Source organism: Diceros bicornis, assembly GCF_020826845.1.
Source record: "Diceros bicornis minor isolate mBicDic1 chromosome 21 unlocalized genomic scaffold, mDicBic1.mat.cur SUPER_21_unloc_1, whole genome shotgun sequence".
Lineage (NCBI taxonomy): Eukaryota > Metazoa > Chordata > Mammalia > Perissodactyla > Rhinocerotidae > Diceros > Diceros bicornis.
In genome coordinates this window covers 4974559-5118737 of record NW_026690885.1, presented here as the reverse complement: position 1 = coordinate 5118737, position 144179 = coordinate 4974559, and the positions used below count along the sequence as shown (strand labels likewise).

Genomic DNA, 144179 nt, shown 5'->3' with positions numbered 1-144179 from the left:
GAGATGTGAGTGGGCACCAAGTCGAGGGAGCGTGGGCTGTGATGGTTAGTCTTGTGAGTCAACCAGACCAGGCCATAGTATGCAGCTGTTTAATCAAACTGGATATTTAATCGCGTCTTGCTGCGAAGGTATTCTGTAGATGTGGTTAACACGTACAATTACTTGACTTCAAGTAAAAGAGATTACTGTCAATAATTTGGGTGGGCCTCATCAGCTGAGGGCCTTCAGAGCAAACACTGAGGTTTCCCAAAGAAGAAAATCTGCCTCGAGGCTCCAGCATCTAGACACCTGCCTGACTTTCTAGTCTGCAAGCCTGGTCTACAGATTTTGGACTTGCCAGCCCTCAGGAGCACATGAGCCGATATATTAAAATCAGTCTCTCTCTCTCTACGCATACATATACACACATCTGTGTGTGTGTGTGTGTGTGTGTGTGTATGTGTGCATGTGCATATGTATCCTGTTGGTTGTTTTCTGGAGAACTCTGACAAACACAATGCTGAAATGCCTTTGTCCTTCCTTTTTCCCCTTTAGAATCACTGTGCTTTAAGGGCTTCGGAAACTCAGTGCCATAGGAAGTTTGCAGACGAAGTGTCTGTCCAATCCAGACCTCGTACCGCATGTCGGGCTCTGCCGGCACCGCCTGGTAATTCTGAGAAAGCGTGGCTGACGCTTTCCTGCTGAAGACATGCAAATGACCCCAAAGGCCTCTTACCTGAAACCGAGCAAAATGTGGAACAGGAAGCTCACCCTCGTGAGGCCGGCCGACAACAGGGTCAGCACCCAGACTCCTGCAAGAGAAAAGTGATACACGAGGCCTCAGAAAATTAACCAGACACCGTATTTTCAGAACGTGGGCTTCCACGCCAGGAAGGTCTGTAGAGAATATGTCACATTTCCTTTAACACATTTCTTGAAGAGGTCAAGTTTTTTGCCTATTTATTGTTACCTTTCAGCACACACACTTGATATATGCTCTTTCCTGCACAATCCTCTCCCTTCATGCTAAATGTTTTCACTCTACAGTCAGTAAAGAGAAGAGAACACGACGGAGAACGCAATCCAGAGGGAGCCACCACCCTCGGAATCACCATGAGTATGTGAATTTCTGTCGTCACCTGTTTGGAGTGGGCCCACCCCCCAGTTACACAGCAGCCAGGGCAGGGATGATGGGATCAAGAGGTCTAGACTAGTCATTCGACTGGCTTTCAGCCAGTATATTTAATATGTGGGTTCTGGTTTGCCTCCTGAGAGGTTTTGTGTGTTTGTGTGAGGGAGAAAGATGGAGGAAGAGGGAAGGGAAGATGATTTCATGGTTTAAAAGCTGCTGCAAAAGCTAATATCCACTAAGTGCAGAAAACCCATTTGACAAAATCCAACTCCCTTTCGTGATAGAAACACTCAAGAAACTAGAAACAGAAAGGAATATCTTGAGCCTCGTCCAGGGCATCTGTGAACAGTCCACAGCTCACCGACGTCATAGTCAGTGGGGAAAGACTGGAAAAGCCACCCCTGAGGTCAAGAACAAGACGAGCATTGGCCACTCTTGCCAATTCTATGCTAGGTTTTACTGGAGGTTTTAGCCAGGTCAATTAGGCAAGAAAATGAAGTAAAAGGTATCTAGATTGGAGGGGATGAAGTAAAACTATCTCAATTCTCAAATGATGTGACCACATATACAGGAAATCACAGAGAATACATGGAAAAACTATTGGAACTAAGAAATGAGATTAGCAAAGCTGCCGGATACAAGATAAATTTAAAAAATCCATTGTATAGGAATATAAATTGGTGCAGCCACTATGAGAAAGAGTATGCAGATTCCTCAAAAAATTAAAAATAGAACTACCCTATGATCCAGCAATTCCACTTATGAATATTTATCCAAAGGAAATAAAAACACTAACACAAAAAGATATCTGCACCCCACTGTTCATTGCAGCATTTATTTACAATAGTGAAGACACGGTAAGCAACCTAAGTGTCCTTTGATGGATGAACGGGTAAAGAAGATGTGGTGTATGTATATACATATAACGGAATCTTATTCAGCCATAAAAAGGAAAGAAATCCTGCCACATGCAACAACATAGAGGGGCATTATGCTAAGTGAAATAAGTCAGACAGAGAAAGACAAATACCATATGATCTCACTTAAATGGCGAATCTAAAATTAAAAAAAAAAAACTGAGCTAACAGATACAGGGAACAGCTTGGTGGTCGCCAGAGGCAGGGGGTGGGGGTTGGGCAAATGAATGAAGGGGTCAAAAGGTATAAACTTCCACTTAGAAAATAAATGAGTCCTGGAAATGTAACAAAAAACATGGTGACTATAGTTAGCAATAGTGTATTGTACATCTGGGAGATGCTAAGAGAGCAGATTTTAAAAGTTCTGATAACAAGAAAAAATCTGTAATTATGTGAGTTGATGGATGTTAACCAGACTTATCGTGTTGATCTTTGGTAATATATACATATATAGAATCATTATGTTATATTCCTGAAACTAATATAATATCATATGTCAAGTTTTAAATTATCAATTTTATTTCTATATACTAGCAAAGGAAAATCTGACAATAAAAGTAAGAAAACATGTTAATTTACAATAGCATCCAAAACAATGAAATAATTAGAAATAAATTTACCGTAAGAAGTACAAAAGTTGTACAATGAAAGATACAAAACATTATTGGAAGCAATTAATGAAGACCAAAATAAATGGAAAGACATTCCATCTTCATGTATCCAAAGACTTGATACTATTAAGGTGGCAATACTCCACAAATAGAACTAGAGATTCAGTGGAATTCCAAGCAAACTCCCAGCTGCCTGTTTTTGCAGAAACTGACAAGCCAAGGCTAAAATTCATATGGAAATGCAAGGGAGCCACAAGAGCCAAAACAATCTTGAGAAAGAAGATCAAAGATGGAGTATTCACACTTCCCAATTTCAAAAATTATTACAAAGCTGCCATAATGAATACAGCGTGGTACTGTCATAAAAAATAGACATACAGACCAATGGAATAGAATTGAGAGTCCAGAAATCAACCTACATATTTACAGTCAATTGATTTTTGATGAGTGAAAAGACAATTCAATGGGGAAAGAACAGTGTTGTCCACAAATGGTATTGAAACAACTGGATTTTCACACGCAAAGAAGTTGGACTCCTTGCTTACAGTACTTACAAAAATGAACTCAAAATAGATCCAACAGCTAAATATGAGGCAAAACTATACAACTCTTACAAGAAAACACATGGGAATAAAACTTTTTTTTTGTTTGTTTGTTTGTTTTGTGAGGAAGACCAGCCCTGAGCTAACATTCAATGCCAATCCTCCTCTTTATTGCTGAGGAAGACTGGCCCTGGGCTAACATCCATGCCCATCTTCCTCTACTTTATGTGGGACGCCGCCACAGCATGGCTTAACAAGCGGTGCGTCGGTGCCCGCCCAGAATCCGAACCAGCGAACCCCGGGCCGCCGCAGCAGAGCACGCGCACTTAACCGCTTGCGCCACCGGGCCGGCCCTAGGAATAAAACCTTTGACCTTGAGTTAGGTGATGATTTCTTAGATAGGGCACCAAAAACACACGAATAAAAAGTAAATAAATTGGACTTCATCAAAATTAAAAATTTGTGTGTATCTAAAGGCAGTATCAAGAAAGTGAGAAAACAGCCTGCTGAATGAGACACAATACCAGCTCACCATATATATAACAAGCTACTTGCAAATAGAAGATAGAGTGAATGCTTACAACTCAATAATAAAGAAACTAATAACCCAATTTAAAAATGGGGAAAGGAGCTGAGCAGACATTTCTCCAAAGAAGATATACAAGTGGCCAATAAAGACATGAAAAACGCTCAACACCATTATCTAGGAAGAAAATGCAATCAAAACCACAATCAATAAGTATCATTTCCCATCCACTAGGATGGTTGTAAATTAAAAATATAGATATTAAGACGTGTTGTCAAGGATAGGTAGAAACTGGGATCCTCATACATCGTTGGCAGGAATAAAGATGGAAAATAGTCTAGCAATTCTTCAAAATTTAGAGAGTTTTCATGTGACCCAGCAGTTCCACCCTAGGTGTGTACCCAACAGACATGAAAACATGAAAGCTTGTGCGTGAATGTTCATAGCATCATTATTATAACAGCCAAAAGGCGGAGACAACTCCAATGTCCCTCAACCGATGAATGGATCAATAAAATACAGTATATCTATGCAACGGAAAATCATTTGGCACAAAACAGAAAGAATTACCGATACACTACAAACAAGGATGAACCTCGAAAACATGACATATTAAAGGAGCCATCACAAAAGAACACACATTGTACTATTCTGTGTATATAAGAGGTTCAAAATAGACAGATCGAGAGAGAGAAAAAGTAGAGGCGTGGTTGTCTAGGGCTGTGGCGATGGGGGAAGGGGGAGTGACTGCTAATGGGTCCAGGGTTTCATTCTGAGGTGATGAAAATGTTCCACTGTTGTGGTGATGGTTGCCCAACTCTGTGACTATACTACAAGCCATTGATTTGTACACTTTAAATGGGTGGGTTAAATGGCATGTGAGCAATATCTCAATACAGCTGTTTTAAGAAAATACAGAGAAAGATAATTTGTTTCAACTTGGAGATGTGTCTTTGTCCCAGGAGCAGCCGGACTAGGCACTTGCTATAGCACCAAGCCCCACCCCATCCAAACTATATGGGTCACAGCCCCACAAAACCCACCCTCACAAAGCCCACCCTCAGAGAAATGGGGAAAGACGTCCTCAGAAGGAAAGGATGGGGGGGTGGCCCCTGAAGGAGGGGGTGCAGACTTGCTCCAGCCAGCAGCATGGGCGTGAGCAGCCCTAACCCTAACCTGCACACTGATGAAATTTTACCTTGAATTTACGCCTTGATCTTCCCAAGGTGAAGCACGTGCAGCTTAGAGTGTCTCTCTTGGCAGGAGGGTAGCTGGCAGAGGACAGAGTGGAAATTTTATCTTTTGACTTTCAAAGCAGCTATTCCATGTGGGAAATACATCAAAGGGGAGAAAACATGAGTGTACACGGGGATATCTTCACTACAATTCACTTGGACCAAGACACTGAGGTTTGCTTAGACAACTTGCCCAGAACAGGGCTGGAGACAGGATTTTAAAAAATAGGACTTGGAATTATTGAGTAATATTGGGAGTGATTCACTGGGTACGATATTCAGGAACTCATCAAGTTGAACAGAAATCCTCCCGAAAGACCAATGAAAGTGCCCAAGGTCAACGATGAACTCTGGCGATAGGTAAGGAGCAGGACCTGCCCGGGGAGCATGTAAAGGAGAACTTTCCATGACACACAAGGTGTGAAGGAGTTTCACTGGAATCATCCATCTGCGAGCTGGGCCCCTCTCATTTTTATATTTATTAGCTTATGATTGTTAAGGGGTAACAACACCATTTGTGACCCCTCCTTCATGGCTTCAGGATCATTTGGTAACTTAAGGCATCACTCTCAGACCTGCAAGAACTTCTGGAATCCACTTACGACCTCCACACTAGCCCTATTTTACAGATGAGGAAACTGACGCCCAGGGAGGGTTCAAGGACACACTAGGAGTGTCTCTGACTTCTGGTCCAGGGCTCTAGCTCATTGGGGAGCCACGAAGAACTCTCCTCTCTATGCCAGAAATGGGCTGATCCTTAGGACATTTTCAAAGAAAGCTGCCTTTTTAAAAATTTTTAAAAATTTTTCCGCCAAAGCCCCAGCAGATAGTTGTATGTCATAGCTGCACATCCCTCCAGTTGCTGTATGTGGGACGCGGCCTCAGCATGGCCGGAGAAGCGGTGCGTCGGGCCGCGCCCGGGATCCGAACCGACCCGCCAGTAGCAGAGCGCGCGCACTGAACCGCTATGCCACGGGGCCGGCCCTATAGGATCATTTTAGTTCTTTCCCTGACACAGAAACAAAACAGGCTACTGGACAAGAGAAAACTCTAGGGCAAGTTGCCATTTTCAGTTCATCCCCACAGAGATTGGAACAAAATGACTGGAGTCCTGACCCCTCCGTCCGCATACTCGACCCACAATAAATGTATCAGCTCGTCATGAATGAGCATCAATGAGCCGAAACACGTTTGTCTCCTCGGCCAAGTAGCATCAACCTTCGCGACAGGTGTGCTCCTGCCACCAGGTCCCGTCTCTCCCACCGGTGCCCAGACACCTGGCGGGCACAGTGGGCGGGACGGTGCTGCCTCTGGGGAGGGGGACCAGCTCTCTCACCTGCAGGCTGGCGGGGTCAGGGCCCGTCTCCCTCACCGAGGCGATGGAGGTCTCCGGCTGTCCCTGCACACACGAACAAGCAGGCCTCCGTGACAAAGGCCCGGGACACAGGGCAAAGGGTTCACCGTCCCCCCGCGTGCAGCCCGGAGGCGGCACCGAAGGCGGGTCTCTCTCGGGCTCGGCGGCCAGTCTCTCCGGGCGCCGCAGCCTCTTCTGAAACCTCTCCCCGGGCACCGGCTGCACCGACACGCGGGGCTGGGAGTTCTGGGGAGACAGGAGTCCCCACACGCTGTCCTCCACCCCACGGCGCCCACGACCCGGCCCCACACGGGATCCAGGGCCTCTTCCAACGCCCCACCCGATGTGGGGGTCACAGAGCAGTTGGTGGAGTGGGGACCCTCGGGACCAGCCCTGTGGCAGCTGTTGGTGTTGCGCGTGCGCGCGGCGGAGCGGGGTCACGTGCACGCGCTGTGCGTGGGCCCCGAGCGCGCGCCCGGCTGGGGACGTGAGGCCCGGCTGCCCCGCGCGGGTCCACCCGCGACCGCCCGTTGGAGGGAGGCCCCTGCGCCCCCACGCCGGGGACAGCCCGAGCCGCGTCCACACTGAGCTGGCTGATGCAGTTCCACGAGCAGGCTCTCAGGCGACAGTTGGGAAACTGAGGCCAGGAGAGACAGGGCCTGGCCCGGGCCCATGAGATGGGCAGAGTCCAGAGGAGAAGAAACAACGGCTCCTCCTGTTTGGATCACACCTGCTTCTGTGTTTTCATTCACTCACCCATTCACTCATTCTTTCGTTTACTCTCTCATTCCTTCAATCACTCACTCAGTCATTCTCTCATTCATTCCTACACTCATTCATTCACTCATTACACATTCATTCACTCATTCGTTCATTCACTGGTTCATTTATTCAATCATTCAGCCAACATCCTCCGGTGCCTGCTGTGTGCCAAGCACTGTGACTTCACCAGGGAGCACAACCTGATGTGGTCCCTGCTCACGTGGAGCTCACGTCCACTGTGTGACATAAAAGAGGGCCGTCCCTGGGGGTACCAGGGGTGATGAGCACCAGAAATCCACACCTGAAAATAGAGGCCAGTCATGCAGAGAAAAGTTCAGAGAAAAGCCATGCTGGGCACTGCCATCTTGCATGATCCTTGACCCCATGCCCCAGCAGAAGAGCCGGGGGCCACATTTCCCAATGGCTGAAGGCGAAGGTGGGCGCTGAGGGCAGCCAATGGCTCAGGGAGACCTGAGGATGATGCCCCGTGGGGGCTGAGGATCTCTGGGCACTGACTGGGGAGGCAGGTGGCGCAGGAGGGAAATGGGGCTCCTGGGCCAGGCTGCCAAATGGCAGGGTGATCGGACACTCAGATCCACCACCTGGACTCTCGTGTGTGTCTTTGCCTCCGTGCCTCTCCCTGGTGAGAAAAGCTCAAACCCTCTACACCACCCTCGCCCCTCCCTGCCCCATCCAGAGTGGTGAGAGCTCCAGGAGAGGAGAGTGAGGGGCAGGGGGAGCCCTGACCACCCCTTTCCCTCCCCCACCAAGTAGAAAAATCTGCTCTGGCTCAACCTTTGGCATTGGTTCCCCTGGTTCCCAAGAAACATCTTTCTCCCTCAGACCTCAGTCCTGACCCAGGAGAGAGATGGGCAGTGCCAACTCTGCACCTCCTTCCTCCATGGGGGTCTCCGAAGCCCCCAAGAGGTGTTACCCATGCCACTGCCCTCAGCCCAGGGCACTCATCCAAGATGGAGAGGTGTGCAGAACTCTATTCCCGAATATTTAGATGGTCCAGAGCCCCCCAAGCACCAGCATTCTCCCCCTCCCACCAACCGCAGGCCAGAGACCCCTGGAGGGAAGGGAGGGAGCCAGGTGACCCAGAGCCGCCCACTGTGACCTCCCCCCACCAGTCAGCATGGCCTCAGAGACCAGTGTGGTGTCCAGAAGATGATTCATGCTCTGGTGGGGCCTGGCCCGTTGTGGTGACAGAGGAGGCCATAGAGGTCAGGAGAGAAGGCTCTGGGAAGATAGGAAGGGCCAGGCCCCCACCCCATGCCAAAGCACCATTTGCCTGATCATCGAATATGAACCTGATCACCAACCACCAGCCCCTCCTGGCACTATTTACGAGGAAGATTTTTAGGAGTCTCACAGCTACCCTGGGCCACCTCTCTGAGCCTCTGGATCTGGAGGTGGGGACAACAAGGGCCCTTGCCGGCCCCGGCTAAGAGAGGGAAACTTGAGGAGCTCCCATATGAGAGCAGAGCACTCCAGCCCTGGGACTGAGGTATTTTTTAATGCCACTCTCTGAGTGAACACTGGGCTGGGGTAGGAAGAAAATACCCCCAATATATGCGTGCCCACTGTAAGCCAGGGCAGGGAGCAGCCAGTCACTGCTGTCACATCCACTGAGAAATGGAGTTAGTGATTGGTTTAGTGAGTGGAGCCTGGGGGAGGATGATGGAATCTCCCAGCAGTGGAAAGAAATGAGCTTTCCCCTTTCAGGTTCCTGGATACTGTGCTGAGGGAGGGGCAGCAGCCCTCCATTCACAGAGGCCTCCTGGGAGGGGAGAAACCAGGGTGGTGGACGGTGGTCGGCCTAGCAGAGGGCAGGCTTGGGAAGAGTGGCGGGGCTGTCCTGAGGGGAGTGGAGCCCTGCTGTAGGAGAGACCTTTCCCTACCTCTCAGAGCTCATCTGGCTCTTTTCTTTCTTTCATTTTCACATTAGAGGCAGCAAAAGGACAAGCTTACCTGTCTCTCATCCCCTTTCCATACCTTCAGCTTTGATGTCCACCCCTCCTATGACGCCTGCTCTCTTGGGAAGCTAAAGGCAGGAGCTGGTGGCTGAGGCAGCCTTTGGCCTTGAGGCTGGTGGCACCAGGAGCGGCTGGATGGGAGGTAGGAGCCGGCGGCCCGGCCCCTGGCGTCTGTGGGCAGCCTGGTGGTGAGGGAGTTTGTGGCTCTTGCTTCAAGGAGGTGGGAGGCTGTGAGAGTCAGGAGTGCAAGGTGGCCCTTGCCCTGGGGGCAGGACAGTGTTCTGTGCACGGCAAACGTGTGTTCATACACACGCATGTAAGTGTGAGCATGTGCTGTGTCATCCACAATAGTGTGTGTGCGAGCACACGTGTGCAGAGCCCAAATCCTAGCTGAGGGACTGGCTCATCCAGCATTTTGAGGCTTGGTAGCATTCTTATCCGGGGGCCACATGTAGAGCTGATGGGGGTGTGGCAGGCCTTGCATGCAGGACTGCCCCAGCCCACTTGACTGTGTAAATCTGCTCTGTGGAGGGGGCAGAGGTGTCTCCAGCAGGGGCTCTGCTGTGCACTGCGAGGCCTGGCAGTCCGTGCAGCCCAAAGGGGCAAGACCTGCTGAGGCGGCTCTTCAGAAGCATCCAGTCCTTGAGTACATTGTTCACAGGGAGAGGTTTTGGGTGCTGGTGCCCCCTCGCCTACTGGGGCTCGTCCCTGAAGAGGGTCCAGCAAGTTGGAGATGGGGTGGGAAGCGGGGATGAAAAATAGGCCAAATTCATGTCCCAAGTCACAGTCCAACTCAGTGAATTTCCCTGTTCCCTGCCTCAGTTTAACTATTCAGGAAATGTTCCAGAGTGCTGGGCAGGGTAGACTCCAAAGCTGGGGTCAGGGGGTAAGAAAGAAAATCCCAAGCCAAGCTCCTGCTCTATGCCACGATCATTTCCGTTACCCTGAGATGGGGTGAGTGGATGTTGGGGGTACAGTGGGACTCTAGGGGGCCTTGCCCTGCCCAGGACCTCATCTTCGGGGGTATGGCCCTCACCCCGCCTGCCCCAGGTCACCAGCAGTAGCAGTGGCACTTACATCTGTCCCAAGGTCTGGAGAGGGGAGAACTGGGCAGCCTTACACCCTGGTGGGGACCCTCACGCTTTCTTTCTTTCTTGAGGAAACACAAAACCCTCAAGATTCATGTACTGTGTGATGGAGAGAAAAAATACCAACTGTTTCTCCAAAAAGACAATGTATGTTGTACTTTGTAAAGTGTTAATTAAAACGGAGAAAAATATCATGTTGGCTGAGGGCGTCTGATTTTGAGCTGCTCCAGGGCCACATCTCATCTCTTTCCTTCTCCATTCCATGGTCGAGGAACATGGCCAGGGGCTGGGAGGAAGGCAGAACAACCTCCCCGTTCACACCCAGCGGCTGAGAGAGCACACATCCCCAGAGCGAGAGGGGCTGTATTAGTTACCTGATGCAGGGTAACGAGTTGCCCCAAACTCAATGGATTAAGATGATTGTTTACATGTCACGGTTTCTGTGGGTTAGGAATTCGGGAGCAGTTTGAGCAGGCACCTCAGGGTCCCTCAGGAGGCTGTGATCATCTGAAGTCCTGGCTGGGACTGGAGGATCTACTTCCCAGGTGTTTTACTCACAGGGCTGGCAAGTTGGGCTCCGCTGTTGGCAGGGAACCTGTTCCTCTCCACATGGGTCTCCCCATGGGGCTACTGGAGTGTCCTCACAGTATGGTGCCCGGCTTTCCCCAGGGCAAGGGATTCAAGGGCCAGTGCAGGAACCAAAATGGTTTTTTGGCCCAGAGCCTCAGAATTCACATGCCTCTGCCTCTACCATACTCTGTGAGCATACAGCCCCGCTCTGATTTGACACAGGAGGAGAACACACAAGGGTGTGAAACCAAGAGGGCAAGGTCACTGGGGTCGTCTTGGAGACCGGCTACTGTGCCCATCATTCCTCCCAAACCTCTGGCAGAGGCAGGCCTGGGGGTGAGGGGGCCTGCGGAGCAGGACAGGGCCTTGCTGGTGCATGGGGAGGATCCGGGGCTGGATTCCGGGCCACAGGGCCTCTGGCCCAAGCCTGGAGCCCTGCTGTGGATGTCACACCACCAGGAAGGTCCTTGGTGCTAGAAGCCCAGGAGCTGATGCCTCCTGACAAGATACCCTGGGGGTACGAGGGAGGGCTCCGTACCCAGCGTCCCTCCCACAGGGCTCTGGCATTTGGTTCCTGCCCTTTTGACAGGTAGGCACGGGGGATGCCCAGGCAGGACAGAGGTCTTGGACCTTGGACACCCTTCACTGCCAGCCTTTGATGCTTTCCATTGAGGACCGGTGAGAGCAGGGCAGTGATGAAGACCTGAGCCTGCACTGAACCCCACCAACCTCCATTCCCACCCGCCTCACCCCTGCTCGCAGGAAAAGCGGACCTGGGGATTGAAGGGAGTGACAATGGGGCTGAAGCTCACTCACCACCCTGAGCCCAAGAAAGTTTTGGATGCTGTGAATGCTTTCCCTTCTGGGGTCTTCAGACTACGAACCACTCATTCCTTCAGAGACCCCATTGGAGCTGGGACATCCACGGGGACTCTTGATGTCCCCCAAAATCTCACAAGTTACAAAGACCTCCAGGGCCCCATCTCCCTTTCCGACCACTCACTCACAGTCACTGTCACTCGGGCGGTGCTGGACCTTGTGCCAGGTGCTGGGGATCCCGAGGAACAGGCTGTGGCCCCTGGACCTGCGTCTCTCTAGGAGGTGAGAAGACAGGGAAAGGAGCTATTCCAAGGAGTGCAAGGCCAGGCTAGACCACAAGGATGTGCTGTGCCCAGGGGGAGGGAATGACCACTGTCCAGTAGTAGGGGGCAGACCAAGAGCCAGGACATTAGGGTTGAGCTTGGTAAGATGGGGACCCAGCAGAGGGAGGAGCAAAGGCGCAGAGGGCCATAGGGAACCTTGGCTGGAATGGATGAGTGCGGCGGGGGAGGGAGGAGTGGATGCGGCAGGTAGGGGATGAGGCTGAAATGCAAGGTGGGTGCTCAGGTCCGCCAGGGGCCTCACCCTCCTATAGGCCATGGGGAGCCACTGAGGACTTCCACGCAGGGGCGCAAACTTAGCATCTGAGTGGGAGTCTGGGTTATGAAGAGGGCTGATAGGAGCAGGAAAGGGGGACTGCAAGTGTCCTGGCCTCAGTTCTCAGGAGGAGTCCCCTGGCTGGTTCTAGAGTCGTCCCTGTGCAGAGTTGGGGTGGTGGGGGCAGTGGAGTATCAGGGGACCGGCAGATGTCCAGCCAGCCCTCAGAACCATGACTGTGCCCCTCGCCCAACCAGGGCATAATATCTCATGGAGCAGGTCTGGCTGCTTGTGGCAGGTTCTCACCGCAGCTCACATTCAGATCCCCAGGGGGGTTACCCATGCCAGGACTCCACCCCGAAGAGTCTGACTCAGTTTCTCTTGGATAAAATATCGGTTTAAAACCTCCCCCACCCTCTTTGTAAAGGTAACATAAAGAACTCGGCCACAGGAGGAAAGAGCAGCTTCTGTGGTCACATGGTCCCCCCGGCTTCATCATGTGACTTTCAACTGCGGGGGTGGGGGGCTTATGATGGTGAAAAGGAGCTCTCCAAAGGGAATGTGTGGGATGAGATCATGGGGGAGGTTGCACCACATAGACAATACGCTAAAACCACTGACTTGTACACTTTAAAATGGTCTTACGTCATGTGACTCACATGTCAATGTTTTAAAAATATCGATGTGGTAGAAAAAGCAACAGGAATGGACGCTGGGCATGAAGGATGGCCAAGAAAGAATGTGAGTTATTCTGACACTCTTGAGGGTTAGAGGAAGTCCCTATCAACATGGTGGAGGCAGCACAGAGAAGGAGGAGGAGGACGGAGGCAAGAACCCGGAACTGCCACCTCGCAAAGGTCGATGGGGGAGCATCTCATTTGAGCTGTTTTTCCAGGAGCTCTGGACCTGAGCTGACCCAGCGGGAAGCTGTGCAGCATCAGCCAGACCCAGGCCCATCTGCCACCCTGATGAGCATGGGGCACCGGGAGGGTCCTGTTGTCCCGGGAGAACCTCGGAGAAGCAGGCAGAGCCTCTGAGGAGCCTGTAGGGAAAAGCGTGAGTTGTTTTCAGGGCAATTAATACTCGGTGTCTTGGACTCAAGATCACCGAGTGTGTCATGAAATACGTGGTAAAAGTGTCCAAACTTAAAAAATTAAATGAAGGCCCCAGTGATCCCACTCCTTAGGTATACACTCAAGAAAACTGAGAACACGTTCACACCAACACTTATATGCGAATGATCCAAAAAAATATAATGCTGGGCCAATGTAAAACTCGTACATGAAGTTCTGGCATTATTCATAATAGCCAAAAAGCGGAACCACCCAAATGACCACCAACTGTTGAATACGGTACATCAACACAATCAATCAGTAACTTCCCAGATGATTCTATCACACAGGCAAGGTTGAGAAGCTCAGGGTGAGGGGTTGAATCTGCCCAAAGGAATCCCCTCATGAACACGGCCTCCTTTGGCTGCTTTGGGGGCAGGCGGCCTCATCTTGATTTCCTAGTTTGAGGCCAGACTCATTAGAGGCAGCCTGCCGCCAGATGCACCAGCTGGAATGAACGCGTCCTTCTCACCACTGCATCCCTTACACCTGGCAACTCCTGGTGTACAGTCAGACAGGAACAGGGACCCAATCAGGCCTTTGCTTCATCTTCAGGGTTCTCCCGCTGTAATGAGGGTGGATGACTTAGCTGTGGAACAGCTTCCGGTCATGAGCCTGAGCCTGTTCAGTTTCCGTCTCTGAGGGTGGACTCACACGGGGCATTTTTCTGTTGGGCACAGATTCCTGTGCTCTTCTCTGGCAACAGCTGGCACCACCCTACCAGAGCGACAGCAAGACCAAGTCTCTCCGCTCCTCATGGGCAGCCCGCACACCAGCTACATCCCACCTGTTTGCCTCCCTAGCAAGACAATGGACTCCTGGTTCGAGGAGGTGTCCACATTCTCGGGATTTTTCCTTTTAAACTTGACTGCTCGGCATGCCCTCAGTGTGGCCCCAAGAAAATCACAACGAGAGAGACTCCAAGCACTGTCTCCAGCTCAAGCTCAATCTGGGCTGTTCCGTGTGAAATATCAAGGTTTGTGTGGAAGAAAGGCTGGGTTTCTTGGTCACCGCAGCATGAGCGCCTGAGGGTAGCTGGGTGATGCACCCTGGGAGAGAGAAGGCAAGTGTTGGGTCCTTGGGGGAGGGGATACATTCCTGGGGCTCAATCACGGGGCAGGGCAGGCCCCAGGAGAACGGAGGCCTCACAGAGCCACCCCAGTCCTGGGGGCCACCCCCAAGGCCATCTGAAGTGGTCTCTGGGAAGGTCAGGCAGCATGGTTAGGCCGAGGCACCTGAGCAGCTCCCATGCAGCCCCTGCAGGGAGAATGGACCTCAGAAGGTGTGAGTAACTCTGCTGCTGGTCAGGAGGTGCTGGGACCTGAGTGTAATGTGAGAGAAAACAGTGTGGATCTTCAGCAATGCAGCCCGAGTGTCTACCCTGTACCAGGTGCTCAGCGAGACTGCCACCTGCTGTGCCAAGTCAGAGCACTCTTCCTGCCGTGTGGTGCTCAGCGTCTGACTGTGTCACAAGAACACAGTGAGTGCACAGTAGGTGTTTCCTGACCTCGTGAAGATGTGAGACAACCACATATTCAAGAAACAAGCATGATCAGGACAGGACGCTCCTGAGTGAGTCAGGGGCGGACCTGACGAGAATGGCAGGCCAAGTGTTTTGGATTCACTGATGTCAGGGTGTGCCTGCCAGCAAGAGATCCCCGTCCCCACCAGAAATCATCATGGAGTGGCAGCCTGTATGCCCGGCATGTGGTCAGGGAAGAGAAGACCGAGACCTAGGCCCCTGGGAACGGCTATCCACTGAGGGAGACTGTGGTGGCCACCGTGTGACGAGAGTCCCTCCACCTTCTCAGGCCACACCTGCCACTTGGGCTCTGCACTGCCCTCCTCTACAGGCCCCAATACATGCAGAAGTACAGAGCCTGAGTGTAAGACGTCAGGACAGCCAGAGGACACGTCGGAGTGGCCCGTGGTCACTGCATTCAGGGTGTCCTCACACACTCACTGAAGTGACAGGAGCCCGGAGCCTGCAGACAGACTTTTCGCAGGGGAAAAAAAGGATAAATTATAGCAAACAAAGACAGTTTCTGTGTGTTTGGGCCTGCCGAGGTCACAGGGAACCAGGAGAGCCAGCGGCAGAGTGAAGGCACGATGGAAACAGCCCCTGAAACACCAAAGTGCCTCGAAACACTCTGCAGTGGGTTTTTGAAAGATAAATCCTTATTGTATTTAAATTATTCATTTCTTTTGCATTTTTACAAGTGTTTTTTAAAAATGCTTTTCACAATTTCAAAAGACATTATTAAAATCCAGCCTGCAAAGGAAATACTTAGGCCTGTGCATGCACACGGTCGCATGCACACACTCACGCTCTCTCCGCAGTCTTTCTCTGGAGGGAACATGAGAACCAGAACCGGTGGTGCCTCTGGGACAAGAGACGGGAGACTTAGTTTTCATAAGACACTTTGTACCAAGTACATATGTTCTGTGTTCAAAAATATCAATAGCTTTGTTTAGAAGAACTGACTTAGTAAACAGTAAGATAAACTACAATTTAAGGAATAACCTTTAATTCTGAAATGAGCCTTTTGGTCTAATTGCACCCTCCCCGTATGAAAACTATTATTTTTCACTTTGGTGGCTGTGGTAAGGCACTCTAAATATTAAATATCCTGCTTTCTTTTAAATGCGCTGTAAATCATTCCTCCAAACGCGCCTCTGCAAACAGCTCCTGGCACGCCAGCTTTGTCATTTCAAATCTTTCCCCCTTGGGAGCCCCTCTGGGCCTCGTGGAGCCCGGCCTGTAGCTTCTGCCTGAGTGAGGTCCCGGGGGGCCTCTGTTTTTCTGCTCCACGTGCCCGTGGACAGCCTCTGATGAGGCCTCTTCCAGGGCACCATGGGACTGGAACCCTTGGTCAGGCTGTCCCCTGCTTGCACAGGCTGCTCACTCACAGCCCCAGGAAGGAGCTCAGCGCCAGGGAGCCTGCAGCCTGAGAAGCTGCTGCTGGGCGCTCGCTCTGGCTCTTCACCACAACGCGGTCTCTCCTGATGCCCTGGCAGAGGGTGCGCTGGGGCAGGAGGAGGCCAGCGGGGACCTGGGAGGCGAAGCAGCGCCCAGGGACCTGGTCCTGGCCCAGCCACACACTGGACGCTGCTGCCACATCAGGTAGTCTGCTCTGTGGGCACGCACTCACGCCCGTCCAGTCCAGCCTTACGCTCCATGGCAAGTAACGGTCTTCCAGGCAACCGATTCCCAGGCACCCTCGGATGTTCTTGCCTCACACAAACAGCTCTCCTTTGTCTGCACAGAAAGGAAAAGGGTGGCTTGGCTGGGCTAGGCCAGGGGAAAGTCACCAAGAAGAGGAAGGGTCATGATAATAGGCTTTCTAGAACCAGGGACAGACAGAGCCCAATGTTAAACTTCAATTTCAACCAGGCATTAACACCTCCACTTGAACGGAAAGGTATACTATCCCCAAACCAAAGACATGTGCAAGCCCAGAATGACGGTGTGTCCGTCACATGGAGAAGAGCACACGCACGGAGCTGTAGGCCCAAGAGGCTCCTGGACACGGCCCACTCTGCTCGCCCCTTATGCACACCCCTCACCCACAGCCACATCCGACCACACCCTGCCCTCCACACCTTCCGAAGTCTGAGCACTACAGTCCTGGTCACGCCCTGATAGAGGGAGACCTCCATCTGTCATTCCTTGTCTGGGTTTCCACATCTCGGGAGCATTTGGTCAAGGGACACAGGGTGACTGGGCACCTCTTTGGGCCGGGTCGATGTCTGTGTGCTGAGAGCTGGGACAGGACAGTGAGTGAACACGTACGGTTCCTGTCCTCATGGGGCAGGAGCTAGTCAAACAGTTAGAAAGAAACAAACCATCAAACCAATATATACATGTTTATAAACTGTAAACAGTGCCAGGAGGAACAAGAACGGACAGAGTGCTCTAGAGGACAGTCCAGGAGAACAAATCTAGACTGGGCTCGGGAATGCCCACCTCCAGGATGGGACCCCAGACCTCGTGGGGCAGCCTCCCACTACCCAGCCTTTAGATACCACTTCCGTCCACATCAGCTCTAGGCATTCCTTGGCACAGAGGCCCCATATAACCACCTCCACCTGAGAAGCAGAAGAAGTAGACAAGACATGGAGAAGCCAGGACTAAAATAATCTGACTGATTAATAGGGAATCCCTTTGTTCCCTTCTGTCAGAGGCCCTCTGGTCTAACCACCACCCTGGGGCCTCCACCCTCAGATTTTACGTATTTAACAGAACAATGCAGTCTGGCCCCCAAAAGGTTAGCAGATCTCAGGGGAAACCAACCAAGTCCAACTCCCAGCTGACCACATGCAAACGCTGGGCACAGAAGGGGAGATACCCAAGCTCTGATGCTCCTTCTACTGAGGACAGTCACGGCACCTGGAGGGTGGCTGTGGGGTCTTGGGGGAAATCTAGCAGGGGATTTCATTTCGGTGTGACCCAAAACGTCCACATGGCATGACAGCAAACAGAAAACAGTGTACTCTAGTTGAATACTTGGCACATTTCATACGGATTTCCAAGGATGTGACTCTGCACAGTTTAAGCCATAGATCATTGATACCTCCAGACTGAGTCCATAGTGACTCTCATTTTTTAAATCAAAATAGCTGTGGAAGAGTCTGGCAGCCTCAAGACATTAGCATGTGGAAGTGCTGACTCCCAGTGATGGTGCTGAGGGACTACCCCGGTCATCACTGCGACCGAGGGTGCTGTGCACACAGTCACCCCCCCACAGTCCACGCCACAGCCCGTGTGTGTTACAGGCCTGAGATCTGAACATCAGAAGACAACTGAAGGGCAGTCAGGACTCTGGGTCGGGGGGCCCTTGGATAGTCCTCACAGGAGCGTGGGGCCAGAGAACACAAACGAGGATGACCCAACTCATTGTCCCGGCCCAGACGCCTAAAGAGAGAACAATAACTCACCAGAGATGAGTAACTGAGATTTACAAATTAACACTCTTAGGTGCAAGGAAATAGCGAATTTACGTGAGGATCCCCACAAAATGAAATTAATTTTCTTCAGTCTTACCAGTCAGGTCAACTAAAGAGCAGCAGACTGACCCGACAGTTACTGTGCTGGAACGGGAGAGGCAATCAAGGAAAGCGGATATCCGAGGGCGGGAGGCACCTGGGCGTCTGACGGCTTTGTAACTGGGCAAACCTTCAAGAACAGCTCCATTCCAGCCTTGGCTTTGATCATTCTCTCCCGGCACTTTGGAGAAATGGGGCATATTTTCCTCCACAAAACCCCAGGGCATCTGACAAATCAGCGTCCTGCCGTCCCCCATTCCTGGGTCGGGTCAGGATTTGGGCTTGGCCAGGAGCAGGATGAGTCCCACACTTTCATTTCCCAATGGCTCTCCCGGGGATTCACCAAAACTCTGCTGGGTTCCCCAGCACCCCGACATCTCGAGGGTCCCCCTCCTACCACTGACTGGCGTCCTCTTGAGAAAATTCACTTTCACATGAGCCCAACCACAAACCAAAGGAACCAAAAACAAAACTCCAGGATGAAAAAAGACACACATTATACAACTTCAAGCCAAACAACGTCTGGATGAGCTGCTCTCTGTAATTATCCACGTGGGGCGCCCCTCCACTGGATGGATGGACACTGAAAGCTGCCCACGGCTTGGGGTGAACCTAAGAGAATGCAGCTCGGCCCGTCACTGGGGCCACACGGGCTTGGCCACTTACTGGTAAGAGGAGCAACGCGGCTGAGTCCACAGCAAATGCGGGAAACCTGGACTTCTGGGTTGAACTCCATCAAGCTGAAGAGAGTGGGTGGAATCACTTCCGGAAGAGCAGTTTCCACTAGGTTTGGTCCTTTGCCAAGAATTCCGTAGCCTCAGACAAAAACATGTCCTTCTACATGACAGTAAAAACAGCGGTCAGTAAGTCAAACCAAGTGCAGCCCTCTTCACCAGAAATTCAAACTGCACCGCCGGGATGCTTTAGATCCACAGGGATTGTTTTCTCCTCCTTGCTTGGCAAAAACACATTAATGACACTTGGAAAAGAATCAGTTTCTTTTCTCCTCTTTTAAATTCTTACTCTGGGCGTATGTCAAGCAAACTAACCAAGCTCAGAATACAAACTTCCCACACCTGGAGGGCAAGCTGGAGGGGCCTAGTCAACAAATCACCCAGAAACCCCATGTGAACACAGGAGAGCCTCAGAAGGGCAGTTCTCCCCCTACTAACAGGTCTAAGATTCACACTGACCAGGAGGGCAAGCCAAGTACAAAACAACTTAGGGCCAGATGCCGATAACTCTCAGAAATGATGTTTTGCTTATAAAAAGTGGAATACCCATCAGTGGTGCCAGATGTTTCATCCCAGGGGCATAGACCTCAGCGTCGAAACCCTAAGGCTCTTCTCCCTCTGTCTCTGTTTCTTGGTGCAGCCTCTCTGGAGGAGGCAGGGCCAGAGTCTCTGGCCCAGGCGACGGGAGGGGGTGAAAGCAGTTCCTTCTCCACTCCAGAGGTTTACTACAGAATTACTAAGCTCTGGGCTGGCTATTTGTCTACAGAGAAACCAGGGCTACTATCGTTCTGTCAGGAACGTCACCCTCACCCTCTATTAACTGAACTCACTCTAACTAGGTCTTCCCACAGCCACGTTCCCTCCCTCAGGCTGAGGTCTGTGCCTGTGAATCCAACAGACACCGACCCTTCACCATCGACCCCTCTAGAGCTTCCCAATGACCTGCCTGCAAGAGGCTCTCACCATTTCATACAGCACAGCCAGTGCCCCTACACGCCATGTGCTTAATGGTCCCCACAACTGAGAAGGGCAAGTACCGGGGGACGTTCACCCGAGTCACAGGAAGGGTCCATACTGTTAGGAAGACAAACCGGTGAGAACTTGGAAGGATTCTGGTGAACGGAAGGAGCAGATAAGTGCCAGGTCATTCATTCACTCCACAAATATGTCCCAAACAGCAAACATACGCTATACATCTAACTGGTGATGGGAACATGAGGGGAAGGAAGAGACCCGGTCCCTCTCTCTGAGTTCAGTCTAGCGGAGGAGGCAGAGGTCAGCCAGAATTATCACCCAATTAATCTGTGCTGACTGCAAGGATGGCAGGACAGGGGCCTCCGTGAGGAAACTCAGGGAGCCTGAAGTAGTTCATGGGCAGGAGCGTTCAGGAGGCTACACTCTATCCACGCAGTCTGAGGGATGAGTAGGAGTGTGGAGGGGAGGGGAGAGCACGGTATTCCACGTAGGGGAGACAGCACCTGCACAGGGAGGGAGGGGCCATGGCCCACTGAGGGAGTTTAAACAAGGGCCCAGTGGATGAAGTCAGGGGACGAGGGGGAATATTTGCAAGACGCCAGTGGGGAGCAGGGAGGGCAGATCATGCAGGATGCTGTAGACCACGGAATGGTCTGGTCTTTATTCTAAGCACAATGCGTAGCCGGTAAGTGTTCTAAGTAAGGAGTGGACATGATTCCTAGAGGGGAACGTGAGTGGACGTGGCAAACAGTGGAGAAGGAGCAGGTGGGGGACGAGCAGGGGTTCACTTTTGGACCCACTGAACTCACAGTGCTTAGAGATGGCCAAGGGCAAACGTCAAGTGGCACTGAGAGATGTCTGCACCTCCCAAGAGCATGCTGGGCCTCAGCTGCCAGCTGGAGACTCCTGAGCACACAGTCGGTGACTGCAGCCACGGTGAGGGTGAGACCTTCTGAAGGAGAAGGCAGAGGAAAGGAGGAGAGCACAGTCCTGCCATGGGGACCTCTGACATGGGAGGGCCTGGCCCAGGAGCACAGCCAGGAAATGAGCCCAGAAGGAACGAGAAAGGAAGAGAGCCCTCAGAGAGCTCAGTCACAGGGGCGAAAGGAAGACCGCTCTTCACCAAGATGCTCGGCACGTCACAGCCAATGTCAAACGTTGCTGAGAGATCAAGAAAGGGAAAGATTGGACAATGGTCTCCAGGTGCTTTATTCTTGTTTTCAGCAACATGGAGGTCACCGTAACCCTAGCAAGAGCCACTCAGCAAACTGATAAGGGTGGAAGCTGAGTGGAACGGACAGAGGAATGAGAAGGAGACAAGGACATGGGGACAGTAAGTCAATGCAGCTCCTGAGAAGTCTGGCCTAGAAGTGGAGGCAGGAGGTGAAGCGAAGGGGTGGGACTTGGGGGAACGGGAGGACGTGGAGGGCTTCACACAGGGCCCCTTAAGATGGAAGACACCTGAGTCATGTGTAAATGCTGATGGCGAGGGACGAGTAGACAGGGAGAGGCTGAAGTTGTGGGGAAGAAGGCCCAGCAGATGGAGTGAGGCTTCTGAGGAACGGGGGGGAGATGGGATCCAGGACACAGAGAGAAGCATCAGCTTCAGCAGGATGAGACACGCTTCCCCCACTGCTATAAAGGGAAGGGACCCAGGGCGGGGACAGGTAGAGGCAAGTGTGCAGGAGTCCGAGTGGGAAACTGAGGGCTTTCTCAGCTGACGGCATCTGTTTCCTCTATGAAACAGGAGGCAGGTTCTTCTGCTGAGAGCGAGAGATGGGAGGGTCAGCGGTCTGGAGGATGAAGTGTGGCCAACTTAGCTTTCCAGCAGGATTTGATCTTGGTGCCTCTGCTGAGGGATAACTTTGGAAAGGCAGATTCTAAGTGCTTTGGAAAGACAGATTCTAAGTGCTTTGGTGAAGACAGCAGAACAACAACAGTCCCTAAATTGACTCAAAGGAAAAGAGGGGTTTACTGACCCAGAAAGTGTACACCTAGGTGAGCGAGGCTGGCAGAGCTGGGGCCTGGCCTCTGCTGCCTGGCTCGCAGAGAGCTTCTTTACCTCACTGTGCTCTGGCAAGGGCCACTGGAACGAAATCACTGTTGTCACTGACAGGGGGAGGCTCAGGCCACAGTCAAGATCACGGTTGTGGCGGGCTACTTCTAAAATGGCCCCTAGTGATCCCCGTCTCCTGCTGTTCACACCCACGTGTACTCCCCACCCTTGTGTGGGGGCTGGACCTAGTGGCTTGCTTCTCACAAGCAGAAGGCCAGCAAAAGTGAAGGGAGGTCACTGCCCAGATTAAAGGAGAGAACACCAGCTTCTGTCTCATTGGCACTCTGTCCTACCCTCTCATTTGGTCACTCTGACGGAGCCAGCTGCCATGTTGGGAGCTGCCACGTGGAGAAGCCTACATGGCAAGGAACGGAGGAAGGCTTGGCCAGCAACCATTTGCTGGACAACTACCAGCAAGGAATTGGGGTCCCTGAATCCTGCAAACAACCATCGGTGTGCTCCTGGAAGCAGAGCCTTCCCAGTGGAACCCTACGATGACTGCAGCCTTTGAGAGACTCAGAGCCAAAGACCCAGCTAAGCCCCCCCAGATGCCTCACCCACAAAATTCAAGTGGTACTTCTACCCGCTGCTGCCGGCAGTATCAACTGGTAAAACTTCTGGAAAGCAATTTAACAACACATTCTGACAACAATAAAAATATCCTACTCCTTTGACACTCCTGGGATTTATCCTAGAGCAATAATCCAAACGAAAGAAAAAGTCACGTATGCACACAAGATAAATGTCATGATATCTCCAACGGCCACTGCACTCCGCCTCCAAAGAAGTATGCCACATGACAACAGGGAAAAGCTTACGTAATTATTTAATAAAATGGTAAAATGAATAATTAATTATGATAAATTAAATTGATGCTATATCATACAAATATTAAAAACTGTAACTGTGAAAACATTACCACCATGGAAAAATGCTTTATGTAAGTATAAATGATAAAACAAGCATATAAAACCACACCTATGGTGTGATTACTGTATACAAATGTGCACACATGGGGCCCATCCCGGTGGCGGAGCAGTTAAGTGTGCACGCTCCTCCGTTGCAGCGACCCGGGACTCCCAGGTACGGATCCCGGGCGTGCACCGATGCACCACTTGTCAAGCCATGCTGTGGCGGTGTCCCATGTGGAGTAGAGGAAGATGGACACAGATGTTAGCCCAGGGGCAATCTTTGTTAGACAAAAGAGGAGGATTGGCATCGGATGGTAGCTCAGGGCGAATCTTTCTCATCAAAAAAAAAGAAAGAAAAGAAAAAAAGGGCCAGACCCGTGGCTTAGCGCTTAAGTGCCTGCGCTCCGCTGCTGGTGGCCCCGGTTCGGATCCTGGACACCCACCAATGCACCGCTTCTCCGGCCATGCTGAGGCCGTGTCCCACATACAGCAACTAGAAGGATGTGCAGCTATGGCATACAACTATCTACTGGGGCTTTGGGGGAAAAAAAAAGTAGTGCACATATGAACGAGGACTGGAAGAAAACACTAGACAATGAACAAAGATGATATCATGTGCTGGTAGGATCACTGAGAATTTCTAAAAGATTTAGTCTTATATTTAACGGCCCTCCCTTCAGACCAATATCAGAAACAAAAAGGTTAAATATACAAGCTTGAGAAAGTTTCTCAATCATTCCTCCCTGCATTAATTACATTCTTCTCAAATCAGTGAACATCAAGCTCCTTTTAGGGGACACTTGTTTTCTCTTTGAAAGCCTCATACAGTTTCCTGTCTCTGCTGAGAGAAAGGCTCACAGCTCCTCTGCTGACGGGTGGCTTTAATCCTCCACCCAATCCTTTATCCGTTCCTTTCCATGGGAGCTGGGATGAGGGCACTGGGAAGGGACAAACAGAGCAGTGGCCCCAGGAAGTGATAAGAGAGGTAAGAGTCAAATGAAGGCAGGTGGTTTTAGCCCATGAGAGCCCCACCGCTCACAGCTCCAGACTGCACCATCCCAAGGGGGTGTAAGGTCCACTACCTGTTTGCCCAGCTGCGCCCCATCCACCAGAATAGACTTCTCCTTTATCCGTTAGGAACAGACTATGGTCCTGACCACAGGCGACCTATCAGACGAACAGAGGGAAGGCTGATGAGAAGAAATCCTTGGAAGCCCAGTGTCCTGCTCAAGGGACGCAAAGTACGGGAGCATTCCCTACTGCTCCTGAGCCCGTAGGGGGCCGGATCCAGGCAGGCTGCCCCACACAACCTCCACTTCTTATTCTTTCTCACTCCACTGCAGCCTGGTTTCTGCCTGCCCCTCCACTGACGCGGCTCTTGCTAAAGGAAAGGGCCAGATGTCCTGAGGAGAAGACCCAAGAGCTCCTCCATCCCAGTCCATCCCTGTGGAACCACTCCCTCCTCCACAAGCCTTTCTCTTCCCCATCCCTCTCTTCTGCCTCTCCAGTAGCTTCCAATCTTGTTCCTTAGCTCAGCCCTACTGCTTACCCTTCAGTGTTGGAATCCTTCTCCAAGGTCTGTCTTCTGCCCTCTTCTCTCCTCCTCTTCACGCTCCCCTGGGAGGCTGCATCCATTTCCAAGGCTTTCCCTCTCACCTCTACCCTGCTATCTCCACTCCCAACAACTCTACTGAGTTCCAGACCTGCTTTTCTAACTGCCTAATGAAAAGCACCGTTTACTAAATGCTTATTATGCCAGGCACTGTGCTAAGTCAATAACCAAGAACACCTACGAAGAAACTGAATCTCAGAGAAGGTTGGTAACTTGCCCAAAGTCATCCAGTTAATATGTGGGGAAGCAGGGACTTGAATTCGCATCCATGGGACTTTCAAGTCTGTGCAAGAAGCACCACACTCTACTGCAAACTTAAAAGCAAATTCACTCTCTACCTCCTCCTCGCGTCTCCCTCCCACTCAACCCAAGCCTGCCCCTCCTCCAGGACTCCCCCATCTGAGTTGAGAACATCAGCAGCCACTCATTTGCAGGTGGAGTCAGGCTCCACCCCTTCTAGCTCACTCCCTGGACCTCTTATCAAGCCCCACATCTGGTCAATCCTCCTTACATGTCTCTCCACCTGTCCCTTCTCCCCACGCCTTCCCAAGTGGCCTTCATCACCTCCTCCCCCAACCCTAGAAAACCCTGCATCACTCACTCTCCACCTGTCTTCCAGCCTATGCCACAGCACTCCGCTGTAAGCATGCCAAACTCCAGCCACCCCGCATGCTCTCAGCAGTTAAAGTCTCCACCTGCCCCCTCCCCTCTGCCATGAAACCTTTCCCACCCTCCATCCCCAGCCTATCTGGTACATGCCTCTGCCACCTCCTCCACGATGCCTTCTCTCCCTTCCATTCCACCGCACGGACTTAACAATTCCCCTTTTGGTACTCTTATAGCACTTTCTAGATGCATTCACTTACGTATTTAAGGATTGATCTTAGCTATCTACCACGTGCCAGGCACTGCCCCCGGGGTGGGAATAAATGGTGAGCAAGATAAAGGCAGCCTGGAACACACACAGTGCCTGGACACACTCGGGTGCAGCTAGTTTTTTAACCTGTCTTTCCCACTACAGTGTTATCCCCCCAAACATTATCAAACTTCATACCCCATGATCTACGATACATCCTGGCCTATAGTAGGCAGCTAATAATTTTTATGAAACATCTTATTAATTCATAAAATCCCTCTACCAAATTTGCCATCACCCCACCCAAATTTCACGCTTTCAGAAGTGCCCCAGGAGTCAGAATGAGTGGCTCTCAGCCCAAGCCTCTTACCTGGACCACCTGTCCACTGACGTCCTGCCTTCTATGGACTTTGTGACTTTCGCTAATGACTGAGGGCAATCTGGGTAGAAGCAAGACATATGGTCATAGTAAGCACTGTGGGGTTCTGGCCTCTCCTCTGTCACCCCTAACTGGTGGCCCCCCACACACATAACTATCAGGGAAACTCTCAAGTTCAAATAGCAGGCAGAGGTAGACCCAGGTGGGAAAGTAACACAAAACAAATAAAATCGCTTGGTGATTTTAATACGCTGCCAGAGTTGAGACTGGTGTTTAGACCCACCAGCATAATGCGAGGATCTAGAGAGAAACTTTTTTAAAGACAAACAGACATAGAACTGAAACAGAGAAATTTTTGAAGGTAATCAATTTGGTTAAAAATAAAGAGTGAATCCAAAGAAAGTCCAGGTATCCCAATCAATGCTCATGCACCTGCCCTCCCAGCAGGCTGATGCTCCCCCTGCGATGGAACAACACTCTCCACAGCTCTCTGGGGAGTGCTCACTGCTCCTCTCAGGCATGAGGAACCTTGCTTGGTACTGCTCTGTGGCTCTATCACACAGTAATCACTCCGGAGATGTTTAATGCTCAACACAACTTGGGGAGGGGTAGTCCTTGTGGGAACTCACCTGTAAAGTTCATTTTCCACCACCTTCCTTCCACATTGTCCGTAATAGCTGTTTGCCAGGCTGAAGACTAAAGAATACCACCACCAATGAAATCAGTTCTACAGGTGTGTGGAACCCAAGAATGTCAGGACTGAGAGGGGGTCTGGAAAGTGGTCCTAGTCCAACTGCTCACCCAACTGCCACTGGGTTTCCTTCTCCAATATTCCCAGCCAGTGCAGGCACACCTCCAGGCATGCTGGGGTGCAGACCTGCTGCAACAGACTGGGACACCTGTACTTTCCCTCTGCTTCCCCTCTGGGCCCTCGTTCTGCCTCTCAGGAATTCCATAAGAGGCGAGTACCTCCTGTGAAAGGCCTCAGCACCCCCATTCCTTGGACCTGTCAACAGGCTGCCCTCGAGGCCAAGCCCCCTCTGGAAAGAGTTTCTAAACACCACCTTGGCCTTTTCCTACAAAGCACCCCTAGCCAGAAAATGAAATGTGAAAAATTTAGTCGAGGTGGCTTTCCCTGGGATAACCACTTTTTTGGCGACGATCAGGGTTACCAAGGAGCCTGGACTCTGAAAGCCCCACCTCTTGGAGGAAGCGTTAGCAAACAGCCTTCTCTCAGTACAATAGAAAAAACCGTCTACATACGCAGCCTGGCTCAGTGACTTCACGGCAAAGGGAGGCCTTGATGAGGCTGCCTGGTGTGCGCTGTCACGTTTATAAATACCTGAGATTTCCCAAGAACCACAGAGTGCAGAAACAGAAGAGAGTCAGCAAGGTCTGCCCAACACAGCTCTCTTAAGCTATCCTACTGATTTGCTCCGGGAAATTCCAACAGCTTCACAAATCACATGTGGCTCAATCAAATGGTCAACTTCAGGCCCAATGGCAAGAAACTGGTCCCCCCACCCTCCACCAATCTCCAACAGGTCAATTCACCTCCTTCACCGTCTGTCAGGACCAGAGAGTGGGCTCTGGCACAGGAGACTTGTACACCTGTGTCTCCTGAGGTCTATCCAGAGGCAGTGGGACAGGTGAGAGCTCTAAAACACACTTGTCTCCCCTCGCTCAAATGAACACAACCGGGGTCAGTGCACTGATGCAGAGTCAGAGCATTTCTAACATGAGAGATCACTGCCCCATCCTCACGTTGTTATGCAGTGAGATGGGAAAGACTTACTCAAGGTACGTAAGTTAGTGGCAGAGCGAGGAGCAGTCCCCAACTCCAACCCACTGCACCACATTGCCTCCACGACACACTGGGTTAGGGAAAAGCATCCTTAGTCTTTAAAGAAAGCTCTTCTCGTGTCATTTCACACCATTTGAACTCTTCAGGAAAGTAAAAGCAATAGCCACTTCCTGCAATAGCCACTAGGATTTCTCAGTAAGGTGAAGAACAGGATCTATATTATACGACAGCACTTAAAATAAAAGGAGGCAAAAAGAATACACAGACGCATTTGCTTGCACATGCATTAAATCTCTTCGGAAGGATGAACCGGAAACTGTTAACACAGGTTGTCTACAGGCAGAGAAACCATGGTGCTGGGAGGACAGAGGTGGAAAGCAGAGTCTTCATCATATGTTCTACTGTGCCTCTAGGATTCTGAATTATGCAAACATGGTATCTATTCATAATAGAAAATTTTAATTTTTAAATAAGCAAGTAAGGGGGAAAGATGTTTAGAAGTCACTCTAAAGAAACTTATTGTTCTTTACAATCCTACCGAGGAGGCCAGATGGGCTATGTAGGGAACGCCTCTTGCAGGTTTTAAACGATGACCTTCTGAATATTTACAATGGAGGCTAGAGTTCAGGAGAAGGTCTGTGAATGCACTGGTTCTCAACATACTCCTTACTAAGGATCCCCTACTTTCTCCTATGATCCCCATCTTTCAATAGATCTCGTCTACCAAATAAATGGCATTATGACTGCTATAATAATACACTTGCCCATTCGTATTCATCAGTGAATGATATAATTTCCAGACAACTTTTTACCTGCATGAAATATCTGGTTTATCTCAATGAGATGATGTGATTCTAGGCAAAATCAAAGAAAATGGACGATGTTGTTAGCTTATATTAGTAGCTGAAAATATGAAGTACTTTAAAATACTGACAAGTGATTCACATCCCCCATTACTATCTGCATAGACCCCTAAGGGCCTGGGAAGCAGTAAATACATAACATCGAAAGGGAATCTGGCTCTAGGTCCAACTACCAATTGGCAGGAAATACAGAGGACAGAGGATCATGTCAAACGGCACCACAGGGATGCATTCAACAAATTGCAGACTGGAAAATTCTGTAGAATAAACAACGTGACATCATTAAATAAATATCAAGGAGAAAAGATTAAAACAGACTTAAAAGACTATAAAAGTCTTATCAACCAGTTGCCACGCCTAGACTTTCTCTGGCCCTTGATTCAAATAAATTTTTAAATTTAAAATAAAAATCTATTGACAGTTCGGAGACAAAAGGCAGTTTGAATGCTGACTACATATTTGATATTCAGGGATTATACTGTTAATTATTTTTAGGTGTGACGATGTATTTCCTTTTTTGGGGGTCCTTATTTTTTAGATATGGATTGAAATATTCATAAATGAAATCAATAATCTGACGATTGTTCCCAATTTGCCGAGGGAGAAGGTGGGGGAAATGAGTAAAACAAGACCGTCATGTGTTGATGACGGCAGAAGCTGGCGACGGCCCACGGGGTGCATTATCCTATTCCAGCCACTTCTGTGTATGTCTACAATCGTTCCTAACAAAAGGTAAAAAGAAACGTAATGTGGCATCATACAGCCAATCAAGACTTCAATACTAACTGTAAAAGAATTCTAATATAAAATAAACTGAAAGAAGGCAGAACACAAAATAGACACTGTGATCAAAATTATATAAAAAGATACTTGCATACAAATGACGGAACACGAAAAAAATGACAAGAAAGATTTGTCCAGTATGTACTTCTGGGTAATTCCACTTTATTTTAAAAAATGCTTCTTATTGTCCTCATACTATTCATTGACTAATGAATATTTGTTAAAATATCATCAATAATTTCTAACATTTTTACAATCCAGTTTCAAATAATTGGAATAAAGCCTCCATCTTAAGGCTTTCGTTGAATTTCTTCCCCAGACCACATTCTAGGCACTGTAGGGTGTCTCAGGCTATCTCAAGCGAGGAAACAAACGTCATCACTCTGGGGCCAAAAAAGAACACCCCTACTTAGCAGCAAATGACCTTTACCAAACGGGCTGAAAAATAATCTAGCCCAGATGGTTTCAAACAACATGCCTTTCAAGACTCCATCCTTGTTGTTGTTGTGGTTTGGTTGATGTCATCAGATTCTTGAAAGTCAGAGGGAGCTTCCTCAGCCAATCATAGCAGAGAAAGCCAAGGGGAGAGCTTCACGTTTCCCTTCCTGGCTCCTGTGAAAGCCAAGCCGGGAATCTCTGTTGAGTTCCATCCCCCAAACTTCCGTCCCATCCTTGGTTTTAGAGGACAGCAGTGTGACTCCACGGCCACAGGCGGCAGGTGAAATCTGAAAAAGAGTTCCCATAAAGCATTCACTGACCTGGGACGTCCAGCTTTTCCAGCAATAAATGGCAGCTTGTTCACCCACTCCAAGAACACACACTATTAACACAGCAGCAAACACTTAAGGAACGTTTCCTATGTGCTAAGTGTTTGAGATGTACTGTCCCATTTTATCTTCACACTCACCCAAGGGTCTAGGTATCAGATCCTCCCCGTTCACGAAGACACAGTCTCACAGAGCAGTTAAATTGAAGATTACCTTAGTTTGAATCTTGGAAAGACCATGGGGTCTACAGCTGGTAGACTATGACCAGTTGTGCGACCTGAAATGGACTGCTTGACCTCTCTGTGTCCGTTTCCCTCTATGTGAATTGGAGTTGAGAATAACTTCTCTCTTATTGGGTTGTTGTGAGGACTAAATGAGTTAATAGAGCTAAAGCCCCTACAGTGAATAGAACCTGACTTAACGTGTAAGAGTGACGGCATATACTCACTATCATTACTGGTGGTAGCAGGAGGAGTATCTGGTAGAGGAGAAAATCGAGGCTCCTAGAGATTAAATAACTTTCCCGACACAGTCACACAGCTAATAAGTGGAGGTTATCTGGTTCCAGAATGTACACTCGTGAGCCTCATGCTGCACTGTGACATTCTCAAACCCCTGCCATGAAGAAGCATTCATACCACAGCTACATCAAACGTGACACATTCACAGCCCAGTGGCTTTGTGGGGTGTTTCACCCACATGTGATGTTATCAATCCTCACCTTCACTGGCCGCGTGAGGAAACTGAGGATTAGGTGGGGCTGAAGCCAATCAAAGGCAGCCTGGCTTTAGAATTAACCCCCTTCGCATAAAACCCAGAGTGAGCACCTTCCCGTGTGGCCTGGGATAGGCCTAGTTTACACCTGATGTCCCAACGTTCACTCTCGAACAAACTGGACGACAAATTCTATGGTCACCCACATGAGCCCCCACTGTCTCTTAGCTGTTTACAGTTCATCACAGGCCTCCAGAGTCAATCTCAGAGACTACACGTAAATCTACTCCTGAGGAAAACGCCAGCTGACCACTAATAGTGAACAAAGATGAAGAATTTTGGGGGGCGGGGGGCCGTCCAGTGGTCCACTTCCCAGTGGTTAAGTTTGGTGTGCTCTGCTTTGGTGGCCTGGGATCAGTTCTCTGGCGCAGACCTACACCACTTGTCAGTGGCCATGCTGGGGCGGCGACCCACATAGGAAATAGAGGAAGACTGGCACATGTGTTAGCTCAGGGTGACACTTTCTGTGCAAAAAACAAAGGAAAATAATTTTTTTTAATTCCAGCATTTCTGGAAGAAAGCTAGCTAAGTATTTCCTTTAAACTTGACTTGTTGGTGACTTGTTTAATCAAGTCATCCCATAGTGACACATCCCTTCTTTTGTCCTGTGATATTTTCTCTCCTCACATTCACAGGGAACATATACATATGCACCCCTGTGTGAGTCAAAAAGCTCAGTTCCCTGGCCTTTGGGAACGGCTTGGGTCCACAGAAACGACCCACTGGGGAGGCAGGAGCCAGCCCCTGACCGCACAGCAGGAAACATAGAAAAGAAGCGAGTCCACAGAGGATGCCCAGCACTCTATGCTTTCTCTCATTGCTTGTGGTAGCTGTTGATTCAACACTCAACAAATACTTGGTGAGCACCTACTGTGTTATTAAATCTGCTAGTATGGGAAAAGGCTTCGAACAACACCTGACACAGAGTCAGCATTCAGTAATGTGTGTTATAATAATGTGCCAGCAGAGCACTTCCAACTATGGTGGAGTGAAGAACTTAGTGAAGCTCTCACCAATAAAGAACTACAAAAATGGACAAAATTATTTAAAGAACACCACTTCACAGCCTGGGAAATCAATAAAAGGCAAATAAACTGAGGAATCATTCACAGAAGACTGCGAGAACTACAGGTAAGAACAGCTGCAGTCTCCAGACTTGCTGTCTTGTGCTGTTCGTCCACCCCAGCTCAGTTAGCACGGAAGTTTGAACAGGGCAGGGCTGGCCACGAAAACCTTCAGCTTTGTTGCCAGAAAGGACAGACTTAAATTGGGTGCTGAAACTGGAGGATGCAAACTCAGGCCCAGCAGCAAACTAGTAGGAAACAAACAGGGAAAATGCGCAACTCGAGGAGCCTGACTGCAATCCTGATTGGGGGCAAGAGGAGAGGCAGACCAGCCAGAAATTTCATGGGAAGATGCTAGAAAGGAGAGAGCCACAGAAGGCTCTGCTCACACCCACGCCACCTGGGCAACAGCACGGATGGACAGAGGAGACCCGAGCACCAGTGGAAAGTAAAGATGAGGAGACTGGAGAACAGGCTGAACTTTGATCTGGTTCCAACCTACCCACAGAACCAAAGGTAGAGGGTAGAAACCTTAGAAGCTCAAGGTGTTTGAGCACAACCTCTGCCCAAATCATTGCCTGACCACAAAGGTATGCAGACAGGGGGCAACCCTTAAGCAGCCAGGCTAAAAAAACTAAAGGGACGGAGACTAAAAGGAAACCTGAGCAAAGACATCAGTAGCCACGCATAGCAGAGGAGGCTGAGGCTATAGCTTAAGCCCCCAAAAATTGAAAAGAAAAAAAAAAAACCCAGGGGGAAAAATACCACAATCCAGAGTTGTTATATCATCAAAAATTCCAGTTTTTAACAAAAAAAATACAAGACATGCAAAGAAATAAGAAAGTGAGACCTGTACTGAAAATGGATTCATCAAATACAAGGCAACAACAATCAGATTAACGACTCAGTTCTCTTATGAAACTGTGGAGACCAGAAACCAGTAGAATGACATTTTCAAAGTGCTGAAAGACAGAAATTGTCAACCAAGCATTAATTCTATATCCCACAAAAACATACTTAAAAAAAATTGAAGATGGAATAAAGACATTCCCAACCAAAGACTGAGAGAAGTCACTGCTAGCAGACCTGTCTTAAGAAGTCCTTCAGGCTGAAGGGAAATGACAGCAGATGGTCACTAACAGTGACAAGAAGAAATGAAGAACATCAGGGAGAGTGATTATAAAGGTAAATATACAACACTGCACAAATATATTTTGACTATCTTCATCCCTTAAGAGATTAAAAAGACAATTGCATAAAATAATAATCCTAAATTACTTTGTCGGACTTAAAATGTATAAAGATGTGGTATATATCACAACAACCACACAAACGCGAGAGAAGGAAATGCAGCAATGTTGGAACAAAGTTAGTTTCCTCAGGATTAGGTCACTATTAACCTGAAGTAGATTGTGATAAATTAGGACACATATTTTAATCCCAAGAGCAACTAAAAAACAAACAAACAAAATATAGTAAAACATCCAACAAAGGAATTTAAAAGGTCTGCTAGAAAAATACCTATTAACCACAAAAGAGGGCCTCAAAGGAAGAGCAGAGACATAAAAATGACATAAAGAAATAAACAGCAAAACGGCAGATGTGATCCGACCACGTCAGTAACTACATTCAAAGGACATGGATTGACCAACGTCAGTGAAAATAGTGGGGCAACAAAAACACGGGGAAACTGTCAGAATCCACTTTTCAAAACTCTGACAAAGAACCAAAGACTTCAAGCAATCTAGGGGAGGTTCACTCCAGGAAAGCAGCTGACTCTCAGTCAGAACAGCAAGCTTGGTCCCATCTTAATCTGACCTATTCCCATCCAGCTCTCCTCAGCTCTGCAGGAGCCCTCAACACCAACAGCTCACAATTTCAGTGGAAATCAGCAATCTGGCAGCCACGGGGGGGGGGGGGGGAGGCAGAAAAGGATTGGAACAACTGCAAAGCCCCACTCCCAGAGAACTCTCATTTGTTCTGCGTGGTGGTGCCCTGCAAGACCCCATTAACAAGGCTCTATTTTTCTGACCTGATGCAGATATCACCCAAAGCAAACAGCCTTTCCTCCCGGGGTGTCTGTTGAAAACAATGAGAGGCTAATAACGAACATTCAAGCATGGTGCATAATAGTAGGAGCAAACAATATAGATTAACCCAGAAACTATCAACCAACTTGACCTGACATCTCTAGAACACTGCACCCAAACAACAGCAGGATACACATCCTTTTAGAACACACACGGAACATTCTCCAGGATAGACCATAGGCTAGGCGAAAAAAGAAAGTCTCAATACATTTAAAAGGACTGAAATTAAAATATGTTCTCTAACCACAACAGAATGAAATTGGAAATCCACAAATAAAGAAATTAGGAAAACCATCAATATTTGGAAAGTAAACACTTCTAAATAACTCCAGGGTCAAAGAAGAAATTCCAAAGAAAACTGAAAACTACTTGAAGGTAAATGAAGACAGAAGAAATACAACATATCCGAATTTATGGGCTGTAGCTAAATAGTGCCGAGAGACAAAATTACAATTTTAGATTTAAACTTTAGTTTAAAGCTTGTAATGTAGCTTTCAATACCTACATGACAAAAGAAAAAAGACCTCAACAATAGCCAAAAATTCCACCTTAAGAAACTAGAAATAGCAAACTAAACCGAAAGCAAGCAAAGAAGGGAAATACTAAAAATACGACTAGAAATCAATCAAACAGAAAACATAAAATCAATAGTGAAAATCAATTCAACCAAAATTTGGTTCTCTCGAAACATTAATAAAGTTGACAATTCTTCAGCTAGACTGACCAAGGGAAAAAGAGAAAATACAAATTACCAAAATCGGGAACTAAAGAGAGAAGATCGCTACCAACCTACAGAACTGTGGGAGATCAGAAGTGAATACTAGAAACAACTTTATGCCAACAAATTAGATAACTAACAAGAAAAAACACATTCCTGGAAAGAAACACATTACCCAAGCCGACTCAAGAAGAAATCGAAATTTTAATATACCTAGAACGAGCTTAAAAAAATTAAATTAGTAATAAAACAAGCTCTTCCTACCAAGGAAAGTCCAGACTCAGATAACTTACTTCACTGGTAAATTAACCCAACATTTACCTAAGGAATAACACCAGTTTTTCACAAACTTTTCCAGAAACTCATTCTAGGAGGCCAGGAATATCCTGATACCAAAACCAGTCAAAGACATCACAAGGAAAAAATCCTCAATAAGATGTTAGCAAAACCAACCCAGTGGAAAAAGGATTATTGTCCAAGAAGAAGAGGAATTTCTCCCAGGAATGCAAGCTGGTTTAACATCCAACAATCAACTAACGTAATATATCCTATTCACAAAATAAAGGACAAACATCACATGATCACCTCAACAGATACACAAAAAGCATTTGACAGAATCTAGTCCCTATTCAGGATTTTAAAAAAGAAAAGAAACTCCGCATAAGGTAGGACAAGAAGGGAACTTCCTCAACTTGAGGAAAGGCATCTGTGAAAACCTTACAGCTCGCATCACCCGCAATGGTCAAAGACTGAAGGCTGTCTCCCTAAGATCAGGAACAGGACAAGCACAGCACTTCACTTCGACACTGTACTGAAGGCTCTACCCAGTGCAATTAGGCCAGAGGAAGAAACAAAGGCATCCAAATTGGAAATGAAGACGTGAAACTGTCTTGATTCACAGACAACCAGACAACACCATCCTGTATGCAGAAAATCCTAAGGAATACACAACAACATATAAAACTAATATACAAGTTCAGCAAAGTCAAAAGATAGAAGGTCAACATACAAAAACCAAAGGTATTTCTATAGACTAGCAGGAACGCTCCAAGAATTAAGTTGAGAATACAATTCTATTGAAAATACCATCAAAAAGGATAAAATGCTTAGGAATAACTGTAACAAAAGAAATGCAAGACTTGTATACTGAAAACTGCAAAACATACTTGAGAGAAATTAAAGACCTACTTAAATGAGAGATTCCACGTTCATGGATTGGAAGACAAGAGAATTTTTAGAGGGCATTTGTGCCCAAATCAATCTACAAATTCAACATAATCCCTACCAAAATCCCAGCAAGTACTTCTGCAAAAACTGACAAGCTCATCCTAACATTTATGTGGAAAATCAAAAGACTCAGAATAGACAAAACAATTTTTATAAACAAGAACAAGCTGGAGGACTTACATTTCCCAATTTCAAAATTTATTATAAAGCCACAGTAATCAAGAGAGCATAATTTCAGGACACGGTTAGACATATAGATCAACAGAACAGAACTGACAGTTCAGAAATAAACCCTTACTGTTTACAGGCAGCTGACTTGGACAAAGGTGCCAAACAATACAATAAGGAAAGGCTAGTCTTTCAACTAATGATCCTAGGACAATGGGATATCTACATGTGAAAAGGCCCCTACCCCACACCATACACAAATACCAGCTCAAATGGCTGGCTCATAGACCTAAACAGAAGAACTAAAACTATGAAGCTCCTACAAGAAAACATAGCAAAACTATCTTTGTGATCTTGGGTTAGGCAAAGACTTCGTAGACATACCAAAAACACAATCCACAGCAGAAAAAGGCATCAACTGAATTTCATTAAAATTTAAACATTTGCCTCTTCAAAGGACACTTAAGAAAATCAAAAGAAAAGCCGTGGACTGGCAGAAAATATCTGCACGTATCATGTATACGATAAAGGACCTCTATCCAGCACACACAAATAACTCTTACAACTCAATATTAAGGAAAAAACAACGCAAATTGTCATTCCTCTGGGGCGTCAATGCCCCGTTTCTCTTGATCTCCCCTTTTCAGTTCAAGATCACTTGTTACCCTTGACACACAAGTCAGAAGCCAAACTGGTCCAATCTGCTGCTGTTTCATCCCGCATGGAGATTCCCACAAGCATCCCCAACAAGAACCTATCCCAAGCACCTCGTTTTGCTCTTCTGACTGTTGGCTCCAAGAGAAGCCGCCGCAGGTCGCCCTCTGCTGCCATCTTTTCAAACCCGAGTCAAGGCAGACGCCGCCTGTGCAAAGAGCCTAGTGTGTGCGGACCTCCGCTCCTCCTCGCTCCTCCCTGTACCTGCCCCAGTTAAGGCTTCCTTTCCCACTGGTCCACCGACTCCAGCCGGCCCGCAAGGTCCCGGAGCTTTTGCAGCCGGCTGTCCTACCATCAGAACTTCCCGGGCCGACCGCCCGAGTGCGGGTCCCACTGTCCCTCCCCCTATCAGCTGTGGGGCCTGGGGCCTGTCCCTTGACCTGTCTGAGCCTCCCTCTGCTCCCTGATCTGTGGGACAACCCCGACCCGCCGGGGAGGTGCGGCTACCGCGGGCCGCCACAACCCCGCCGTTTCCGCGCCTCCATCCAGGCGGGCAGCGCCCCGTCGCCTCCCCCTCCCGTGCCTGCGGCCGCTCGAGGGGCGCCCTCCCGGAGTCTCACCGTCCAGCGCGGCAGCTTCTCCAAGAGGCCGAGGGCCCCGGGAGCGGCGGCGGCGGGCGGAACGCGCGGGGGGAGGGGCCGCCCGCTCCTTCCGCTCCAGCTCCAGGCGGGATGGCAGCGGCTCGACCCGGCGGCGCGGCCGCGAGCCGGCGCGGGGCTCGGCCCGGAGCTGGGCAGCACGACGGGGGGGGCGCCCTGCGCCCCGAAAAGCTGCAGCCCCCCACGAGGCTGCGGTCGGCGCGGGCCGCGCGCTCGCCAACCTACCGGCCCACGGGCGCGCCCCGGGCCTCCGCCGCCTCCTGCCGGCTCCGCGAGCACACAGCCGCCGTTCAGAGCCCTCGCCCCGGCCCCGGGCAGCCCAGCCGGCGCCCCAGCCGGGCCCTCGCCGCTTCACACCTTCAGGCCACCCGGCGAGGCCTACTTGTGTGACCCTTGACCCGACGCCCCGGCGAATGCGCCTGCCACCAGGTTTCCTATTGGCTGAAGGCAGAGGCGCTGAGGGTCCCCAGTGGCGCAGCCAGGGGGCGTGGCTGGACTGGGCGGAGCCGGGGACCTGTGATCCTCAGGGTGGTGGATGGGGCCCTGGTCCTGGCCTGGCCACCTGGTGCACGACCTTCCTCTGAGCTCCAGCTGCGCCTGAGCGCCGTCCCCTCCCCGCGCAGCGCACGTTTCCCGAGCATCTGCCCGGCTCGGACGGGCGCAGGGCGCTTTCCTGGCGCGAGGCCCTTTGCTTCTTGGCTTCAGCCTGGGAAACGCTGGAGGGGTGGCGCCCTCCGCGCATCTCCAGGTAAGTCCTTCCCCTGCCCTGTGTACTCCCTTTGCCAATGTCCGTCGTCATCTCTTCCCTGGCCTTGTCGTGGGCGTTCCCCACCCCCATCAGTTACTAGGCCACTCAGTCCCTGCTCCAGCCACAGTGAGCTAGAGGGTAGCTCTTCCTATTGGCATTCGCTGCCAAAACCCCTGGCAGGCATTCCCCGTTGTCTTCCACAGTGCATCCTCCTCCCGGGCTCACCTCGCTCCTCAGCGCTTCATCCACTTGAGCAGAGGGCTCCACTTGTGCCTTCTGATCCCAGCGCTGTTTCAGGCCTCCGTACTTTGCACGCACTGCCTCCAATGCCCTTCAGATGTCTGGCAAACTCCTAGTCATCTTCTAAGATCCAGCTCAAGCACCTCCTTTGAACTTCTGTGAAGGCAAGAACTTCAGTTCCTTCAGGTTGTCCTCACCAATGTTGTCCTCCTACAGGTTGGCAGGCGGCCAGGAACAAGGGATGCCCTCCTGAATGAATGACCAGGCCCTGGGTTCTAGTCCTGGTTCTGCTACTGAGTAGTTGTCTCACTTTTCTGGATCTCCTGTCTGAAATGAGGGGACGGGTTAAAACAAAAGTCAATACATGAAATGCATTTTGGTAAATAAATGAGGTGTTTTGACTTTATGGCTTGTCGTAGGATGTCTTGCAGCCGGTTATGATCCCTGATGGGCATGCCCAAATACTAGCGCCAAATGCTGAGGGCCAACGCCCTCTGTCTTCCCTCCCTTGCTTCCTTCTCTCTCTTTCTCTTGATAGTGCTTGATCCCTAGAAGTAATCCAGTTTTAATCTACTCCCAACACCAGTTCAGATTACTTTGTTGTCCTGGAATGTGCCTTGTATCCAGTCTGAAATGTGGTTGATGTTTTACTGTTCTGTGGGGCTGTTTTGCAGAGAGTGATCAGGGAAAACTGACTGATAAGATATGGTATCCAGGAGACTACTCCTCGAAGGCCTCCACCTGCAGGAAACGTAATTAACCAAGGTATGAAGTCAGTAGTCTGCTGGGCTATGAGGTCTATCCTCTGTTTGCACTGAGCTCGTGCTTCCCTTGGACTGCTCCGAATCAGTGAGTGAGGCAGGGATAGACACTCAGGCAGACCTGTTCCTGGGAGGCATGGACTCGTCTGCTGATCTGCTTGTGCTCAAGGACTCCCCAGTGGCATTCCTAAGCCTTCCTTAGATTATACAGCAGTGTAGGACACTTGGACCCATCCTTCCCTCTATCTCCCCCTCATTTAGAGTCAGACTTGCCTCATGGCCTGATGGATCTCCCACTTTGCCAGGCTCCCCCACCCCATTTTCTGTTACAGAGGCATTTCCCCTCATAAAATCCTTGCCCATTTAATCCTGTCTTGGTGTCCACCTCTCAGAGGACATTTGAGCCAAGGCATGAAGAAATGAAGAGTGAGCCATTTACACATCCTGGGTAGAGGTTCTAGGCAGAGGCTACCTCAAGTACAGAGGCCCAGTGGTGAGAGACTTCTTGGGTGTGTGTGCTGCAAACCAGCCCAAATACGACCAGCTAACCCAAAATAGTCCTGCCCAACTTTTCGGTTGCTTTTGGTAGAGAGGAGAGCCAGCAAAACTTTGCCTTGGTAATGGTTAGCTAAGCCCCACAACCTCATTACCAGCTTATAATGCAAGCGAGTCTCACGTGAAATGTTGTCACACAAGCAGACATTTACTTAAAAATATTCCTTAGGAATCAGGGAATGAAAGAACTCGTAAATCCTATTCTGTAAGCTCAGCAAAGTCTCAGCTCTCTGTCCTTTTAGATGAACCTACCATCCACATGCTTGCAAGATTTTCTTTAGGCAAATAGCACATTCCAGAAACAGCATTTTTGTTTCCTTTTTCACAGCTGTTGGCATTAGGCCTGATAGTGCTGCTTGGAGATCAAACCTCAGGCAGACCTGTTCCTGTGAGGCGTGGACCTGGTTCTGCAACCTCCTCTTTTCACTGAAAACTACACTGGAGATACTTTTGTAACAATTTGCTTGGACCTATGCCATTCTTTTTCACTGTTACATGTTACTATGAGTAAACGACATCTCCTTTGACCGTTCTTCTTCTGGTGCACATTTGGGTTGTTTCCAGTTTTTGCTATTCCAGTATTAAAACTCTTGTTTTAATTCTCACATCAACAAATGTCCTTTTTCTAATCTATGGAATGCTACGTTTGTCACCTTTTGTGCTTCTCCTTGGTGCTTTTGCTCTTTCGAATGGCCCTCAAACGTAGTGCTGAAGTGTTGTGTACTGTTCGTAAGCACAAGGAGCCTGTGATGGGCCTTTCATAGAAAATGGTTGTGTTAGATGAGCTTCCTTCAGGCATGAGTTATAGATAGTGCTGTTGGCCGAGAGTTCAACTAATGAATCAACAATCTATATGAAATAAGGTGTCTTTCAAGAGACACACATAAGACAAGGTTGTGCATTGAGAGGTTCCCAAACATGTCACGACCAGAGGCTGCGGAAACCTCACCTTGTCCTTCCCCTAGGAGCACTGGTTCATTCTTGCTCATGCAGTGTCAGCGAAAAATTGACAGAACGTAACTCTTCCAAATAAGGAAGGTCAATGGTAACATAATGGAGATATTTTCAAACCTCTCTCTTAAAAACCATATCTACAATGCAGGTACCTTCTCAACTAACTGTTGAACTGTTGTCTTTACTTTGAAAGGACAGAGTTTTTAACAGTATCCACTAGGACGCATATCTTTGATGGCCGCTTATAACAAAAACCTCAGCAAATTTGGGATGATTGTCTTTTTGCAAAAGACAATGTGTACGGAATACATATATTAACGTCAAGACGGTAGTTACCTCTGGGCAGGAAAGAGAGAGGAAGGAGAATGGTGTCTTCCACTGTGTAATATTTCTTAAAAAACGACATCAATAAGGTGTGCTCTGTTAAATCTCAGCAAAGAGTAAATGGTTTCTGTTATCCTATTCTCCTTCTAAGTATATTTAAAATAAATATGTAACTGGAACTGAGATGAAATAACACTAATCTAATAGATCCTATTTGCTGGAGTGCTCCCACCGTCTGATGGACAGCTCATGATGGGTTGGTGATGTCACCGACCCCATCTAAAGGTCAGGACACGTTGTTTACAAGCTGTGGAGCTAGAGAAGGCTCGGTCACCAGCAGCAGAGCCAGAGTTACCTCAAACTACAAAGTTAGAGCCACATAGCACCAGATCCTACTCCAGCTGTGGACTAGTGACAGCTCTGGCGCCAGCTCTAGAGCTCAGTTGCAGCCAGCTCCAGAACTAGAGCTCCCTCCAGCTCCCACACTTGACCAGCTCCCGAGCAGCAGCTATTTCCATCACTAGCTCCCGCACCAAATCTGTCAACAATGCAGAGCTAGAGTCAGTCTCAGGACCGGAGCCAATTCTAGAAGCAGGTCAGGCACCATCGCCTGAGACAGAACGAGCTCCAGCCCCACATCAGGTCCAGCTCCTGGGCCAGTTGCACAGCCAGAGCTGGTGGGATCTCCAGCGTCAGCCACAGCAGTGGCTCCAGCATAGAGCAGCTGCAGCACTGCCCTCATCGCCAGCAACTAAGGCCCAGCCAGCTCCAGCTCCACCCTAGAGTTGTCCTTCACCTTGCCTGTGAGGGCGGGATGTCTTTTCCCTTTTCTATGTTTTGTGATTTTTTTATGTTTTATGTGTTCAAATGTAGATTCAATAAAGTTTAATGTTTTCATCACTTAAATTTGTATAATTCAGGGCCGGCCATTAACTACATCTTCTATGCTGTGTACCGTCACCGTTATCTAGATCCACATCATTGCTTCACCCCACCAGAACCCCTGTACCCATGAAGCAGCCATGCCCCCATATCCACTCCCCCACCCCCTGACAAGCACTGATCTGCTTCCTGTCTCTGTGCATTTCCCTGTCCCTGGTATGGCTGTCCTGAGCACAGCCAACCCTCCTTTGGGCCCTCCCCTCCATGTTGAAGACCCCTGAGGATGCCAATGTGTTCAGTGCCATGAACCCGAAGCCCAGTATGACTTTGACATGAAGAAGCCCACCGTCACCAAGGGGGTGAGGTCAGGCGTGGAGCCAGCTCAACCCGGCCTCACATGAAGAGGAGGGACCCTATATTGCCAAGGGCAACTTCTCCTCAGTCCCTAGTGCTGTTCAGCCACAGGGCCACCCTCTCCAGGGTCTGGCTAGCTGGGGAGACGAGCACATACAGACTAGAGTGACAAAAACCAGGTGGCCATCTTTTCTGTCCAACCTGCTGGCCTAGGCTACCCAGGAGCAGTTTCACCCTGAACCTCTCCTGCTGCAGGCCTGATGCCTGCCATTCAGCAGGCTGTCCTGGCCTGCCGTGGACCACTGGCAGCCTTAGGTGCCTTCTGCCCTCTAGGGTCCAAAGGACTAGCTGACCTTTGCCAAGGAGTGCTGCCCATGGGCATGAAGCCTTGCCTGCCACTGAGGCACTGCCCTCTGTGCACCTCCCTCACACCTTCCCAGGTGCGGGTCACTTGCATCTGTGACTGCAGGTGTCCCAGAGTCCCCACTCACTCGGTGGGTGTGACCTCTGCAAATGCAGCCCTTCCATCCAGCCTCCAAGCCTCCAGGCCCCAACACAGGCTTCAGGGCCAGGGACAGCTCCCACACCAAGTGCTGGGACGCCTCAGATGGGGCCAGGACCTCAGTGGCAGGGACATTGTCCAATGCTCAGCGAGCACTTGGCTGGTTCCTCCAGCTCCAAGGTGAGGAGAGTAACATGAGTTTTGACCCAGAGTCCCCTGATTTCAAGGAAAAGAAGGTGACTGCCCTACCCATTCTCCCTGACAGCCCATTCCCAGTCCCTTCTTGCCTGGGACCAGTGTTTCACATCCACACCCACAAAAGGGCCAAGAAGCCCAGGAGCTGGATGCCGGCCTGGGGTGTCCTGCCGGGTCCAGAAAATCTGCTGATCATGCCATCCCCCACAGTTATGGAAATCACCCGCCCCCTGGTCCCCGATGGTCTCTGGTTTCATCTTGGCGTCCAGCAGCACCTCTTCCTCCTCAGCCTCCACCACAGCCGTGGCAGCTTTGGTCACACACAAGTGTTGTGTCTCAGGCTCTTCAACCAAAGCTCCTCGCTGGCCCTCTCCATGCACCCGGTGGGCGATGCTGCATCATCCCAGTCCACCTGGAATAAACAACAACAACGTGGACAGGAGCGTCTTGTTTAGCCCACTGGTGGGACATGCCCTTGGTCCCATCACTCAGAGCTCTCTGAGCACAGACCTGTCCTGAATGGCTACTTTGACAAGAAGCCCTCTCTGGGCCCTCCAGGCAGCATGCCCAGCCCTGGGAGGAGGTAGGCGACCGCCACAGTGCCCACTGTACATGGGAGGAAATGGAGGCAGCGTTCTCATCCTGTTGGTTCTTGGGGATCTGGGCTTGAGTGGAGGTGGATAAGGTGCCCACACCAAGCTCCCTCCAAATCTAGGATCTAACCGCCAGAGGCTCTGATGAGACTGCTCGTTCACGTCCAACCAACCTGTAGTGAGGCCCGACTCCTTGCCTGAGTCACGGCCCTGTGTGATCTGGTCCAGACACCGTCCCCAGAGTGCACCCCTCACCGCACCCCACCCTCCCTAGAGCCTTCCTCCCTAACGACCCTGCCAAGCCCCTGCCCCATTCAGAGCTCCTGGCCTGCAGTGCCCCTCCCCCGAGCCCCCTTCCAGGATGCACTCACCTCTGTGCTGGACTCACAGGCCACCTCCTCAGGCTCGTGTGCTAGCAGAGCCTTTAGGGTCAGATTGACCTGGGGTCAAACCCACAGCTGCGTCACCTCACAGCCCTGTGACAGGCAAGGTCATGTGGTGTCTTCTCAGAGCCTCAGTTTCCTCCATGAAAAATGGGGTCAGTGACTCTGACCTCAGGAGGGTGTGTTGGGATTCAAGCAGGGAGAAGAAGGTGCCCAAAGTGCTTGGACTCAGGAGGTCGCCTGGCTGGGGGAGCCCCAACGCAGGACAAGGCCTCGATGGTCAATGCTGGGCTCAATGCTGGTGAAAATCAAGGATTTCTAGTCCCCTGTCCACGTCTGGACTTGGTCACTTAGAGCAGAGTGACCTTGAATGCTGGGACCAGTGGTCATCTGTAAAATGGGGTGCAATGACTCCATTAGGGGGCTATGGAGGGGCTCCCTAATAACAGTGACTCCCTCCACTAGTTGCCCAGCTGGGATCCCTTCAGCTCCTCCTACACCCACCAGGGCTGCAGGCAGGAAATGGCTGGACCTCATGTGGCAGGGAGGGGGTGTAGACGAGGAGGGAAAAGGGCGGCCTGGCCTTCTCCCTGCCCAGGGTCTGTGTCCACCACTGTCTTCGTGTCCACAGGACCAGCCATGCATGGAGCTGGACCCTGGGATGCAGTCTGTGGACCAGGACAGTGAGGTCGGTGTATATTCAGTGACCCTCACGTCCCCAGATGTCCAACCTACCCAACTGCGCACCGTGTGGCCCACCTGGATTGTGTGGTGTGTTCCCGGGACGTAGGGGATGTGAGGGTCACCGAGCAGTTGGCTGGGGCAGGGGACAGATGAAAGCAGCCATGTCAGGGGACCGTTGTGTTACACGTGTGTGCTGCGGGCTGTGTCACCCGGAAGTGCTGTCTGCAGGGCCCCTCTGTGTGCCTGACCGTGGACAGGAGGCCTGGTTGCCCCACAGGAGAGAGGCCTGTGAGACCGTGTGGGTATCCCAGCCACACTCATGCGGGCAGAGATCCCAGGCCATGTCCATGCTCATCGGGGCTGATGTTGCTCCGTGTCCAACCCTCACAGGAAAGTTGGGAAACTGAGGCAAGGAGAAGCAGGGACAGGCCCTGGGCCCACGAGGTGGGCAGAGTCCAGAGGAGAAGAGAGCATTCCAAGCTCTTAGGCCAGCCTCAACACTTCCAAGGGGTTTGCTTTGGGAATGAGAGCCCCTAAGATCCTGGCGGACCCCTGCCAACATCCCCCATGTAGGGCCCTTTCCTCTACGCATCCCCACGTGGACATACTCACACACACAAGCATACACACACACTCTGACTGCCCAGCCCTGTGTCAGAAGGAAAGTGCACACTAGGGAGGTGACAGGAGGAAGGAAGAAAGAGGTTGGAGGCAGCTCTGCCATGGGGCAGGGGCATCCGGTCCCCTAGCAACATGTGCATGCCCATAGCATGAAGAGGAGAGATGCCAGACTGGTGGGCAGGGGGTCCCCAAGGTGCACAGTGGGATGCAGGGGTTGGGGCCATCCCTAGAGCAGCCTGCAGAGAACCAGGTCTGGCGTCCTGTGTCCACCACTCTGGGCACTGGGAACTAGGAAGTGACCCCCTAGGGGGGAGGGGCTACAGGAGAGAAGGCCTGATCTTAGGCCTCTGTAAGTTGGGGTGCATAGATGGGGTGACTCTAAGGGTCCCACAGGCTTGTAGAAGAGACTATTGACCTTCGTGCTCCATCCATGACCCACTGTTCTCTGAGTCCTTGTAAAATGCATTCCATTCCCTCGAGGTCTTGCTGAGCAGAGGGCAGCCTGAGAGCTTGGGGACTGGGGCCCCGGGCAGTGCAGAACATGGCAGAGCACTGGTCGACTTGTCTGGGGACCAGGGACAAGGCCATCCGTGTCGGAGCCTTGGGGGCCTCCTTTGGAAGTGAGGTGGAGTCATTGCCCTGGCTGGGGTGAGGAGGCCTTGTGAGTCAACGGGACATGCCAGGGCCAGTGTAAGGAAAGTGGGGAGCAAGGGAGGCTTCTGAGGTCCATCACGTCCCTCCTGGAGCCCACAGGTCCTGCTCCTTTGTGCCCTTGGCCCTGCTGGAACCACTACCTTGAGGACCCCAAACAAAGAAAGGTGTGTGTTTTGCTTTCTGCTTTCTTGCCTGGGGCTGCAAGGCTGGGGCTGACCACCAGGGGTGTCCTGTGTCCACTCGTGCTCAATGGAGCAAGTGGAGCAGGGAAGGGACGCCCAGGGCTCGTTCTGGGTGTTTCCCTGTCCAAAGCAACAGGCACCTTTGATTACTGGCATCCACGTCCACAATGGGAGCTGCTCAGAGGCGGGAGGGGACTCTGAGATCCTCCCATGATTCTGTCAGCTACTGTGGCCCCAGCACTCACCCTGAGCAGGGCCCATGTTAGTCCTGAGGGCAGTGCTGAAAGCACCCACATGGTCCCCGTCCTCCAGGTGCTCACAGCCTAGAGGTGGAAGGGACAAAATCATGAACAAATTCATGCAAAAAAGAAGAGCAGGTGCTACAGGGCAATGAATCAGGGTGCTGGAGGAGGGAGGGCCTAGAGCCCCTAGGTGGGTGTAAATGGCCCCCTGGGGACATTTGTGCCCTGAGCAGAAGGACAAGAGGAACCAGCCCTGCATCTGTCTGCAAACAGCGTGCTGGGGGGAAGCTCAAAGGTACAGAGACTTGGAGGCAGAAGAGAATTTGATGAGAGAGGAGGTAAGGAAAGAGCCAGTGTGGCTAGAGTGAGCTGGGGAGGAGAGAAGTGAGGGAGAGATGATGGCAGGGCCAGACCCAGGCTTGGAAGGAGGTACTAGCTGTCTATGCTGGGTGACAGCATTAGCCTCACTTAGCACTTATGAGACCTATCATTGAGCATCTGACAGTGTCTCTACCAGGGTCCAGGCTCAGGTCAGCTGGGAGGCTCCCCGTCAAGGTCTAGCAGGAGGCTTGTGCTGTGTTCTCAACTGAAGCTCGATAGAGGCAGGAGCCATCTCGGAGATCATTCACAAGTATCGTGGCAGTGGTAGGATTCAGTTTGGATGGGGGGTTTCAGACCATTTCTGTCTGTGGGCCGGGACCCTCTGCCAGTTCTTTGCATTAGGGGTTGCCATAGGGAAGGAAGCTCATAATATCTGATCTGGCTTCTCCTGAATAGTGGATCAGAGAGACAGAAAGAGAGAGAGAAAGAGAGACAGAGACACACAGAGATAGAAAGATGGGTAGGAGAGACAAAGAGAGGAGACACAGACAGAGACAGGGAGACAGAGAGGAGAGACAAAGAGAGACAGAGAGACAGGAAGAGACCAAGAGAGATACAGACAGCCAGAGACACAGAGACAGGGAGACAGAGACAGAGAGAGAGAATGAACACAGGAGAGACAGAACCAGGCAGAAGTCACAGACTTTTCGTTAAGCCGACCGTGGAAGGACATCCCATCACTCGGCCCTATTCTATTGGTTAGAAGCCAGCCGCAAAGTCCATTCTCACTGAGGAGCGGGGATTACATAGGGTGTGTACCTAGGAAGTGGGAATGCTGGGAGCCTTTGTGGCGGCTGCCCACCACATAGGCTGAGATGACCGCCACTCAGGCACTTGGACCTGAGTCTAAACATAACAGGAGGCCCTGGACGGTTGCGAGCCAGAAGCAGATGATGTCTGAACGTCATTTCATTTCAACCCTCCATGGGACACTGGGAAACTGGCAAGAGGGGAAGTGCCTCTCCCAGACGCCCAGGAGACCCAAGCCTCTTTGCGTTGTATTCTCTGCAACAGCCAGCCCTTCCTGTAATCCTTGCACTGCCAAATCTGTGCAGGAGCCACATTTGGGAGCAGCCCACGGGATTCACAGACTCTGAAGGGATCTCTAGGTCTATACACCTGATGACATCCCTAGGAATTAGATGCTAGAATGACCCCCACTACACAGAGAGGGACATGAACACAGGAGACACCCTGAGAGGGGAGGCCCTGAGAGGCGCAGGGTTGTCCAGGGTGACATCACTTGCAAGAAGCAGGAGCGGGACTGAATTCAACTCTGTGTCCTCAAAGCTGGGGCCCCGGTTGCGTCCAGACCTCCCCAGAGGCTGTGGGGTGGACTGTGTTGGTGTGACTGTGTCTGGACAGGGTATGGAGATGGAGAGTGAGCAGTCAGCAGCCCGGGGGGCCCTTAGGAAGGTCTTGTGTGAGGAGGAAGCTTAGGTAAGTGGATCCCAGGAAGTGACCTCACAGAGCCCAATAGAACTTGGAACCCTGGTAACTAGGCACCCACATCCTAAACACAGCCCCCAAGCGAGCTCACTTATCTAGCACTTGTCTAGAAGGAGCAACATGTTTAGTTGCTGCTTCCCAATGACCAGGGGCCGGAGCCCCAGGAAAGCCCCCAAAGACCGATGCAGTTGCTGGTGCCCCTCTCACGGCCGACGGCTCTGGCCGTTTACCTGGAGGGACGGAAAGGTAACACCGGGAGGCCCAGGGAAGGCCATTCCAAACCAGGCTACCACTGTGGTCCCATCTGGGCAGCCCTACATCCCCTCCCCATGTGTGCCTGGAAGGGCGGGTTCATGTGGGTGGACCACCGTGAACAGGAGCAGTCGGTGAGATGTTAGAAGCCTGGGGGGGTCGGTCAGGTTCAAAGCCCAGGTCAAGGCTGGCTGGGTGGGACGTGGAGTGCAGGGGTGGCGCCCTTCTGCCTGAGGTTTATCCCAAGCCCCTGAGGTGTAGGTCTTTCCTCAGGGGTGGAATACTGTGCAGACACAGGTGTGTGCTTGATCTGGGAGAATTAGCTCCAGAGGGCAGAAGCAGCAGCAGGGACAGCTGGGCAGGGCTCTGATGCCTCTGGGACGGAGCCAGTCACTGTCTTTGCAGAGCTCCAGACAGGAGATCAGCATGGAGCTGCTGGAAGGGGATATTCCATCCATCTCCCCGATGGAGGCGCCGGTGTCCCACAGGACTGGATTAGCAGCTACTGGGAGAGCGTCTGCAGTGACAGTGATAAAACCCTCAGAGCCACCAGAGGACCCAGCCTCAATCCCGGGAGAACAATCATATCCACCATGTCCTGCAGCAGACCAGGAGGCAGCTGAGGCCCCAGCCTCCATGCAGGGAGCGCCATCCCCTGCACAGGCTCCTGTAGGATACCAGGAGGCAGAAGAGGCCCAAATCTCTGTGCAGAGAGAGCCATCCCCTGCACAGCCTCCTGCAGGAGATGAGGAGGCAGCTGAGATCCCTGCCTCCGTGCTGGGACAGACATCTCCTGCACAGCCGCCTGCAGGACTCCAAGAGGCAGCTGAGGCCTCAGCATCCAAGCAGGGAGAGCCATCCCCTGAGCAGGCTCCTGCAGGCAAACAGGAGGCAGCTGAGGCCCCAGCCTCTGTGCAGGGAGAGCCATCCCCTGCAGAGACTCCTGCAGGAGAACAGGACGCAGCTGAGGCCCCAGCCTCCGTGCAGGGAGAGCCGTCCCCTGCACAGACTCCTGCAGGAGAACAGGAGGCAGCTGAGGCCCCAGCCTCCGTGCAGGGAGAGCAATGCCCAGCACAGGCCCCTGCAGGAGAACAGGAGGCAGCTGAGGGCCCAGCCTCAGTTCAGGGAGAGCCATCCCTTGCACAGCCGCCTGTAGGAGACAGGGAGGCAGCTGAGGCCAATCTCTGCGGCCTGGGAGAGCTGGCTCTAGACCCTCCCTCATTAGCACCTCCAGTCCCACCTATTACACCTACTCCCTTACCACAAATTTCCTTCCCCACCCTCCTAATTGTGTTTCTCTATTTCTTGGTTTCTTACATTGATTTTCTTTTATTGTTTATATCTTGATTATTTAAAATAAATTTCACTTTCGTCTTTTAACACTTTAATGTTTTTCATTTTAAATTGTACACTTCATGAGCATTAAGTACATTCACAATGCTGTGCAGACGTCACCGCTGTATGGGTTTAGAATATTTCATTCTCCAAAAGAACACCCTGTTCTAAAAGCACTCACTCCCACTTTCTCCCTCAGGCCCTGGCAACCCCTAATCTCTTTTCTGTCACTGTTTGTTTGTTTTTTTTTTAAATCTGTTCAGGATGTTTCCTACAAGTGAAATCCTGCCGTATGTGGCCATGTGTGTCTGCCCATTTATTTTCACACGGCCTGATAAGTTTTCCTTTTCTGTTTTTATCTGAAATAGAATTTCTCTAATTTGATAGGAAAATCCCAGATGGAGTCTAGATTTGATGTATCAAAGAAAGCCCTTTTGGTAAATATGTGCATAATCTTGGGGTACAGACTGCTGTTCTAAGTGGGACACCAGAGCCAGAAGCCACACACGAAATGCGCTGCTCTTCCTGCGGCCAAAACAAAAACAAGAAAGGGTAGAAAGCTGGAAAGACAAACCACAAACCGGAAAGTATTCCTCATAACACAAGGCCAGGGAAAGGTTACGCATCCTTGGGGTCCAAAAAAATGCTCGAAAGTCAGAGTTTTAAAAAGAGATAAAGAGCAAGCACATTGAACGCCAACGAGACGTGATACACAGGGGCAGCATGTGTCAGAGATGCTCGAGCTCCCCGAGGATGAGACGCGCACATGGAGACACTGTGGAGAGGGCACTGGGCCCCATCATACGGGCTGGGTTCCAGTGTGGTGACGACCAGCCCTGGTGACAATGTGAGGAAGCAGAGGCCCCAGTAGACCCCTAGTGACAAGTGTTAAAGGACACTCCTCTCTCGAGACCAGCCTGCAGGACATATCGCAGTCCCCAGAGGCACGCCTGTGCTGGCGGTGCTGATCCCAGGACTTCATCCCACAGAAATTCCTGCTCAACTTTTCAAAGATGTATTTTCCAGACAATTCATCGCAGCACTGGTTGCAATAACAAGCAATTGGAAGGAACGCTACTGTCCATGGCGAGGCGATGGGATCCATCCGTCCCATCTGTAAGACCACGTATATGTGATATCAGCCGGGAGACACGCATCTACGAAAATCAATCTGTGTGTGAGAGAGAGACAGAGACAGACAGACAGAAAGAGAGAGACAGAGCCAGAGAGATACGCACCAAATTGTCCATGGGGTTCACCTCTGGGGATGGGAATTGCCACTCGCTTCTCTTCTCCTTTAGGGGCCTGCGTGATGTTTCAACGTGATAGAATGTGCCTCTAGTCCTCTTATAATTCAAACAAGATTAAAATCTCATGGTTAATATTATCCATTTATCACTCACATTTGGACTGAAGTACATTATTTAGTTTTTCTTTGTAAAGGTTATTATTACAAAGACAATGAACGTTTATTATAGTAAAAGAATGAATTCTAAGGGAATTAAGAATTAAGTGGAAACTCAGGAGTGCCCTTAACAGGCAGTGTTCACCGTTTCAGTCCTTTGCCTTTGTATGCACGTGTGTGTGCACGTGTGTGCATGTGCCCATTCAGCTGTATGCATCTGTATGCACATGGGTATGTCTATGTGCAAGTGTGTGTGGGTGTGCACTTGCGGCTATCGTGTGGGAAGGACTGCAGGGGGTGTGCTCTTCTGGAACCTGATTTCCCCAGGGCTGGACCCCGGCCAGTCAATCCTCTTCTTCCTCTGCGTCCGGCTCAGAATTTCCTAAGAGCCTCTGCTGGGCAACACGGATCATTTCTGATTTTTCACCCCCGTCATCGTGCTGAAAGGAACACCTGCATCCATAAATCTCTACTTCTTTAGGACCGATCCCTAGAGGTGGAGATTCTGGCTCATAATGTAAATGTGATGTTAAGGTGTTGGTCACAGTCTCTGACACCCAAGGTCTCCTTCTACGCTGTGATCTTGTATGGGAACAGGGAGTCCAGAGACCCTGAAGCAGAGACCTGAGGGAGGGAGGGAGAAGGAGGAGCAGCTAGGATGCAGGGGATGAAGGTACCTGGGGTGACCTGCCTAGCTGGAAGGCCCCGCTCCTGTTGCTTCTGTCCCTACCACTCCCCTCACCCCCGGCCCCGCCCCTACCACACCTGACTGGGCTTTGGCCTTGCCCATGCCCCTCCTGCTCCCTAACTCACCTGAGCTGAGCAGCCCGGCCTGCCATCCAGGACAGATGATGATGAGGGTCTGGACACTCCTGCCTGCTCCCTCTCCCTCCAAGCACAGAGCCCCATCCTCAGTAGGGAAAGCACATCTAGGGCAGTGCAGTGAGTCACAGGGACCTCCTTGAACATGCTCCCTCCAGAAGGAGTTCTCAGTTGCAACAGCAGGACCCACTTGAGCTTGTGTGAGCAGAAGTGACTTTGACAAGACACAGTGGAGGTGTCATAGAAGGTGCCAGAAGGTCAGAGCACGGGGCTGGAGGCTTTGGAGAAGGTCATTGTGCACAAAGCACACCTCAGGGTCTTCCAGGAGTGATGGCTGCCTCAGGCACTGTGCCAGCCCCAGCCCACATATCCAGCACATTCAGCCTCTGCGATGGAGGGGCCCTGCTCAGTGGAGACGAGGGAGAGAGCCCTGGTGACCTCGGAGAGGCACTGCCATTGGATCCTCGGTTTCCTCACCTGTGAAGTGGGGTGGCAGCCGACCTTTCATGGTGGTGTCAGACAAGTTCGCTCAGGCTGCACCTGGAGTGCCCTGCACCTTCTCAGAGATCAACAGCTACTAGCTCTAATGAAGAGGAATCACGGGAGGAGAGATGGGGCTGGGTCCTGGATCCCCAACTGGCTGGCTGAATGCCGTGGGACAAGATGGAGGGGAGAAAGGCATTCCAGAGGAACAGTGGAGTCAGAGCGAGTAGGGCATGCCTGGTAGGAGATCAGAGTGGGCAGAGGCGAAGGGCCCCAGGGGGCTCTCAGTGGGGTGACATCAGCAGGAACAGCTCACTGTGATGAGCACTTACCGGGCCTCTGTTCTCCTCTTGAGCTATCTCCTTGAATCCTCCCCACAACTCCTTGGGGGAGGCGCAATTATTGTCTTCGTTTCACTGATGAGGAAACTGAGGCTCAAAGAGACTTGCCCCCTCTGTGCCCTGCAGAGTGGCAGAGCCGGGATTTGAACCCAGTGCCTCTTAGACCCCATGGGGCCTGCCTGAGAAGGGCTCCCCCATGCTGAGGGAGGGACCTCTTTTCCCTAAAGTTCTGAGAACTTTTGTTCCTGATGCCCAGAGAGACCTCACTCTGCGGGGGGTAGGCTGGTCCTTGGTACTGGGAGAGCCCACAGCGCCCACGGCTGGCCATTCCCCGGCCACCCTACCCAGCCCCAGGCAGACGGAGTGGCCCTGTCCCTTTAGTTCAGTGATGGCTGGAGGCCAGAAGGGTTCAGGCCCCCGGGAGGCCAGGACCCCTGAGCCCGAGGAGGCCGCAGTGCAGGACAGTGGTTTGGAATGATCCCAAGTCAGAGAAACAGGGGTGCTAGTCCCTACTCAGCCTCTTTCTAGCTGGTGACGCAGGTGAGGCTCTCAGCCTCAGTTTCCCCATCTGTACAATGAGGAAATAACTTGGCCTCCTGATGGGCTGTTGGGAGACTTCCCTGAGGAATGGATTGTGCATCTCTAGCCTGGTGCCTGGAGCGTGTTAAGAGCCCCCTGCCAGGCTGTCACAGTGGTCCTCCAGGGCGCAGGGTCTGGGAAGTCCCTCCTCAAGTTCCCTTCTTGCTGCCCTGCTCCCGGGAACATTCAGCATTGTTTGAGGAGGAGCTGAAGAAGATCCAGGACCACACTGTGTTGCAGGTGACGGAGGCTCAGTGCTGGAAGCAGAGCTGAACATGCTCCATGCCACCGTGCAGGGCTGTGCTGTGACCCCCTGTGAGCCCGCCACACTAAAGGCTCCTCCTGTGTGGATCAAGCTTGTGTGGTTTATTCACTTTTTCCTTCATTCACCCAGTCATTCCTTCACTCATTCCCTCACTCACTCACTCCTGCACTCATGTACTCATTCATGCATTCGTTCATTGTTTCACTCACTCATTCAGCCAATACACTCTGGTCCCTGCCATGGGCCGAGCACTGTAACCACACCAGTGAGTATGACACGACGTGGTCCCTGCCCACCTGGAGCTCACATCCACTGTGTGACCTGAAAGAGGGCTGTCCCTCATGTTAGCAGGGTTGATGAGCACCAGGAATCCGCTTCTGAAAGTAGAGGCCACCCATGCAAAGAGAAGAGCGGAGAAAACCCATGCTTGGCACTTCATGGACAAAAAAATAATTAAAAGTTAAGAAAAATAAAGATATCCTATATTTAACAAAATGTGGGTTCTAATGACAATTGTGCACTCATTCCTACAACCAATGTGAAGTAATCCAGAGAGGACTGGGTATTTGTAACACATTTTTCTGGCCAATAATAGCATTTCAGTAAACATGTTCCAGGGCCTCACGATTTTTCTAAGGCCTCTGTGATCCTCCAACACTTAAATCTTTCTCCTTGGGAGCCTCTGTCCTGTCACCTTCCTTGTCAATGGCTCTTCCACTGTGCGGGGGCCTACCCTGCACGGCCACACTCGTCAATGAGTCTCCACGTTGTTTGGACAGGCTGCCCGCGTTCCTCCCTCAGCCTCAAGAGCTCCTGTTTCTTTGGCAAGGTTGGTGTTTTCACTGGGTGATCACCTGGCATCCTTCTTTGCAGTGGTTTGCATCTTCCCACGCTGTGTCTCCTCTGACATCTCCGGGAGGCAGGCCTTTTGTCCCCATCTTACAGGTGAGGAAGCTCAAGTCCAGAAGGCTGGACGACCTGCTCCAAGTCACAGCCAGCGTGGAGCCTCGGCAGGGTTTGGGCCAAAAGCAGACAAGGATGTAGGGCAAGTGGTTTGTTTGCAGGTGAGGGAGGAGGCCCGAGGAGGCCAAGGGGAAGGAAGCCTGGAGGAGGAGAGCCAGTGCGGGGCCTGAGGAGGGAGCACTGAGGTGAGCATCCCTCCTAGTCCTGTTGGGAGACGAGATCCCAACTGGACTGGCTCTGTCCCCGTGCGTGGAGGGTATACCCCGGGTCATGAAGGCTTCTGTGCTACAGGCTGGCACAGGCTTGCAGGAGAGGAAGCTCCCGGTGCAGGAGAGAGCCCTCAGGCAGAGAGTGGATGCAGGTGCTCCAGGGGGACACTGTGGGCCTGCTGGGGACTGGCTCCCAGGGACTGCGGGGACTCAAGTGGGCTGAGGGAACTGAAGGGCAGCAGCAGCAATGTCTGCAGCGGGGGTCTGCACACATGTCCCACACTTATGCCCCCAGAAAGGCTGCTCTGCATGGCATTTCTCCTCCCAGATGCGTAGTTGGCCCAAACCGCACCTCCACTCCACACGCCCAATTCCTTTCCACTCGTCTCAGGTTACTAGAAATTCAGAATATTTTATTTGGTGTTGGAGCCCAGAGACTTTTGTTTGTCCTGCCCATGTTCTAACATTGCTGGCTTTTTAAAGATCTCAGGGCTTTGACTCCAAAACAGCAAGATGCTGAGGATCCCAGAGAGCTTTCTGGAAGCAAGACTTTATGCTTTGCAATACTGCCATCCCACGAGCTCTTCTCAAAATCACTCCAGGACACAGACTCACAATCTTGGGTCCTCAGATTGCTGAAAGGATGCGCCTTCAGAAAGTGATTGGCGTGGGGCGGCAGGACACACCGAATGGTGGAGTGAGGCATTCAGCCAATCCTCTTCCCGGAAGCCACGATCACACCGGACGCGCTGTCAGAAAACAACCTCTGGGAAGAGACCAGAGACATACAACCAACTGAGGAGCATTTGAAGCTGAGGGAAGAACAGTAAGAGTTGTGGTGTTTTTCCCCAGGGCAGCTCCCATCCCCACCCCCTCAGTGTGACAGCCCTGTGAGCGGCACAAGCCTGAAGGGGGGTGGCTTCACTGTCAGAAGTTGCCCACTTGATGTCTCCATGGGTGGGCAAAGCCCAGCCCCTAAGCATTTCTGGAAACAGTAGCCATCTCAGTGGCAAGCTGACGTGAAAGGTCAACTTTGCAGCCGCCTGAGGTTGGATCTAGAACAGAGCAGCGAATCAGCCAGGAAGGTAAGACGGACAACCACACAATGAGACAGACACAGCGGCCTTGATGGGCTGCACATAACCCCAGGGGGTCTGAAAGGTTGTGTACTTGTGCAGGCCTGTTCCCAATCAGGAGAGACCAGGAAGATGGGCATTGTGGGGATGCTTAGAGACCTGCCACCAGCCTAGGCCCTGCCCCCAGGGGTTGCTGCCTCCCAGGAAGTCCAAGTTGACTGAGGGGACAATGCCCAGCCCTGTCGATCGTCCCCGTCCACTCTGGGGCTCCCATGGAGAGAGGCCTTTCCACCTGCAAACTTCTCCCTAGGTCCTCTTCAGACGCTGAAACGAGGTGCTCTCAGAGCAGAGAAGATGGTGAGCAGTGAGGAGAGGCTCCTGAGGAGTCGGCCCTCCTGGGGAAGGAAGCAAATGAGCTGGGAGGGTGGAGTGGTCCCTGCTTGCTCTGGCCTCAGCCCCCTCAGTGTACATCTCCCTCCTGGAGGGGACAGGAGCCCAGGGAACCCAGGAGAGCACCCCTGGTCCCCGAAGAGCAACACTCCCAAGGAGGAGGATCTGAGCTCAACATAGGATGAGCCCAGGTAGGAAGGGAGCCTTTCGCCACCAGGACAATCGAGTCAAGGTCAGCGTGCTCCTGCAGGGATGATCTCCCTGCCTGTTCTATATGTCCCTGTGGACCAATGACAGCTTAAGGATTGGCTCTGACCAGCAGACGAAGCACAAGTGACAGGACGACACTTCCCAGATTCTACCTCCGAGGCTATCATTCTCACTCACTCTCTTGTGTTCCCTCTACCCTCTCCCATTGCTCCCCTCTCTCAGTCTGTCTGACCCCTGGACCTTGGGACATACATGGATGTCCTGAGCTCCCCTATGCAGATGCCCACACAGAAGAAACCAAGGGAGTCCCCTGGCCAACAGACAGAAAGGAGCCGGGCTCTCAGTGAAGCTGATCCTGACCGAGCCCACAGGCGTTAGCTTGACAGCACATCTCATCCTGGTTCAGACTCAGTGGAGGCCACAGCCCCAACCTGGAAGAAGCGATGAGCAGAGGCTGCAGCTCAGTTGTGCAGGATTCCTGGTCCACAGAGATGGAGAGAGAGCGAATATTTGTGGTTTCATGATGCAGGGTGGGGAGCAGTGTTGTCAGAGAGGAGGAGACACCTCACACCATCTCCCAGTTCCCGGGTCTGGCCTGCCCCCTCCCTTCTCTCCCCTCCACGCTCTCTGCAGCCACAGTGCCCACCTCTCTAACCTCCTCTGGCCAAACTCACTTCTGCCTGGGTGTCTCCACACCAGCAGTGCCTTCTCCCTGGCACGCTGATCACAGGTGAGTGAAGCGCTGGGTCCTCATGTCATTCCGGTCACAGCAAATGTCACCTCTGTCAGGCCTTTCAGACCCTCCTACCCAGTGAGACCCCAGCCCTCCCTGCAGGACACTCTTTATTTTCATTCCAGTTCATGCTCTTCTCTTTCACGTGTCTCTGACTTTGTGCTTTTGTCCATCTGCCTCCAGACTGAGCTCCTGGTGGGCAGGGACCACTGGGTAGATTTCAGCACCACCCTTGGGCCCACCAGGGCTCCTGGCCCAGGGTGAGGGCTTGGCACGTAGCTGCTGAATGAACAAAATGGGGCATCTTGGATCCCTCCTTCCTGCTTTTGCTCCACTCAGATGGTGAAGAGGAACACTAGTAATAGGAAGTGCAAGTGGGTCCTGAGGCAGGCGGAGGGTCAGCATGACTTCTGCATGACTCCTCCTTTCTCCAATTGCTCCAGCAAAGCTCAGTGGGCACCACTGACACAGGAGGCTGCCACCTGATGGCCGTCACAGGAACTGCAGCCTCAGGCAGGGACAGCACAGCACCAGGCACCATATATTTCTTGTGGAGAAATGCCTATCCACATGCATTGCCCATTTTTCATTGTGCTATTTGTATTTTATTGTTGAGAGGGGAGAATGTATTATATGTTCTCAATAGTAGACCCTTATCAGATATGTAAAGATCTGTAAGCATATTCTCCCCTTTTGTGAGTCGTCTTTTCACTTTCTTGATCGTATCTTTCAACGTACTCAAGTTTTACTTTTGATGAAGTTGAATTGATCTGTTTTCCCTTTGGTTGCTTATGTGTTGGGTGCCATAATTACAAAAACATTGCCTAATCCAGGGCCATGTTTTCTTCCAAGAGTTTTATAGTTTTAGGTCTTACATTTACATCTTTGATGGTAAGAAGATGTAACATTTTTGTATATGGTGTTAGGTAGGGGTTCACCTTTATTATTTCACATGTGGATCTCCAGTTGTCCCAGCACTACTTGTTGAAAGATTATTCCTTCCTCATTGTCTTGGCATCTCAAATAATTCTAGAATCTGTGGTTGTTGCAGGTGGTGTGACTTACAGTGCCTTAGAATTTGTTCTTTACACGAAGGTTGCTTTTCTCTGGCCTTGTGGACTTTCACCCACTGCATATGTAGACTGATCATTAGCGAAATACTCATATCACGTATTTTGACTAGTCTTACTTTGTTTGTGGTGGGTATGTAAGTCCACTTCCTGTTACTCCCTGATGGCTGGTACACCACATTGCACCATTGTTCTGGCCTGGATAATCGCTGTATCCTTCTAACTGGTTTCTCTGTCTCTATATTTGACCCACAATCTATCCCCAATGCACCAATTGGAGTGACCCTTTAAAACCAGATGTCACACCCTGACATTGTGAAATCTCTCAAAGGGCTCTCCATTTCTCTCAGGGGGAAAGTTCAAGTCCTTATGATGGACCTCAAGCCCCATACAGTTGGTCCCTCACTCTCTCTGACATCATCTTTGGCCAGTAATCCCCTGTACCTCTGCCCTCCATTATGCTCCTGGTACATGCCAGGCACTCTCCCACCTGTAGATTTGCACTCTATGTTCCTTCCACTTGGAATCCTCTTCCACATGATGACTTCATGCCTCATCTTCTTCACTATCTTTAATTCTGTGTTCAAATGTCATCTTGGTGAGGCTGTATTGACCATGTCATTTAAAATATAAACTATCCTCTTGTCCTGACACTCCCTATCCAACTTGTTCCCCTTTCATTTTTCCCCTTAGCACTAATACCCTATAAAATAATATATAACGATAAGAATCAGTGTTCAATCAGGACACGGAAACCAACCAATAGATTGAGCAGGGACAGTTTATATAATGAACAATTAACCATAAACCTTTAAAGGGAACTATAGAGAATAGCCCAGAATTACAGCAGAGTAGTTAAGAAAGAAACAAATTTGGGAGAGGACCCCCTCGCCAAGGCTGCCTTCAGGCCTTGATGGAGAAGGAATGATTGCAGCACAGGGATGGTGGAGAAGATTGTCATGTTTCCCAAGGCCAGTACCGGTCCCTGGTCAGGGCAGAGCTCAGCAGGTAGGGAACAGCAGGCTGAGACTGGCAAACAGGAAAGCCCTGTCTCCTCCCAGGGGCAGGTAGGCTGAGGCTGGGATGCCAACTGGATTCACTGGGATTCCACTTGCAGGGGTGCCACTCATTCTCCTTATTAAGCCATCCAAGGGGATCCACTGAATCCACTGTGGATCACCCAATGTGGTTGAGTCCCTGTAGACACCCCTGAATTGTGACACTGCTGGTTGTACTGCAGGAGAAAGAAAAAGAAAAGAATGGAAGCACCCTGGAATTAGGAAGGAAGGCCCTTTGTCCTAAACCTTCTCTGACAAAGCTTAACCCCTGCCAGGTGCAAAAGAGAAATGTCTACTGTGTGCAGCTCCATTATTGCAGAACAGACAATAGAGGCAAATACTCTGATGTTGTTACACAGGGGCAATCCATTGATAACTGGCACCATAATTCCCTTATTATTTTGTTTATCTATTCCATGCTTTTACTTCCAACTTGCCTCTATTGCTTTATTTGAAGTAAGATTTTGAAGACAGCATATGGTTGTATCAAGGTTTCTAAAAAAAGGTATTTTGACCCCCCAAAATGCCATTATTAGATCAAAACAACACAAGAATTAAAAGTACAAAGTAGCTATACTATCAGTATATGCCTTAAGTAAATAGTTTACTGTCAAATTCCTCTTATATAAGAAAGCACCATGCAGTTTCATTTTAATGATGTTAGCCTCAATAATCTAGTATAATAATAAACTCCTTTGTAATGAGTAACTATATACAATGAAGTTACAATAATTTACAATTTACGTCTGTGACATGACCCAACTACTCTCTACAAGCACCACTGAAATCTTGATTGATGCTTGGCTACCTTGTTCTACTAGAACTAACGGGAATATTTCACTGCCAACAAATTCTGTTTACCTGCTGTGTAGTTTATAAGGGTTGAATTCTTCTCTACTTGAAAATCACCATTTTCATCTCTCCATATGGATACCTGTTTATCGGCAGATAGCTTTGCAGCCAGTATAGTTTTTTTCAGGAGAGTCTTATATAAGAAGTCATAAAAAATGAGTATAAATAACTTACACTTAGGCAATTTTTATTTTTCTTTTTTTTTCCCTGCTTGGAAAGATTTGCCCTGAGCTAACATCTGTTGCCAATCTGCCTCTCTTCTTTCTCCCTTCCCAAAGCCCCAGTACATAGTTCTATATTCTACGTGTAAATCCTTCTAGTTCTTCTACATGAGCCACCGCCACAGCATAGTCAATGAGAGACGAGTGGTGTGGTTCATGCCTGGGAACTGAACCTGGGATGCCGAAGCGGAGGGTGCCAATCTTTAACCGCTGGGCCATCAGGGGTTGCTCCAGGAAATTTTTCCAGAAAAAAATTGGAATCAAGATGTATGCTTTATTTCTAAAAATTTCATAACATACTTTAAAACATGAAATGCTCAACATGTTTAAAAGCACTTTACCACTCAGTTTACCTTAACAAAGATATAGCAAACATTTTGAGAAATGTACTTTCAACAGGAAAGTCCAATTGTAGCTTTGTGCTTTTGTAGACCACTCCCAATAACGTGGCTTAAAAAATATAACTGTAAGATTCTCTCAAGAAAATGTATTTCATTTCTATAAAAATCGTTCTTTACAGTGTCTCAATGTTTGTTTCGTAGTGAGCTTCTCAATGTTCTTTAGGCTTAACAATATAGTAGAATCAAGCTCCTATAATCTAGCTTTTAATTCCACAATCCGGAAAGCTCTATCTCAAGGTCATCAATGACCTCTTAAGTCACCGAATAATATTATTCCCATTTCATAAGTGTGAATACTAGGTTTTAAAGAAGTCAAGTTCATGCCCAATATTGTTTAGCTAGTAAGAGGCAGAGCCTAGATATGACTGACTCCTGCTGTCTGATTCTAAAATACATAAGCATAACCTCTAGATATACAGCCAAACATAACACTCTGTATTCTTGCAACAGAATAAATGCATTTGCTTTTTCCTTAATGTCTGTAACACGGTTCTTAACTATTCCAATACATTGGTTTCTCCCTTTCTGTAAATGAGAGTGTTCTTCAAAGTACCTTCCTTCCTCTCTGCTCTTCTCTATACATTCCCTCCACTCCCAGTGCTTGAATTCATTTAACAAGCATTTATTTTATTGAGTCCATACAATTCCAGACCCCATGGAAAAACAATGAAAAAAACCCAGTCCCTGGCCTTGAAGGATTTACAGACTACTAGGGGAGAAAGCCCTATAAGCAAGTCCAATACTATTTTCCAAAAAAAAAAAAAACAAGTTTGAATCTGCACAAACACAGAAGGCTATCTATGCCACACAGCACGGGTTTTCAAGCCTTTTCTGAGGAGGACTAAAGTTTTTTAAGAAATAGCGTTTAACATTTCCAAAAGAGCACGCAAGACCTAGAACTTCCCTGATCCACTGTCCCATTCCCACTACAAGCCATGTTTTTTCTAAGACTCTTAAGAACATCGTTTGAAAACCACTATATTCTAACATCTTAATAGTTTTGCCTTTCATGCCTAGGTCTTTAATCTACTTGGAATGGATTTTTGTGTACGGAGTAAAGTAGGGTTCCAATTTGAATTTTTTCCATACTGATATCTAATAGTCCCAGGACCACTTGAAGAAACGCCCCTCCTTTGCCCTCTGCTCTGTAAGAGCACTTCTATTAAAAGAAATCAAGTTTCTGGATACACGTGGAATTGGATTTGGGTTCTCTACTGTTTTCCACTGGTCTAACACTGTGCTAATACCAAAGTGCTTTAGTTACTATAGCTTTATATATAATACATCAGGATATCTCATAGATCAAGTCTTCTCACCTTGACCTGCTGCTTAAAAAATATCTTGGCTATTCTTAGTCCTTTGTATTTCCATATGTATTTTAGAAAACACACGTAATTTTGAGCTCTGTAATTTCCTGGCAAACTGGTAAAATACCCACAAAACAAATCTAGATCAGTGGTTCTCGACCGGGGCAATTTTAACACCCCCACCTCCCACCGCAGGGACATTCAGCAACGTCTGGAAACATTTTTGGTTGTCACAAAGAGGGGGGTAGGTACTACTGGCCTCTAGTGGGTTGAGGCCTGGGAGATGCTGCTAAGCATCCCACAGTGCACAAGACAGCTGCCACAACAAAGAATTATCCCATTCAAATTTTAATAGTGCCACTTTTGAGAAACCCTGACCCAAATAAATCAAGGGGCAAATTTGCATGGGCCCATTAAAGGCCAGGGAACGTCTACCAAAAACAATAATTTAGTTTTAGAAAAACCAAACTGCCCTGTGCCAAATGAGATTTACCCCAATTCATTAAAAAAAAAAATCACATTATTTGCATATACCAAAAGGCTTATCTTCCTGTTCTCTATAGCAGGGACATTTGCAGGAAGCTTATTGGAGGGGTTAAGTCTTTAAAATACAAAGTTATAAAAAAACAAGACATAGCCAGAAGGTATTAAAAAAAAAACTCATAGAAATCAGTAAGAAACAACCCAATAGAAATATGGGCAATCTGAATAGACAATTCACTAAAAGGAATATTCAAATGACCAATAAACATATATAAAGATTCTCAACCTCATTAGTCACCAGAGAAATACCAATTCAAACTCATGAGTACACCATCCATGCACCAGAATGGCTAAAATTGTAGAAGACTGGACATATCAAGTGTTAACAAGAATGCTGAACAACGTAATTCCCATATACTACTGGATGTAGTGAAGGGGTTGCATAAACTGGTTCAACCACTTTGGAAAATGTTGGCAGTCTCTACTATAGCTGAACATATCCATACACTATGCCCAGCAATGCCATTCCTAGGGATATAGCCAACAGAAAATACTTACCTATTTGCAAAAGAATGAACAAGAATGTTCATAAAAGCATTAAAAGCCTAAAGGAGAAACCATCCAAATGTCTAATAACTGCAGAACGGATTAATAAACTGTGATATGTTCATAGAAGGAAATAATATACCACAACAAGAACTACTACTATATGCAACAACACAAATGAATCCCCAAAATACAATGTTAAGCAAAAGTACGCAGACTCAAGAGTACAGATATCACTCCATTTCTATAAAGAGGCAAAACTCATCAATGATGACAGAAAGGAGGAGAGCAAATACCTGTGCAGAGAAAGGACAGTGACTAGAAAAGAGCATGAGAAGGGGCTGTAGGGTGTTGGGAATGTCCTATTTTTATCTAGGTGGTAGATACACGAGTGTGTTTACTTTTTGAAAATTCATCAAGCTATACACTTAGGATTTGTATGCTTTTCTGTATTTAGCTTATATCTTATTAAAGAATTCGCTTAAAAATATAAAGAATACAACCCTGATTTACCGCATCTGATGCTTCAAGAGACTATTCTAAACAGCCCTAACCCAAGATGATGTTAAAATGCAAGTTGTGTATATATTGACAACTGATTTTTTACCAAGGCACAAAGGCAATGCAGTGGATAAAGGATAGCCGTTTCAATAAATGGTGCTGAACAATGAGATATCCATAGGCAAAATAAATGAACTTGGATCCATACCTCACACAATATACCAAAAATAACTCGAAATGGATTTTAGACCTAACGGTAAAACCTAAAACTATATTTGATAGAAAAACACTTGTATTCAAAATATACAAAGAACTCTCAAAACTTAACAATAAGAAAAAAAAACAGGCAAAAGATTCGAACAGACATTTTATCAGAGAAGATATACAGATGGCTAATAAGCACACGAAAAGATGCTCAACATCATAAGTTATCAGGGAATGCTGATTAAAACCACAATGAGATACCACACTACATGCCTATTAGAATGGCTGACAAGACTGACCATACCAAGTGTAAACAAAGGTGTACAGAAATGGGAACTCTTGGACACTGCTGGTGGGAATGTAAAATGGTATAATGTATAAACACTTTGGGAAACAGTTTGGAAGTTTCTTAAAGAGTTAAACATAAGTGATCCACTCACTCCACTCTTAGGTATTTGCCCATAAAAAGGAAAGCACATGTCCATAACAAAGACTTACATACAAATGTTCATAGCAGCTTTATTCATAATAGCCCAAAACTAGAAACAACTCACATATACATCAACACGTGACTGGATAAACAATTTGTAGTATATCCACAGAACAGAACATTACTCCGCAACAGGAACAAACTGTTGATACACACAACATGGGTGAATTTCAAAAGAATTATGTTAAGTGACAGAAGCTAGACAAAATCAGTGTACAAATGTCTGATTCCATTTATATAAACTCTCGAAAATGCAAACTAATCTATAGTGATAGAAAGCAAATCAGTGGTTGTTTGGGGAGAGTAAGTCACAGAGGGGTGGGAAGGAGGGATAACAAAGGTGCATGAGAAAACTTTTGAAGGTAATGGATATGTTCACTATCTTGACACTGACTTAAAGTTTCATGGAGGTACACCTTATGGTGGAGGTCATAACTTATCAAAGCATACCATTTAAATAAATGCAGTTTGTTTTCTGAAGTATATTTCAATAAATCTTTTCTAAAAATAATACAGGTTGTATATAAATATTGTAAACCAGAGTTCTTATAATTAGCTCAAAATCAACTCCATTCATTCACACAACAAATATTTACCTAGCACCTACTATATGCCAAGCACTCTGCTAGGTTCCAGGGTTACAATGGTAAGCAAACTGACATGGTTCCTGACCTCATGGAGAACACAGTCTGCTAGGGGAAGCAGAGATTATTAAAAGATGCACACAGACACATGGATAATAAAAACTTCACAGACAATTGCTGTGAAGGAGACAAACACAGTGAGATGACACAAAATAACAGGGAAACCAAATCTGATCTAACGGAAAGGTGAGTATGGCTCCCTCAAGGAAGCGACATTTAAGCGACACCTAATGGAAGAGGAGGATAACAAGTTGAAGATGTAACTTTCCTCAGAAGAGACACTAACACAAGCAAAGGCTCTGAGGAAGAAGAAAGCATGACCCTTTGAAGGAATGGAAAGAAAGTCAAAAGGGCTAAGGGTCAAAACAGTGTAGACAACACTATTGGTCACCTCTCCAGTAACTATTCCATCTCCTCTTCCTCACTCCTAACAGAATCACACTTGGGTTCCAGCAACCACCCTCCTCCACACATAGTCATGTGCTTTAGAGGAAGATGACTCCATTCTTGATTTTAGGAAGTAGATAATGTTGAGACTTAAGTCAGTCATGGCCACCTCTTTTCTCCCTGTCAGTGATTAGTTAAAGAATGGCATGAGTGAAAGCAGGAAAAGAAGTTATTGCATGCTCTAAACAAGAGATGGTAGTTTGGACCAGGGAGTTGTCAATGGAGATAGAGATTTGCACGGAGAGATAAGGTAGAGCAACGTGTACAGGATGTCTCCTAGGTTTCTGGCTTAGGCAAATAACGATCAATCTTTTCCATATAGTCAAAGCCAGAGAAATATTTTTTAAAAATGAATAGTCTTATGTTATTCTTAATATATTTCTCTTAAATAAACCTAATTAGAACTACTCAAGGATCATACCTAAAACATATCTCATCCTCATGCAGGATACTGGCTTCAGAAGTTCATGCAAACTTATCAAGAATGAATGAGGCTAACTAGATTTTGTCTTACAATACAAATCAATGTTTTCTAAAATTCTAACCTATAATTAACAATCCTGCCTACAAATAACAGCAATTTCTGAATATCATTTATTTTGCCTTGCCTGCTTCAAAAAATGATTTAAGCTAGCAAAATGTCCAAATCAATTAAAAGCCAAGCCAAGAATAAAGTAGTCCAAGGATTTCTGACCACTCTTGTGTTATCTAAAAATAATTCTAGAGAAATTAGACGGAGGTATCTAATTAATTATGCTCATCCAATTTATCAAATTAGGTCTCATAACAACAGTAATGAAGGTTCCTATTACAGATACAACAGACCCAGGCAAAAATATAACCTACCTTGACAAGTTGATGAAGTGCCATTTCTTTCAGAAGGTGGTATACTTGGACTGTTGAAATGACGTGAAGTTCCTCGGTCCTCGCCATCGTTTGTAAAATTCTTTGAATGGCACGTACAACGACGTGACAATGGTACTTCAGCTTTTTTGCTTAAGCTTTCATCCGCTGGCTTCCCTAAAAGTGAAAGAACCTCTATTTATAATATTTCTAATTCAAAAAACATTAATCATCCTCTGCAGCTACAGTGAGCAACCACTCGAATTTGCCCTGGATTGGGAGGTTTCCCAGGCTGTAAGATTTTCAGTGCTAAACCTGGGAAAGTACCTGGCAAATCTGGACAAGTTGGTCACCCTATCTGTAGCATGAAATTAGGACAGGAGAGAAACACTTATGATGTCAGAGACATTTACAGAGAAATTATCATCAATTTGCATAATTTACAAAAAGATAATAGTCAAAGATTAATAATGTAATAAAGGCACAACCACTTGAGTATTCGTTTATATTGAGACATTAAAATATCAAGCAGGGAGGATTAAAAGAAAGACCAAAAGTATATTCTTAGTTACTGCTATTTCTTTAAATGAATCATTCTGGATGAAAAGTACTTTATTATATTTTTTTCAAGTCCCAATAATCAAGCTGAATATATCAACCAAATACTCACCACGAAGAAGAGACTGTTGCCACGCTAAAGCAGCACAAAGTAAGACTAAGCTGTTCCCACTTTCTGTAGGGCTCTCCAACAAACAATGCTGCTTACTTTTTAATCCTCGGACAATCTATTGACACAAAAACAATAAAAAAAAAATCAGTAAACAATTTACTTCATTAAGGTCTGTCTCCATCACAAGTACAAACACAACAAGTAAGGTTGTACTTGAGGGAACATAGCAATAGCAGAAGGGAGAATTAGTATTTAGTTCAATCTAGACCTTATTCCTTTATCTTTCTCCCTAAAATTATGTTGGACTTAAAAACATATGGGCATAAAAGAAATGAACAAAGCTATTTGTGCCTTAATGATGCAAGCACCGTCATTTCTGTAAAACTAGAGTACACTAATATCTTGGATGAAAATTTAATGGAGGATTCTGTTAGGGGGAGTGTAAATCACTACAACCACTTTGGACAGAAATTAACAATTTCTAGCAAAGTTGAAGATATCCAACACTAGGAAGTCCAGTCCTATGTATATATCCAAAACCTTTCCCACAGGAACATAAGGAAACATGCATAAGAAAGTTCAGAGCAACATTGTTTAGAATTGCAAAAGAATGTAAACAACTTAAATGTCTGTCGAAAGGAAAATGGATAAAAAATTCTGGTATATTCATACAATGGAATACTACACAGCAATTAAAATAGATTAACAATCAATAAGGCTACTTCTTAAAAATAATGTTAAGCAACTAAAAACACTTCTGAACAAATATAGGTACAGTATCATATCATTGCACAAAGTTTAAAAACAGGTAAAGTAATGCTCTATATTGTTTACGGATACATACATATGTAACAAAAGTATAACAACACGTCTAGGAAAGAAAAAGAATAAATTCAGCATAATAGCAATGTTACTTGCAAACAAGGTATAAAGTAAATATGGCAAAATATTAAGATTGAACAACTCTGGAAAGTTTGCTTACTCATTTGTCTATTAATTTTCTATATGATTGAAACATCTCAAAAAATATGGTGAGAAATATAGTATTCTGTGTAAAAGACAGTAAATACTTTGTAGAAGGTAGTAATTCCGTAAAGTAAATAGAAGTGCCAAATGAGCTGAGAATAGTTTTCAGAATATTCTCCTTTGCCTCCTAACCATATACAGTTTATAGTGATCAGGATTATTTTTCGAAAGGTGACATGTTCTTCCATGAACCCAGCAAATATTTTCAATCCATTTACTATCTGAGAAAATGAATGTAGTCACAGATTCAGTATACGTTATTAATTATCAGCATCTTTATCTTAATGAAGACTTAACTGCTGAAAGATACTTGCAGAATTCATTATAGCAAGCTACGATGGACAAGCTTTACAAGGAAAGTTCATCTTCACCCCACCAACTGTACATTCAGACCATATTGAAGAGTCACGCTTTCTTGTTTACTTAGATTCCTAACTGCAGCAGAAACGAAAATCAAGGCTGAAACAATGCCATTCAAAGAAAACCAGATACCCAACTAGACTAGGACAGAAGTCTAGAAATAAAAAGGGGATTCCTAAATGTATCAACAAAACAAATGCAAGTAAAAGAATTTCCTAGTCTTAACCATCACACTGGTTGAGAACATGTCTCGGAATCTGACAAATCCGGATCTGTATCCCTACTCTGCCAAAGCTGTGGACCAGGAGGTAGAAGTACGAGTTCTAGATCAGGTTCCCACAACTCAGATGTGTTTCCTTGATCATGTCTTCACTTCTCTAGACTAAGATCCTTATCTGTAATAATCCCTAATTGAAAAACTGTTGTAAGGGAGAAAATGCCTTGGCACACAGTAGGTGCTTGATAATTCTGATTTAAAGGTCAGAAGGGTATAATGAAAAGAAGATGGGCTTTGGAGTAAAGCAAGCCTAAGTGTGAGTCCCACTGTGTGAATCACTGAACCTCAGTCTGTTTCTTCATCTGTGCAATGGAGATGAGATTATCCACCTGATAGAGTTTTGACGAAAATTAGCCAGGCATTGAGTTAAGAATTAAGTAAGGTAATGGATAGAACGTGCCTAAACTCCAGTACTTGACACAGAGGAGGTGATCTACTTTAATCCCCACCTCTTCTAAACCACCTATGCTTAAACTAGGATCCAGAGACGCAAGTCTGAGACTGTGATCTCTTGCCATTGCGTGCAGAAGTCTTGGTACATGACTGCGTTTCTCTGAAGAGAAAGTCCATGGATTTCTCATTCCCAGAACTATATCCTAATAAAATAACTGAAAACAGAGGGGAGACTGATATGCACCGTTATTAACTGAGGACTTCCTTGCAATAGTGAAAAAAAACCGGCAAATTCGACCTGGGGATGGAGGGATGGTTAAAAGAGCAATTCAACAGCTTATGAAGGCAATTATACCCTGACCCCTAGCCTGTGTGTTCCAAAACAAGCTAAGAACCACTATTCTGAGGTATTTCCCAGTTCTAATATTCTGTGATTCTCTCTGTGCAACTCGAGAAGAGATTTGGTGGCCTCTAACCCCTTCACCGCAGCCAATAACGCAACGCCGGCTAGCTCCTCAGATACAGCCTAGAAATCCATCCTGCCCGCAGTCGCCGCCATCCCCCAGGGGATAAAGGACGAGCCTCGATCCGCCTCCCGCAGTCGCCCCCGCCGCCACGAGTCAGCGGGGACCGAGGGGGCCCGGGCCCTCTCACCGGGGGTCGGGACAGGCTCCCTGCGGCCTCCGCGTGCTCAGACCCCCGAGGCCCGGGACGCGGTCACCCCGACGGCCCGCACGGCGGCCAGGCGAGAGCAGAAGGCTCCCTTCGGGCAGGCTGCGCGCCGCCCCACGAGAGACAGGCTGGCCTGTTCTGAGGAAAACCGAGGCAGCGCTGCCTGGGCTCCGAGTCCCGGGAGAAAAGGAAATGGTATCCGCGAGCACACACGGCGGAGCCTGGCAGAGAGGAGAGGCCCCAAACCTCTCGCCTCCTCACCGGGCTGCCACTCCCGGGCCGAGCGCGGACTCCGGCGCCTCACCCGCTCCCTCCTCCGCTCTCTCCAGGCCGCGCGCCCGTGCGCTCCCGGACGAATTCCCGCCTCCCGCCCCCTCAACTCCCAGCACCCAATCACCCGCCAGAGCAGAAACCAAGCAACCAATCCCGGCGTGAGGTTAGGGGGCGGGAACCCTGGCCCCCCGAGGGAAGCCTCCGCAATAAAAACCCGCGCAAAGTATTTCGTGGCCCGGAGGCGAAAGCTGGAAGAGCGAAGGATGCTCGCAGACCGCAGGGTTTAAAGGAAAAGTCTTCTCCGTTTTGAGATTTTGAAACCGGCGACTTAACCCGTGCATCCGTTCCCTTGGAAACTCGCAGTCTCATTCTTCAGGTCTGTAGACCAAGCGAAAGCAAACCCTTTGAAGCCTTGCCGGGTTCTTCCCAGAGCGCCCGTCAGCGCCGCTCAGCTCACGTTTCCGACCTTCACGGAGGCCTGGGTGTGGCACAGACGGAGGCGGGAACTGCCAGACGCCTGAGCCCGGCCAGGCGACAAGGCTGGTTGACGACTGGCCGCAGAACCTCAGGATGTTCCAGGCTTCCCCATGTACCGAGTTCAACCAGAGCAACGCTCTAGAGCGCTCCCGCCCCGGTCACTTCTGCTCCATCAAGGCTCATCCGCCTTCTGTCCCTCCTAAAACCGGGTTGTTCTTCTTTGCCACGAAGAGCACTTCAGCTTCCTCGAAGGTAGGGAGTTAATCGTGATCTCTCCAAATTGTGATTTTGTCAATTTCTGAATAGCCTAAGCTTGGCTCCGATACTAGTGTCTCAAAAAAGTAAAACGTGAGACATTTTCTCAAGTTGGAGCAACTAGTGTGGGGAGAGGTTTGCTGCAGGGGGAGCAGCGGGAGGAGAGTGGATTTGTTTGCTTCCCTTTCAGTTTTACTGCATCTTCCCCAATTGCAAAATGTACAGTGCTAAAAATAAATTCTACCTTTTAATTTAGTAATCTCAGGCTCAAAAATTTACCCTAAAAGAGTAATCCAAAAGAAAGAAAAAGTAAAAATACCTAAATTGAGAACATTGCCTATTGTAATCCTGAAAAAAGTCATCAACCTCCCGGTCTAGTAATAGCACCCTATACGGTTATGATATATCAGTTTGATCATTATGAAGCCAATAAAATAATTATCAAAAGTAAACAACTTGCAAAAAAAATTTCATATAAAGTTAAATGAAAGAAAGCAGACTCCCTACTGGGTATTATGAATTCCACTATGTGAAAATATATGTGCATAAGCAAAGATGGAGGGAAAGTATAAAAAGTGTAACTTACTGTTAAAACAGTGGAATGAAGGATAATTTATCAATACTTAAAAATATCTTCAAATTTTTATTCTGCTTTTACAATTTTTTAAATATCAAATCGTTTATGTAACTGCTCCAGGGAAACTACTACGATTTTCCTCTGCTCAATTCCTAAGGCTCTCAACCGACTCTAGCCTTGTATGGCCATTTGACGTGTGTGGCGTTAACAGAAGTGGATACACGTAGGCTCTGGAGTCAGACAGTCCTGGATTCCAGTCCCTTGTACTGTTCCTTTCAGGTGAACAGTAGTGAAAGAAAACACAAAAAACTACAAGTTCATTTGATAAAGAATATGAATGTTTATAAACCAATATTCAAAATAGCTGCACACTTCTGTTTTCACTTGAATAAAAAGATCACATTATGACAAATGTTGTAACCTTAACTTAAAATACATGATTTCCTTCATTAAGTAGTAGATAATAACAACAATAAACAAACACATAGAGACAGAGATTGGATTGGTCGTTACCAGGGGGGAAGGGGCGAGGGAGGAGGGTGAAAGGGATAATTCGGTACATGTGTGTGGTGATGGGTTGTAATTAGTATTTTGGTGGTGAACATGATGTATTCTATGCGGAAATAGAAGTACAATGATGTACACCTGAAATTTTTACAATGTTCTAAACCAATGTTACTGCAATAAACAAAAAATTAAAAATAAAATAAAAAATACATGAATATTAACATTTACTAATATAGTTACACATTTTGTTTACATCATCAACAAATGTGATGAAAACCAGCATGTTGTTATTTAAACACAGCAGGTTTTGACCAGCCTTTGAAAACTGATCCAAGAATGTGTGCTGCATTGAGTTAGAAACCATTTATTTCAACCTTTTCTGAACTCCTAGAGGTTTCCTACTCACATAAAATATTCCAAAGCCTCAGTTTAAAATAAAACAAAAGAACACAGGACCGCTGTATTTATTCTTAGAAGACTACAAAACTGCCTTTTTTAAAAATATGAAAATTCTTACAGTATTTTTTAAGTGTATGCTTTTATTTTTCACATCGAAATTACTTGATTGAACATTAAGCATCTGATATCTCAGGGAAGGCCAGCCCAGTATCCTGTTTTTCAGAGCTGACCGGGTGTTTCTGATGCAATCTATGGACCAGCAGAGACCCATTTGACTAAAGAAGAAATAATTAATCAAGTGTTCTCTAAACATTGCTGCATAATGGAATCAACTGGGGAATCTTAAAAAAAAATACTAATGCCTGACTCCCAACCGCAGACATTCTGATTTAATTGGCATGGGTTACAATTGGGGATCAAGAGTTTTAACAGCTCTCCAGGTGATTTTAATGTGCAGCAAAATTTGGAGCCACCACAATGATGCAAGACACAACAGTGATCTAAGTCACAATTAGCCACAAATGACAGATGCCTATACAGGAGAACTCACTTTTAAAGTTTCTCAAGTAGGAAATACTTTATAGTTTCTCTCTGTTTCTTAAGATCAAATTTATGCTTTTTCTGAAAGTTATAATGACTCTTTAATTAGTAGTCTTCAGAGGGGATTTATATTGTTAAACACTCAACAATTTTTTTCAACCATTAAGTTTAGGTTATTGTATATAATCACTGCTATACACTTATCTATTACGTGTAACAATACACTGAAATTACCTTCTAGGCATCACGGTATTAAGAACCATGCATAGTTTATTGACTGTTTGAAGCATTCTCCACAGAACCCCTGAATTCAATAGCTGGTTCATATTGGATGTTAATACTTCTGCATATGGTATAAGTTCACTGGCAGAGAGTAGAGTCAAGCGTTCTAGAATCTGTATCGTTTCCATATGTCTTACTGGGACAGCTGAAAATGCTAAAGGGGAAACTTAGCAGTCATAATCTAAATTCTATACAGCTTACCAAATAAGAAGTAACATTGCTCTCTCAGACTACAGGCCAAACAAATCAAGAAAATAATGTTGCTCTAAATGTAAAACTTTCAATCCTAGCCATAGTTTTGGCCATACTTAAAATAAGGACTTTAAGAAAAATTCATTTAGGTGTAGTTATTTCACAAAGAACAAAACCTATCTCATTTAAGAAATCACATTAGTGACCCAAAGACAAGGTTCATTTCCTTGGTGATTCAGAAAGATTTTAAAAATGGATTGAAATATGAAAATATACCCAAATATTGCCTTTGGTAGTCACATTCATTTGAAAGATTGGAATTTGTTGACCCTTTATAGGTTATAAGCACTCAGCAGATCGCTGTTATTCAATAATATCAATCCTGTGCTCTTCAATAGAACAGACACTAACCACATCTGGCTGTTGAGCACTTGAAATGTAGCTAGTCCAAAATGAGATGTGCAGTAAGTATAAAATATACACTGGATTCCTAAGAGTTAGTATGGAACAACAGTAAAATATCTCATTAATCGTTGTTTATATCGAGCACCTGATGAAATAATATATTAGATATATTGGGTTAAATAAAATAATTATTAAAATTAATTTTGCCTTTCTTTTTACTTGAATGTGGCTATAGAAAGTTTCAAATTATATGTTAAAATTATATGTGTGTCTTGCGTCTTATTTCTATTTGACAGTGGTGATCTAGAACACTATCCAGTAACCGCAAGTCCGTTGCTCTATTCCGTGGCACTTATTGCTGACTTCTTTCTATCGACCTTTCACACAACCTGTTCAGTGATATAACGTAGGACCTATGAGGTAACAGATACAAGCATATCAGAAATAAATGGTTAAAACTCCTTAAACTCAAAGAGAAATATTAAAATTATATTCACGAAAACGTTAGTATATCCCCAGGGAAATTCTGCATGATTTTAAGATTTCAATGAGCCTAACATCTCTTTGCACTACTAAAGGGGTAAAAGGAGTACCAATCTACTATACCTTCTTGGAGTTGTTTAGGAGAGTGGTTTTTGGCATTATTAGTCAGGAGCATTTCCCTTAACAGGGCGTGAGTCCCTGTGATGTTTTCTTCACAGATCCAATCTTTCACAATGCATAAATGCGAGTAGTTAGTTACAAGGAGACATAGTAAAGCAGAATGCGACCCTTAAAAATTTACAGAAAGTCAACTGGATTCTTCATTCTTAAACACAAAACTCATCTCTCTCCTCTCTCCCCCTCCCTTCTCCCTTTCACTATCAGCAATCCAAAGGAAGTTGCACTTCTTGTGCATGCATACTAGAGTTTGAGAACTTCTGTTAGGTAGTTCAGCCAGGGAATCTGCTTAGATAAAGATCCCCAAGTGATCTGATACAGGGAAGTTGGAAACTACTACTTTTATCAAAAGTTCTCAAGCTTTCTTCCACTCTATCCCAACATAAAAGTCTTTCATCAGGAAAAGTTGTTTGACATAGCCATAGTTCAAGAGTTGAGAGGGGGAGGAAAGAAAAAGATGAGAAAAGAATGTCCATTTGGGGGAGATCATATATGGTTTTAAAAAGGCCTCACTCAGAAATTCTGATGACTAGTGGTATAGTGATTTGCATGCTCTGCTGCAGTGGCCCCAGGTTTGCAGGTTCGGATCCCGGGCACAGACGCACACACCACTCATCAAGCCATGCTGTGGCAGCATTCCACATACAAAATAGAGGAAGATGGGCACAGAAGTTAGCTCAGGGCCAATTTTCCTCAAGCAAAAAAAAGAGAGGAAGGTTGGCAAAGGATGTTAGCTCATGGCCGGTCTTCCTCACCAAAACAATAAAAGAAATTCTGTTAGGCTTCTATAGGAGAACATGTCATCTCCTCCAACCCAGTTGACAATCATTGCTATACATGGGTAAAATTCAAGTTGCTCACTTTAAATACCTAAAAGTTCTCAGGCACTTTATATTTTCTCATTTCACCCTAACATTCCTACAAGGTAAGCAATATTGTCTCCATTCTACTGTACGGAAACAGGCTGAAAGACATTTATTAATATCCCAAAGTCACACAGCTAAGTATGTCAGCCAGTCGAAGCAGTACTGGTGATACCCACAAGAGGATGCAATTGTCTTCCTTCAAGAAGTGTTAAGGAAGCTCCAAAGGAATGGGAAAGCTTCCTTTTTGTAAATCAAATGCTTGTTTCTAACCTTTTGCTTATACCATGGTTTGACTATTCGTGACTATTACTGTGTAATATCAATAATGAGAAAGTAAATGATGATATTGTAAAAATGCCTATTTAGATATATGAGATACCACTATGCTAAGTGCTTGGCACATAAATACTTAATAAATATTTTTACTATATTACTAGTATCATTATCAGAGTTGTAAGTGTAGTAGTAATAACATTAGTAGCAACAATGGTACTTTAGATACAATCATCAACTTCTCATGCAACTTAAATCAAATCATACCAGTGCTTAGTCCCAGTAGGGATGGTATCTGCTTCCTTTCTCATAGAAACTGCTTAAAATTGATGTTTCTGTTTGAAAAGACACTGTAACAATCAAAAGTGGTATGATTTTAAAGTTCAAAAGTCTCAATGCACAAGTATGTGTACAGTGAAGACTATCCGAAGGCCGGTACCGCAGCATAGTGTTTAAGTGCGTGCGCTCTGCTGCTGGCGGCCTGGGTTCGGATCCCGGGTGCACATTGAGGCACCACTTCTCAGGCCGTGCTGTGGCGGCGTCCCACATAAAGTGGAGGAAGATGGGCATGGATGTTAGCTCAGGGCCAGTCTTCCTCAGCAAAAAGAGGAGGATTGGCATGAATGTTAGCTCACGGCTGATCATCCTCACAAAAAAACAAAACAAAACAAAAAAAATCCAAAAACAGTCATACAAGTGACTGCTTACAATAGTACAAATCAGTCTACATTTCATAATCTCTTCAATAAAACAGTTCCCAAATGCTGCCAAATACAACATAATTTCTTTGGAATTAGATTATGCAAAGATACGAGTAAATAAATGAAGACACCTGGCTGAAGATGACCAAAGAAGGTTCATGTTCCTCCTTGAAACCAACCACAACACAGAAAGAAAAAGAAAATTCCGACTTCAAGGAAACAAACAAAAAAACCCACACTCAAATGTTATTAAAAAAAAAGAAAATATTATAAAAAAATTAAATTTCAAAAATATCACTATTTCTATGGCAGTTTTACACTAAAACTATTATAGTAATTCTATGCTGTGGAATATTATAGAGCAATTAGAAACAATAAGGTAGATCCACATGTACTGACAAGAAAAGATTTCCAAGAAATATATTAAATCTCCAGACCAAAAGGAAAACGACAAGCACCCAGAAATCAACCCTGAAAGCACAGAAATGTATAACCTTAATGACAGAGAATTCAAAATAGCTATCACAAAAAAGCTCAATTAAATATAAGAAAACAGACAATTCAATGAAATCAGGATTTTTTTCACAAAAGAGATTGAAACTATAAAGAAAAATCCATCAGAAATCCTAGAGCAGTCAGTCTTCACGAAGTGCTTTCCGACATTTGATCAGTTTTAGAACAAGTAGCAGGGTTCTTCCTATCGCACACCCCCTCTTTTCCCAGAGTGTGTGTGGCATGAGGGTGGAGGCTGCACGTGCAAGCCGGTCATGGGAAATGTCACTTCAGCACTGGTTTCTGGGCAGAACTGCAAGATTTAGGGTGGAGTTATTTCCTTCTTTCCTCCTTGTCTTCTGGGGTGACTCCCTCCCCCCACAGTCCCCCAGGTGGGCTCAAGCACCCAGGATGGCAGCTATGGTGATGGGTGACCCGAGTTCACTTTTGGTTGGAGAGGCCTACAAAAGGCCAGCAGCAGCCTTTTGTAGCCACATTTCACAGGTGGCGCCTCAGAGAGTCTTTGGAACCGCAGCAGCACAGAACATCTGATTTCGCTTGTTTTAGTCTCAGAGAAACTGATACATGTTGTTTTGCATGTAGGAGCATCAAAGGGAATTTGTCCTGCAGTTCTGAGTGTGCCCTGCCCTGCCTGGCTCTCGACTCTTCATTTTTCTTGCCACATCTGCGTCTGTGGGTGCCATCCACCTGTCTTTCTCAGCACCTGAAGCTCAACGAGAAGCGCACACTGGCCTTGCCTCCTTGGAGTCTTCAAGGGCGCCCTGCTCTATGATCACGTACTTTGGGGCATTAGCTCTAAGCAGCCTGTCCATGGTGGCTATCTGGCTGGTGGCTCACCCTGCCTGGATGCCAACCTGGTTTCCACCCTTCTCCTTGAGCGAGTAGTGGACACCCACCCCAGCCTGCAGCATCTCCTGCCTGGGCTCTGCCAGTGAGCCTGGGGACCACCACTGTGAGTTTTGCAGGAGAAAGAGAGGAAGAAGTCCAAGCTCATACCCAACTATGTCTGGCCGTTAGTCCCTTCCAACCTCTTCAGATACTTAACCTGGTCATTTACTGGGAAAGTAACAGGTTTAAAACATGATTCCAGGCCGATGCCCACACCAGGGAGCAGAAGAACAGAGTCTGTCCCCATTAGTCCTGTTACCAGAGGGGCAGGAGCTGGGCAGGGAGCAGGACAGAAGGAAAGACCAGTGCTGCTGCAGCTGCTGTACTTGTCCCTCATCCACGCGTACCAGGTTTCCAAATGAGCCTGTGGGGCCAGCACAGGCCACAGAGGAAAGGCTAGAGAGAAGCAAAATCCTTCTTGACTCTTCTTTTGGGTGCCCACTGGGCTCAGTGGAGGTCCAAATGCTTACCCCATTTCTAAGGAAGTGCTTTTGTGGGTCTTCAGCCCTCCCCCCAGCTGATGGTCTCTGTCCTCAAGCGCCGGACAGAGGTGATGGTGCTCTGAGCTGACAGCTTGTGACAGCCCTTCAGGCCTGGCCTCTGAGGTCCACTCTCATAGTAGGCAGAGGCCCCCTGAAGACAGCTCAGCCTGGGCCTCCTCCCAGCATTCACGCCTGGTGCTTGGGAAGCATGCACAGCCTCACACAGCTCCCTGTGGCCCTGAGGACCTGGGAGTTGGCCAGTCTCTGCCTTTAGAGCCTTGGGACAGGTGTCGGGTACCAGTCTCTGTGAACTTTGAGCCCCAGGGATGCTCCACATGCCTCAGCTCAACCTCGCCCGGGGAAGACAGAGGCAGAATGCAGAGACACTGACAACTCACTCAAAAGACAATCTCTCTTTTGGACTTCTGAACCCATAGGCAAGGTGGGACCCCACAGCAGAGGAAGCTCTCCTGGAAGGAGGAAACACACTACTATGGTCTGGTAGCTTGACAACACAAGAGTTATCTGGAGGGGAGAAAAACGTGGAAAGATCAGATGAGAGTGACTAAAAGTTGGTGTCTAATGCACAGCTCATACACGTTTACAAAATTAACATGTGAGAACAAAAATAGCCTTGGTTCTCACAGCTCCTCACCTCCTTCTGGGATTTACTTGCTGCTGTGGGATCCAGGTGACCATCCAGAGCCCAAACGCAGCCTTGCAGGCTGTAGACTTCAGACTGGAAAACCCTGCACCCTGGCATGGGAGGGCCACCGGGGGAAGATTTGGAGCCCCTGGAGCCATTTAAAATTTAGGAGAAACCAGCCATGAAGACTTGGACACCATCCTCAAGGGCAGTTCCTTGCCTTGGTCTGTGTGGATGCACGGTGAAGGAGGGTGCTCCTAGGCTCCAGTGGCTGTCAGAGTCCCTGGCCCACACCAGGTGTTGTCCAGCCCGTCCCCAACACCTCCACTCGGCCTGATGGAAGAGGAGACCAGCAACCAGTGGGGTGCTTACCTGCTCCCCAAACCTGCTGGTCCAAGTTGCACTGCAGGGATTCCAAAAGAACAGAGGATGTTTTGGGGGGGAAAATAACATCTTCCATCTGTCATTCATTGCTCCTGACTAGACACATTTCATCTTTACAACTGAGACCAAATGGATGGTGAAGGAGCCCTGAGAGGAGAGGGGATGTTGGAGATGCATGACAGCTATTGCTGGGTTAGCCGGTGTCAGCAACACCAGAGCACACTTCCTGTGACCCCATTCACTCCCATTCAGCTCTGGGCTCTCTGAAGTCCCAGGGAGCAGGGGCCAAGGCTGGGGCCTTAGGAGTCAGACGGGCCCGACCAGCTATGTGACCATGGGCCAAGTGCCTCCTGGATAGGGGGACTCAGGGAGACATAGTATGTGCCGATGCTCACTTATTATTATTCTTCTGATTGCTGTTGTCTTTCCCCACCCCAGACGAGACGCTGGGCTGGATTCAGTGCACCTGCATCTATAGAGTGTCTGCCTGTGGCAGGTGCCAGAGGGGCAATGATGAAAAGGATGCTAAGGAATACTTTAGACCCATCGCAGGCACCACTCAGGAGGCGTGGGAAAGTAGAGGGTGGAGTTCTCAGGAATGGATTGAGTCTTTAGAATATTTGTCCCCAAATGTCCTTAAATAAGACAGACTTTTGGTGCTAACGTGCCGCATTATTAAAACAAAATGACAAAATATCCCTGTAGGAATTGTGTTCACGGGTTTCCATATCTGAGGGTCTCATCTTTGCAGGGCCTTGATCGAGTGCCGGGCCTGAGAAATGCCAGTGGTTGAGGACCCAGATGGCAAGATGTGGGGCTCTGAGCCTGCTGGCTGGACAGGACACACTGCTAGCACGGGCTGTCTATGGGCATCCGATCCTTTCTTGACCTACTTGATGTCAATGCCCATAGTCTCTAGTTTTGGGGTGGGACTTTTTCTAGCAGTGACAACTTGGCCCTCAGCTTCAAAAAGTATGAACCAAAGCATATGCTTGCCTTTTGAAATGCTGGGGCCGAAGGCTCTGTGGCCGCCCCATTTGGCCGCACTCTTCATTCCCACACTGGAACATTCATGCTATGTCTGCAAGCACAAGCTACTCCCTACACATGCAATACAGCAAAGCCTTTTTTCCAGGAACACACATGACATCCAGAGAGCTCATCATGGAGACACTGGGACCCCAAGGGGTTTGACCATGTAGAGTTCATCTTTCCTGCAGGCACAACATTTCTATTTCTCCCTTTCTACTCCTGGCGCCTTTTTTTGGTTTCTTACTCAGTTGGGTCCTTTGGGAAGTGGCTGCTGAGCTGTGTAGGAGAGCGAGAGGGGTGTGGGGGCTGATGCCTGATATGAAGGAGAAGGAAGCCCAAAGAGGCAGGAGACCCTCCCAGGAGCCTCACTGGCCCAGCAGGGAGGTGGGAGCCATGGCTGCCCCTGGAGGAGCCTACAGAGTGGAAAGGCCAGCCCAGCGCCCTCCACCCCAAATCTCCCCATGTGCTCCCTCCTGGAGCACTGCCACTGGTGGCCTTCAGCCAGCTGCTGGTCTTGCAGCTCAGTGGCGAGCTCTCTTCTGAAGAGGCTCTGAGCGGTGCTCTGTGAGGACAACACAGCCCATCTGCCGTGTCATGTGTGCAGGTAAATGCCCCTGCTCACATTTGGGGAGCAGATTCTCCAGGTCCAGGAAATGTCCCTCCTGAGGGGACACTCAGAAGAGGGAGGTCAGTGGTCAAACCACGGCCCCGACCTGCTGCAGCTGGTCCTGGGGCCAGTCTGACTGTCACTGCCTCCACTCAGCTGTCCCTTCTCAATGCTACTCTCCCTGAGACCCCCTCATCTCAGTAGTTCCCCGGGTGGGTGAAGCGAGACTTCCTCCTGCTCACACGCTGGTCAAGAGGGCGGTGCATGTCCACTCATGATCACGATGCCTAGGAGCAACTGGTCTGCACATACGAGCTGCCTGCCCACTGAAGTCTAGTTACGAAAGTGTTGGGAAGAACCATCTGGAGCAGGAGTCACGCTGGTCTCCTCCCGGAGGAACTCAGTTTGAGTCTGCCCAGCACTTCAAAGGCCCTGCCATCCAACTCAGCAGAAGTAAATGACCCACAGCCAAGAAGCTGGCCCTGTGGGGGCTCACTGACCTCAACCCTAACCTTGCTGGGGTCAGCCTTGAGGGGTCCCAGCCATAGGTGGGGGTTGCAAAGGCCACTAGGCCAGCTAAGGTCGCTGATCACTGCACTTTTGCTCCACATCAAGTTCAGAAACTCCACTCAACTCCTCCACTCCCCTTCTGAGAGGCGCAGATCACCAGTTTCAACAGACCAGTGTTGTTTTTCTAATTCATGCAGCTTCCCTCTGGAGGCTCTGGGGAGGATCCATTTTCTCACCTTTTCCAGCCTCTAGAGGTCACTGCATCCCTTAGCTCCTGGGCTCTTCCTTCAATTTCAAGGCTGGCAGTGTCCAGCAGAGTCCTCCTCACATCACTTCACTCTGACTCTGCCTCCGTCCTCACGTCTTCTCTCCTCTGACCCTCCTGCCTCCCTCTTCCACTTGTAAGAAATATGATTACTCTGGGCCCACCTGTGCAGCTCCCTGCACTGGGTCCTGCCCCACCCTGTTCTCCCTCCTTCAGGCATTAAGAACCTCCCCAACTGCATGAACCCCAACAAGTCCAACATGGCCCTAACCCATGTCGCTTCCAGGGTGGAGACCCATCATCAACAGCTGGTTCATCCTGGAGAGGGACCATAGCATCGCTTACTTCCAAGACAAGATGAATAACCAGGACATGCAGATGATGAAGCTCTTCAGTGGGGGTCTCCACAGGGCAGGAGGAGCCTTAGAGGCAGTGGTGTGGCCACACAGAGTGGGCTGCCTACCTGGGCCAGCACATCTAGCAGCTGCACTGAGCCTGTGGGTCAAACTGCACCCTGTGCACTGATGGGGGAGTGTATGTCTGTGTGTTCACCTGTGTGTGCACTTCGAGGTGTGGGTGTAAGGCCGCACTGTCTGTCTCTCCACCACCACTGTGAATCGACCCTTTTGGTCACTCTGCGTCCACCCAGATGATCTTTCTGACATCCTGGACCCTTAGGCCCTGTCCTCCGCCCACCTTCCCTCAACCCCCACCACCCACTGCCCTGGCATCACTCTGCGCATTTAACCATCTCCACCATGACCGACACCCCCATTTATGGCCAGCCCACTCTAGCCAGTACCCACCAGTGTCTCTCCAGCCCACCCACTGGGGGTTCCCTCCCCTGATGAGTCCTCAGCCCACTGGGTCTCCGTCTGCCAACCTTGCTCCACGTTCGCTTTCCTTCCCCTATGTCACGTCCTTCCTTCCTCTGCACACACTGAGCTCCAGGACAGCCCCACGCTCCTGTCCTGCAACACTGTCCTGTTCCTTCCATGGTCCTGGCAAGGTAAAATCCATCCTGGGACCCATTCTGCACCTTCTCTGCACCTGCCCCAGCTGTGAGAGTGGCAGAGGCTGGTGCAGAGCGAGGGCTGGTCCCACCGTCACATCATGACGGCAGACCACAAGGCCCCTCGGTACTGCCCACACCCCTCCCAGTGTCCCCAGGTAACCTCACTCCTCCCTGCTCTAGGTGCATTTCACATGTCCATTCTCTCCTCACCATCCACCCCTGCTTCCCTGTGCAGGACAAACCTTTACCGCAAAGAAGGCTGAGTGCACGGATTGTGCACACTGCAGTGTGCACGGCTCGGTGGAGCAGGTTGTGGGTATGGTGTGCACACATGTTGCCAGCTGGGAGAGGGCTGAAGTGCAGCTTCTGAGACTCAGACTCCCCCAGGGAGAGGTCAGGCCCTGGTGGCTGGGAGGGGCAGACACCCTGGAAGGGACAAGGGCCACACCAAGGGACTGTCCCCTCTCCAGGATGAACATCTCAGGGGGCTTCAGGTTCTAATGGGCCAGGCTGGGAAGATGGGACTCCACTCAGGACGGGCTGGGGGCTGATTCAGGTGAGGGGGAAGAGTGTGTAAGGTCACTGGCTCCTGGAGGCCGGGCACTGACAGCTTGAGCCCCCTCCTCTTGGTCTGGTCCCCCTGCAAGCCATCAATTGCAGGCATGTCCCTCATGGAGGGGCTTTAGCAGGGTGGACAGAGCACCCCTGAGCACAGGGAGTTCCACACCATCCCATCCACAGAGGGCAATTCTCTGCTCTCCGGGTCCAAGGGTACCCTTTCATGTGGAGTCTTCAGATAAGGGGACCACCCCAGGGGCCACAGCCACTCAGGCGGCTCCTTGGCTCAGGTGGCTCCTGTCCCAAATAGAAAAAAGTACAATGAAGAAAATAGGCAGGACCCATAATCCCACCACTATATCCACCTCCCCTAACTGCCAGGTCTGGTCCTTTGGGTTTGAGTGTGGATCAAACTGGGAAATTCGTTTTTGGCTTTTCATGGCATTTCCATCACGCTGCCGACTCTCCAATGTCCTCGCTGGAAGGACTAACCAGCTAGAGATCACCCGGTTAGTTAAACTCCTGTATTTATAGAGGGGCAGGAACTGAGATGGGGAAGGAAGCAGGAGCCCCAGGCCTTTGACCCTTCCTCCTGCACCTCAGCATCAGCTCTGCTCTGTCCCCACACCCTCACCTGGAGCATGTGTCTTGACTAGATCCCCATCCTGCTCCTCCCTCCACCACAGACCATTGTCCACCAGCTCCCCAGCCCAAAGAGTTAAGCATGGCAAGAACAACTACAAGAGCCATTATTTATGGAGTTCTTGCGCTGTGCCAGCAAGGAGTTAATTATCTCACTGAGTAAGAGAGAGGTTCCAAAAGTAACCCATTTTACAAATGAAGAAACTGAAGCCCCGAGAGTTAATCTCATGGCCCGGGTCTCTGAGGTAGGAAGAGGTTACATCCAGGATATGAATGTAGACCCATAAGTCTGGAGTCTCGCACTAACACGTATGCTTTGGGACTAATCAGTAAAAAAGTTTATAATCGTGAGATTGGATTTGCAAGTTGGAGCATAGCATACATACCAGCAAGTACAGAAATCATATTTGCATTGATCCGTGAATTATCCAAAGGAAACACAACTGCTAACCAGTACCCACAAAAGATAGAACATGACTAGCCCTCCAACGACCCTCTTATGTGCCCCTCCCAGGTCACTGACCTCTCTCCCCCAAGGGGAACCAATACTCTAACTTCTGAATTTGTTTTTCTTGTCTTTGAACTTTATTTAAATGGAATCATACAGAGTGTCTTCTTTGGTGTCTGGCTTCTTTCATTTTGCTTGTAAGATTCATCAATATTCTTGAATGTGGCTGTACTTAATTTTTATTTCTGTATAGTATTCCACGATAAAACATATAACCCATTTTATTTATCCATTCCACTACTGATGCGGGATGAGTTGTCTACAATTTGATGATATGCCAAAAAATGCTGCTCTGGACAACTTGTACATCTTTTGGTAAACATATGAACATATCTGTGTTGGGTATATACCTAAGCGTGGAATTGTTGGGTTATAGAGTATGTGTACGTCCACCTTTAGGAGATACTACCAAAGAGTTTCAAAGTGGATTAAACAGTTTGCACTCCCAGCTGTGTATAAAAGTTCCAGTTGCTCCGCATCTCCACCAACGCTTGGTGCCGTAAGAGGTTTGATTTGAACCGTGTTGGTGTATGTGTAGTGGTAGCTCATTGTGGTCTTAATTTGCATTTTCCTCCTGAGTAATAACGTGGAGCCCTTTTCCATTTCATTGTTCCCATTTGGTTATCGTTTTTTTGAAGTGTCTTGTAAAATCGGCCCTTTTTTTCTGGTGGATTGTCTGTAATATTTTTATAAATTTATGCGAGTTAGTTAAATATCCTAGATAAGAGTCTTGTGTCAGATAAATAAATGGCAAGTGTTTATCCCCTTTGTGCCTGCCCTTTTTCCTCTCTTAAAAGTTTCTTTTCACTGACAGTTCTCATTTTTAATAATTTCCTGTTTATCTTTTTGTTCCTTAGGTTTACTATTCTTTGTGTTCTGCGAAATCTTTGCGTGCCCCAAGATCTTGAGACTGTTTTCCTAAGGTACCTACTAGAGAAGTTATTGTAAAAACCCCCATTTAGATTTAAAATACACCTGGAATTGATTTTTGTTGATACAGCCGGTATGGAAAACAGTGTTTGTCAAAGATTAAAGATCAGACTTTTCTCAGAAGATTACCAATGGAACTCTCATGTGATGCAGCAATCCCACTACTGGGTATAGTTCCGAAGGAAATGAAATCAGTATCTTCAAGTGATATCTGCCCTCCCATGTTCACTGCAGCACTTGTCACAATGTTACCGAACCAAAATGAGTTCCCTATTTGGTGAGTTGAAATCAAAGCCTTTACCAGAAGTAGTTCTCACACAAAGTACAATTCATTTGCCGCAAATAAGGGGACCACAGGGAATCACTTCCAAAGCTGTGGCTCTCTCAGCAAGGGAAAACAAGTGCCTTTTATTTTTGGTAGGGAATAAATATTCAAAAGGAAAGTTTCGTCATCACGTCTAGAGGTGGGTACAAGCTATCCCAGGCGTAGTTTGAAAACATGCTTTCCCGTATATTTCATGTTATGCTAATAAGGCTTAAGCTCCTCCTGGGGTGGAGATCTTAACATTAAAATGAAGCAAAAGTAACTTTGGAGACTTCTTGGCCCATCTGTGCAGGCGTTGCTTTTGCAGTGGGGTTTGGACTGGTTCAGGGTGGTTGGTGATTGCGTCTCTTAACGTAACTGAGAAACGACTTTGAGAAAGAGTTAAGGGGCCGGCCTGGTGGCATAGTGGTTGGGTTTGGGCGCACCGCTTCAACAGCCTGGGGTTCGCAGGTTCAGATCCCTGGCGCCGACCTATGCACCACTCATCAAGGCATGCCGTGGCAGGCGTCCCACATATCAAACGGAGGAAGATGGGCACAGATGTTAGCTCTGGGCCAATCTTCCTCAGCATAAAGAGGAAGATTGGCAACAGATGCTAGGTCAGGGCTAATCTTCCTCACCAAAACAACAAAAAAGAAACAGTTAAGTGCTTTCGATACTGCCTTTGAATTACTCGGGGCAGTTAGTTGGTGACAACAATAGCCAAGATATGGACACAACCTAAGTGTCTGCTGATGGATCAATGGATTAAGAAACATTACATGTATCTACAATTAAATATTATCCAGCTTTAGATATGAGAGAAATACTGTCTTTTCTGGGAACACGGTTGAACTTGGAGGACATTATGCTAAGCGAAATAAGTCAGACACAGAAAGACAATCACTGCATGATCTCATTTACATGTGGAATCTAAAAACGTCAAACTCGTGGAAACAGAGAGTGGAATGTGGCTACCAGGGATGGAGGTTGGTGGGTGCGAGGGCAATGGGAGATGTTGTTCAAAGGATACAGACTTTCATTATAACATGAGGATGTTCTCAAGATCTAATATAGAATGTGGTGACCAGAGTTAATAATAATGCATTGTATACTCAAGAGAATTGATCTTAAGAGTTCTTAGCATTAAAAAAGGGGGATTATTACAAGAGGTGACGGAACTGTTTGTTAGCTTGATTGTGGTATTCATTTCACAATGTGCACATACATCAAATCATGACATTGTACACCTTCAATGTATACAACTTTTCTTTGTTAATCATACCTCAATGCAGCTGGAAAAATATTTGTGCTGACTTCAGAAAATGCTTACGAATTAATGTGAATGAGGAAAACAAGAAGTGAAAGCACAAATGCAGCAGGGCCTGGGAGAAAATTTGCCAAATGTTACCCATGGGTGACACTGGCCTGGAGCAAGTTGACTCGAGGGATGCCGTTTTGTAACTTAGAGTAACGTCTGACTAGCTCACTCAAGCTCTGTGTGTTTTACCTTGCACATAGCCTAGGAGATAAACAGCTCTCGGAAATAATCCTGGCTGACACACCTACCTCCCAAGAGTGATAGATGATAACTTTATTCTTTTGAGTTTCTTAGGAACATGACGTCCTCCTCAGGAAGAACATCTATGCCAGCATCCATCATCGATGACACCTGAAAGACCTGGTGTGATGTCTCCTGTCGCCGATGCCAGATGGTGAATATTCCTGAGCCCCCTCACAGCCCACTAGTCCCTATAGAACTGCCACAGATTATGTGCTTGTTTAAGATGGTCTCTGGGACATGAGTCCATCATCTTCCGATTTTGCTAACTAATCGAGTAAATTCCTTTCCTGACCACCGACTCATCTTGTGATTGGCTTCAAGGTTGCAGCAAGCAGAAGGAGCCTTTGCTCGGTTACACGGGCAGGGATTAGCAGCGATTATGAATTTCTTCTTTACACCTTTCTCAATTTCTCACGTTTTTTAAAAGCACATTCACTTCACCAGGAGAAAACCAGAAGCAATTGTGAGTCACAACAAAAGGTGGAGAGATGAGAGGGTGCACCCCTAGCCCTACTGGCCCCAGGAGGGCTGGAGGGAGAACAGTGGGCAGTGCAGGCAGCCCTGACCTTGCTTGGCCCAGGGTCTCCTTCCCCAGAGCCTTTCATGTGTCCACCAGGCCCCACCAGTGTGGCTGCGGAGCTCCTGCTGGAGGTGGCCCCCATCAGGGTGACGCCCAGCTGAGTGGTGGCCTCTGAGTGACCAGCAGGACCTGGTTTGTGATCTTGGTCACAGGTGGGCAGGACCGAGGAGGGTTGGTAGCTCAGTTGGAGAGGGGTGGTGGGAGGCTGGACTGGGGCTGGGGCAAAGTAGAGCAGGGGCCTGGGAGGGAGTCCCAGCAAAGGAACCAAGGGTTGGCCAAGGGGCACGGCTATGTCTGAGAGATGCTGAGGAGCACAGGGGGGGTCACTGGGGCTCAGGGAATCTGCCCAGGGCTGACCGTGACAAGAGTCTCCCTCAAGGTCACACAAGGCCCCTGACCCTGTGGCCTTCAACCCAGCTCCAAGGCCAAGGGGATCCTTTCTTAAAGAAGGTGAAAGGACCAGATCACTCTGGGGCTCTAAGTGTGTCAAAGTCTTTATTAATATGCTCCAAGTGCAGAGTGCCCATGCCCTCAGGGACCAGCCACCTGTGCTGATTAGGAGCACCTTCTTTATCCCCAGTGACCAAGCGAGGCCAGAGCTAGAATGTCCTTCCCCTGTCTTCCCAGGGGTTCTCACCTCAGAACCCTGGGTGTGGGTTGGGGGTGGCGACAATTCTTCAGTCTGTGGCATGTTCTGCCCCCTGAAATGACTGTGGTCTCCCCCATTCGCTGGCACAGCCCAAAGAGCCTCCACACATTTCCCAAAACCCAGGAGACACCACGCCGCCCAGGTGTCTTGACATGAGTACAGCCATGTTTGGCCGCTCCATTGACCTATAGCCACCAGCACACAAAGAAATACAAAGCTGCTTTCTGTGTGGTGGGAACTGGCCTTTTCCTGGGAACTGGCCTTTCTCCCACGGAGGGAGTTGCAAGTTGTAACAGTTCAAGGCTCTTGGAGCGTCGTAGCACGGGACGGACTGGCCATCTGTGCCGGGCTAAGACGATAACCAAAGAAAACAATGCACATACACAACTACTGGGCTGCGACAATAGCCAGGGGGCTCAGTGCACGTACGCCACTGATAACCATTTGTGCATGGAAACACTGGATGCTTGCTCTGTAAACTCTGTAACTGCTTATATAAACTGCTGGAGACTGAGACCCGGTGAGAGTTCCACCTGTGGAAGGGACACCTTGCCCAGGACGTGTGATCCTTGCCCAGCCGCGTCAATTGACAGGGCTCTCCCGGCAGTGGGGCGTGGATATTATGAGTAACTGATTTGATGTAAGTAATTGATTTACTGTGAAGTAACTGATTTGATGTGTTCTCTTTTCGGTCAACCTGGTGTTTCTCTTTCCGGTTGATTTGTGTCATTTCCCTTCAGTCGATCTGGTGTTTCCCTTTCCAATCGATCAGATGTTTTTCCCTCTTATTATATGACCTATTCGGCTCTACTGCTATCTCAGGCGATGTGGATGTTTTCCCTTTCCAGTCGAGCTGGTGTTTTTTCCCTCTTATTATTTGACCTATTCGGATCTGTTTGCAGACTATCGCCTTTACTACCCTCTATATAATAAAATATACCTTCAGTCCATTTGTTTGGAGTAAAAAGTGTCTTTTACATCTCGGATCAAATCCCCAAACCTCTCATAACACCAGGGCAGGGTGAGAACCTGGCCAAGCTCAGCAGGTAGAAACTCCAGGAACACTTTTCCTGACCCTCAGTTCCACACCAGGTGTACTTGCTAGCTGAAGGAGGGCGTTGGTGACACTTTTTGCACCTCCAATTCCCCATATGACATGGGGACAATGCTGCTCCCAGGGTGGGGATTCTGTGCCGTTGAATGAGATCAGTGCACGTGTAGCAGGCAGTGCAGCGGTAGTTGTCAAGGTGAGTAGAATCAACACAGGGAGGGCAGATATGGAGACACGACTGCACCTGCTCCTCCAACTCTCCTAAGGATAAAATGTGGTAAAATTCATGCCTTCCCACTCATCTAAAATACCAGCGCCCACCTTGAGCCCCTATCCTGTCCTCCCCACAGCCCTGTGAACTCTACTCTGGGCCATTCATGGGACCAGGGAGTTCTGGGACTCAGGGCCAAGGTTTTCCCGGAGATTTCTCATCTGGGTGGTGGTTAGGGAGGTCTCTGCTCCCTTCTGCTCTGTGCTTGGTGCAGGACACCTGGGACAGCCCTGAGCTGGACCATCAGTGATCTGAGGCTGTTCTCCTTCACTCTGCTGGGCTGACAAGGGGACCTGCATCTGGCAAGCTCAGCCATCTGTGCAGGGGTGGAAATCCACGTCAGCAAAATGCCAGGGCTGCCAGTGCCATTCTCTGCTTCATGCCTCAGCTCTCTGGGGCACCGCCATCTTGCATGACCTTTGCCCTCACTCCCCAGTGGAAGAGCCCATGGCCACGGTTCCTACTGGCTGAAGGCAAAGGCACTGAGGGCAGCCAATAGCTCAGGGAGGCCTGAGGAGTGAGTCCTGTTGGTGTTGAGCATCTCTGGGCCCTGGCTGGACAGACAGGTGCACGAGAGGGCAATGGTTTTCCTGGGCCAGGCCGCCCAGAGGCAGAGTGAGTCAGTGACTGGAGCCCCCACCTGGGCTGCCAGGTGTGTCTTTGCCTCTGTGCCTCTCCCTGGTGAGGAAAGCTCATACCCTCTGCACCACCCTCATACCTCGCCCCACCCTGCCCCATCCCTGTACATTCCAGAGTGGTGAGAGCTCAAGGAGGGGAGAGTGAGGGACGGGGGAGCCCTGAGCACCCCTTGTCCCTCACCCCCAATTAGAAACATGTGCTCTGGCTCAACCCTCTGCATGGCCTCCACTGGTTCCCAAGAAACCCCTTTCTCCCTCAGCCCCCAACCCTAATCCATCAGAGCGATGTGCAGTGCCACCTCTGCACCCCCTTCCTCCATGGGGGTCTCCAAAGCCCCCCAGCAGGTGCTGCCCATGCCACTGCCCTCAGCCCAGGGCACACATCTGAGCTGGAGAGGCATGCAGACCTCTCCTCCCCAAGATTCAGGGGGTCCAGAGGCCCCCAAGAATCAGCATTCTCCCCCTCCCATCAACTCCAGGCCACAGACCCCTTGTGGGGAAGGAGGGAGCCAGGTGACCCAGAGCTGCCCACTGTGGCCTCTCCCACCAGGCAGCATGGCCTAGGGGACAAGTGTAGTGTCCAGAAGAATATGAATGGTCTTGTGCGGCTTGTCCCCTCTGAGGGAACAGAGGAGGCCATGGAGGTCAGGAGAGAAGGTTCTGGGGAGATAGGAAAGGCCAGGCTCCCACCCCAAGCCAAGACACCATTTGCCTGATAATCAAAGATGAACCGGCCCACCCGCCTGGCAGCATTTCCCTGGAAGAACTTTAGGAGTCCCACGGCCACCCTGGGCCGCCTTTCTGAGCCTCTGGATCTGGATGTGGGGACAACTAGGGCCCTTGCCGGCCCCAGCTAAGAGAGGGGCCTTGGGGAGCACCCACATGAGAGCTGAGCACTCCAGCCCCGTGACTGAGGAATTTTTGATGACACTCTCTGAGTGGACACTGGGCAAGGGTAGGAAGAAAATACCCCCAATATATCTGTGCCTACTGTATGCCAGGGCAGGGAGCAGCCAGTCATTGCTGTCACATCCATGGAGAAATGAAGTTGGTGTCGCTTCGTGAGCGGAGCCTGGGGGAGGATGACGGAGTCTCACAGCAGCGGAAAGAAATGAGCTTTGGCCTTTCAGGTTCCTGGATACTGTGCTGAGGGAGGGGCAGCAGCCCTCCATTCACAGAGGCCTCCTGGGAGGGGAGAAACCAGTCTGGTGGACGGTGGTCGGCCTAGCAGAGGGCAGGCTTGGGAAGAGTGGCGGGGCTGTCCTGAGGGGAGTAGAGCCCTGCTGAAGGAGAGACCTTTGCCTACCTCTCAGACCTATCCAGCTCTTTTCTTTCTTTCATTTTCAAATTAGAGGCAGCAAAAGGACAAGCTTAACTGTCTCTCATCCCCTTTCCATACCTTCAGCTTTGATGTCCACCCCTCCTGTGACGCCTGCTCTCTCGGGAAGGTAAAGACAGGTACTGGTGGCTGAGGCAGCCTCTGGCCTTGGGGCTGGTGGCACCAGGAGCGACTGGAGTGGAGGTAGGAGCCGGCGGCCCGGCCCCTGGTGTCTGTGGGCAGCCTGGTGGTGAGGGAGTTTGTGGCTCTTGCTTCAAGGTGGTGGGAGGCTGTGAGAGTCAGGAGTGCAGGGTGGCCCCTGCCCTGGGGGCAGGACAGTGTTCAGTGGATGGCCACACGTGTGTTCATATACACACATGTATGTGTGAGCATGTACCATGTCATCCACATTAGTGTGTGTGCGAGCACACGTGTGTAGAGCCCAAATCCTAGCTGAGGGACTGACCCATCCAGTATTTTGAGGCCTCGGTAGCATTCTTACCCGGGGGCTACATGTGGAGTTGATGAGGGTGTGGCAGGTCTTGCATGCACGACTGCGGACTGCCCCAGCCCACTTGAATGTGTAATTCTGCTCTGTGGAGGGGGCAGAGGTGTCCCAAGTAGGGGCTCTGCTGTGCTCTGCGAGGCCTGGCAGTCCATGCAGCCCAAAGTTGCTAGACCTACTGAGCCAGCTCTTCAGAAGCATGCAGTCCTCAGGATACTGTTCATAGGGAGAGGTTTTGGGTGCTGGTGCCCCCTCGCCTACTGGGGCTCGTCCCTGAAGAGGGTCTAGCAAAGTTGGAGAAGGGGTGGGAAGGGGGTTTGAAAAAGAGGCCAAGTCGATGTCCCAAGTCACAGGCCAAGCCCAGTGCGTCTCCCTGTCCCCTGCCTCAGTTTACCTTTTCAGGAAATGGTCCAGGGAAGAACTGAGCAGGGTGGGCTCCATGCTGCAGTCGGGGAGTAAGAAACAAAATCCCACGCCCCCCTCTTGCTCTATGCCAAGATCACTTCCGTTATCCTGAGATGGGGTGAGTGGATGTTGGGGGTAGAGTGGGATTCTGGGGGGCCTTGCCCTACCCAGAAGCTCATCTTCGGGGGTCTGGCCCTCACCTGGCCTGCCCCAGGTCACCAGCTGTAGCAGTGGCACTTACATCTGTCCCCAGGTCTGTAGAGGGGAGAACTGGGCAGCCTTACATCCTGGTGGGGACCCTCACGCTTTCTTTCATTCTTGAAGAAACACGGAACCCTCAAGATTCATGTACTGTGTGATGGAGAGAAACAAATATCAAATGTTCCCCCAAAAAGACAATGTATTTTGTACTTTGTAAAGTGTTAATTAAAACAGAGAAAAATATCATGTTGGCTGAGGGCATCTGATTTTGTGCTGCTCCAGGGCCACATCTCATCTCTTTCCTTCTCCATTCCATGGTCGAGGAACATGGCCAGGGGCTGGGAGGAAGGCAGAACAACCTCCCCGTCCACACCCAGCGGCTGAGAGAGGACACATCCCCAGAGCGAGAGGGGCTGTATCAGTTACCTGATGCAGGGTAACGAGTTGCCCCAAACGCAATGGATTAAAATGATTGTTTATGTGTCACTGTTCCTGTAGGTTAGGAATTCGGGAGCAGTTTGAGCAGGCGCCTCAGGGTCCCTCAGGAGGCTGCGATCATCTCAAGTCCTGGCTGGGACTGGAGGATCTACTTCCCAGGTGGTTTACTCACAGGGCTGGCAAGTTGGGCTCAGCTGTTGGCAGGGAGCCTGTTCCTCTCCACAGTGGTCTCCCCATGGGGCTCCTTGAGTGACCTCACAACATGGTGCCCGGATTCCCCCAGGGCAAGGGATTCAAGGGCCAGTATAGGAGACAAAATGGTTTTTTGGCCCCGAGCCTCAGAATTCACATGCCTCTGCCTCCACCATACTCTGTGAGCATACCGCCCCGCTCTGATTTGACACAGGAGGAGAACACAAAACGGTGTGAAACCAAGAGGGCAAGATCACTGGGGCCATCTTGGAGACTGACTGCTATGCCCATCCATCCTCCCAAACATCTGGCTTAGGTGGGCCTGGGGGTCAAGGGGCCTGCGGAGCAGGACAGCGCCTTGCTGGTGGCAGGCAGAGGATCAGGGGCTGGATTCCGGGCCACAGGGCCTCTGGCCCAAGCCTGGAGCCCTACTGTGGATGTCACACCCCCAGGAATGTCCCTGTTGTTAGAAGCCCAGGAGGTGATGCCTCCCGACAAGATACCCTGGGGGCACGAGGGAGGGCTCCATGCCCAGCGTCCCTCCAACAAGGGCTCTGGCATTTGGTTCCTGCCCTTTTGTCAGGTAGGCACTGGGGATGCCAGGGCAGGACAGACGTCTTGGACATTGGACACCCTTCACTGTCCCTCTCTGACATTTTCCACGGAGGGCCGGTGTGACCAGGGCAGGGCTGAAGACCTGAGCCTGCACTGAACCCCACCAACATCCATCCCCACCCGCCTCACCCCCGCCCGCAGGACAAGCAGACCTGGTGTCTGAATGGAGTGACAATGGGGCTGAAGCTCTCTCACCACCCTGAGCCCAAGAAAGTTCTGGATGCTGTGAATGCTTTCCCTTCTGGGGTCCTCAGACTACGCCCCCCTCATTCATTCAGAGACCCCATTGGAGCTAGGGCATCCACAGGGACTCTTGATGTCCCCCAAACTCTCAAAAGTTACAAAGGCCTCCAGAGCCCGACCTCCCTTTCCCACCACTCACTCACAGTCACTGTCACTCGGGCGGTGCTGGACCTTGTGCCAGATGCTGGGGACCCTGAGGAACCTGCCGTGGCCCCTGCACCTGAGTCTCTCGAGGAGGTGAGAAGACAGGGAAAGGAGCTATTCCAGGGAGTGCAAGGCCAGGCTAGACCACAAGGGTGAGCTGTGCCCAGGGGTAGGGAATGACCACTGTCCAGCCGTAGGGGGCAGACCAAGAAGCCAGGACATTAGGGTTGAGCTTGGTAAGATGGGGACCCAGCAGAGGGAGGAGCAAAGGCGCAGAGGGCCAGAGGTAACCTTGGCTGGAATGGAGGAGTGTGGCGGGGGAGGGAGGAGTGGATGGGGCAGCTAGGGGTTGAGGCTGAAATGCAAGGTGGGTGCTCAGGTCCGCCAGGGGCCTCACCCTCCTACAGGCCATGGGGAGCCACTGAGGACTTCCACGCAGGGGACCAAACTTAGCATCTGTGTGGGGGTCTGCATTATGAAGAGGGCTGATAGGAGGAGGGAAAGGGTACTGCCAGCGTCCTGGCCTCAGTTCTCAGGAGGGGTCTCTGGCTGGTTCAATGTCTTCTGTGTGCTGAGTTGGGGTGGTGGGGGCAGTGGCGCATGCAGGGAACCAGCAGATGTCCAGCCAATCCCAGAACCATGCCTTTGTCCCCCCGCCCCCAACCAGGGCATAACTCCTCCTGGAGCATCTCTGGCTGCTTCTTGGCAGGTTCTCACCGCAGCTCACATTCGGATCCCCAGGGGGGTTACCCATGCCAGGACTCCACCCCCAAGAGTCTGACTCAGTCTCTCTTGGATAAAATAATGGTTTAAAGCTTCCCCCACCCTCTCTCAAAAGGCAGCATAAAGAACTCGGCCATAGGAGGAAAGAGCAGCTTCTGTGGTCACATGCCCCCCCTGGTTTTATCATGTGACATTCCACTGGGGGGGCGGGGGGCTCATGATGGTGAAAACGAGCTCTCCAAAGGGAATGTGTGCGATGAGATCGTGGGGGAGGTTGCACCGCATAGACAATATGCTAAAACCACTGAATTGTACACTTTAAAATGGTCTTACGTCATGTGACTCACATGTCCATGTTTTAAAAACATCGATGTCGTAGAGAAAGCAACAGGAATGGACGCTGGGCTTGAAGCATGGCCAAGAAAGAATGTGAGTTATTCTGACACTTTTGAGGGTTAAAGGAAGTCCCTATCAACATGGCGGAGGCAGCACAGAGAAGGAGGAGGAGGACGAAGGCAAGAACCCGGAGCTCCCATGTCACAAATGTTGATGGGGGAGCATCTCATTTGAGCTGTTTTTCCAGGAGCTCTGGACCTGAGCTGACCCAGCGGGAAGCTGTGCAGCATCAGCGAGACCCAGGCCCATCTGCCACCCTGATGAGCATGGGTCACTGGGAGGGTCCTGATGTCCAGGGAGAACCTCGGAGAAGCCGGCAGAGCCTCTGAGGAGCCTGTAGGGAACAGCCCGAGTTGTCTTCAGGGAAATCAGTACTCGGTGTCTTGGACTCAGGGTCACCGAGCGTGTCATGAATTACGTGGTAAAAGTGTCCTAACTTAAAAAATTAAATGAAGGCCCCAGTGATCCCACTCCTTAGGTATACACTCGAGAAAACTGAGAACACGTTCACACAGACACTTGTATGCGAATGATCCAAAAAATAAAACGCTGGGCCAATTTAAAACTCATACATGAAGTTCTCGCATTATTCATAATAGCCAAAATGTGGAACCAGCCAAATGTCTACCAAATGTTGAATACGGTACATCAAAACAATCAATCAGTAACCTCCCAGATGATTCTATCATACAGGCAAGGTTGAGAAGCTCAGGGTGAGGGGTTGAATCTGCCCAAAGGAATCCCCTCATGAACACGGCCTCCTTCGGCTGCTCTGGGGGCAGGCGGCCTCTTCTTGATTTCCTAGTTTGAGGCCAGACTCATGAGAGGCAGCCAGCCCCCAGATGCGCCAGCTGGAATGAATGCATGCTTCTCACCACCGCGTCCCCAGCACATGGCAGCTCCTGGCGTACAGTCGGTCAGGAACAGGGACTCAATCAGGCCTTTGCTTCATCTTCAGGGTTCTCTCGCTGTAATGAAGGTGGATGACTGCAGCTGAGGAACAGCTTCGGGTCACAAGCCTGAGCCTGTTCAGTTTCCATCTCTGAGGGTGGATGCACACGTGGCATTTTTCTGATGGGCACAGATTCCTGTGCTCTTCTCTCACAACAGCTGGCACCACCCTACCAGAGCGACAGCAAGACCAAGTCTCTCCGCTCCTCATCGGCAGCTCCCCAACCAGCTACATTCTACCTATTTGCCTCCCTAGCAAGACAACGGACTCCTGGTTCGAGGAGGTGACCACACTCTCTGGATTATTCCTTTTAAACTTGACTGCTCAGCCTGCCCTCAGTGTGGCCCCTGAGAAAAGAACAGCAAGAGGGATTCCAAGCATTGTGTCCAGCTCAAGCTCAATCTGGGCTGTTCCGTGTGAAATATCAAGGTTGGTGTGGAAGAAAGGCTGGGTTTCTTGGTCGCCACAGCATGAGCGTCTGAGGGTAGCTGGGTGATGCACCCTGGGAGAGAGAAAGGCAAGTGTGGGGTCCTTTGGGGAGGGGATACATTCCTGGGGCTCAACCACGGGGCAGGGCATGCCCCAGGACAATGGCTACCTCACAGAGCCACCCCATTTGAGGCCGCCAAGGCCATCTGAAGTGGTCTGTGGGAACCTCAGGCTGCACGGTAGGCCGAGGCACCTGAGCAGCTCCCATGCAGCCCCTGCGGGGAGAACGACCCTCAGAAGGTGTGAGTAACTCTGCTGCTGGTCAGGAGGTGCTGGGACCTGAGCGTAATCTGCGAGAGAGCAGTGTGGATCTTCAGAAAAGCAGCCCGAGTGTCTAACCTGTGCCAGGTGCTCAACGAGACTGTCACCTGCTGTGCCAAGTCAGAGCACTCTTCCTGCAGCGTGGTTCTCAGCGTCTGACTGTCACATGAACACAGTGAGTGCACAGTAGGTGTTTCCTGACCTCCTGAAAATGTGAGCCAACCACACATTCAAGAAACAAGCGTGGTCAGGACATGACTCCCCTGTGTGAGTCAGGGGTGGACCTGACGAGAATGGCAGGCCAAGAGTCTTTTGTTCACTGATGTCAGGGTCTGTGTGCTAGCAAGAGCCACTTCTCCAGAAATCATCATGGAGTGTCAGCCTGCACGTCCGGCGGGGGTTCAGGGGACGGAAGACGGAGACCCAGGCCCCTGGGAACGACTGTCCACTGAGGGAGATGGTGGTGGCCACCGTGTGACAAGAGTCCCTCCACCTTCTCAGGCTGTGCCTGCCATTCGGGCTCTGCACTGGCCTCGCCTCTTCCCCAATATAGGTGGAATGACAGAGTCTGAGTGTAAGAAGACAGGACGGCCAGGCGACACGTCGGAGTGGCCCGTGGTCACTGCATTCAGGGTGTCCTCACACACTTGCTGAAGTGACAGGAGCCCGGAGCCTGCAAACACTGACTTTTCACAGAAAAAAAGGATAAATCACCCAACCAACGTACTGTAGAAGCTTTCTGTCCATGTGTGTCAAATGTTGGGAGTGTCAGAGGCCTTGTTGCGAATTTCTCTGAAGATGAAACGTATTTGTAAAACCATAGGAGTAAAATAATGACGATCTGGCAATGACAAAAGACTTAACATGAGAATGTAATTACAAGGAAATTTGGTTATTTTTATAAGCCACATTTTAAGATAACGACTAGAATTATACCAGGACATATCAGATTTTTAGGAATTTTATATAATTTTTAGAATACTGAAAACATGCTTATCTTCATCAAACCAACAAACTTAAATAAGCTTTCATTTACTAAAGATGATATCATGTTAACTTGAAAAACATTTGGGTTAGTTTCCACTACATTTAGAAACAATTTATATAAATGCTTACTTTAAGCCTACTAATGGAGCTCTTTTAGAAATTACATCATCCAGAGGTAGAAAAATATCACATATATATAACGCTTACACATAGACATACATAGATACACAGACAGACACAAGCAGAGACCTTAAACGGTTTTCGTTAAATGTTTCCTATGAATCAGGTAAAATACAAAACTCACTAATTTAAAAAAGAATAGTTGGCAGCTGGGAGAGAATATTTGCAAAACATACATCTGACAAGGGGTTGATCTCCATAATATATAAAGAACTCACACAACTGAACAACAAAAAAACAAACAACCCGATCAAAAAAAGGGCAGAGGAAATGAACAGACACTTCTCCAAGGAAGATATACAGATGGCCAATAGGCACATGAAAAGATGCTCAACATCACTAATCATCAGGGAAATGCAAATCAAAACAACACTAAGATACCACCTCACGCCCGTTAGAATGGCTATAATCACCAAGACAAAAAACAACAAATGTTGGAGAGGATGTGGAGAAACAGGAACCCTCATACACAGCTGGTGGGAATGCAAATTGGTGCAGCTTCTATGGAAAACGGTATGGAGATTCCTCAAAGCATTAAAAATAGAGATGCCCTATGATCCAGCCATCCCACTACTGGGAAGCTATCCAACGCACCTGAAATCAACAATCCAAAGAGGCTTATGCACCCCTATGTTCATTGCAGCATTATTCACCATAGCCAAGAAGTGGAAGCAACCTAAGTGTCCCTCGAGTGACGACTGGATTAAGAAAATGTGGTATATATACACAATGGAATACTACTCAGCCATAAAAAAAGACAAAATCGTCCCATTTGCAACAACATGGATGGGCCTGGAGCGTATTATGTTAAGTGAAATAAGCCAGAAAGAGAAAGACAAACATTGTATGATCTCACTCATAGGTGGAATATAAACCAACACATGGACAGAGAAAACTGGACTGTGGTTACCAGGGGCAGTGGGGGTGGGGGGTGGGGGGTGGGCACAAGGGGTGAAGGGAGACATATATATGGTGATGGACAAACAAAAATGTACAACCCAAAATTTCACAATGTTAGAAACCATTAAAACATCAATAATAAAAAAAAAAAGAATAGTTGGATCCAAACTGTGTTTCTGGCAGTATTAAACAACTCTATTAATTTTTAATTTAAGTTTCCCATTGACTGTTTAAGGAAATAACGTTAAGTTTCCCAGAAAATCTCTCATGATCTCATTAACTCTGAGAGGGGATCATACTGGGCCCCTCTTTGAAGGTCGATTATGGGGGTGTCTGTAAAGCCATAATTTAATAGACTTTTAGGTACATTTTATAACTTAATTTTTTATTAGCTTTTTGCAACCAAACTTTCAGTAGGGCTCTTTTGGAATTTTGAAGGCTTTGCTTTTAAGTGCACATCTTAAGCAATCTTATCTAATTAGATCATTCCTTCTTATGGCCAATGTAACACCCCTGAAGCTGGTGGCATTTTGGTAGGACCCTAGCCACAAATGGAGTTCAACCCATATTTCTGTCCAACCATACCTGACTGCAAACTGGGTGCAACCCGCAATTCTGTCTGACCATATTTTGGGGCGCCCAACCTGATGGTTACTAAGCCAAGCTCTCAGGACACAATACAAGCGTAGCAAGATTTTGCTGTTGTTTTAAATATTTACAACTTCTGGTACCTTTAGTTTTCAAGCAGGTGTGCTGGAAGGTGGCATGCTTAACTCTTTAGAGATTAAAGATTGCATTTAATCTGTCTGTTCCACGGTTCTCAAATCTAGTGCACAAAAAGACAAGTTTTGAAAGCTCAAAGGAGCCCCAAAGTGGCCAGTGTAATTTTAAATTATCCCAGGTTATCCTGATCCAAAGATTCAGCCATTTACAGCTATCCGCATTTGGTTAAGTACTTGCAAGTAAAGGCTCCATACATATTGTACACAGAGCCAGCCAGAATTGAAGTGGGTGGGTGCCCATCTGGCATTGTTGGCTTTGAAAGTGTGGTTTCTCATTTTCTTTTACTTTCATTTTAATATAAAGTCTGAACAATTTCTAAGGACAGTGTAGCGGGTCAAAACTGTGCTGCTTGTGAGTGTCACTTCCTAAAAGGTGATGAACACTCTCTCACGTGTCTTAGCTTCTCCTGTGGGCAGTCTACAACTACCGTAGGGGTGCAGAGCACTGGATGAACAATCCTTGTGTGCGGGTCCCTCGACAAGCCATTAATTATTTAAAGTGAATGATGGTGACTGAGTTCCCTATGGGACTGCCGCATGTCATGGAGATTGTCCTCAGACACTTACACCAGGTTCTCAGTCACCTGAGAACAACTTGTGGCTGGAAAGAGCAAGTGCCCCTTTTCTTCAGAACAAAACAAATTCAGTTTCTCATTTTGCTGTCAGTTTTTTCAGACTTTATCAACATGTCTCTTTTTCAATTGAAAGCCAAATTAAAGAGGTTAGCTAACCCAGTTCACTCCAAACTTCCCCCTTGGTTCCCCTTACCTAGGAAATATCTCCCTCTTGGCTCCCCTTACCTAGGAAATGCCCCCCCCCCAGGTTCCTCTTACCTAGGAAGAGTACCAACACACTCTTAAGATGTTGAAGTCTTCAGACCCAAAACAGCTGGAATAACAAGTCAGGACTGTCAACTTAAATAAGGAGGTCCAGATTTCGGGAGAACTCACCAGAGCACCTGAAGAGTGCAGTGAAGCCGGGGGGGGAGGAGGGGTGGTGGAGTGCAACGGTCCCCTGTGGTACCAGTGTTGGTTGAAAGTAGGCTCCACCTGGTCTCAGGTGGGCGTCTCAGAAGTCCCTTCGTGGTTGCCAGGAAAAGGTGCCGCAAATAATCAATACTCATTCTGTAGCACAAAGTTTTATTTGAGCCCAACTTCATTTGAGGACTCTAGCCCGGAGCACATCTTTGCAAGGGAAGAAAGCGCTGTGAAGAAGAGTGGTTTTCAGCAGAGTTACATCCCATTTCCAAAGACAGAGACACACATCAAGCATGACAGGTGCACATTCTCTCAAGGATTCAAGGAGATATTTTGCTATTGATGAGCACATAGACAGCAAGTCACCATGGCCTCGGTGCTGGGGGAAATGAGGCATTCAGTCTTATCTTGAAAGGGTGCTGACATCAAAGGAAGGGAGGGATGTTTTTTTATCTTCAAAGAGTACATTCTTTACTTTAGGGTAACGATTAAAGCAGACAGACAATGCATGTCTGACAAGCCGTGAGTCAGGTTTCTTTGGTTCAAATAAATTTCAGGCCAAATCACGTTCCAACCAGAATGGTTTCCACATATACTTGAAAACATAAAACATCTTATATCGCACCTGATGACATCCCGAGGGAGTAGACGCTAGACACCCCCACTGCACAGATGGGGACACTGGGGAGGACCTGAGAGGCACGTGGTTGTCCAGGGTAACATCACTGCCAAGAAGCAGGAGCGGGACTGCATTCAACTCTGTGTCCTCAAAGCTGGGGCCCTGGTTGCGTCCAGACCTCCCCAGAGGCTGTGGGGTGGACTGTGTTGGTGTGACTGTGTCTGGATGTGGTGTGGAGATGGAGAGTGAGCAGTCAGCAGCCCGGGGGGCCCTTAGGGAGGTCTTGTGTGAGGAGGAAGCTTAGGTAAGGGGACCCCAGGAAGTACCCTCATGGAGCCCAAGAGTACTTGGAACCCTGGTAACTAGGCACCCACATCCTAGAGACAGCCCCCAAGCCAGCTCACTTGTCTAGCACTTGTCTAGGAGCAGCAACGTGTTTAGTTGCTTCTTCTCGATGGTCAGGGGCCAGAGCCCCAGGAAAGCCCCCAAAGACCACCCGCGATGCAGATGCGGGTTCCTTTCTCATGGCTGACAATTGTGGCCGTTTAACCGGAGGGACAGAAACGTAACACAGGGAGTCCTATTGCAGGCCAATCCAGACCACACTAGCACTGTGGTCCCATCTGGGCAGCCCTACATCCCCTCCCCATGTGTGTGTGTGGAATGGCGGGTTCATGAGGGTGGACCACCATGAGCAGGAGCAGGTCGTTGAGGTGTTAGAAGCCTGGTGGGCTTCAAACACGACCCTGGTGGGTCATGTTCACAGCCCAGGTCAAGGCCGGCTGGGTGGGATGTGGAGTGCTGGAGTGGCACCCTTCTGCCCGAGGTGTATGTCTTTCATTCAGGGTGGAATTCTGTGCAGACACAGGTATGTGCCTGATCTGGGAGAATTAGGACCCGAGGGCAGAAGCAGCACAAGGACAGCTGGGCAGCTGGCAGGGATCGGATGCCTCTGGGTCGGCTGCCGGTCACTGCCGTTGCAGAGCTCCATACAGGAGATCAGCGTGGAGCTGGTAGAAGGGGACATCCAATCCCTCACCCCCAGGGATGAGCAGCTGTGACACAAGACCGCATCAGCAGCTGTGGGGAGAACGTCTGCACTGACTGTTGTACAAGCCTCAGAGCTACCTCAGTACCCATCATACATCCCGGACAACTATCATTACCACCAACTCCTGCAGGAGACCAGGAGGCAATTGAGGCCCCAGCCACCGTGCAGGGAGAGCCATCCCCTGCATGGGCTCCGGTAGGAGACCAGGAGGCAACTGAGGCCCCACCATGCAAGCAGGGAGACACATCCCCTGAAGAGGGTCCTGCAGGAGAAGAAGAGGCACCTGAAGCCAAACCATCTGGCCTGGGAGAGCTGGCTCTGCAATGTCTCTCATCAGCAGCTCCTGTACCACCCATTCAAACTGCTCCCTCACCAGAAATTTCCTTCCCTATCCTCATTAATGTGTTTCTTTCTTAGTTGTTCTTTTTGATTTTTCTTTATTGTTTAGTTCTTAATAATTATTTAAATTAAATGTTTCAATTTTTTTAAATTTATGTTTTCTCATTTTAAATTGTACACTTTATGAGCATTAAGGACATTCACAATGCTGTGCATCCATCACTGCTATCTGGGCTCAGACAATTTCACACTCCAAAAGGAAACCCTGTTCTAAAAGCACTCACTCCCCGTTTATCCCTCAGGCCCTGGCCAGCCCTAATCTGTTTTTTGTCACTGTTTTTTGCTTTTTTTAAAATCTATTCTGGATGTTTCCTATAAGTGGAATCATGCCATAACTGGCCATTTGTGTCTGCCTTCTTATTTTCACAGGGCCTGATAGGTTTTCCTTTTCTGTTTTTATTTGAAATAGAATTTCTCTAATTTGATAGGAAAATCCCAGGTGGATTCTAGATTTGATGTATCAAATAAAGCCCTTTTGGTAAATATGTGCATAATCTTGTGGTACAGACTGCTGTTCTAAGTGGGACACCAGAGCCAGAAGCCAGACGTGAAACGCCTGTGGCCAAAACAAAAACAAGAAAAGAGTAGAAAGCTGGAAAGACAAACCACAAACCGGAAAACATTCCTCATAACCCAAGGCCAGGGAAAGGCTACACATCCCTCTCGTCCAAAAAACGCTCGAAAGTCAGTGTTTTAAAAAGAGATAAAGAGCAAACACACTCAACGCCAACGAGGGGTGATACACAGGGGCAGCATGTGTCAGAGACGCTCGAGCTCCATGAGGGGGACACGCACACATGGAGACACTGTGGATAGGGCACTGGGCCCCATCAGATGGGCAGGGTTCCAGTGTGGTGACAACCAGCCCTGGTGACAATGTGAGGAAGCAGAGGCCCCAGCACACTCCTAGAGACAAGTGTGAAAGGACACTCCTCTCTGGAGACCAGCCTGCAGGACCCATCGCAGTGCCCAGGGGCACGCCTGTGCTGGCGGTGCTGATCCCAGGACTTCAACCCACAGAAAGTCTGTAAAGTGTGTGCACGTGTGTGCACATGTGTGCGTATGTGTGTGTGCACTTGTGGGTGTCAGGAACGGAGCGTTCCAGGGTTTGTGTTCTTCTAGAGCCTGATTTGTCCAGGCATGGCCACCGCCAGTCAATCCTCTTCCACTTGGTATTTTCTCTGTCCCAGCATCAGAATTTATGAAGACCCCCTGCTTGGGCCAGGGGCCATTTCCAGTTTTTCACTCTCTGAATCGTGCTGAGGGGAACACCTGTAACCACAAATCTCTATTTAGGACAGAATCCATGACGTGGAGTTTCTGGGTCAAAATGTATACTGTTTTTAATGAATTGGCCCCAGTTTCCAACACCAGAGGGCTCTTTGTCAGCTTTGAGCCTTCTTTGGGAAAGCAGGGCCACAGAGACCCCGGGGCTGGGACCTCATGGAGTGAGGGAGGACGAGGAGCTGGCAGTGGATGTGATCAAGGTACTTGGGAGTGAGCTGTCTGGCAGGAAATGTCCCACCCCTCAGCCCAACACCTGGCCCCACCCATCATGGTGATGTCATGGGCTAGTTCTCTCGCTGGTGCTAGAGCTGGTGCTGGAGCTGGCTTTAGCTCAAAAGATGGCTCTGACTCTAGAACTGGAGCTGAAGCTGGAGCTGGTTCAATCTCAGCAGCTCATGCGAGAGCCTGTGTTAGAGTTGCGCTATCTCTATAGCCGCCAGTATCTCTAGCTCTGGGGAAGGCACTGGAGCTGGAACTACCTGCAGCGATAATCTAGACCTGCTTCTGCAGTTTGATAAAGCTCTTGAGCTGGCTCCAACTCTTGCACAGGAGCTGTGTAGAGTAATTGTTGTAAGTGGCTCTAACTCTGGTTCTCATTCTAGACCTGGTTCTTGTGGCTCTGGTTCTATAACCAGTCCTAGCTCTAGCTCTGTAGCTGGTGCTAAAACTGGTGGTGGATTGGTTTGTAGCTCTGGCACCGGCTCCACCTCTGGAATTGGTGTTGGGGCAGATTCTGGTACCAGAGCAGCACAGGCTCTGGCTGGGGGGTTGGTGATAGAGCTGCCTCCATCTCTGAAATCGGTGGTAGAGCTGGTAGCACAGCATGATCTAGCTCTGATGTTGGTGCTAGAGCTGTTGTCAGAGCTGGTTCTTTCTCTTGAGCTGGCATTGGCTCTAAGTCTGCTACTGGTACCCAAGCCAGCTCTTGCTCCAGCACTTGTGGTGGATCTAGCTCTGCAGCTGGTACCAGATCTGTTGCTGGAGCAGGCTCTGCCTCTGAACTTGGTGCTGACCCTAGCTCTCGAGCTGGTGCCAGAAATGGCTCTAACTCTGGAGTCAGTGTTAGAGCTGATGCTGGAGCTGGCTCTTCCTTGGAACCTGGCACTGGCTGTAAACTAGCTTCAACCTGGTTCTCACTCTAAAGTGAGCACTAGAACCATCACTAGGATTGGCACAGGAGTTGGTGATAGAGCTGCCTCTATCTCCAGCATTGATGCTACAGCTAGTGTTCAAGCCAGCTTTAGCTCATGAGAGAACACCGGCCCTGACCCTGCAACTAGCACTGGAGCTGAAGGTGGAGCTTGCTCTATCTCAGGAGTTTGTGCAAGTGTGGGAGCGGGGGTTAGCTCTAGCTATGGAGCTGGCCCCAACTCTGGTGCTAGAGCTGTTGGTAGAGCTGGTGTTGGGGCTAGCTCTGGCTATAGACCCATCACTGGCTCTAGTTCTGGAGCTGGTAATAGAACTGGCTCGTGCAGTGGCTTGGGTGCTGAAGCTGGTCCTGAAAATGGCTCTGAGTCTGGAGCCTGGCTAGAGCTGGCTCCAGACAACACTCAAGCTCTTGAGCTGCTGCTGGAGCTGGTGTTGGAGCTGGCCCCAGCTTTTGACCGTTTTCTGGAGTTGGCACTAGCTCTGTGGCTGGTACTACATCTAGCTGTTGGGCATGGGCAAGAAATGGCTCGAACTTCAGATTTGGTACTAGAGCTGGTGTGATGTCTGACACTGAAGGCGGTGCTAGCTGTGGAGCTGGTGGTGGAGCTGGCACTGGAGCTGGCACTAGCTCTTACTTAGCTCTTACTTAGCTGGTACTAGCTCTGGAGCTTGTTTTAGAGCGGGCACTGGTGCTTCAAGAGGACAAATGTTCAGCAACATGACTGCCTTTCCACATGCCTTTCCAAAAACAGAAAACACCCCGCTGCCCTCCAGAGAAGCTCCAGCCCAAGGATGCAAGAAGCCTTCCAGGAAGCCTTCCCAGACTGTAGACAGTGTGCATGTATCAAATAAATTTTTTTCTTCTGTTCCTTATCTTCTTATCACAGAACATCATATGTAACTAGGTGTATCAATAACAGTTAATTTCACATGATAGTATTTAAGTCATAGGATATCATGGAAAGGAGTGAACATCACCCAAGAACTTTGCATCCTTCTTGGGGAGAGTATTTGTGTTTTGAGTTGTCCACAGGAGAGGGGTACCATGTTAGAGGGAAGAATGACTTTCTTCCTGTCCTTATTTGGAGATTAAATGCCGCTAAAGGAGATGTGAGTGGGCACCAAGTCGAGGGAGCGTGGGCTGTGATGGTTAGTCTTGTGAGTCAACCAGACCAGGCCATAGTATGCAGCTGTTTAATCAAACTGGATATTTAATCGCGTCTTGCTGCGAAGGTATTCTGTAGATGTGGTTAACACGTACAATTACTTGACTTCAAGTAAAAGAGATTACTGTCAATAATTTGGGTGGGCCTCATCAGCTGAGGGCCTTCAGAGCAAACACTGAGGTTTCCCAAAGAAGAAAATCTGCCTCGAGGCTCCAGCATCTAGACACCTGCCTGACTTTCTAGTCTGCAAGCCTGGTCTACAGATTTTGGACTTGCCAGCCCTCAGGAGCACATGAGCCGATATATTAAAATCAGTCTCTCTCTCTCTACGCATACATATACACACATCTGTGTGTGTGTGTGTGTGTGTGTGTGTATGTGTGCATGTGCATATGTATCCTGTTGGTTGTTTTCTGGAGAACTCTGACAAACACAATGCTGAAATGCCTTTGTCCTTCCTTTTTCCCCTTTAGAATCACTGTGCTTTAAGGGCTTCGGAAACTCAGTGCCATAGGAAGTTTGCAGACGAAGTGTCTGTCCAATCCAGACCTCGTACCGCATGTCGGGCTCTGCCGGCACCGCCTGGTAATTCTGAGAAAGCGTGGCTGACGCTTTCCTGCTGAAGACATGCAAATGACCCCAAAGGCCTCTTACCTGAAACCGAGCAAAATGTGGAACAGGAAGCTCACCCTCGTGAGGCCGGCCGACAACAGGGTCAGCACCCAGACTCCTGCAAGAGAAAAGTGATACACGAGGCCTCAGAAAATTAACATGACACCGTATTTTCAGAACGTGGGCTTCCACGCCAGGAAGGTCTGTAGAGAATATGTCACATTTCCTTTAACACATTTCTTGAAGAGGTCAAGTTTTTTGCCTATTTATTGTTACCTTTCAGCACACACACTTGATATATGCTCTTTCCTGCACAATCCTCTCCCTTCATGCTAAATGTTTTCACTCTACAGTCAGTAAAGAGAAGAGAACACGACGGAGAACGCAATCCAGAGGGAGCCACCACCCTCGGAATCACCATGAGTATGTGAATTTCTGTCGTCACCTGTTTGGAGTGGGCCCACCCCCCAGTTACACAGCAGCCAGGGCAGGGATGACGGGATCAAGAGGTCTAGACTAGTCATTCGACTGGCTTTCAGCTAGTATTTAATATGTGGGTTCTGGTTTGCCTCCTGAGAGGTTTTGTGTGTTTGTGTGAGGGAGAAAGATGGAGGAAGAGGGAAGGGAAGATGATTTCATGGTTTAAAAGCTGCTGCAAAAGCTAATATCCACTAAGTGCAGAAAACCCATTTGACAAAATCCAACTCCCTTTCGTGATAGAAACACTCAAGAAACTAGAAACAGAAAGGAATATCTTGAGCCTCGTCCAGGGCATCTGTGAACAGTCCACAGCTCACCGACGTCATAGTCAGTGGGGAAAGACTGGAAAAGCCACCCCTGAGGTCAAGAACAAGACGAGCATTGGCCACTCTTGCCAATTCTATGCTAGATTTTACTGGAGGTTTTAGCCAGGTCAATTAGGCAAGAAAATGAAGTAAAAGGTATCTAGATTGGAGGGGATGAAGTAAAACTATCTCAATTCTCAAATGATGTGACCACATATACAGGAAATCACAGAGAATACATGGAAAAACTATTGGAACTAAGAAATGAGATTAGCAAAGCTGCCGGATACAAGATAAATTTAAAAAATCCATTGTATAGGAATATAAATTGGTGCAGCCACTATGAGAAAGAGTATGCAGATTCCTCAAAAAATTAAAAATAGAACTACCCTATGATCCAGCAATTCCACTTATGAATATTTATCCAAAGGAAATAAAAACACTAACACAAAAAGATATCTGCACCCCACTGTTCATTGCAGCATTTATTTACAATAGTGAAGACACGGTAAGCAACCTAAGTGTCCTTTGATGGATGAACGGGTAAAGAAGATGTGGTGTATGTATATATATATAACGGAATCTTATTCAGCCATAAAAAGGAAAGAAATCCTGCCACATGCAACAACATAGAGGGGCATTATGCTAAGTGAAATAAGTCAGACAGAGAAAGACAAATACCATATGATCTCACTTAAATGGCGAATCTAAAATTAAAAAAAAAAACTGAGCTAACAGATACAGGGAACAGCTTGGTGGTCGCCAGAGGCAGGGGGTGGGGGTTGGGCAAATGAATGAAGGGGTCAAAAGGTATAAACTTCCACTTAGAAAATAAATGAGTCCTGGAAATGTAACAAAAAACATGGTGACTATAGTTAGCAATAGTGTATTGTACATCTGGGAGATGCTAAGAGAGCAGATTTTAAAAGTTCTGATAACAAGAAAAAATCTGTAATTATGTGAGTTGATGGATGTTAACCAGACTTATCGTGTTGATCTTTGGTAATATATACATATATAGAATCATTATGTTATATGCCTGAAACTAATATAATATCATATGTCAAGTTTTAAATTATCAATTTTATTTCTATATACTAGCAAAGGAAAATCTGACAATAAAAGTAAGAAAACATGTTAATTTACAATAGCATCCAAAACAATGAAATAATTAGAAATAAATTTACCATAAGAAGTACAAAAGTTGTACAATGAAAGATACAAAACATTATTGGAAGCAATTAATGAAGACCAAAATAAATGGAAAGACATTCCATCTTCATGTATCCAAAGACTTGATACTATTAAGGTGGCAATACTCCACAAATAGAACTAGAGATTCAGTGGAATTCCAAGCAAACTCCCAGCTGCCTGTTTTTGCAGAAACTGACAAGCCAAGGCTAAAATTCATATGGAAATGCAAGGGAGCCACAAGAGCCAAAACAATCTTGAGAAAGAAGATCAAAGATGGAGTATTCACACTTCCCAATTTCAAAAATTATTACAAAGCTGCCATAATGAATACAGCGTGGTACTGTCATAAAAAATAGACATACAGACCAATGGAATAGAATTGAGAGTCCAGAAATCAACCTACATATTTACAGTCAATTGATTTTTGATGAGTGAAAAGACAATTCAATGGGGAAAGAACAGTGTTGTCCACAAATGGTATTGAAACAACTGGATTTTCACACGCAAAGAAGTTGGACTCCTTGCTTACAGTACTTACAAAAATGAACTCAAAATAGATCCAACAGCTAAATATGAGGCAAAACTATACAACTCTTACAAGAAAACACATGGGAATAAAACTTTTTTTTTGTTTGTTTGTTTTTTTTGTGAGGAAGACCAGCCCTGAGCTAACATTCAATGCCAATCCTCCTCTTTATTGCTGAGGAAGACTGGCCCTGGGCTAACATCCATGCCCATCTTCCTCTACTTTATATGGGACGCCGCCACAGCATGGCTTAACAAGCGGTGCGTCGGTGCCCGCCCAGAATCCGAACCAGCGAACCCCGGGCCGCCGCAGCAGAGCACGCGCACTTAACCGCTTGCGCCACCGGGCCGGCCCTAGGAATAAAACCTTTGACCTTGAGTTAGGTGATGATTTCTTAGATAGGGCACCAAAAACACACGAATAAAAAGTAAATAAATTGGACTTCATCAAAATTAAAAATTTGTGTGTATCTAAAGGCAGTATCAAGAAAGTGAGAAAACAGCCTGCTGAATGAGACACAATACCAGCTCACCATATATATAACAAGCTACTTGCAAATAGAAGATAGAGTGAATGCTTACAACTCAATAATAAAGAAACTAATAACCCAATTTAAAAATGGGGAAAGGAGCTGAGCAGACATTTCTCCAAAGAAGATATACAAGTGGCCAATAAAGACATGAAAAACGCTCAACACCATTATCTAGGAAGAAAATGCAATCAAAACCACAATCAATAAGTATCATTTCCCATCCACTAGGATGGTTGTAAATTAAAAATATAGATATTAAGACGTGTTGTCAAGGATAGGTAGAAACTGGGATCCTCATACATCGTTGGCAGGAATAAAGATGGAAAATAGTCTAGCAATTCTTCAAAATTTAGAGAGTTTTCATGTGACCCAGCAGTTCCACCCTAGGTGTGTACCCAACAGACATGAAAACATGAAAGCTTGTGCGTGAATGTTCATAGCATCATTATTATAACAGCCAAAAGGCGGAGACAACTCCAATGTCCCTCAACCGATGAATGGATCAATAAAATACAGTATATCTATGCAACGGAAAATCATTTGGCACAAAACAGAAAGAATTACCGATACACTACAAACAAGGATGAACCTCGAAAACATGACATATTAAAGGAGCCATCACAAAAGAACACACATTGTACTATTCTGTGTATATAAGAGGTTCAAAATAGACAGATCGAGAGAGAGAAAAAGTAGAGGCGTGGTTGTCTAGGGCTGTGGCGATGGGGGAAGGGGGAGTGACTGCTAATGGGTCCAGGGTTTCATTCTGAGGTGATGAAAATGTTCCACTGTTGTGGTGATGGTTGCCCAACTCTGTGACTATACTACAAGCCATTGATTTGTACACTTTAAATGGGTGGGTTAAATGGCATGTGAGCAATATCTCAATACAGCTGTTTTAAGAAAATACAGAGAAAGATAATTTGTTTCAACTTGGAGATGTGTCTTTGTCCCAGGAGCAGCCGGACTAGGCACTTGCTATAGCACCAAGCCCCACCCCATCCAAACTATATGGGTCACAGCCCCACAAAACCCACCCTCACAAAGCCCACCCTCAGAGAAATGGGGAAAGACGTCCTCAGAAGGAAAGGATGGGGGGGTGGCCCCTGAAGGAGGGGGTGCAGACTTGCTCCAGCCAGCAGCATGGGCGCGAGCAGCCCTAACCCTAACCTGCACACTGATGAAAATTTACCTTGAATTTACGCCTTGATCTTCCCAAGGTGAAGCACGTGCAGCTTAGAGTGTCTCTCTTGGCAGGAGGGTAGCTGGCAGAGGACAGAGTGGAAATTTTATCTTTTGACTTTCAAAGCAGCTATTCCATGTGGGAAATACATCAAAGGGGAGAAAACATGAGTGTACACGGGGATATCTTCACTACAATTCACTTGGACCAAGACACTGAGGTTTGCTTAGACAACTTGCCCAGAACAGGGCTGGAGACAGGATTTTAAAAAATAGGACTTGGAATTATTGAGTAATATTGGGAGTGATTCACTGGGTACGATATTCAGGAACTCATCAAGTTGAACAGAAATCCTCCCGAAAGACCAATGAAAGTGCCCAAGGTCAACGATGAACTCTGGCGATAGGTAAGGAGCAGGACCTGCCCGGGGAGCATGTAAAGGAGAACTTTCCATGACACACAAGGTGTGAAGGAGTTTCACTGGAATCATCCATCTGCGAGCTGGGCCCCTCTCATTTTTATATTTATTAGCTTATGATTGTTAAGGGGTAACAACACCATTTGTGACCCCTCCTTCATGGCTTCAGGATCATTTGGTAACTTAAGGCATCACTCTCAGACCTGCAAGAACTTCTGGAATCCACTTACGACCTCCACACTAGCCCTATTTTACAGATGAGGAAACTGACGCCCAGGGAGGGTTCAAGGACACACTAGGAGTGTCTCTGACTTCTGGTCCAGGGCTCTAGCTCATTGGGGAGCCACGAAGAACTCTCCTCTCTATGCCAGAAATGGGCTGATCCTTAGGACATTTTCAAAGAAAGCTGCCTTTTTAAAAATTTTTAAAAATTTTTCCGCCAAAGCCCCAGCAGATAGTTGTATGTCATAGCTGCACATCCCTCCAGTTGCTGTATGTGGGACGCGGCCTCAGCATGGCCGGAGAAGCGGTGCGTCGGGCCGCGCCCGGGATCCGAACCGACCCGCCAGTAGCAGAGCGCGCGCACTGAACCGCTATGCCACGGGGCCGGCCCTATAGGATCATTTTAGTTCTTTCCCTGACACAGAAACAAAACAGGCTACTGGACAAGAGAAAACTCTAGGGCAAGTTGCCATTTTCAGTTCATCCCCACAGAGATTGGAACAAAATGACTGGAGTCCTGACCCCTCCGTCCGCATACTCGACCCACAATAAATGTATCAGCTCGTCATGAATGAGCATCAATGAGCCGAAACACGTTTGTCTCCTCGGCCAAGTAGCATCAACCTTCGCGACAGGTGTGCTCCTGCCACCAGGTCCCGTCTCTCCCACCGGTGCCCAGACACCTGGCGGGCACAGTGGGCGGGACGGTGCTGCCTCTGGGGAGGGGGACCAGCTCTCTCACCTGCAGGCTGGCGGGGTCAGGGCCCGTCTCCCTCACCGAGGCGATGGAGGTCTCCGGCTGTCCCTGCACACACGAACAAGCAGGCCTCCGTGACAAAGGCCCGGGACACAGGGCAAAGGGTTCACCGTCCCCCCGCGTGCAGCCCGGAGGGGGCACCGAAGGCGGGTCTCTCCCGGGCTCCGCGGCCAGTCTCTCCGGGCGCCGCAGCCTCTTCTGAAACCTCTCCCCGGGCACCGGCTGCACCGACACGCGGGGCTGGGAGTTCTGGGGAGACAGGAGTCCCCACACGCTGTCCTCCACCCCACGGCGCCCACGACCCGGCCCCACACGGGATCCAGGGCCTCTTCCAACGCCCCACCCGATGTGGGGGTCACAGAGCAGTTGGCGGAGTGGGGACCCTCGGGACCAGCCCTGTGGCAGCTGTTGGTGTTGCGCGTGCGCGCGGCGGAGCGGGGTCACGTGCACGCGCTGTGCGTGGGCCCCGAGCGCGCGCCCGGCTGGGGACGTGAGGCCCGGCTGCCCCGCGCGGGTCCACCCGCGACCGCCCGTTGGAGGGAGGCCCCTGCGCCCCCACGCCGGGGACAGCCCGAGCCGCGTCCACACTGAGCTGGCTGATGCAGTTCCACGAGCAGGCTCTCAGGCGACAGTTGGGAAACTGAGGCCAGGAGAGACAGGGCCTGGCCCGGGCCCATGAGATGGGCAGAGTCCAGAGGAGAAGAAACAACGGCTCCTCCTGTTTGGATCACACGTGCTTCTGTGTTTTCATTCACTCACCCATTCACTCATTCTTTCGTTTACTCTCTCATTCCTTCAATCACTCACTCAGTCATTCTCTCATTCATTCCTACACTCATTCATTCACTCATTACACATTCATTCACTCATTCGTTCATTCACTGGTTCATTTATTCAATCATTCAGCCAACATCCTCCGGTGCCTGCTGTGTGCCAAGCACTGTAACTTCACCAGGGAGCACAACCTGATGTGGTCCCTGCTCACGTGGAGCTCACGTCCACTGTGTGACATAAAAGAGGGCAGTCCCTGGGGGTACCAGGGGTGATGAGCACCAGAAATCCACACCTGAAAATAGAGGCCAGTCATGCAGAGAAAAGTTCAGAGAAAAGCCTTGCTGGGCACTGCCATCTTGCATGATCCTTGACCCCATGCCCCAGCAGAAGAGCCGGGGGCCATATTTCCCAATGGCTGAAGGCGAAGGTGGGCGCTGAGGGCAGCCAATGGCTCAGGGAGACCTGAGAATGATGCCCCGTGGGGGCTGAGAATCTCTGGGCACTGACTGGGGAGGCAGGTGGCGCAGGAGGGAAATGGGGCTCCTGGGCCAGGCTGCCAAATGGCAGGGTGAGCGGGCACTCAGATCCACCACCTGGGCTCCCGTGTGTGTCTTTGCCTCCGTGCCTCTCCCTGGTGAGAAAAGCTCAAACCCTCTACACCACCCTCGCCCCTCCCTGCCCCATCCAGAGTGGTGAGAGCTCCAGGAGAGGAGAGTGAGGGGCAGGGGGAGCCCTGACCACCCCTTTCCCTCCCCCACCAAGTAGAAAAATCTGCTCTGGCTCAACATTTGGCATTGGTTCCCTTGGTTCCCAAGAAACATCTTTCTCCCTCAGACCTCAGTCCTGACCCAGGAGAGAGATGGGCAGTGCCAACTCTGCACCTCCTTCCTCCATGGGGGTCTCCAAAGCACCCAAGAGGTGTTACCCATGCCACTGCCCTCAGCCCAGGGCACTCATCCAAGATGGAGAGGTTTGCATTACTCTACTCCCGAAGATCCAGAGGGTCCAGAGCCCCCCAAGCACCAGCATTCTCCCCCTCCCACGAACCCCAGGCCACAGTCCCCTGGAGGGAAGAGAGGGAGCCAGGTGACCCAGAGCCACCCACTGTGACCTCCCCCCACCAGTCAGCATGGCCTCAGAGACCAGTGTGGTGTCCAGAATATGATGCACGCTCTGGTGGGGCCTGGCCCTTTGTGGTGACAGAGGAGGCTATGGAGGTCAGGAGAGAAGGCTCTGGGGAGATAGGAAGGGCCAGGCCCCCACCCCATGCCAAGGCACCATTTGCCTGATCATCGAATATGAACCTGTTCACTCACCACCAGCCCCTCCTGGCAGTATTTCCCAGGAAGACTTTTAGGAGTCTCACAGCTACCCTGGGCCACCTCTCTGAGCCTCTGGATCTGAAGGTGGGAACAACAAGGGCCCTTGCCGGCCCCGGCTAAGAGAGGGAACCTTGAGGAGCTCCCATATGAGAGCAGAGCACTCCAGCCCTGGGACTGAGGAATTTTTGATGCCACTCTCTGTGTGAACACTGGGCAGGGGTAGGAAGAAAATACCCCCAATATATGTGTGCCCACTGTAAGCCAGGGCAGGGAGCAGCCAGTCACTGCTGCCACATCCACGGAGAAATGGAGTTGGTGATTGGCTTAGTGAGAGGAACCTGGGGGAGGATGATGGAGTCTCCCAGCAGTGGAAAGACATGAACTTTGGCCTTTCAGGTTCCTGGATACTGTGCTGAGGGAGGGGCAGCAGCCCTCCATTCACAGAGGCCTCCTGGTAGGGGAGAAACCAGGGTGGTGGATTGTGGCCAGCCCAGCAGAGGGCAGGCTTGGGAAGAGTGGCGGGGCTGTCCTGAGGGGAGTGGAGCCCTGCTGTAGGAGAGACCTTTCCCTACCTCTCAGAGCTCATCTGGCTCTTTTCTTTCTTTCATTTTCAAATTAGAGGCAGCAAAAGGACAAGCTTACCTGTCTCTCATCCCCTTTCCATACCTTCAGCTTTGATGTCCACCCCTCCTATGACGCCTGCTCTCTTGGGAAGGTAAAGGCAGGAGCTGGTGGCTGAGGCAGCCTCTGGCCTTGAGGCTGGGAGGTAGGAGCCTGCGGCCCGGCCCCTGCCGTCTGTGGGCAGCCTGGTGGTGAGGGAGTTTGTGGCTCTTGCTTCAAGGAGGTGGGAGGCTGTGAGAGTCAGGAGTGCAAGGTGGCCCTTGCCCTGGGGGCAGGACAGTGTTCTGTGCACGGCAAACGTGTGTTCATACACACGCATGTAAGTGTGAGCATGTGCTGTGCCATCCACAATAGTGTGTGTGCCAGCACACGTGTGCAGAGCACAAATCCTAGCTGAGGGACTGGCTCATCCAGTATTTTGAGGCCTCGGTAGCATTCTTATCCGGGGGCCACATGTGGAGCAGATGGGGGTATGGCAGGACTGCCCCAGCCCACTTGACTGTGTAAACCTACTCTGTGGAGGGGGCAGAGGTGTCTCCAGCAGGGGCTCTGCTGTGCACCGCGAGGCCTGGCAGTCCGTGCAGCCCTAAGGGGCAAGACCTGCTGAGGCGGCTCTTCAGAAGCATCCAGTCCTTGAGGACATTGTTCACAGGGAGAGGTTTTGGGTGCTGGTGCCCCCTTGCCTACTGGGGCTTGTCCCTGAAGAGGGTCCAGCAAGTTGGAGATGGGGCGGGAAGGGGGGATGAAAAATAGGCCAAATTCATGTCCCAAGTCACAGGCCAAGCCCAGTGAACTTCCCTGTTCCCTGCCTCAGTTTACCTATTCAGGAAATGTTCCAGAGTGCTGGGCAGGGTTGGCTCCAAAGCTGGGGTCAGGGGGTAACAAACAAAATCCCAAGCCAACCTCCTGCTCTATGCCACGATCATTTCCGTTACCCTGAGATGGGGTGAGTGGATGTTGGGGGTACAGTGGTATTCTGGGGGGCCTTTCCCTGCCCAGGACCTCATCTTCAGGGGTCTGGCCCTCACCCGGCCTGCCCAAGGTCACCAGCAGTAGCAGTGGCACTTACATCTGTCCCAAGGTCTGGAGAGGGGAGAACTGGGCAGCCTTACACCCTGGTAGGGACCCTCACGATTTCTTTCTTTCTTGAAGAAACACGGGACCCTCAAGATTCATGTACTGAGTGATGGAGAGAAACAAATACCAACTGTTCCCCCCAAAAGACTTTGTACTTTGTAAAGTGTTAATTAAAACGGAGAAAAATATCATGTTGGCTGAGGGCGTCTGATTTTGTGCTGCTCCAGGGCCACATCTCATCTCTTTCCTTCTCCATTCCATGGTCGAGGAACATGACCAGGGGCTGGGAGGAAGGCAGAACAACCTCCCCGTCCACACCCAGCGATGAGAGAGGCCACATCCCCAGAGCGAGAGGGGCTGTATTAGTTACCTGATGCAGCGTAACGAGTTTCCCCAAACGCAATGGATTAAAATGATTGTTTACGTGTCACGGTTTCTGTGGGTTAGGAATTGGGGAGCAGTTTGAGCAGTTGACTCAGGGTCCCTTGGGAGGCTACAATCATCTGAAGTCCTGGCTGGGACTGGAGGATCTACTTCCCAGGTGGTTTATTCACAGGGCTGGCAAGTTGGGCTCAGCTGTTGGCAGGGAGCCTGTTCCTCTCCACAGTGGTCTCCCCATGGGGCTGATTGAGTGTCCTCACAATACGGTGCCCGGATTCCCCCAGGGCAAGGGATTCAAGGGCCAGTGTAGGAACCAAAATGGTTTTTTGGCCCCGAGCCTCAGAATTCACATGCCTCTGCCTCCACCATACTGTGTCACCATACAGCCCCGCTCTGATTTGACACAGGAGGAGAACGCACAAGGGTGTGAAACCAAGAGGGCAAGGTCACTGAGGTCATCTTGGAGACCGGCTACTGTGCCCATCATTCCTCCCAAACCTCTGGCAGAGGCAGGCCTGGGGGTGAGGGGGCCTGCGGAGCAGGACAGGGCCTTGCTGTTGCATGGGGAGGATCTGGGGCTGGATTCCTGGCCACAGGGCCTCTGGCTCAAGCCTGGAGGCCTGCTGTGGATGTCAAACCACCAGGAAGGTCCTTGGTGCTAGAAGCCCAGGAGCTGATGCCTCCCGACAAGATACCCTGGGGGCACAAGGGAGGGCTCCGTACCCAGCGTCCCTCCCACAGGGCTCTTGGCATTTGGTTCCTGCCCTTTTGACAGGTAGGCACGGGGGATGCCCAGGCAGGACAGAGGTCTTGGACCTTGGACACCCTTCACTGCCCATCTGTGACGCTTTCCATGGAGGGCCGGTGTGACCAGGGCAGTGCTGAAGACCTGAGCCTGCACTGAACCCCACCAACCTCCATTCCCACCCGCCTCACCCCTGCTCGCAGGAAAAGCGGACCTGGGGATTGAAGGGAGTGACAATGGGGCTGAAGCTCTCTCACCACCCTGAGCCCAAGAAAGTTCTGGATGCTGTGAATGCTTTCCCTTCTGGGGTCTTCAGACTATGCCCCACACATTCCTTCAGAGACCCCATTGGAGCTGGGACATCCACGGGGACTCTTGATGTCCCCCAAAATCTCAAAAGTTACAAAGACCTCCAGGGCTCGATCTCCCTTTCCCACCACTCACTCACAGTCACTGTCACTCGGGTGGTGCTAGAACTTGTGCCAGGTGCTGGGGATCCCGAGCAACAGGTTGTGGCCCCTGGACCTGCGTCTCTCTAGGAGGTGAGAAGACAGGGAAAGGAGCTATTCCAAGGAGGCAAGGCCAGGCTAGACCACAAGGGTGTGCTGTGCCCAGGGGGAGGGAATGACCACTGTCCAGCCGTAGGGGGCAGACCAAGAGCCAGGACGTTAGGGTTGAGCTTGGTAAGATGGGGACCCAGCAGAGGGAGGAGCAAAGGCGCAGAGGGCCAGAGGGAGCCTTGGCTGAAATGGACGAGTGCGGCGGGTGAGGGAGGAGTGGATGTGGCAGGTAGGGGATGAGGCTGAAATGCAAGATGGGTGCTCAGGTCCGCCAGGGGCCTCACCCTCCTATAGGCCATGGGGAGCCACTGAGGACTTCCACGCAGGGGAGCAAACTTAGCATCTGAGTGGGAGTCTGGGTTCTGAAGAGGGCTGATAGGAGCAGGAAAGGGGGACTGCAAGTGTGCTGGCCTCAGTTCTCAGGAGGAGGCCCCTGGCTGGTCCTAGAGTCGTCCCTGTGCAGAGTTGGGGTGGTGGGGGCAGTGGAGTATCAGGGGACCAGCAGATGTCCAGCCAGCCCTCAGAACCATGACTGTGCCCCTCGCCCAACCAGGGCATATTTCGTGGAGCAGGTCTGGCTGCTCGTGGCAGGTTCTCACCACTGCTCACATTCAGATCCCCAGGGGGGTTACCCATGCCAGGACTCCACCCCCAAGAGTCTGATTCAGTTTCTCTTGGATAAAATATCGGTGTAAAACGTCCCCCACCCTCTCTCAAAAAGTAATGTAAAGAACTGGGCCACAGAAGAGCAGCTTCTGTGGTCACATGGCCCCCCTGGTTTATCATGTGACATTCCTCTGGGGGGCCAGGGGCCTCATGATGGTGAAAACGAGCTCTCCAAAGGGAATGTGCGGGATGAGATCGTGGGGGTGGTTGCACCACATAGACAATACGCTAAAACCACTGAATTGTACACTTTAAAATGGTCTTGCGTTATGTGACTCACATGTCAATGTTTTAAAAATATCGATGTGGTAGAAAAAGCAACAGGAATGGATGCTGGGCGTGAAGGATGGCCAAGAAAGAATGTGAGTTATTCTGACACTCTTGAGGGTTAAAGGAAGTCCCTATCAACATGGTGGAGGCAGCACAGAGAAGGAGGAGGAGGACGGAGGCAAGAACCCGGAGCTCCCACCTCGCATATGTTGGTGGCGGAGCATCTCATTTGAACTGTTTTTCCAGGAGCTCTGGACCTGAGCTGACCCAGCGGGAAGCTGTGCAGCATAAGCAAGTCCCAGGCCCATCTCCCACCCTGATGAGCATGGGGCACCAGGAGGGTCCTGTTGTCCAGGGAGAACCTCGGTGAAGCAGGCAGAGCCTCTGAGGAGCCTGTAGGGAACAGCCCGTGTTGTCTTCAGGGCAATTAATACTCGGTGTCTTGGACTCAAGATCACCGAGCGTGTCATGAAATACGTGGTAAAAGTGTCCAAACTTAAATAATTAAATGAAGACCCCAGTGATCCCACACCTTAGGTATACACTCGAGAAAACTGAAAACATGTTCACACAGACACTTGTATGCGAATGATCCAAAAAAATATAATGCTGGGCCAATGTAAAACTCGTACGTGAAGTTCTGGCATTATTCATAATAGCCAAAAAGCGGAACCACCCAAAATGACCACCAACTGTTGAATACGGTACATCAACACAATCAATCAGTAACCTCCCAGATGATTCTATCACACAGGCAAGGTTGTGAGGCCCAGGGTGAGGTGTAGAACCTGCCCAAAGGAACCCCCTCATGAACATGGCCTCCTTCGGATGCTCTGGGGGCAGGCGGCCTCATCTTGATTCCCTAGTTTGAGGCCAGATCATTAGAGGCAGCCTGTCGCCCGATGCGCCAGCTGGAATGAACGCGTCCTTATCACCACTGCATCCCCTGCACCTGGCAACTCCTGGCGTACAGTCAGACAGGAACAGGGACCCAATCAGGCCTTTGCTTCATCTTCAGGGTTCTCCCGCTGTAATGAGGGTGGATGACTTAGCTGAGGAACAGCTTCCAGTCATGAGCCTGAACCTGTTCAGCTTCAGTCTCTGAGGGTGGACTCACACGGGCCATTTTTCTGTTGGGCCCAGATTCCTGTGCTCTTCTCTGGCAACAGCTGGCACCACCCTACCAGAGCGACAGCAAGACCAAGTCTCTCCGCTCCTCATGGGCAGCCCCCACACCAGCTACATCCCACCTGTTTGCCTCCCTAGCAAGACAATGGACTCCTGGTTCGAGGAGGTGACCACACTCTTGGGATTTTTCCTTTTAAACTTGACTGCACAGCATGGCCTCAGTGTGGCCCCAAGAAAATCACAACGAGAGGGACTCCAAGCACTGTCTCCAGCTCAAGCTCAATCTGGGCTGTTCCGTGTGAAATATCAAGGTTTGTGTAGAAGAAAGGCTGGGTTTCTTGGTCGCCGCAGCATGAGCGCATGAGGGTAGCTGGGTGATGCACCCTGGGAGAGAGAAGGCAAGTGTGGTCTCCTGGAGGGAGGTGATACATTCCTGGGGCTCAATCACGTGGCAGGGCAGGCCCCAGGAGAATGGAGGCCTCACAGAGCCACCCCAGTCCTGGGGGCCACCCCCAAGGCCATCTGAAGTGGTCTCTGGGAAGGTCAGGCAGCATGGTTAGGCCGAGGCACCTGAGCAGCTCCCATGCAGCCCCTGCAGGGAGACTGGCCCTCAGAAGGTGTGAGTAAGTCTGCTGCTGGTCAGGAGGTGCTGGGACCTGAGTGTAATGTGAGAGAGAACAGTGTGAATCTTCAGCAATACAGCCCGAGTGTCTACCCTGTGCCAGGTGCTCATCGAGACTGTCACCTGCTGTGCCAAGTCAGAGCACTCTTCCTGCCGTGTGGTGCTCAGCGTCTGACTGTGTCACATGAACACAGTGAGTGCACAGTAGGTGTTTCCTAACCTCATGAAAATGTGAGACAACCACATATTCAAGAAACAAACGTGGTCAGGACAGGACTCTCCTGAGTGAGTCAGGGGCGGACCTGACGAGAATGGCAGGCCAAGTGTTTTGGATTCACTGATGTCAGGGTCTGCATGCCAGCAAGAGACCCCCGTCCCCGCCAGAAATCATCATGGAGTGGCAGCCTGTATGCTCGGCATGTGGTCAGGTAACAGAAGACCGAGACCTAGGCCCCTGGGAATGGCTATCCACTGAGGGAGACTGTGGTGGCCACAGTGTGACGAGAGTCCCTCCACCTTCTCAGGCCACACCTGCCACTCGTGCTCTGCACTGCCCTCCTCTACAGACCCGAATACATGCAGAAGTACAGAGCCTGAGTGTAAGACGTCATGACAGCCAGGGGACACGTCGGAGTGGCCCGTGGTCACTGCATTCAGGGTGTCATCACACACTCACTGAAGTGACAGGAGCCCGGAGCCTGCAGACAGACTTTTCGCAGGGAAAAAAAACGATAAATTATAGCAAACAAAGACAGTTTCTGTGTGTTTGGGCCTGCCGAGGTCACAGGGAACCAGGAGAGCCAGCGGCAGAGGGAAGGCCCGATGGAAACAGCCCCTGAAACAGCAAAGTGCCTCGAAACACTCTGCAGTGGGTTTTTGAAAGATAAATCCTTATTGTATTTAAATTATACATTCCTTTTGCATTTTTACAAGTGTTTTTTAAAAATGCTTTTCACAATTTCAAAAGACATTATTAAAATCCTGCCTGCAAAGGAAATACTTAGGTCTGTGTGTGCCCATGGTCGCGCGCGCGTGCACAGATGCTCTCTCCGCAGTCTTTCTCTGGAGGCAACATGAGAACCAGAACCGGTGGTGCCTCTGGGACAAGAGACGGGAGACTTGGTTTTCATAAGACACTTTGTACCAAGTACATATGTTCTGTGTCCAAAAATATCAATAGCTTTGTTTAGAAGAACTGACTTAGTAAACAGTAAGATAAACTACAATTTAAGAAAGAACCCTTTAACTCTGAAATGAGCCTTTTGGTCTAATTGCATCCTCCCCGGTATGAAAACCATTATATTTCACTTGGGTGGCTGTGGTAAGGCACTCTAAATATTAAATATCCTGCTTTCTTTTAAATGCATGTAAATCATTCCTCCAAACGGGCCTCTGCAAACAGCTCCTGGCACGCCAGCCTTGTCATTTCAAATCTTTCCCCCTTGGGAGCCCCTCTGGGCCTTGTGGAGCCTGGCCTGTAGCTTCTGCCTCTCTGAGGCCCCGGGGGGCCTCTGTTTCTCTGCTCCACGTGCCCGTGGACAGCCTCTGACAGGGCCTCTTCCAGGGCACAGGGGGACTGGAACCCTTGGTCAGGCTGCCCCCTGCTTGCACAGGCTGCTCACTCACAGCCCCAGGAAGGAGCGCAGCGCCAGGGAGCCTGCAGCCTGAGAAGCTGCTGCTGGGCGCTCGCTCTGGCTCCTCACCACTACGCGCTCTCTCCTGATGCCCTGGCAGAGGGTGCGCTGGGGCAGGAGGAGGCCAGCTGGGACCTGGGAGGGGAAGCAGTGCCCAGGGAACTGGTCCTGGCCCAGCCGCACACTGGACGCTGCTGCCACATCAGGTAGTCTGCTCTGTGGCCACGCACTCACGCCCGTCCAGTCCAGCCTTACGCTCCATGGCAAGTAACGGTCTTCCAGGCAACCGATTCCCAGGCACCCTCGGATGTTCTTGCCTCACACAAACAGCTCTCCTTTGTCTGCACAGAAAGGAAAAGGGTGGCTTGGCTGGGCTAGGCCAGAGGCAAGTCACCAAGAAGAGGAGGGTCATGAGAACCGGCTTTCTAGAACCAGGTACAAACAGAACCCCATGTTAAACTTCCATTTCTACCAGGCATTAACGCCTCCTCTTGAAGGGAAAGGTATACTATCCCCAAACCAAAGACATGTGCAAGCCCAGAATGACGGTGTGTCCGTCACATGGAGAAGAGTACATGCACAGAGCTGTAGGCCCAGGAGGCTCCTGGACACGGCCCCCTCTGCTCGCCCCTTATGCACGCCCCTCACCCACAGTCATGGCCCACTCTGCTCGCCCCTTATGCACGCCCCTCACCCACAGCCACATCCGACCACACCCTGCCCTCCACACCTCCCGAAGTCTGAGCACCCTCCAGTCCTGGTCATGTCCTGATAGAGGGAGACCTCCATCTGTCATTCCTTGTGTGGGTTTCCACATCTCGGGAGCATTTGGTCAAGGGACACAGGGTGACTGGGCACCTCTTTGGGCCGGGTCGATGTCTGTGTGCTGAGAGCTGGGACAGGACAGTGAGTGAACACGTACGCTTCCTGTCCTCATGGGGCAGGAGCTAGTCAAACAGTTAGAAAGAAACAAACGATCAAACCAATATATACATGTTTACAAACTGTAAAAAGTGCCAGGAGGGACAAGAACAGACAAGAGTGCTCTAGAGGACAGTCCAGGAGAACAAATCTAGACTGAGCTCGGGAATGCCCACCTCCAGGATGGGACCCCAGACCTCGTGGGGCAGCCTCCCGCTACCCAGCCTTTAGATACCACTTCCGTCCACATCAGCTCTAGGCATTCCTTGGCACAGAGGCCCCATTTAACCACCTCTACCTGAGAAGCAGAAGAAGTAGACAAGACATGGAGAAGCCAGGACTAAAATAATCTGACTGATTAATAAGGAATCCCTTTGCTCCCATCTGTCAGAGGCCCTCTGGTCTAACCACCACCCTGGGGCCTCCACCCTCAGATTTTACATATTTAACAGAACAATTCAGTCTGGCCCCCAAAAGGTTAGCAGATCTCAGGGGAAACCAACCAAGTCCAACTCCCAGCTGACCACATGCAAATGCTGGGCACAGAAGGGGAGATACCCAGCTCTGATGCTCCCTCTACTGAGGACAGTCACGGCACTTGGAGGGTGGCTGTGGGGTCTTGGGGGAAATCTAGCAGGGGATTTCATTTCGGTGTGACCCAAAACGTCCACATGGCATGACAGCAAACAGAAAACAGTGTACTCTAGTTGAATACTTGGCACATTTCATACGGATTTCCAAGGATGTGACTCTGCACAGTTTAAGCCATAGATCATTGATACCTCCAGACTGAGTCCATAATGACTCTCATTTTTTAAATCAAAATAGCTGTAGAAGAGTCTGGCACCCTCAATACATTAGCATATGGAAGTGCTGACTCCGAGTGACGGTGCTGAGGGACTACCCCGGTCATCACTGTGACCGAGGGTGCTGTGCACACAGTCACCCCCCCACAGTCCACGCCACAGCCCGTGTGTGTTACAGGCCTGAGATCTGAACCTCAGAAGACAACTGAAGGGCAGTCAGGACTCTGGGTCGGGGGGCACTTGGATAGTCCTCACAGGAGCGTGGGGCCAGAGAACACAAACGAGGATGACCCAACTCCTTGTCCCGGCCCAGACGCCTAAAGAGAGAACAATAACTCTCCAGAGATGAGTAATTGAGATTTACAAATTAACACTCTTAGGTGCAAGGAAATAGCGAATTTACGTGAGGATCCTCACAGAATGAAATTAATTTTCTTCAGTCTTACCAGTCAGGTCAACTAAAGAGCAGCAGACTGACCCGACAGTTACTGTGCTGGAACGGGAGAGGCAATCAAGGAAAGCGCACAACCGAGGGCGGGAGGCACCTGGGTGTCTGACGTCTTTGTAACTGGGCAAAACTTCAAGAACAGCTCCATTCCAGCCTTGGCTTTGATCATTCTCTCCCAGCACTTTGGAGAAATGGGGCATATTTTCCTCCACAAAACCCCAGGGCATCTGACAAATCAGCGTCCTGCCGTCCCCCATTCCTGGGTCGGGTCAGGGTTTGGGCTTGGCCAGGAGCGGGATGAGTCCCACACTTTCATTTCCCAATGGCTCTCCCGGGGATTCACCAAAACTCTGCTGGGTTCCCCAGCACCCCGACATCTCGAGGGTCCCCCTCCTACCACCGACTGGCGTCCTCTTGAGAAAATTCACTTTCACATGAGCCCAACCACAAACCAAAGAAACCAAAAACAAAACTCCAGGATGAAAAAAGACACACATTATACAACTTCAAGCCAAACAACGTCTGGATGAGCTGCTCTCTGTAATTATCCACGTGGGGCGCCCCTCCACTGGATGGATGGACACTGAAAGCTGCCCACGGCTTGGGGTGAACCTAAGAGAATGCAGTTCGGCCCGTCACTGGGGCCACACGGGCTTGGCCACTTACTGGTAAGAGGAGCAACGCGGCTGAGTCCACAGCAAATGCGGGAAACCTGGACTTCTGGGTTGAACTCCATCAAGCTGAAGAGAGTGGGTGGAATCACTTCCGGAAGAGCAGTTTCCACTAGGTTTGGTCCTTTGCCAAGAATTCCGTAGCCTCAGACAAAAACATGTCCTTCTACATGACAGTAAAAACAGCGGTCAGTAAGTCAAACCAAGTGCAGCCCTCTTCACCAGAAATTCAAACTGCACCGCCGGGATGCTTTAGATCCACAGGGATTGTTTTCTCCTCCTTGCTTGGCAAAAACACATTAATGACACTTGGAAAAGAATCAGTTTCTTTTCTCCTCTTTTAAATTCTTACTCTGGGCGTATGTCAAGCAAACTAACCAAGCTCAGAATACAAACTTCCCACACCTGGAGGGCAAGCTGGAGGGGCCTAGTCAACAAATCACCCAGAAACCCCATGTGAACACAGGAGAGCCTCAGAAGGGCAGTTGTCCCCCTACTAACAGCTCTAAGATTCACACTGACCAGGAGAGCAAGCCAAGTACAAAACAACTTAGGGCCAGATCCCGAAAAGTATCAGAAATGATGTTTTGCTTATAAAAAGTGGAATACCCATCAGTGGTGCCAGATGTTTCATGCCAGGGGCATGGACCTCAGCGTCGAAACCCTAAGGCTCTTCTCCCTCTGTCTCTGTTTCTTGGTGCAGCCTCTCTGGAGAAGGCAGGGCCAGAGTCTCTGGCCCAGGCGACGGGAGGGGGAGAAAGCAGTTCCTTCTCCACTCCAGAGGTTTACTACAGAATTACTAAGCTCTGGGCTGGCTATTTGTCTGCAGAGAAACCAGGGCTACTATCGTTCTGTCAGGAACGTCACCCTCACCCTCTATTAACTGTACTCACTCTAACTAGGTCTTCCCACAGCCACGTTCCCTCCCTCAGGCTGAGGTCTGTGCCTGTGAATCCAACAGACACCGACCCTTCACCATCGACCCCTCTAGAGCTTCCCAATGACCTGCCTGCAAGAGGCTCTCACCATTTCATACAGCACAGCCAGTGCCCCTACACGCCATGTGCTTAACGGTCCCCACAACTGAGAAGGGCAAGTACCGGGGGACGTTCACCCGAGTCACAGGAAGGGTCCATACTGTTAGGAAGACAAACCGGTGAGAACTTGGAAGGATTCTGGTGAACGGAAGGAGCAGATAAGTGCCAGGTCATTCATTCACTCCACAAATATGTCCCAAACAGCAAACATATGCTAAACATCTAACTGGTGATGGGAATATGAGGGGAAGGAAGAGACCCGGTCCCTTTCTCTGAGTTCAGTCTAGTGGAGGAGGCAGAGGTCAGCCAAAATTATCACCCAATTAATCTGTGCTGACTGCAAGGATGGCAGGACAGGGGCCTCCGTGAGGAAACTCAGGGAGCCTGAAGTAGTTCATGGGCAGGAGCGTTTAGGAGGCTTCACTCTATCCACGCAGTCTGAGGGATGAGTAGGAGTGTGGAGGGGAGGGGAGAACACGGTATTCCACGTAGGGGAGACAGCACCTGCACAGGGAGGGAGGGGCCATGGCCCACTGAGGGAGTTTAAACAAGGGCCCAGTGGATGAAGTCAGGGGACGAGGGGGAATATTTGCAAGACGCCAGTGGGGAGCAGGGAGGGCAGATCATGCAGGATGCTGTAGACCACGGAAGGGTCTGGTCTTTATTCTCAGCACAATGCGTAGCCGGTAAGTGTTCTAAGTAAGGAGTGGACATGATTCCTAGAGGGGAACTTGAGTGGACGTGGCAAACAGTGGAGAAGGAGCAGGTGGGGGACGAGCAGGGGTTCACTTTTGGACCCACTGAACTCACAGTGCTTAGAGATGGCCAAGGGCAAACGTCAAGTGGCACTGAGAGATGTCTGCACCTCCCAAGAGCAGGCTGGGCCTCAGCTGCCAGCTGGAGAGTCCTGAGCACACAGACGGTGACTGCAGCCACGGTGAGGGTGAGACCTTCTGAAGGAGAAGGCAGAGGAAAGGAGGAGAGCACAGTCCTGCCATGGGGACCTCCGACATGGGAGGGCCTGGCCCAGGAGCACAGCCAGGAAATGAGCCCAGAAGGAACGAGAAAGGAAGAGAGCCCTCAGAGAGCCCAGTCACAGGGGCGAAAGGAAGACCGCTCTTCACCAAGATGCTCAGCACGTCACAGCCAATGTCAAACGCTGCTGAGAGATCAAGAAAGGGAAAAATTGGACAATGGTCTCCAGGTGCTTTATTCTTGTTTTCAGCAACATGGAGGTCACCGTAACCCTAGCAAGAGCCACTCAGCAAAATGATAAGGGTGGAAGCTGAGTGGAAAGGACAGAGGAATGAGAAGGAGACGAGGAAATGGGGACAGTAAGTCAATGCAGCTCCTGAGAAGTCTGGCCTAGAAGTGGAGACAGGAGGTGAAGCGAAGGGGTGAGACTTGGGGGAACGGGAGGATGTGGAGGGCTCCACACAGGGCCCCTTAACATGGAAGACACCTGAGTCATGTGTAAATGCTGATGGTGAGGGACGAGTAGAGAGGGAGAGGCTGAAGTTGTGGGGAAGAAGGCCCAGCAGATGGAGTGAGGCTTCTGAGGAACGGGGGGGAGATGGGATCCAGGACACAGAGAGAAGCATCAGCTTCAGCAGGATGAGACACGCTTCCCCCACCGCTATAAAGGGAAGGGACCCAGGGCGGGGAAAGGTAGAGACAAGTGTGCAGGAGTCCGAGTGGGAAACTGAGGGCTTTCTCAGCTGACGGCATCTGTTTCCTCTATGAAACAGGAGGCAGGTTCTTCTGCTGAGAGCGAGATGGGAGGGTCAGCGGTCTGGAGGATGAAGTGTGGCCAACTTAGCTTTCTAGCAGGATTTGATCTTGGTGCCTCTGCTGAGGGATAACTTTGGAAAGGCAGATTCTAAGTGCTTTGGAAAGACAGATTCTAAGTGCTTTGGTGAAGACAGCGGAACAACAACAGTCCCTAAGTTGACTCAAAGGAAAAGAGGGGTTTACTGACCCAGAAATTGTACACCTAGGTGAGCGAGGCTGGCAGAGCTGGGGCCTGGCCTCTGCTGCCTGGCTCGCAGAGAGCTTCTTTACCTAACTGTGCTCTGGCAAGGGCCACTGGAACGAAATCACTGTTGTCACTGACAGGGGGAGGCTCAGGCCACAGTCAAGATCATGGTTGTGGCGGGCTACTTCTAAAATGGCCCCTAGTGATCCCCGTCTCCTGCTGTTCACACCCACGTGTACTCCCCACCCTTGTGTGGGGGCTGGACCTAGTGGCTTGCTTCTCACAAGCAGAAGGCCAGCAAAAGTGAAGGGAGGTCACTGCCCAGATTAAAGGAGAGAACACTGGCTTCTGTCTCACTGGCACTCCGTCTTACCCTCTCATTTGGTCACTCTGACGGAGCCAGCTGCCATGTTGGGAGCTGCCACAGGGAGAAGCCTACATGGCAAGGAACGGAGGAAGGCTTGGCCAGCAACCATTTGCTGGACAACTACCAGCAAGGAATTGGGGGTCCCCTGTATCCTGCCAACAACCATCGGTGTACTCCTGGAAGCAGAGCCTTCCCAGTGGAACCCTACGATGACTGCAGCCTTTGAGAGACTCAGAGCCAAAGACCCAGCTAAGCCCCCCCAGATGCCTCACCCACAAAATTCAAGTGGTACTTCTACCCGCTGCTGCCGGCAGTATCAACTGGTAAAACTTGTGGAAAGCAATTTAACAACACATTCTGACAACAATAAAAATATCCTACTCCTTTGACACTCCTGGGATTTATCCTAGAGCAATAATCCAAACGAAAGAAAAAGTCACGTATTCACACAAGATAAATGTCATGATATCTCCAACGGCCACTGCACTCCGCCTCCAAAGCAGTATGCCACCTGACAACAGGGAAATGCTTACGTAATTATTTAATAAAATGGTTAAATGAATAATTAATTATGATAAATTAAATTGATGCTATATCATACAAATATGAAAAACTGTAACTGTGAAAACATTACGACCATGGAAAAATGCTTTATGTAAGTATAAATGATAAAACAAGCATGTAAAACCACATCTATGGTGTGATTACTGTATACAAATGTGCACACATGGGGCCCATCCCGGTGGCGGAGCAGTTAAGTGTGCACGCTCCTCCGTTGCGGCGACCCGTGACTCCCAGGTACAGATCCCGGGCGTGCACCGAAGCACCACTTGTCAAGCCATGCTGTGGCAGCGTCCCATGTGGAGTAGAGGAAGATGGGCACAGAAGTTAGCCCAGGGGCAATCTTTGTTAGACAAAAGAGGAGGATTGGCATCGGATGGTATCTCAGGGCGAATCTTTCTCATCAAAAAAAAATAAAGAAAAGAAAAAAGGGGCCGGACCCGTGGCTTAGCGCTTAAGTGCCCACACTCCGCTGCTGGCGGCCCGGGTTCAGATCCTGGGCGCGCACCAACGCACCGCTTCTCCGGCCATGCTGAGGCCGTGTCCCACATACAGCAACTAGAAGGATGTGCACCTATGGCATACAACTATCTACTGGGGCTTTGGGGGAAAAGAAAAGTAGTGCACATCTGAACGAGGACTGGAAGAAAACACTAGACAATGAACAAAGACGATTTCATGTGCTGGTAGGATCACTGATGATTTCTAAAAGATTTAGTCTTATATTTAATGGCCCTCCCTTCAGACCAATATCAGAAACAAAAAGGTTAAATATACAAGCTTGAGAATATTTCTCAATCATTCCTCCCTGCATCAATCACATTCTTCTCAAATCAGTGAACATCAAGCTCCTTTTAGGGGACACTTGTTTTCTCTTTGAAAGCCTCACACAGTTTCCTGTCTCTGCTGAGAGAAAGGCTCACAGCTCTTCTGCTGAGGGGTGGCTCTAATCCTCCACCCAATCCTTTATCGTTTCCTTTCCATGGGAGCCAGGGTGAGGGTACTGGGAAGGGACAAACAGAACAGTGGCCCCAGGAAGTGATAAGAGAGGTAAGAGTCAAATGAAGGCAGGTGGTTCTAGCCCATGAGAGCCCCACCGCTCACAGCTCCATACTGCACCATCCCAAGGGGGTGTAAGGTCCACTACCTCTTTGCCCAGCTGCGCCCTATCCACCAGAATAGAACTCTCCTTTATCCGTTAGGAACAGACTATAGTCCTGACCACTGGCGACCTATCAGACAAACAGAGGAAAGGCTGATGAGAAGAAATCCTTGGAAGCCCAGTGTCCTGCTCAAGGGACCCAAAGTACGGGAGCATTCCCTACTGCTCCTGAGCCCCGAGGGGGCTGGATCCAGGCAGGCTGCCCCACACAACCTTCACTTCTTATTCTTTCTCACTCCACTGCAGCCTGGTTTCTGCCTGCCCCTCCACTGATGTGGCTCTTGCTAAGGAAAGGACGAGATGTCCTAAGGAGAAGACCCAAGAGCTCCTCCATCCCAGTCCATCCCTGAGGAACCACTCCCTCCTCCACAAGCCTTTCTCTTCCCCATCCCTCTCTTCTGCCTCTCCAATAGCTTCCAATCTTGTTCCTTAGCTCAGCCTTACTCCTTACCCTTCAGTGTTGGAATCCTTCTCCAAGGTCTGTCTTCTGCCCTCTTCTCTCCTCCTCTTCACGCTCCCCTGGGAGGCTGCATCCATTTCCAAGGCTTTCTCTCTCACCTCTACCCTGTTATCTCCACTCTCAACAACTCTACTGAGTTCCAGACCTGCTTTTCTAACTGCCTAATGAAAAGCACTGTTTACTAAATGCTTATTATGCCAGGCACTGCGCTAAGTCAATAACCAAGAACACTTACGAAGAAACTGAATCTCAGAGAAGGTTGGTAACTTGCCCAAAGTCATCCAGTTAATATGTGGGGAAGCAGGGACTTGAATTCGCATCCATGGGACTTTCAAGTCTGTGCAAGAAGCACCACACTCTACTGCATACTAAAAGCAATTTCACTCTCTACCTCCTCCTCGCGTCTCCCTCCCACTCAACCCAAGCCTGCCCCTCCTCCAGGACTCCCCCATCTGAGTTGAGAACATCAGCAGCCACTCATTTGCCAGTGGAGTCAGGCTCCACTCCTTCTAGCTCACTCCCTGGACCTCTTATCAAGCCCCAAATCTGGTCAATCCTCCTTACATGTCTCTCCACATGTCCCTTCTCCCCACGCCTTCCCAAGTGGCCTTCATCACCTCCTCCCCCAACCCTAGAAAACCCTGCATCGCTCACTCTCCACCTGTCTTCCAGCCTATGCCACAGCACTCCCCTGTAAGCATGCCAAACTCCAGCCACCCAGCATGCTCTCAGCAGTTAAAGTCTCCACCTGCCCCCTCACCTCTGCCATGAAACCCTCCCACCCTCCATCCCCGGCCTATCTGGTAGATTCCTCTGCCACCTCCTCCACGATGCCTTCTCTCCCTTCCATTCCACCCCACGGACTTAACAATTCCCCTTTTGGTACTCTTATAGCACTTTCTGTATGCATTCATTTATGTATTTAAGTATTGATTATAGATATCTACCATGTGCCAGGAACTGCCCCAGGCGTGGGAATAAATGGTGAACAAGATAAAGGCAGCCTGGAACACACACAGCGCCGGGACACACTCGGGTACAGCTAGTTTTTTCAATGGTCTCTCCCACTAGAGTGTTATCCCCCCCAAACCTTATTCAACTTGCTACCCCATGTTCCAGTACTGTACATCCTGGTCTACAGTAGTCAGGCAATCATTTGCATAAAATAATTTATTAACTCAGAAAATCCCCCTAACAAATTTGCCATCACCCTACCCAAGTTTCTCCCTTTCAAAAGTGCCCCAGGGGGCAGAATGATTGGCTCTCAGCCCACGCCTCTTACCCGGACCACCTGTCCATCGAAGGCCTGCGTTCTGTGGACTTTGTGACTTCCGCTAATGACTGAGGGCAAGCTGGGGAGAAGCAAGAGATATGGTCATGGTAAGCACTGCGGGGTTCTGGCCTCTCCTCTGTCATTCCTCACTGGTGGCCCCCCCCCACACACATAGTAACTGTTAGGGAAACTCTCTAGGTCAAAAAGAAGGCAGAGTTAGACACAGGTGCGAAGGTAAAATAATACAAACTAAATCGCTTGGTGATTTTAATATGCTGCCCGAGCTGAGACTGGTGTTTAGACCCACCAGCATAATGCGAGGATCTAGAGAGAAACTTTTTTAAAGACAAACAGGAATAGAACTGAAACAGAGGAATTTTTGAAGTTAATCAATTTGGCTAAAAATAAAGAAGGAATCCAAAGAAGGTCCAGGCACCCCAATCAATGCTCATGCGCCCTCCCTCCCACCAGGCTGATGCACGGAGCTCCCCCTGAGATGGAACAACACCCTCCACAGCTCTCTGGGGAGCGCTCACTGCTCCTCTCAGGCATGAGGAACCTTGCTTGGTACTGCTCTGTGGCTCTATCACACAGTAATCACTCCGGAGTTGTTTAATGCTCAACACAACTTGGGGAGGGGTAGTCCTTGTGCGAACTCACCTGTAAAGTTCATTTTCCAACACCTTCCTTCCACATTGTCCGTAATAGCTGTTTGCCAGGCTGAAGACTAAAGAATACCACCACCAATGAAACCAGTTCTACAGGTGTGTGGAACCCAAGAATGTCAGGACTGGAAGGGGGTCTGGAAAGTGGTCCTAGTCCAACTGCTCACCCAACTGCCACTGGGTTTCCTTCTCCAATATTCCCAGCCAGTGCAAGCACACCTCTAGGCATGCTGGGGTGCAGACCTGCTGCAACAGACTGGGCCACCTGTACTTTCCCTCTGCTTCCCCTCTGGGCCCTCGTTCTGCCTCTCAGGAATTCCATGAGAGGCCAGCACCTCCTGTGAAAGGCCTCAGCACCCCCATGTCTTGACATGAGTACAGCCATGTTTGGCCGCTCCATTGACCTACAGCCAGCAGCACAAAAAGAAATATAAAAGCTGCTTTCTGCATGGTGGCAACTGGCCCTTCTCCCATGGACATAGTTGCAATGTGTAAAAATTTCAAGGCCCTTCGGGCGCCGTAGCCTGGGGTGACTGGCCATCTGTGCCGGGCTGGGACGAAACCACAAAAACAATGCACGTACACAACTACTGGGCTGTGACAATAGCCAGGGGCCTCAGTGCACATACACCACTGATAATCTTTTGTGCATGGAAACACTGAATGCTTGCTCTGTAAACTCTGTAACTGCTTATATAAACAGCTGGAAAGCGAGGCCTGGTGAGAGTTCTACCTGTGGAAGGGACGCCTTGCCCCGGACGTATGATTCCCAACAAGCCGAGTCGATTGACAGGACTCTCCCGGCGTGGGGCGTGGATGCTGTGAGTAATTGATTTATTGTGAAGTAATTGATCTGATGTGTTCTCTTTTCGGTCAACCTGGTGTTTCTCTTTCCAGTTGACTTGTGTCATTTCCCTTCAGTCGATCTGGTGTTTCACTTTCTGATCGAGCTGGTGTTTTTCCCTCTTATTATTTGACCTATTCAGATCTGTTGGAGGACTATCGCCTTTACTATCCTCTATATAATAAAATATACCTTCAGTCCATTTGTTTGGAGTGGAGTTTCTTTTACGTCTCTGATTGAATCCCCCGAACCACTCATAACACCCCATTCCTTGCACCTGTCACCAGGTTGCCCTCAAGGCCAAGGCCTCCTGGAAAGAGTTCCTAATAACCACCTTCGCCTTTTCCTACAAAGCACCCTAAGCCAGAAAATGAAATGTGATGAATTTCGTCAAGTTGGCCTTCCCGGGAATAACCGCTTTTTTGGAGACGGTCGGGGTTACCCAAGAGCCTGGACTCTGAAAGCCCCGCGTCTTGGAGGAAGTGTTAGCAAACAGGCTTCCCTCAGTACAGTAGAAAAGCCGTTTACACACATAGCCCAGCTCAGGGACTTCACAACAAAGGCAGGCGTTGATGAGGCTGCCTGGTGTACGCTGTCATGTTTATAAATACCTGAGATTTCCCAAGAACCACAGAGAGCAGAGAACAGAAAAGAGTCAGCCAAGTCTGCCCAACACAGTCTCTTGAGCCATGCTCCTGATTTGCTCGGGAAATTCCAAAGCTTCACAATCAGATGTGGCTCAATCAAAGGGGCCACTTCAGGCCCTATGGCAAGAAAGTGGTCCCCCCACGCTCCATCAATCTTGAACAGGTCAATTCACGTCCTTCACCGTCTTGTCAGGATGAGAGTGGACGCTGCCGCAGGAGACCTGTAGCACCTGTCTCCCCTGAGGTCTGTCCAGAGGCAGTGGGACGGGTGAGAGCTCCAAAACACACGCGTCTCCCCTCGCTGAAACAAACACAACCAGGGCCAGTGCACTGATGCAGAGTCAGAGCACGTCTAACATGAGAGATGACACTGCCCCACCCCCACATTGTTACACAGTGAGATCGGAACGACTTACTCAAGCCACATAAGTTAGTGGCACAGCAAGGACCAGAACCCTGGTCCCCAAGTCCAACCCACTGCACCACACTGCCTCCATGACACACGGGGTTACTGAAAAGCATCCTTAGTCTTATTAAAGAAAGCTCTTCACATGTCATTTCACACCATTTGAATTTTTCAGGAAAGTAAAAGCAATAGCCACTTTCTGCAACAGCCACTAGGATTTCTCAGTACGGTGAAGAACAGCACATATTATATGACACCACTTCTAATAAAAGGAAGCAAAAAGAATACATTTGTAGATGCATTTGCTTGCACATGCGTTACATCTCTCCAGAAGGATAAACTGGAAACTGTTAACGACAGGGAGAAAAATCATGATGCTGGGAGGACAGAGGTGGAAAGCAGACTCTTCATCATATGTTCTATGGCGCCATTACGATTCTGAATTATGCGAATATGTTATGTATTCAAAACAGAAAATTTTAATTTTTAAATAAGCAAGAAAGAGGGAATGTTGTCTAGAAGTCACTCTAAAGAAGAAACTTAGGGCCGCCCCTTGGCGCAAGCGGTTAAGTGGGCGTGCTGCGCTTCGGATTCGCTGGCTTGGATCCCGGGCACGCGCCGACGCCCCACTTGTCAGGCCATGCTGTGGTGGCGTCCCATATAAAGTAGAGGAAGATGGGCATCAGATGTTAGCTCAGGGCTGATCTTCCTCACAATAAATAAATAAATGATTTAAAGAAGAAACTTAGCATTCTTTATAATCCTACTGGAGAGGCCAGATTGGTCTACGTAGGGAATTCCTCTGACAGGTCTTAAACAATGAAATTTTGACTATTTACAGTGGAGGCTGGAGTTGAGGAGAAGGTCTGTGAACGCACTGGTTCTCAACATACTCCTCACTAATGACCCTCTATCTTCTCCTATGATCCCCATCTTTAAAAACATCTCATCTACCAAATAAATGGCATTATGACTGTTATAATAATCCACTTGCCCATCCATATTCATCAGTGACTGATATAATTTGCAGACAGAGCTTTTGATCTGCATGAAATAACTGGTTTATCACAATGAGATGATGTGATTCTAGGCAAAATCAAAGAAAATGGACAATGATGTTAGCTCATATTAGTAGCTGAAAATATGAAGTACTTTAAAATACTGACAAGTGATTCACATCCCCCATTACTATCTGCATAGACCCCTAAGGGCCTGGGAAATGTTACTATATAACACTGAAAGGTAAACTGGCTCTAGCTCCAACTACCAATTGACAGGCAATACAGAGGACAGAGGATCATGTCAAACAGCACCACAGGGATGCACTCAACAAACTGCAGACTGGAAAATTCTATAGAATAAACAATGTCATTTCTTCGTTAAATACATTTCAAGGAAAAAAGAGTCAAACAGACTTAAAAAACTATAAAAGTCTTCTCAACCACTTGCAATGTCTAGACCTTATCCGGCTTTGGATTCAAATAAATTTTTAAATTAAGATAAAAATCTATTGACACTTATGAGACAACTGTCAGTTTGAACACTGACCAAGTATTTGATATTAAGGGATTACACTGTTAATTATTTTTAGGTGTGATGCTATACTTACCACTCTTTTCAGTCCTTGTTTTTGTAGATATGTACTGAAATATTTATGAATGAAATCAATTTTCTTATGATTTGCTCCAAATTTCCTGAGGGAGCACAAGGGGGAAATGAGTAAAACAAGATCGTCATGAGCTGATGATGGCGGAAGCTGGTGACGGTCCATGGGGTGCATTATCCTATTCCATCCACTCTGCGTATGTCTACAATCATTCGAAACAAAAGGTAAAAAGAAATGTCATTTGGCATCGTACAGCCAATAAAGACTTCAATACTAAGGGTAAAAGGATTCTGATATGAAATTCAGTGAAAAAAGGCAGAAAACAAAATATACACTGTGATCAAAATTCTATAAACAGACATTTGCATACAAATGAGGGAAGAGGGAAAAAAATGAAAAGAAAGATTTGTCCAGTATGTATTTCTGGGTAATTCCCCTTTATTTTAAAAAATGTTTCATATTGTCCTCATAATATTGATTGACTAGTGTCTACTTTTGAAAATATCATAAATCATTTCTAACATTTTATAATCCAATTTCAAATATCTGGAATAAAGCCTCCATCTTAAGGCTTTCATTGAATTTTTTGCCCAGACCACATTCTAGTCACTGTAGAGTGTCTCAGGATATCTCAAGCTAGGAAACAAAGGTCAGCACTCTGGGGCCAAAAAATAACATCCCTACTTATCAGCAAAGGACCTTTACCAAACAGGCTGAAAATAATCTAGTCCAGATAGTTCCAAACAATGTGCCTTTCAAGTCTCCATCTATGTTGTTGTTACGGTTTGCTTTATGTCATCAGATTCTTGAAAATCAGAGGGAGCTTCCTCAGCGAATCACAGCAGAAAAAGCCAAGGGGAGAGCCTCAATTTTCTCTTTTTGACTCCTGTGAAATCCAACTGAGAATATCTGTTGAGTTCCATCCCCCAAACTTTCGTCCCATCCTTACTTTTAGAGGACAGCAGTGTGAATCCATGGCCACAGGTGGCAGGTGAAATCTGAAAAAGAGTTCCCATAAAGCATTCACTGATCTGGGACGTCCAGTTTTTCCAGCAATAAATGGCAGCTTGTTTACCCATTCCAAGAACACACACTATTAACACAGCAACCAACACTTATGGAATGTTTGCTACATGCTAAGTGTTTGAGATGCACTATCTCATTTCATCTTCACACTCACCCAAGGATCTAGTTATCAGATCCTCCCCGTTCACCAAGACACAGTCTCGCAAAGCAGTAAAGTTGAACATAACCTTCGTTTTAATCTTCGCAACACCAGAGGGTCTACAGCTGGTAGACCCTGACCAGTTGTGTGACGTGACACAGACTGCTTGACCTCCCTGTGACTGTTTCCCTCTATGTGAACTGGAGTTCAGAATAATATCTCTCTTATTGGGTTGCTGTCAGGACCAAATGAGTTAATAGAGCTAAAGCCCCTACAGTGAATAGAACCTGACTTCATGTGTAAGAGCGACGGCACGTACTCACTATCATTACTGGTGGTAGTAAGAGGAGTAGTCGATAGAGGAGAAAATCGAGGCTCCTAGAGATTAAGTAACTTGCCTAACACAGTCATGCGGCTAAGAAGTGGAGGCTGTCTGGTTCCAGAATGCACCCTCTTCACCCTGACGCTGCACTGTGACATTCTCAAAGCCCTGCCATGAAGAAGCATTCATCCCACAGCCACAGCGAAAGTGACACATTCACAGCCCAGTGACTCTGTTGGGTGTTTCACCCAAACGCGATGTGATGTTATCAATGCTCAGTTTCACGGGCCGCGTGAGGAAACTGAGGATTAGGTGGGGCTGAAGCCAAGGGCAGCCTGGCTTCAGAATCGGCTCCTTTCCCATAAAACCCAGAGTGAGCACCTTCCCGGGTGGCCTGGGATAGTCCTAGCTTACACCTGATGTCCCAACGTTCACTCTCGAACAAACTGGACGATAAATTCTATGGTCACCCAAATGACGCCCCACTGTCTCTTGGCTGTTTACAGTTCATCACAGGCCTCTGTAGTCAGTCTCAGAGACTATATATAAACCTAATCCTTAGGAAAAGCCAGCTGACCAATAAAGAACAAATGTGAAGAATTTTCTTGGCGAGGATGCCGGCCCTGTGGACTAGTTCCCAGTGGGTGAGTTCGGCGCGCTCTGCTAGGGCGGCCTGGGTTCGGTTCCAGGGTGCAAACGTATACCACTTGTCAGTGGCCAGGCTGGGGCTGCGACCCACATACAAAATAGAGGATGATTGGCACGTGTGTTAGCTCAGGGTGACTCTTCCTCAGCAAAAAAAAAAAAAAAAAAAAGATTATTTTTTTAATTGCAGCATGGCCTGAAGAAAGCTAGCTAAATATTTCCTTTAAACTTGACTTGTTGGTGAATTGTTTAATCACGTCATCCCAAAGTGACATATCCCTCCTTTTGCCCTGTGATATTTTCTCTCCTCACATTCACAGGGAACATATACACATGCACCCCTGTGTGAGTCAAAAAGCTCAGTTCCCTGGCCTTTGGGAACGGCTTGGGTCCACAGAAACGACCCACTGGGGAGGCAGGAGCCAGCCCCTGACCACACGGCAGGAAACATAGAAAAGAAGCGAGTCCACAGAGGATGCCCAGCACTCTATGCTTTCTCTCATTGCTTGTGGTAGCTGTTGATTCAACACTCAACAAATACTTGGTGAGCACCTACTGTGTTATTAAATCTGCTGGTATGGGAAAAGGCTTCGAACAACACCTGACACAGAGTCAGCATTCAGTAATGTGTGTTATAATAATGTGCCAGCAGAGCACTTCCAACTATGGTGGAGTGAAGTGGTTAGTGAAGCTCTCACCAAAAAAGAACTACAAAAATGGACAAAATTATTTAAAAAACACCACTTCACGGCCTGGGAAATCAATAAAAGGCAAATAAACTGAGGAATCATTCACAGAAGACTGCGAGAACTACAGGTAAGAACAGCTGCAGTCTCCAGACTTGCTGTCTTGTGCTGTTCGTCCACCCCAGCTCAGTTAGCACAGGAGTTTGAACAGGGCAGGGCTGGCCACGAAAACCTTCAGCTTTGTTGCCAGAAAGGACAGACTTAAATTGGGTGCTGAAACTGGAGGATGCAAACTCAGGCCCAGCAGCAAACTAGTAGGAAACAAACAGGGAAAATGCGCAACTCGAGGAGCCTGACTGCAATCCTGATTGGGGGCAAGAGGAGAGGCAGACCAGCCAGAAATTTCATGGGAAGATGCTAGAAAGGATAGAGCGACAGAAGCCTCTGCTCACGTCCACGGCTGAATGAGAAACTGCACGAATGGACAGATGAGACCCGAGCACCAGTGGAAAGTAAAGATGAGGAGACTGGAGAACAGGCTGAACTTTGTTGTGGTTCCAACCTACACACAATCAAAGGTAGAGGGTAGAAACCTTAGAAGCTCAAGGTGTTTGAGCACAACTTCGGCCCAAATCATTGGCTGACCACAAGGGATGCAGACTGGGGGCAACCCTCAGGAAGTCAGGCTAAAAAAATAAGAGGGAGGGGGACAAAACAGAAACCGAGCAAAGACATCAGTGGCCACGCACAGCCCAGGAGGCTGAGGCTATAGATCAAGTCCATAAAAATATGAAAAATATCAGAATCCAAAGTTGTTATTATATATCATGAAAAACTCCAATTTTTAACAAAAAAAATACAATAATTAAGAAAGTGTGACATATACCAGGGGGAAAAAAGCAGCCAACAGAAACTGACACACAGTTGACCCAGATGTTAGATTTATCAAAGATTTCAATGAACTGTTGTTCAAAGACTATTTTAAGACCATGTTAAAAAACCATATGAATACATGATGACAATGACTTGACAAATACGGATGCTGAATACAGAAATACAAACACAAAAATCCTAAATAGAAATTCTAAAGTTGTAAAGCAAAATAACAAAATAAAGAATTCACTATATAGGCTCAACAACAGATTTGAGATGGCAGAAGAAAGAATCAGTGAACTTGAAGAAATACCAATAGAAAGTATTCATTCTGAAAAATAGAAAAAAAAAGACTGAAAAAGAAAACGAATGGTGCTGCAGAGACCTGTGGCACAACATCAAGTGTATTAACATTCAGGAAATGGGAGTCTCAGAAGGGCAAGAGAGAAAGAAAGTAGAACAAAACACTTATAGAAAGAACGGCAGAAAACCTACCAAATTTTATGAAAAACAGAAATCTACAGATCACAGGTGCTCAACAAAACACAGTTAACCTGTTAACAAACAAACTCTGGAAAGCATCCAAAGAAAATGGACTCATCAGGTACAAGGCAACAGCAATCAGATTCACGGCTCACTTCTCATCAGAAACTATGGAGACCAGAAATGAATAGAATGACATATTCAAAGTCTGAAAGACAAAAACTGTCAACCAAGCATTAATTCTATACCCAGCAAAATTACACTTAAAAAAAAATTGAAGCTGGAATAAAGACATGACCAAAGAAAGACTGTCAGAATTCACTGAGAGCAGACGCGTCTAAACAAGAACTAAAGAAGTCCTTCACGCTGACAGGAAATGACAGCAGATGGTCAGTAACAATCACAAGAAGAAATGAAGAACATCAGTCAAAGTAATTATAAAGGTAAATATAAAACACTGAACAAATATATTTTGTCTATCTTCATCCCTTAAGAGATTTAAAGGACAATCGCACAAAATCATAATTATAAATTGCTTTGCTGGGCTTCAAATGTATAAAGATGTGGTATATATCACAACAACCACACAAACGAGAGAGGAGGAAATGGAGCAATGTTGGAACAAAGTTGCCTTAGTTTCCTCAGGATTAGGTCACTAAAAACCGGAAGTAGATTGTGATGAATTAAGACACATATTTTAATCCCAAGAGCAACTACTAAAAAAAAAAACAAAATATAGTAAAACACCCAACAAAGGAATTTAAAAGGTCCGCTAGAAAAATACCTATTAACCACAAAAGAGGGCCTCAAGGGAAGAGCAGAGAGATAAAAACGACATAAAGAAACAAACAGCAAAACGGCAGATGTGATCCAGAAACTCATTCTGTGAGGCCAGGAATATCTTCATACCAAAACCAGTCAAGACATCACAACAAAGAAATCCTCAATAAGATGTTAGCAAAACCAACCCAGTGGAAAAAGGATTATTGTCCAAGAACAAGAGGAATTTCTCCCAGAAATGCAAGCTGGTTTAGCATCCAACAATCAACTAACGTAATATATCCTAGTCACAGAATAAAGGACAAACATCACATGATCACCTCAACAGATATACAAAAAGCATTTGACAGAATCTAGTCCCTCTTCAGGATTTTAAAAATGAAAAGAAACTCCGCAAAAGGTAGGACAAGAAGGGAACTTCCTCAACTTGAGGAAAGGCATCTGTGAAAACCTTACAGCTGGCATCACCCGCAATGGTCAAAGACTGAAGGTTGTCTCCCTAAGATCAGGAACAGAACACAGACAGCACTTCAATTCAACACTGTACTGAAGGCTCTACCCAGTGCAATTAGGCAAGAGAAAGAAACAAGGGCATCCAAATTGGAAATGAAGACGTGAAACTGTCTTGATTCACAGACAATCAGACAACACCATCCTGTATGTAGATAACCCTAAGGAATACACAACAACATATAGAACTACTATACAAATTCAGCAAAGTCAAAAGACAGAAGGTCAATATACAAAAACCAAAGGTATTTCTATACACTAGCAAGGAACGTTACAAGAATTAAGTTGAGAATACAATTCTATTCAAAATACCATCAAAAAGAATAAAATGCTTAGGAATAACTGAAACAAAAGAAATGCAAGACTTGTATACTGAAAACCACAAAACATACTTGTGAGAAATTAAAGACCTACTTAAATGAGACATTCCACTTTCATGATTTGGAAAACTCAAGAATTTCTAGAGGGCATTTGTGCCCAAATCAATCTACAAATTCAACATAATCCCTACCAAAATCCCAGCAAGTACTTCTGCAAAAACTGACAAGCTAATCTTAACATTTATGTGGAAAATCAAAAGACTCAGAATAGACAAAGCAATTTTTAAACCAAGAACAAGCTGGAGGACTTACATTTCCCAATTTCAAAATTTATTATAAAGCTACAGTAACCAAAAGAGCATAACTTTAGCATATGGTTAGACACATAGATCAACGGAACAGAACTGACAGTTCAGAAATAAGCCCTTACTCTTTACAGGTAACTGATTTTGACAAAGGTGCCAAAACAATTTAATAAGGAAAGGATAGTGTTTCAACTAATGATCCTAGGACAATGGGATATCCACATGCAAAAAGACCCCTACCCCACACCATACACAAATACCAGCTCAAATGGCTGGACCATAGACCTAAACAGAACTAAAACTATGAAGCTCCAAAAAGAACACATAGGAAAATTATTTTTGTGATCTTGGGTTAGGAAAAGACTTTTTAGACATACCAAAAACACAATCCGCAGCAGAAAAAGTGATCAACTGAATTTCATTGAAATCTAAACATTTAAAAAAAAAGACACTTAAGAAAATCAAAAGCAAAGCCGTGGAATGGCAGAAAATATGTGCACATACCATGTATATGAAAAAGGACTCTATCCAGCACACATAAATAACTGTTACAAGTCAATATTAAGGAAAAAACAACGCAACTTGTCGTTCCTCTGCAGCTTCAATGCCCCGTTTCTCTTGATCTCCCCTTTTCAGTTTAACATCACTTGGTACCCTTGACACACAAGTCAGAAGCCAAACTGGTCCAATCTGCTGCTGTTTCACCCCGCATGGAGATTCCCACAAGCATCCCCAACAAGAACCTATCCCAACCACCTCGTTTTGCTCTTCTGACTGTTGGCTCCAAGAGAAGCCGCCCCAGGTCGCCCTCTGCTGCCATCTTTTCAAAGCTGAGTCAAGGCAGACGCCGCCTGTGCAAACGGCCTAGTGTGTGCGGACCTCCGCTCCTCCTCGCTCCTCCCTGTACCTGCCCCAGTTAAGGCTTCCTTTCCCACTGGTCCACCGACTCCAGCCGGCCCGCAAGGTCCCGGAGCTTTTGCAGCCGGCTGTCCTACCATCAGAACTTCCGGGGCCGACCGCCCGAGTGCGGGTCCCACTGTCCCTCCCCCTACCAGCTGTGGGGCCTGGGGCCTGTCCCTTGACCTGTCTGAGCCTCCCTCTGCTCCCTGATCTGCGGGGACAACCCCGACCCCCTGGGGAGGTGCGGCTACCGCGGGCCGCCACAACCCCGCCATTTCTGCACCTCCATCAAGGCGGGCAGCGCCCCTGTCGCCTCCCCCACCTGTGCCTGCGGCCGCTCGAGGGGCGCCCTCCCGGAGTCTCACCGTCCAGCGCGGCAGCTTCTCCAAGAGGCCGAGGGCCCGGGGAGCGCCTCGGCCAGGAGCTGGGCAGCACGAAGGGGGGCCGCCGTGTGCCCCGACAAGCTGCAGACCCCACGAGGATGCGGTCAGCGTGGGCCGCGCGCTCGCCCACCTACCGGCCCAAGGGCGCGCCCCCGGCCTCTGCCGCCTCCTGCCGGCTCCGCGAGCACACGGCCGCCGTCCACAGCCCTCGTCCCTGCCCTGGGCTGCCCAGCCGGCGACCCAGACGGGGCCTCGCCGCCGGCGCCATCGCCCCTTCATGCCTCCAGGCCACCCGGTGAGGCCAGCTTGTGTGACCCTTGACCCCATGCCCCGGCGAATGCGCCTGCCACCAGGTTTCCGATTGGCTGAAGGCAGAGGCGCTGAGGGCCCCCAATGGCGCAGCCAGGGGGAGTGGCTGGGCTGGGCGAAGTCGGGGACCTGGGATCCTCAGGGTGGTGGATGGGGCCCTCGTCCTGGCCCGGCCACCTGGTGCGCGACCTTCCTCTGAGCT

General features: G+C 48.9%; 2 long non-coding RNA genes across 4 annotated transcripts; both read right to left on the bottom strand.

Annotated features, from left to right (window-relative positions):
- Nucleotides 1-18704: 18704 nt before the first annotated feature.
- LOC131401901 (uncharacterized) lies at nucleotides 18705-29180 on the bottom strand. 2 transcript variants are annotated; one of them, XR_009218103.1, is made up of 5 exons: nucleotides 28409-29180; nucleotides 26422-26488; nucleotides 25784-25853; nucleotides 24028-24112; nucleotides 18705-19106 (listed from the first exon to the last, which is right to left on the bottom strand). It is a non-coding gene; the product is annotated as an uncharacterized LOC131401901 (long non-coding RNA). The 2 variants fall into 2 exon arrangements; XR_009218102.1 differs by lacking the exon at nucleotides 18705-19106 and having other exon boundaries at nucleotides 23914-24112.
- A 25648-nt stretch (nucleotides 29181-54828) lies between these two features.
- Nucleotides 54829-132185, bottom strand: LOC131401900 (uncharacterized). 2 transcript variants are annotated; one of them, XR_009218101.1, is made up of 4 exons: nucleotides 132138-132185; nucleotides 66868-66982; nucleotides 66201-66374; nucleotides 54829-55487 (listed from the first exon to the last, which is right to left on the bottom strand). It is a non-coding gene; the product is annotated as an uncharacterized LOC131401900 (long non-coding RNA). The 2 variants fall into 2 exon arrangements; XR_009218100.1 differs by lacking the exon at nucleotides 132138-132185 and adding an exon at nucleotides 69857-69922.
- Nucleotides 132186-144179: the final 11994 nt, after the last annotated feature.